Below are 144,179 nucleotides of genomic sequence, written 5' to 3'. Positions count from 1 at the left end.
TCAAATCCTTCGCAATTTAGCATCACAAAGGCCTTAAGATGAGAATCACCAAATATGAAGATGATCCGACGAAAACTGTAGGAGGAGTTAGTTAAAGTATGACGCCTGGAAATGACAAAAACTGCGCCCAAATCACAAAAATAACTCTGAATAGCTGACTTCCTGTTTGATTTACGGCTTCACTCCAAGAGACTTTTTTGTAGGTCTTGTCATGCTACAGAAGGGTACCGAATTTCGTAAATGTACATCAAACACAGTCCGAGGGCTGCTTCGTTGAAAATTTGTAGGTGGGGCTATAGAGCCATTTTCCCACGCCTAATTCCAACGCCTACACCACATGTAAATTTTCATCACTCTGGACATCTGTGCAAAATTTCATGAGTTTTCGAGTATGTTTAGGCCCTCTAAAGTCCCGCTGAAGTCGGAGAAGAAAAAGAAAAAAAATAATAAATATAGCTGCAAGCAGCGATGGCGGGCCCTCGCACGTTTTTTTACCGCTATACGGTGCGTCCGAGAAAACGATGCACGGCGGGCAAGGGCATCAAGTGGGTAAAATATCAGTGGGCTATTTAATGTTGTTTCTGAGCCATTTGGGGACTGTAGGTAAAAGAAACCCCACATTTTAGACAAACAGGGGCACTAGTGAGCCACTTAAGAGACACGCCTATGTCTGACCTTTTTGTCAACACTTAACAGCCGAAAACTCTGATGTGTGTGCCAAATTTAAAGTTCAACTAAGCACGCCAAGAGCCTTAAACATGCCTGAAATTAAAGTAAAGTTTGACGCGTTTCCATGGAAACAGCGTTCGAGATGTCAAAAATTCCTTCGCAATTTATCATCTACAATGTCTCGGCATCATGTTGACCACTTTTGGTGTCAATCGCATGAATCCCATACGAGGAGTATTTAAAGGTTCAAAGCATGTAACTGTCAGCCTTAAATATGTGTCAAAATGAAAGTAAAGTTTGATGCATTGCCATGGGAACAGCGTTCGAGATATCAAAAATTCCTTCGCAATTTATCATCTACAATGTCTCTGCATCATGTTGACCACTTCTCGTGTCAATCGCATGAAAATCCTAGAAGGAGTATTTAAAAGTTAACTGTATGCAACTGAAAGGCTTAAATATGCCTTTAAAATGAAAGTAAAGTTTGACAGGTTGCCATGGGAACAGCGTTTGAGATATCAAAAATCCCTTCGCAATTTATCATCTACAATGTCTCGGCATCACGGTGACCACTTTTGGTGTCAATCATATGAAAATCCTAGAAGGAGTATTTAAAAGAACATTGCATGGAACTTTCAAAAAAATCCAGCTTTGTGACTGACACACTTCCTGGCGCCTGCTGGTGGCGCTATACCCGAGACTTACAATAGGCACATCGATGCGATCGGAATCTTCAGATGAACAAACACCCCGCGTGTCAGTATAATAAGACATTTTTTGCCTTAGATATTAGACACTTCCTGTTTCTCTGATTTCGCCACAACTTTGTCGGCTCGCCATGGCAGAACCGTTAGAGATATCAAAAATCCCTTCGCAATTTAGCAAGTCCAATGTCTCGACATCATGATCACCACGTTTGGTGTCAATCGCATGATTCCTCTAGGAGGAGTATTCAAAAGTTCAACGCATGCATTTTTTAAACGATCCAAAATAGCTGACTTCCTGTTGGGCGGAGCCAAAATGTTAGAGGGCGAAAGTTGTTCGGGTCGATGAGATCTATATGTGTACCAACTCTCGTACATGTGCGTACATGTTTGCACGATCTGTGCATCAATGTTTTTTTTTCATTACAGGGGGCGCTACAGAGCCCCTGTGCCACGCCCGTGTTCCAGCCTTTGTCAGTTCGCAATGACGGACGACTCTAACGTCTGTGCCAAATTTCAAGAGTTTTCGAGTATGTTAAGGCACCCAAAATGCCCAAAAGTGTTAAAAAAAAATAAAAATAATGAAAAATATAGCTGCAAGCAGCGATGGCGGGCCCTCACACGTTTTTTTACCGCTACACGGTGCCTTCGAGAAAACGATGCACGGTGGGCATGTGCATCAAGTGGGTAAATATCAGTGGACTATTTCATGTTGCTACTGATCCATTTAGGTACTGTAGGTAAAAGAAACCCCACATTTTAGACAAACGGGGGCGCTAGTGAGACACTAACTAGACACACCTTTATCTGACCTTTTTGTCAACACTTAACAGCCGACAACTCTGATGTGTGTGCCAAATTTAAATTTAATCTAAGCACGCCAAGAGCCTTAAATATGCCTGAAATAAAAGTAAAGTTTGACGTGTTGCCATGGAAACAGCGTTCGAGATGTCAAAAATCCTTCGCAATTTAGCATCTACAATGTCTCAGCATCATGTTGACCACTTCTGGTGCCAATAACATTATTTACCTAGAAAGAGTATTTAAAAAAACATCGCATGCAACTGTAATGCTTAAATAAGCCTTTAAAATGAAAGTAAAATTTGTCGCGTTGCCATAGGAACAACATTCGAGATATCAAAAATCCCTTCGCAATTTATCATCTACAATGTCTCAGCATCATGTTGACCACTTTTGGTGTCAATCGCATGAATATCCTAGAAGGAGTATTTAAAAGTTCACTGCATGAAACTGTAAGGCTTGAATATGCCTTTAAAATGAAAGTAAAGTTTGACAGGTTGCCATGGGAACAGCGTTCGAGATATCAAAAATCCCTTCGCAATTTATCATCTACTATGCCTCAGCATCATGTTGACCACTTTTGGTGTCAATTGCATGATTTTTCTAGAAGGAGTACTTAAAAGAACCTTGCCTGGAACTGTCAAAAAAATCCAGCTTTGTAAATGACACACTTCCTGCCGCCTGGTGGTGGCGCTATACCCAGGAGTCACAATAGGCGCATCGATGCGATCGGAATCTTCAGACGAACAAACACCCCGTGTGTCATCACAATAAGATATTTTTTGCCATAGATATTAGACACTTCCTGTTTCTCTGATTTCACCATGACTTTGCCGCTTCGCCATGGCAACACCGTTCGAGATATCAAAAATCCCTTCGCAATTTAGCAAGTCCAATGTCTTGACATCATGATCACCACGTTTGGTGTCATTTGCATGAATCCCCTAGGAGGAGTATTCAAAAGTTCACGGCATGCATTTTTTAAACAATCCAAAATGGCGGACTTCCTGTTGGGCGGAGCTAAAATGTTAGAGGGCGAAAGTTGTTCGGGTCGATGAGATCTATATGTGTACCAACTTTCGTAAATGTGCGTACATGTTTGCCTGATCTGCGCACTCCTGTTTGTTTTTGCATTACAGGGGGCGCTACAGAGCCCCCGTGCCACGCCCGTGTTCCAGCCTTTGCCCGTTCGCAATGACGGACGACTCTGACGTCTGTGCCAAATTTCAAGAGTTTTCGAGTATGTTAAGGCACCCAAAATGCCCAAAAGTGTTAAAAAAAATAAAAATAATAATAAAAAAAAAAAAAAAAAAAAAAAAAAAGAATAAATCCGAGCAAAAACAATAGGGCTTCGCACCTTTCGGTGCAGGCCATTCTGGCCTGCTCCTCGGTGCTCGGGCCCTAATAAAAATATAGCTGCAAGCAGCAATGGCGGGCCCTCGCACGTTTTTTTACCGCTACACGGTGCGTTCAAGAAAACGATGCACGGTGGGCAAGGGCATCAAGTGGGTAAAATATCAGTGGGCTATTTAATGTTGTTTCTGAGCCATTTGGGGACTGTAGGTAAAAGAAACCCCACATTTTAGACAAACGGGGCACTAGTGAGCCACTTAAGAGACACGCCTATGTCTGACCTTTTTGTCAACACTTAACAGCCGAAAACTCTGATGTGTGTGCCAAATTTAAAGTTCAACTAAGCATGTCAAGAGCCTTAAACATGCCTGAAATTAAAGTAAAGTTTGACACGTTGCCATGGGAACAGCGTTCGAGATGTCAAAAATTCCTTCGCAATTTATCATCTACAATATCTCGGCATCATGTTGACCACTTCTGGTGTCAATCGCATGATTATTCTAGAAGGAGTATTTAAAGGTTCACAGCATGTAACTGTCAGCCTTAAATATGTGTAAAAATGAAAGTAAAGTTTGATGCATTGCCATGGGAACAGCGTTCGAGATATCAAAAATCCCTTCGCAATTTATCATTTACAATGTCTCGGCATCATGTTGACCACTTCTCGTGTCAATCGCATGAAAATCCTAGAAGGAGTATTTAAAAGTTAACTGTATGCAACTGAAAGGCTTAAATATGCCTTTAAAATGAAAGTAAAGTTTGACGCGTTGCCATGGGAATAGCGTGTGAGATATCAAAAATCCCTTCGCAATTTATCCTCTACAATGTCTCGGCATCATGGTGACCACTTTTGGTGTCAATCGCATGAAAATCCTAGAAGGAGTATTTAAAAGAACATTGCATGGAACTTTCAAAAAAATCCAGCTTTGTGACTGACACACTTCCTGGCGCCTGCTGGTGGCGCTATACCCGGGAGTCACAATAGGCACATCGATGCGATCAGAATCTTCAGACGAACAAACACCCCGCGTGTCATTACAATAAGACATTTTTTGCCTTAGATATTAGACACTTCCTGTTTCTCTGATTTCGCCACAAATTTGTCGCCATGCCATGGCAGAACCGTTCGAGATATCAAAAATCCCTTCGCAATTTAGCAAATCCAATGTCTCGACATCATGATCACCACGTTTGGTGACATTCGCATGAATCCTCTAGGAGGAGTATTTAAAAGTTCACCGCATGCATTTTTTAAACAACCCAAAATAGCCGACTTCCTGTTGGGCGGAGCTTAAATGTTAGAGGGCGAAAGTTGTTCGGGTCGATGAGATCTATAAGCGTACCAATTCTCGTACATGTGCGTAAATTTTTGCCCGATCTGTGCATCAATGTTTTTTGTTGCATTACAGGGGGCGCTACAGAGCCCCCGTGCCACGCCCGTGTTCCAGCCTTTGGTTTTCTGCGATGACGGACGACTCTGACGTCTGTGCCAAATTTCAAGAGTTTTCGAGTATGTTAAGGCACCCAAAGTGCATGCCAAGAGCTTAAATATGCCTGAAAATGAAAGTAAAGTTTGACATGTTGCCATGGGAACAGCGTTCGAGATATCAAAAATCCCTTCGCAATTTATCATCTACAATGTCTCAGCATCATGTTGACCACTTTTGGTGTCAATCGCATGAAAATCCTAGGAGGAGTATTTAAAAGTTCACCACATGCAACTGTCAAAAATCCACCTTTTGTGACTGCCACACTTCCTGGTGCCTGTTGGTGGCGCTATACCCGAGACTCACAATAGGCACATCGATACGATCGGAATCCTTGGCCGAACATACACACTGCGTTTCATCCCTATAAGACATTTTTTGCTTAAGATATTAGACACTTCCTGTTTCTCTGAATTCGCCATAAATTTGTCACCTCGCCATGGCAACACCGTTCGAGATATCAAAAATCCCTTCGCAATTTAGCAAGTCCAATGTCTCAGCATCATGTTCACCACGTTTGGTGTCAATCGTATGAATTCCCTAGGAGAAGTATTTAAAAGTTCATGACTGACACACTTTCTGGCGCCTGGTGGTGGCGCTATACCCGAGACTCACAATAGGCACATCGATGCGATCGGAATCTTCAGACGAACAATCACCCCGCGTGTCATTACAATAAGACATTTTTTGCCCTAGATATTAGACACTTCCTGTTTCTCTGATTTCGCCACAACTTTGTCGCCATGCCATGGCAGAACCGTTCGAGATATCAAAAATCCCTTCGCAATTTAGCAAGTACAATATCTCGACATCATGATCACCACGTTTGGTGTCATTCGCATGAATCCCCTAGGAGGAGTATGTAAAAGTTCACCGCATGCAATTTTTAAACAATCCAAAATAGCAGACTTCCTGTTGGGCGGAGCTAAAATGTTAGAGGGCGAAAGTTGTTCGGGTCGATGAGATCTATAAGCGTACCAATTCTCAAACATGTGCGTACATTTTTGCCCGATCTGTGCATCAATGTTTTTTGTTGCATTACAGGGGGCGCTACAGAGCCCCCGTGCCACGCCCGTGTTCCAGCCTTTGGTTTTCTGCGATGACGGACGACTCTGACGTCTGTGCCAAATTTCAAGAGTTTTCGAGTATGTTAAGGCACCCAAAATGTCCAAAAGTGTTAAAAAAAAAAAAAATAAAAAAAAAAAATAATAATAATAATAAATTCGAGCAAAAACAATAGGGCTTCGCACCTTTCGGTGCAGGCCATTCTGGCCTGCTCCTCGGTGCTCGGGCCCTAATAAAAAAAAAAAAATAAATTTGAGCAAAAACAATAGGGCTTCGCACCTTTCGGTGCAGGCCATTCTGGCCTGCTCCTGGGTGCTCGGGCCCTAATAATAATAACTCCATGAAGAACAATAGGGTCCTCACACCCCGGTGTGCTCGGGCCCTAATAATGGTGACTTAAAATAAAACAAAACATCAACATCTAAACTTATATATAATAGATATATAATATATAATAAATATATAATAAATATAATAAAATAATATAAATATAAAAAATAAATATAATAAAATGCAATGTTTCTCTATCATTTACATAACAATCATATAAGTCAATATAATAAACAGTTGTTGTTTTAAACATTGTGTGAACATTAAAACATGACATTGTCATAACGTTTAAAAATGGTAAAATGTAACATTCCTCTAACGTTGAGACAACACAAAAACGTTCTTAGAACGTCAAGAAAACTGGACACTTTTAACGTTGGCAGAACGTTTTTGGGAACGTAAAGAACTTTCAGGGAACGTTCTTAGAACTTTTTTCTGTTAGCTGGGCGTACACTGCGTATTCACGCTAAGTCAGAAAAGATGTAAAACATTGTGCTCAGTACGGTACCTCAGATTACATCTTACAAGTCCTGACCAAATTATATCTTCAGAGTGCATGGAGACCTTTGGTAGTGATTAGGCTACAGTACAAGAACGGATTTCTTTACTCAAGTCTGTTAAAGTAGCCTAAAGCTTTTACAACAGAGTAATAAAAAGTTGATTGTAAGTTTAATGGTTTACAGTAAGGCAAATATATGTTAAGAGTATGGTAAAGCAAAAAAAAATTATGTATAAAGAATACAATTATTTGTATTTGTAATGAATTTATTAATGCATTAAACATGTTTGGTCTTAGTTTTCGTGTTTTTTTGTTTGTTTGTTTGTTTGTTTTTACACCACCCAGTGACTGGTGCCACCAATTTGAGGCCCAGCACCACCAGCTGTACAACTTGGTGGCGCCCGTGCAACCTCTCTCAAATGTTAGTCTGGAGCTCTGCCTTATGTTATGTTGGGGTTGTTTACGTCCACTATGGGGTGCTGTTGAGTCTTAATTTGGCTACAACTTTCTCTGTGCTTCAGCAAATGGAATGATTTTTGGTGAAAAATCTTATTTTGACACATATTTTGGAAAAATGCTTTGAACATTTTTCAAAATACACTGTGGGCAAATTCACAACCCTTTCGTTATGTTTGTGAAGAAAACATCCAAGAAAACATATTTTCAATATAAAAAGTGATTGTAGACTGGATTTTTTTAAACATTTTATAACAGGCTTGGGCATGTGAAAGATTAGTAACAACATTGGCTTTGATGCATTGCTAGTTTTTTTTTGCAGATTTAAAATTTTTCTCCCTCATTTACTGTTCGTGGCTGTTTTGCCCCATTGACTTATTCTCTATTGGTTTGTGTAGTGCTACACTGTTCTCTGCCTTCCATCTTCATTTTGGAGTAAAACAATTTTTCATCCTGTTTCATAGATCGGATAGATCTGCACTGGGGGCTGAGGTCCAATGTGGTTTTAAAATTTTTTTTTAACAATTAACCCTCAGAAACCGAATCAATCGTCGACAATTGAAAACGGCTCCTCCGATTTATTGTTAAATAATTTAATAACCGTAAAACTTAGCTTCTTACCGTTTTTTTCTGCTAATAGTTGAGGGTTTAGCCATCACGGGGATATATGTGGTGTCTTTCTAGCCTTTACAGAAGGTTTTCTCAGACATCTCAACTTGCAAAAAGTCATTTCAGGGAGGTAAACCGAAGCCCCCTAACCCGCCTACCCACCCTCAAAAAAAAAAAAAAAAAAAAGGAGGACAAGATATAAAAGCATAATATTAATTTCTAGAGGCCTATGCAATTATTGGTAACACTTTACTAGGTCTTATTTGTTAACATTAGTTAATGTATTAACTAACATGAACTAACCATGAGCAGTACATTTGTTACTGTATTTGCTAATCTTTGATAACGTTAGTTAATAAAAATACAGCTGTTCATGGTTTGTTCGTGTTAGTTCACAGTGCATTAACTAATGTTTAACAAGATTTGAATAATGTATTAGTAAATGTTTAAATTAACATTAACGAAGATAAAAAATGCTATATAAATGCAGTTCATTATTATATGTTAACTAATGTAGTAAACTAATGTAAGCTAATAAACCTTATTTTAAAGTGTTACCCAATTATTTGTTAATTATTTTACAATATGTAGATTACTTTTACTATTTATATAAGCTGCTTATAATATTTATATAAACTGTTTTATTTATATTCTATTGCAACTTTAAACAGGTCTAAGGAGTTTGTTGTTGTCATGTAGCCTTGGCAACTAGTAGCCAGCCTGAAAAATATGCACATGATATTAAACTTGTTGAACTCAATGTCAGTTCGGGAGAAGAGATAAAAGCCCGCCCACACTGACAATTGATTGGTTGATTTACCGGAGCAGGCCAATCAGGATGCTCTCTGTCTTACATGCGCTTAATGAGGCACACTAGCACACACACGCAAGGTCTCCCCCTCCCTCTCTGCCGTGCGCGTCTACTCTTTCTTGCTCGCTCTAGATTCCGGGAGATTTTAACTAATTTGCGGGCATGAGGGAGCCGCTATCAAAATGCGGGAGACTCCCGGAACTTCCGGGAGACTTGGGATGTCTGTTTTCTATCCAGCCTGTAACTTGTGCCTCTTTTCGGAGTTGTTCAGCAATGCATCCAAACTCTTACATCCTAGATTTATCCACTTGATGTCCATAATTTATAAATTTTTCTATCGGTTTTGCCGATAGCTTGATGCTACAATGTCCGCTGATGCTTTGTGTTTGTGTGCGTCATCACGCATGTGTGCGTCATTACGCATGAATCAAAGCTCTGATAAAGTGGAGAGAGAAATACTGAGGAAAATTTGGTTTTGTGAAAAAAAAGAGAGAAACACGGAGAAAAATGGAATATCGCAGAAATATGGATGTAAATGCAGCACTGGAATTTTTTGGGTCTTTGGGGGATGAAAGAGATTCGGGAGAAGAGAGTTTTTTGACAGATGATGAACTGAATTACCAGGATGGTCTAGACCCTGCTGAAGAGAAAAGTACCATTTATTTTTTTACTGTAAAAGTATATAAAAATGTAAAAGTAATATGATAAAATAAAAATGTAAGTACCATTTATTTATTTACTGAAAAAGTATATAAAAAAGTAAAAGTAATACAATAAAATAGAAATGTGCATATATGTAAACATTTAAAAATAAGTTTTAGAAATACAAAAGAGAGAAATAATTAGAGATATATTACAAATACAATACAAACAAACTCATTGGTCTGATATGTATGATCTAATACTTTATTTGTTTTACAGTGGTGATAATGAAGAAGACACCATCCCTCCCACCCAAGCAACACAAGAAAGATCATATTCTTCAGATGAGGAGGGCCCTTCCACTTCTTCTGCAGCATCCCAGCAGCTGCTAGGAATTGGTGATGGACAGAGGCAGTCAAGGTCACAAGGGAGAGGGCGATCAAGGTCAAGATCCAGATCTGGCAACTTGAGGGATCAACAGAGACACAGTCCTGAATCCTATAGATCGAGATCACCACAGCCAACAGCTCCAACTCTGTCATGGAACACTGAGAATGAGCCAGACATCTCTCCAGTGCCCAAAAGGTTCGTCCCAGCAAGAATCCCAGGACATCAGCTCAGCCTCACAACCGTGTACACACCACTGGACCTGTTCAAACTTTTCATCAGTGACAATGTAGCGATCACTTTGTGTAAAAACACAAACAAAAATGCTGAAAAAAACATTGCCAGTGGCAAAAAATATTCTTGGAAAAGCTCACTGTTGAAGAATTTTTCAAATATTTAGGACTCACTTTCTTTTTTGCATTGGTGAGACTGACAAATATCCGAGACTACTGGAGAACAAATACAATTTTCAGTCAACAGTTTCCCCACTCAGTGATGGCACGTGACAGGTATCAGGTCATTTCCTGGAACATTCACATGAGTGACCCTGATGAAGATGTCCAAAACGACAGGAAGAAAGGGACACCAGCTTATGACCGGCTATTTCGACTGAAGCCCCTTTTAGATGACATCAGGCATGCATCCAGAGCATTTTACCAGCCCCGGCAGAACCTTTCAGTGGACAAGAGGATGGTGGCAACAAAGGCCCATACTGGCATGACACAATACATGAAGGCGAAGCCAACCAAGTGGGGCTTCAAACTTTTTGTATTGGCAGACAGCAGCAATGGGTACACTTTGGACTTTGCTGTATACACGGGAAAGTCTGTGTTTGCTTCTGGTGTAGGATTGGCATACGACTCGGTTATGTCCCTCATGAACAAAGCACACCTAGGCAGTGGCTACAATGTGTACGTAGACAACTTCTACACAAGTCCAAAGTTATTCAAGGATCTGTACAACATGAACTTTGGAGCATGTGGCACCTACAGGGACAACAGACGAGGATGCCCACGCACGACCACAAATGCCCTAAAAAAAAAGGATCCGAGGGGCACCATCAGGTGGATCCGTGATGGCCCTTTGGTTTTTGTGAAGTGGATGGACACTTGGGAAGTCTCTGTCTGCTCCACAATTCACACAGCATTCTCTGGCAACACGGTTCAGAGAAGGGTAAAAACTCAGGATGGAGGCTGGCACACCAAATCCATTCCATGCCCAACCCCTGTCACTGAATACAACAAGAATATGGGAGGTGTTGATCTTTCTGATCAACTCATCCAATACTACTCAGTTCACCACAAAACAATGAAATGGTACAGGACATTGTTTTTTTCATTTTCTGGACATTGCTGTGACCAACAGTTACTTGCTTCACAAGGATATTTGTGCAGAGAAGCAGCAACAGCCCATGTCCCACAGGGATTTTCTGGAGGAGCTGACAGCCCAGCTCTGTGGTGTTACAGTTGCTTTTCCCCCCACAAAGCAACAAAGTGACCATGTACCTGTGCCAACGTCTCACCAAACTGAAACCAGCAAGAAGGCCTCATATGGTAGAAGACCATGTGTGAACTGCAGGCAGACAAGGCAGGTCCAGCAAGCCACCCCCTGGAAATGCAAAGCATGTGATGTGGTCCTCTGTGTTTTTGCAGACAGGAACTGTTTTGAGGCTTGGCATCAATAAATGTCATGAGGGCAAAAAAAACGCCTGGACTTTTTTTGTAAAAATTTAAATAGTTTTGGATCTGTATATTATATAAAGTTCATTTCTGTGCTCCAGGACTCCAAAGACATGAAATAACTATTTTATAGATGAAATATGGTTAGCTTTTATTCTTTTGTGTGTGATTAAAATCAATATCTGAGTGATTCAATTTTCGGTTTCTTTTCATTTGTCAAAAACGCCTGGACTTTTTTTGTAAAAATGTAAATAGTTTTGGATCTGTACATTATATAAAGTTCTTTTCTGTGCTCCAGGACTCCAAAGACATGAAATAACTATTTAACAGATGAAATATGCTTAGCTTTTATTCTTTTGTGTGTGATTAAAATAAATATCTGAGTGATTCAATTTCCGTTTTTTTTTTCATTTATATTTATGGTACCATAAATTATTTTAATTCATGTGAAATCAATAAAACACACATATTCTGACAGTACAACTTGCCCTGAAAAAAAGATGTTTGTAGATTGTCTGTGCACAACAGGGTTGACGTTTTACAAGCTTTTTAAGAAAATAAAACCAGACGGACAATACAATGTAAAAATGACCTTAGGGCTCTTAGGGTTAAACAATTGCTGCTGTTTATTAATTACATTAACACTAAAGTAACGGCTCAAAAACAAATAGCATGTATTTGTAACTATGTAATTTAGAATGTCCGTGTAGATTTCAAATATCGTTCTTTCAAAGACAGAAAGATGTGCCAATTTGAGATTAATTGGAAACCAAGTCATACAAGGTGAACGTCTAATTGCTGTAGTTTGCAATAAATTACAGTGAGTGCACAGAGTCAATATTCAAAGGGTTAACCCCCTGGGGTCCAAAAACGCGGCGCCGCGTTTTGACGTGTTTTTTCCTTATCATGGCAGAACCAACTTAAAATACTCCATCATTAATAATCATACACTTACGTGTTTGACATCATTTGAAACGGTAAAGGATCTTCTTTAATATGTGTTCATTCACAATAACAACAGATCTTTGTGTTTTTGTCAAATAAAGAAAATAAACAGGGTGTGCATCCAGACATTTCTGTCTCCGCCAGCTGTCTCTCAAAACACGTTAAAAAAATCAATTGAAACTCCGCGAATACTCTTCACACAAACATGATACACATATCCAAAGAAAGCCTGAAATGTCTACTTTTAAACAAGCTAAATATAATCGAAAACAAATAATGCCTGTTTATGTAATCTGCATTGAAGTAAAGAGAGTACCGTTTTTCCTGGCTGACTTCATTATCTTTAATTCGGTCACGCCCACAGGCTGTACACGCTGTGTGCACGAGCTGTTCAAGCTTCAAACCATAATAAACAAAGTTTATCACATTTATACCGCACTAATTAAGTGCACGTGTGTTTTAGTCACTCACCTTAAGCACAAATTCGTTTTAAACTTGACATTAGGAAGTTTTACGTGAACTCTGCCAACACGACTCGCTGTCAGCAGTCTGTCTTCATTCAGAAATAGCTCAAATAACACGACATCAGTGTATTAAACCATTAAGGGACATTATAACAATAATTATAATGATAAATATATTAGTGACCACATCATAATGATAACTTCATGCTAATTCGCTCAACCAGCACGGCATTACCTATTGGATATTTCTTGTAATAAAAACTTTTTTGCAATTGTTTACATGTCACTGAATAGAGCTGTTCTTGTTGCATTTACACAGCAGGAAACCAGCAGATGTCCTCAACTCGCTGCGTTTCGCGTAACTGAACAATGAATGTAGTAGTGTGTAATAATATCTTACCTTTTGGCGTAGTCAGTGTGGTAGAAAAAGCATTAAGTAGTGAATTTCACAGCAACTGCATCAGCACTGGATACCTTAGGTAATTTTGTGTTATAGACCTCAGCAATGAATGAGCTTTACTGCATTTAAGTGCGCGTACACTTCAAGTTAAAATAGATTTGATTGGCTGTCAATGGTTCATTCATCATGTGCCAAAATCGCTATCGTTATAGTTGTTGGGTGAACTCTGCTATTATCTTTAATATAAAACGATTGTTAAAACTATATTTTTATATCGTTTTAATGTGAACGCCCTTTAAAGGCACTGTCATATTTATTTTTTTATCACGGCACCGGATAATGAAATACATCCATAACAACGTGTTTGTCATTTAACGTAAGTAAAACAGTGGACCATGTATGTGAGTTCATCATGTGTGCCCCTGCATTGGGCTATGTGTGAATAATCCGAAAATAAAAACTGCATGTAAACCGGAGTGAAGCGGTTAGCTCCAGTCATGTAAACATCTTACTGCGATTAAGTTCTTACTCGCATTATTGGAAATAATCGCATTATTGGTGTGCATGTAAACGAGCTGACTGACTTAATTATTTTATTTTAGCGACTGACTAACCATATCACAAAATGTATGGGAGAAGAGTGTAAATTAATCGCACACTAGTATTTTTCTATGGAAAGAAATTAGACTCAAAATTATTAACAAATACATGCACAGTTATCTGTGAGCTGGATGAGATGGTTCTCACTGCGGAACACAACATCCAGAGGGCGGGGCCGGATCCAGATCCAACTCCTCCCACTTTATATACTTTGTTCCGCCAAATGAACTAGCATATTTGCGTTGTTGCAGCCCGCAATAAGTTGCAACCTGTGGTCGCCAACGTTTGCTCTTATTAGTTCAAGTGTACGTTTGATTAATAATATAGTCAAGAAAGATTCATAATTTAGAAAGTATCACAGTTAGGTGTAACGGGAAGGACACGTTCCTGACAATGTGAAATCACTGAAGGGATTTATTTGTACATTATCCAACTTAGTACAAAGCTATTCCTATACGAGTAAATATAAAAACAAATGTATTTGATAGCTTTTATTAGCAAATAAAAAAAGTAAACCATCTATGAGGGAAACCTGTTTCCTATTGGCTGTAAGCAAAGACCCGTTAAAACGTCCATAAAAGATAAACATTCAATTTATTAATTTCTAAATAGCATGCATAGCCTATATATTTTAATAATTATGCATATTTATACTGTATTCATTCATAGGTCTTAAACTGCATGTGGTAAGATTACTCGTAGTAGGCTTACCCGAAATGTTTTACTCCAAAACATTATAGCAAAAAAATTACATTTCACCCTAAAGGCACTACTTTTATTGTAGTCATAAGTAAAGTTCGTTTTTGTGTCAAAAGAATAACTTATTACGTTACGAGTTAATGCGGAAATGGTAACGCAGCAACACGTGTATGACGTGTCTTGTGGTAAAACTGTCGTCCAATGGGATCTCTGGATCTGGATCCAGCTCCGCCCCTGGATCAGAATCCAACCCCGCCCCCTGAATGTCGTGTTTTGCAGTGAGGCGCTACTGAACTGGATGCATGTTACAAATGTATTTTACTATCCACGAACAAATGTCTTAAGATTTGAATATGTGAGATTCAGAATTTGAATGAACGTGTATCGATTTGTACAAATGTACAAATACAAATGTTTTATTTTGTATTCAAACATCATAATTTGCGCATGCAAAAGGGGAGATGTGCATTTGTGGATCAGTTACATGCGTGCATTAACCACGTTCTGTTCATTTGTATATTGAGACTTCCATTTCGCCGTTTAAAGCATTTTTTGAGCCAAATACAAACAACTATCTTTGAATGAACTAAACAGATGTCTTTGATTTTGTGTCTGCGAATTTAAATATTTACGTGAATGTGCATCGATTTGTACAAACAGAGACATATTTGTGAATTCAGTTGGCATATTTCGTATCATTATTTCACAATTTGTGCACGCAAAAAAGAGGATGCGCGTTTGTGGATCGGGCGGCGCGCGTGCGTTGGTCCTGTTCTGTTCGTGCGAGTTTTGGGACTTGAGTTGCGTGGTTTGCATTGCTAAGAAAACAGTTACCACTAGGTGGCAGTCTAATGGAGTTTTACACATGGCGGTGAATTATGTTATCTGCGTTTCCCTCTGGTGTTTTTATAGCATTACGTTTATTATCTATATATGAAGAGTTTCATTGCAAAACGAGATAAATACATTTTATTAACATTTTTGTCAAAACATGTTTATTATTATCTTATCATGTTATTATTTTGTTTTCTGGTGCTACTTAGCTGTATTTTTTAAGTTATGAAGGTTTAAGTCAAAACAAACCAACTGCAGTTGCATTGAAATACATTGGAATGCAGAACCAAAAAACACGATTTCTGAACAATTAACAAAACGGTGGTTATCTCGTTTTGCAACGAAACTCTTCATATATTAAATGTTTTAATGGCTTGGCTACTGTAGAGACTACAACCAGTAGAGAGGTTATAAAAAATACCACAATAGAAAACTGGGGAAAGTATGAAATATTTAATAAACTGTATTATAGAATACATTCAATTATTGTTTTTTTTTTGTATAAACTATTCAAATCTTTAGTCTTTATAAATATATAAAATCATACCATTATACAAACGCTACACTAAAGGGAAGGGAACATACTCTGACAAAACACCTGAAATCAGTTGCTTTGCTTAGGCCCTACTCATTAATGCTGGTATCGCCAACGCCAAACAGGAAGGTTCAGTAACATTATTTTTAATTTGATCAGTAATTTGTATTTGAACCAGTAATTTGATCTAAAAACTTAAATAAATTATAATCTGATCTAGGAGTCTAAATTTAATTATGCTCCTAGATCAGATTATACGTTATTTAAGTTTATATGAATAATAGCCTATATTTAAGCACTTATAGAATATTGTATTAACAAAGTACTTGTACACATTTGAAGTGCTGAACTGCTGATCGATTCATAAGTTATGAACGAAAACATGATTTATACACGTACATAATTAGTGTGATCTAAATTGTGAAAAGTCTGTTGCCTGTTGTGGAAAGCGCTCCTCAGGCTTCGTCTTTGGGTCGTCAGAGGGATTACTCGCCCAAATATTAACCTTTCCAAAATTCCCATCGGCCCGTACCTGAGACTGATGGCGCGCGTCACCTGTTCTTCATTTGGTGGACTTTATTTCATTTAGATCTTCATTTAGATCTCACCAAACCTGCTCGGTGCGAAGTCTTGCTTTGCCTTGGTGAACGTTGCTGAGTGTTTCTTTGCCTATCTTTACCTGGATTTATATATCCCGACTGTTTATTGGATTATTGTATGTATAATATAAAAATGTAATGTACTGTTACCCAGATTAGGAAAGGCAGTAATACTTAAGGATCCTGATCTGAGTGACAGTACACACACGGTAACGGTTTTTTAATTAAGCTCCTAAATCAAATTACTGATTAAATTACAAATAATGTTACTGAACTGTAGCGGTGAAGGACTTTCCCTTGCGGTGATTTTGCATGGCACTGTATGCGATTTTACGGCCTTTATTTACTAAAAATATAATTTAAATCCAGATCAACGAGGTGCACTAAGGTAGAAGCATTGTGCTAAACCCTTATGAGAGGAAACATCATCAACACAAGCTACTACAGCTACATTTAAACAAAAATACATAAATAAATTAAAGAACATGGTTTAGGCTTGTTAAGTGCAAATTTTCAGAGCATCGGTAAGTTAAATACAGTCCTTCCTGTTTCCTTATGGCTCATCTATTCTTGTTTTTTAATAATTGGTTTCTCATTTGTTTTTTACCATTGTCTCTTGGGTTTGGGGGTTAGAGTAAGTTTTTGTAAAATAAAATGATATCCAAACCCAAATTCTAACCCAGTGCACGAGCTTAAAGGAATAGTTTACCCAAAAATGAAAATTCTGTCATAATTTAATAACATAACACAACGTATAGATTTCTTTGTTCTGATGAACGCAAAGTAATATTTTTATAAATGTTTGTAACCAAACCGTTTGTGAACCCTATTTATCCATATAATCATTACCACCATAATCATTCAAATGAGAAATGCATGCTTCAATACCATTTATTGAATATGCAGCCCTAGTAGTAGTACCAGTATATTAATTTTTTACTTTCACTTTAAGAAACAAAACCATTTATGGTTTTACTGAGTTGCAGAAAGGTAAAAAAAGTAAAAGTACAGGCATTAACAGTTAATAATGCAGGGTCACCTAATGGGTGATAAGCAATTTTAGAACAAATTTACTTTTGTTTCAAAAACAATTTACTGCATAAAGGTACTTTAAAGCAGCACTAAATATAGTACAGTTATATTATTTCACTTTAACAACATTACTTGAAGAAACAAAACTGACATTGAGTTGCAGAAAAGAAAAAAAAACAGGCATTGACAATTTAGAAAAGCTGTTACCTAATTGGTGATAAACAATTTTGGAACTAATTGCTAAATATAAAAACTTTGCCTAAACGGAATTCCTCATGGCATCCAGGACCGGGGAGGGACCCGCAACCTCTGTGACAGCAAAATGCCTTCGCCTTGGCATTTGGGGCACTGTACTGAATTGACCATCCACTGATCAACACACACCTTACATCCCACAATGCTCCTGCAGCAAGAGGTGAAAACAGGGGTTTCCATAATACCTGTAAGAAAGTAAAATATACAGTAAAATACACAATAGGCATAAAAACAACCACAATTGAACCAGTTTTTCAGCCAAGTACAAAACCGTATAGCTACTTTAGAAAACGTTAAGGTTACTCATGTAACCCCGGTTCCCTGAAATAACGGGAATGAGCATTGCGTCAGTTAGCTGATGCTATGGGGGAAACTCCTGTTTACTCCGCGATTGAAGCCTATTGGAAAACGTCTGTAAAAAATACAGACCAATGACGTTTGAGCCCTCGCGCGGGATGGACACGTCTTTATATAAGCGCGGGATCAAGCATAAAGAGCTCATTATTATTCGACTGAAGCACGGCCAACTACGCAATGCTCGTTCCCGTCATTTCAGGGAACCAGGGTTACGTGAGTAACCTGAGCGTTCCCTTTCAATACGGTTCACTTCCCATTGCGTCAGTTAGCTATGGGGGAACGTAATCCCATCCCGCCGTGCATACACAACGTACTGAAGTGCCTTACCGGAGAGACACTGCGTGTGGCCCTATATCCAGCATATTCACAGCTTTAAAGCAAAGTGTAAGCACCATATAAAATGTTAACGCGCATACGGTGGGGTTTTAAACGCACCGGGAGCACATAACATAGCACAAGACAGCGAGATCACAGAGCGCGCCGCGGGTATGTGAGATTAAGTAAATTCAGAGGCACGAAACATGGATAGGACAACCGATGCATATGAGAGCGGTCCCGGAGTGGGAGGTGCCAGACCGGTGACGCGCTCGGAGGAAATTCATAGCAGAGAGGCTCACTCGAGCGCATGGGCTCAAACGTCATTGGTCTGTATTTTTTACAGACGTTTTCCAATAGGCTTCAATCGCAGAGTAAACAGGAGTTTTCCCCCATAGTGTCAGCTAACTGACGCAATGCGAAGTGAACTGTATTGAAAGGGAACATCTAATTACTAATCAGCCATTACAGTTTGTCATCTGCTCGATCTTGTAATTGCAAGTTCTCTCCATAAGTTTCCCCTTACCTGAAATTTATAGTGATTCATATTACAGAAAATACATGTTATATAGAACTTATTCCCACACTCAAAGACCAGATTAAATACACACACAGCATAGTAATTACCATATTATTCAGTCTATAAGCCACGTTTTTTTTCATATCTTGGCTGGTGCTGCGTCTTATAGTCAGGTGCGCCTTGTAATTCAGTATGAATTAAAGGCTCTCTAAGCGAATCAGTGTGTTGATTTTTGAAATGTGTTTTCAAACAAACTGAGCGTAGTTAACTCCTCCCCCTCCCTTCTGTGCTTTCATGAACGCGCCCAAACTCAACCCCCAAATCCTTCTTGGCGTTTATTGGCTGGAACATTTTGTTTTGTTTTGTGGTGCAGGTTTGGCCACTGTGCTTATATTGAAGTTTGTAGAGCCGGGACTGTCTACAGAGATCGCGTTTTTTACAGCTTGATCAGCGGACATGCAGCAAGCAGATAGTGAGGAGATGTTTGCTGTATGTAAGAAAAAATGTTTTATGGTCTAAAACGCGTGAATTCGCTTAGAGAGTCTTTAATTTTGATATTTATGAGGCAAGAGACATCATTACGGACTACAGTCGTGAGAGTCCGCCATATGCTGCTTCTGTATTTATGTAATTCAATGGATTCTGTAATGTGGAATGACGATTATGCAAACTTCACACAGTTGGCTTGTTCAGTTAATTTAGACTATTCAACCTTCCAGGTAAGTTCTGTATGCTATGGTTTATCGTTTAAATAACTGATAATATTACTTTTAACGTACAGACATCTATTCAGCCTGCTATTCCGTCTGTATTGTTTAGTTCAATAACTTGCCGTTCCAGATTAAATGTCGGTTCTTCAACTTGGATTTTGTAAAATAATCTTCTATATAAACTAGGGCTGTCAAAATTAAGGCGTTAATAACGTGTTAATGCAAATTCATTTTAACGGCACTAATTTTATTAACGCATGATTAACGCAACACATAGTTTCTGTTTGACCCACAGCTGGAAGAATTGAGGCGCAGCAAGTGACCAGCGCTGTCTAGATGAGTCAGAGGTTTTCATAAAAATACATATAAGAACATTAAGCTCTCCTCTAGCGAATCCAATGCTGTAAATGGTCATTAAATATCACGTTTCCTGAGAGGTGTACCGTCCCAAATCCATAATCTAAAGCAAAGATGCGTCATTCACTTTTTGGTTTAGTTTTTTAAAGCATTCAAAAATGATAGAAAATAGACTGCAAGACTTGCTTGATTTTAACATAATTATTAAGAGAGATAAAGTTCGGGACCTGTTGATTTTAAAAGAGTTATTAAGAGTGACAAGACTCAAAAGCGATGTCTGACGCAGACGCGACCCCGATATATATAGACATCTAACACAAAATTACAGTTTTAAAAATATCTGTTTTGACAAGAATTCACGCAGGTATGACCTATAATCTTTTATATCTGAAGTAAATGTTTGGTTAACTGTTGAGTAAAAGTATCTGTTGTGTATCATTATATTAAACCCTTGCATTAGCCTACATCTTAAAGTGGTCTGTCTCAATGTCAAAAACAAACAATAAAAGAAAAACATATTTAACATGTATTGACATTGTTTTTGCTCTGCGTAAACAGGTGTAGTTCTGTTATGCTTTGTCAGATTCCAACAATTGTTTTGAAGTTTTGTAATAGAGAATGTAATGACTTATTTTTAAAATTTTCTCATCCCAACTCAATTTGCCAGCACAGGTCACAAATGATCATGGTTGATGGTTCTGTTGAAAATGTAAAAAGGCTGTTGTAGACATACATTTGCATATAGCATATATATTGACCAAATTCATGCCGATTAGAGCATTAAAACCTGAAAAGTGTTACATTTAGGTAAATTTAGAACAGATAAAAATGTGTGATTAATTTGCAATAAATCTCGAGTTAACTCATGAAATCATGCGATTAATCTAGATTAAATTTTTTAATCTATTGACAGCCCTAATATAAATGTGACACACAGCCCACTGTGATCTATGATATTTCGTCTTGACCCATTTTTGAATGATGCGGCTTATACTCCAGTGCGGCTTATAGTCCGGAAAGTACGGTAGCTGTATCACTAAACCACATGTTTGGAAGTTGTTTGTGGCAGATTCAGATCAAATTGTAGAAGTATTCAAATGCAGGATGTAAAGAATATCCTGATAACAAGCACATTAAAGGCAGGGTAGGCAGAAACTTTCCAAATTTGTTTAAACTATCGTTATATACTAATACAGAAGTAAAATGTAAGTTCTCTGAAAAAAAAATCTGTTTAAAACAGCCGTGAGAGGTCTACAGACACTAGTGATCCACCGATATATCTGCCGGCCAATACATCGGGCCGCTTTTAGCAGGTTTTAGGTGTATCGGCCGATTTCACGGCTTGAGTTCACCGATAGTTTTTCCCCAGCATTAATTACAGACAGGCGTCCACAGGCAGCTTTGTGTTGCTTTAGATGCTGCCTGCAGCCCGTGCGTTGCCCCTCTCCCCATTAGCAGAGCGGAGTGCTGCAAGCCTGCTCTGGTAAGTTGCAAACTTCAAAGCATTTTTTAACTGTTTGACTGAAGTATTGCCAAATACTTTGAAAGTGTAAACACGTTGCTCTATGTGCGCGTGCAACCATAGCTAAGAAAGTTTGGTGGTCCAAATGGAAAACGCAAATGCCTATAAAACTGCTTGAGATTGTATTTAGGGAGCTTCAAATAGCTTTTAGGCTAACAGTATGCATACGGCAGCAGTAACGAACACTGGTCATAGGATTAAATAATGCTGATGTTGTTCCGTGATTCTGTGGTATTTGTAAGAGTCCACAGCGACCACCAGTCTGACGTTTGGACGCAGGACATGTGATCAACCAAACAGCTGATCATAGCTGGACAGGGTGGGTTTTTAATTCTCATCTCCATAAATATACGTAGTAGTAAAAGGCTAAAAATCAATATCCATTGCTGATAGTTTCTCCTCATTGTGGAGAGCGCAGTTCATGTTTGCATACGTTCATGGATGTTAACGCGGAATTTCCGTCAGTGAAAAAAATTAAGAAATTCGACGCTAAGCACTTAGTTCCGAGCAGTTTCCACATGACTTTTATGTGACTAGAGAACTGTTATTTTGTAAGTTTTGTCAACATTTTCATTCACTGGGAGCGCAAAGATACATGCACTCTCTCATCCATGTCTCTCTCACTGCACCTCTCACATGCACGCGCTCTACTATCTGACCGAAGTCCGAACACAAATCCTCATGTATTTGTTCAGTTTTATGCGTTTCAAGCGAGCTGAGGCAAACTAACTATCCCTCGCAATTATTATATGGCCCAGGGTGTGTGAGGTACAGAAGTGGGGAAATGCGCATGTTATTCAGAATTCTTTTTAAGTTGTTTTTTGGTCAGTATTGCTGTTTACATTTTCCTTGTCTTCTTATGAAAGACATTTGCTCTACAATAGATTAAGTTAAGTGCACTAAAACTTAGACCTAAGCATTAAATAGGTTGTAAATAATTGGTTACTTTCAAGGAAAAAGTACAGTGTTCCCCTTGTTATGCTGCTTGGTTGCTGCTGCTGTGTGCAATAGTGTAATATTTTTTTTATGCTTAGTATTTTCAGCAGCACTGAATTTTCTTGTTCTACCTCACCTGTTTTTACGATTTGTTAAATATAGTTCAATAAATGTTCCTTTTTTAAATTAAGAGTTGGAACATTTGGTTTTATCATCGTGTCATTTTTATTATGTAAACTGAATGAGCAAAAGCAGTATCCGCTCCAAATATCGGCTAAAGAAAACGGCAGCCTGTATCGTTCATCGGCTAAGGCTGATGGAAAAATCAGTATCGGTACACAAAAATCCATATCGGTCGATCCCTAACAGACACTCGATTTTTCAGAGTACTTATATTTTACTAATGTATTGGTATATATAGACAGTTTAAACAAATTTGGAAAAAAAAGTTTAGAAAATTCCTGCCTACCCTGACTTTAATGCCAAAATGGGACAGGTGTGTATTAAAAGATCCACAGTACCAGGCAAAGTTCACACTTGGGGTGAGGAGCCATTTAAAGCCTTTACATACCTGCACAAATAACACATGTAAATGTGTCCTTCACTGCAGTTATGAGTGTGGCTCTTCATGCTGCTTCAGAGGTACTGGATACAAGATCCTGAATATGACCGGACACCGCTTCAAGTCCATGAGAGGCCTCCAATACCTCCTCAATTTTATTCTTTAGATCTTGTAACTCTGCAGACTCAGGATCTCTACGGCTAATAAAAGGGGTTTAAAAAGAAAGGCTTTGAGTAAAATAACTATATCAATAACTATAAACACAGATGTATGAAGAATGGACCCATGGAATGGTGTTAAAAACATGTTTATCTATTCCAGACAAAACAAATAATATTGTTACTGCATACCATACATTTTAAATAATTTAAAGTTAGAAAATTATGTTTTTTACGCAAACCCCGCAAATCATAGCTACTGGGTTCAGTTTTGTGCTTCATACAGACCAGTGAATTCGTCACTTGAACATGCGATGAACATATGGTCATATGCTGGAATAGAAAAGAGCTCCTTCCAAACTTCTGTTATAAATGTAGATGCACAGAATTCTTTAGAATTTGATTATATGCTGTAGGATTAAGTTTTGTGCTTGCATAAATGACTAGTGTCAAACCTGCTCATTAGAAGGGGATCACTCCCCTGGGGGGGGGACAGTATTTCATGCATTCTGACTTAAGTTTAAGAGTTGGCTTTCTCATGCTAAACATAGGCCAAGTGTCCACAAAGCAGTTGTACGTGTTACAGAGTATTTCTGTGTATAAAGTGTTGCATGACTCGTGACTCTTGGGCGTAGTCATAGCTGTAACAAAGCCTGGTCTGTGAAACCATGCCCCAATGTCTTAACTTGAATGCTACAATTTGATGGATGCGAGTAACGTTACACAACATTGTCAGTACCACATCCTAGCCTTCCTCTGCTGCCACTGGATGAATGCAGCCCTTTCCACCGCATGGAACTTCCTTGAGTTCTGTCTCCAAAAAAATAAACCTATATTGACAATAGTAATGAATGTCTATGGCAGCACACTTTTAAAAGAAAATAAGATACCAAAGCCATATTTACCACTTGTGCCTTCCGATTCCAAGACGTCATTTCCTTGGGCATCAGTTATCACGTAGGATTCACCAGTATCAACTGCTGTTTTAACTTTATCCAGTATGGTGGGGACGTTTGCCTCGGATTCGGTGAAACGAACCACCACCACTTGGCTGGATATTGTTCTGCCTTCTTTTATTTCCGCGAGGTTTATGGATCTAAAAAGGAAACACACTACTTCTGAATATGTAAATGTGAAACATTAACCTTCAATACAGAACAATTAACAGTAGCGTAACATCCAGGGTTTCCACACCTTAGTTAACTTCAAATTCAAGGACCTTTCGAGGACTTTCCAGGTCCAATACCCTCAAAATCAAGGACTAAATGTGGGGACACATTTCAAGTGAGACCTTTTAAGATAATTGTAACAGTTCCCTTTCGAGGGAACTCATGCTGCATCACAGCTGTGACACTTTGGGGACGCCTCCAGGGGTAAGTGCGTCTGAATGTGTATATCAAATTCAACCAATGGTGAGGCTTAACGACAAAGACAGGGTGACGCGGGAGTCAGGAAGTATATCGCTATCTGAAATATTGCCAAAGACAGCGTTACAGAGATGCAGGAAGTATGGCAAGAGAGACGCAGCGTCTCGTTCCCTTCTCAGGGAACAACAGTTACATACGTAGCCCAGGACGTTTTCATGTGTCAAACACAACTATGCAAAAAAACATTTTGGTATAAATCAACATTCGCATACAGAAGATATAAGCATTTAAAGTGAACAGTTTAGCACGCGTGCTTAAAAAGTCTAGAATGTTTATGATATTATCCTACACTACACAGGGAATAATATGGATTTTTTATTAGAAAACTTCTTGCATAAAATAGATTCAAGCACTTTCAATGACCTGCATCTATGTATATTTTCAAAAACTTCCCAGGGCCTTGAATTTTTCCTCCAGATCTACAAACTTTCAAGGATTTCAAGGACCCATGGGAACCCTTAACATCTTAACAGTAATAACATTATAAATCTGACAAGTGTTGTTGATTGACACACTGACATCTAGTGGATTTTTGTCATAATATAGCTCAACTAAATAGCAGAGATGGCTCAATCAGCTTGAGTAAAGTTAGGTACTCCTCTTAATAAAATATAGGGACTCAAAATCTGCTCAAGCATTGGGTCGAGCAGGCAGTTACATAAACTTAACTAGATGATAACAGCATGTTGATGTGAGGTGTGTATGATTTCTTTAGCTTAATTTATTAAGTGTTAAAACTTGATTAGCACTCAGTTTTATTATAGTAGTTAAGTATAAAATGTGCTGACTGCCTGGTTGGATTTTGTTAGCCTGTCGTTTTGCAAAGACGATTGGCAGTTTTAATAGTTTTGCCCTCTCTCCCTCCAACTGTACTTAAATGTACAATCAATTCATTTCACTTGAAAAAATTTTCTTATTTAAAATCTTCCGAATGTTATAGCCTACAGTCATTCTATCCATGCAGCAACTGATGGAAAAGGTTTTTTTTTTGGTGCTGTTGTATACTTATTGCAAAAATGCCAAATATACATTTTTGAATTATTCTTGAGTCTTGTCCTGCCTCTACATAACCCTTAAAATATCTGACTGTAATTTAGTTACTGCATATGCAGATTCCATCTTTATTGTAGCTAATTAGTTAAACTTTCGAAGGTTAATCAGTTTACTATGAAGGTGAAGTTCCTTAAAGGTTTTAATTTCTTGAATTATACAGTTGCACTGATATAAATTTTTATTTATATTTTGTGCAAATTCATGTTTAAATTTAAAATTGTGACTCAAAGCACACTTGGCAATTAACCACTGATGCATTTTAAATAAATAAAAAATAAATTTATAAAAGACATACTAGTGAGATTAATATCTTGATACAATGTAGTACAATGTCTGTACAAACTAAACCACAAGGGTCTAAAAATGCGGAACTGAAACTGCAGCATAAATGTGTGCAGGAATATACTATTGAAAGCATATGTATTATAAAGGCTAGATGTCTCGCCCGTGCTGCTGGCCAATTTAGTAGAACGTCCGCATTTGGCGGCCATCTTGCCACATGGCGCTCGCTCAATCGTAGCATTGTGTTTAATGGAGCATTTACTTTTAAATAACCATAACTTGCTCAATTTTCTATCGATTGTCAAACGGTTTGGTTTGTTATAAACGTCGGAGATGTACGTATTACACTGCATACTTAATGAATAATTTTCATGAATCATGTTAAAGCATCCAGAATTATAGCCACGTTAATAACGTTTGTAAGAAACCAAACCATTTGAAAATCTGTAAAATTTGATCAAGTTATGGTCATTTAAAAGTACCTGCACCATTAAACACAATGCTACGAGTGAGCGAGCCGTCTGAGGTAAGATGGACGCCAGGCGATGTCGTTGATCCGCCGTAAGACATTTAGCCTTTATACATATCTATGATTGAAAGCAGCAGCTTGCACAGTTAACCCTAACAGGGCCCTTGTACATCAGACCTCATTTTTTGTATATTAAAGTATGCTTATGTGAATTTTTTTCGTTGAATAAAAGCTGGACATAGCACAGAAGTATATATTAAAGGAAAGGACAGTTAAAAATATTATCGCAAAGGAAACGGCTAACGTTAAATTTACCTTTTATAAGATCTTGGGGTAGTCGCTCTCGGTGACGGATTAAAATTAAAGACCTGTGGTGATCTGGACGGCTGCATGAAAGAAAAGCTTTGTTGAGGTGTAGCTGGGGATGTAAGAGCAGGCCACATAATGTCGCCTCCGTGCACCTCATAATGGCCCCTGTCATTCAGATCCACGCTGCAAAAATCGCCATTATCCATCGGAAATACAGCTACGTTTGTCGAGTCTGTTAAGTAAAGATTGGCCATGTCCACCTACAACGTTAAATAAATATGGTAATATGACATATACACAAACGCCCCACTAACATTTTAAAGATGCAAATACTTAAGGTATAACACATATTTACTTTTCTTGAACGTGGCATTTTTATAGCCTAGTACAGTGGTCACCAACCCTGCTCCTGGAGATGTTAACTTCCCTGCAGAGTTCACATAACCATAATCAAACACACTTGCTTATCACGGCTAATTAACCCAAAATAATTAAAAGCAGGTGTGCTGAGTTGGATCTAAAGAGTAGGCAGGCGGGTAGATCTCGAGGAAGAGGGTTAACCGGGGAGGTAGCCTGCTTGGGCTTAACCTAGCTTCTTCTTCTCGACGTTACATTAGTAATATGCTCGCTCATAATGTCGCGTCATAGCCGCAGCAAATTTGACTGCTTATGCTATTGTGTATTATGTTATGCTATCTGTCGTTTTTCTGTGCTTTTACTGCTTCTATTAATGTAAAGCTGCTTTGAAACAATTGAGTATTGTGAAAAGTGCTATATAAATAAAATTGAATTGAATTGAATTAATGTTGGTGACCTGGCCTAGGGAATCATTAACAAAATCTCATTAACTAATTACACACACCTGGAAAATCCGAGCGATTTTCTCGGCCCGCATGTCCTCCAGTCTCAGGCCTAGTCCACACGGACACGGGTATTTTTATAACCGTGAGTTTTTTCACGCGGTTCAGCCGTTCGTCCACACGAAACTGCAGTATCAGGGCACTGAAACCGAGCATATTTGAAAACCCCGGCCAGGGTGAGCTTTTTAAGAAACCCCGGTTACAGTGGTATCGTGTAGAGAGTAAAACCGGGGGTTTTGCCTTGCGACGTCAGAGTGTGCGCTGTGTTATCCACTGTGTTTGACGTCAAGATTGTGACCCGCTGACTGCTTTGTTGATGATTATGTGCAATGGCGGACGTATCTTGCTAATAATAACTGTGCTAACAGGGCTTCTAACATGTACAGTGGGGCAAAAAAGTATTTAGTCAACCACCAATTGTGCAAGTTCTCCCACTTAAAAAGATGAGAGGGGCCTGTAATTTTCATCATAGGTACACTTCAACTATGAGAGACAAAATGAGGAAAAAAATCCAGAAAATCACATTGTCTGATTTTTTAAGAATTTATTTGCAATTTATGGTGGAAAATAAGTATTTGGTCAATAACAAAAAAGCAAGATTTCTTTCTCTCACAGACCTGTAACTTCTTCTTTAAGAGGATCCTCTGTCCTCCATTTGTTACCTGTATTAATGGCACCTGTTTGAACTTGTTAGCAGTATAAAAGACACCTGTCCACAACCTAAAACAGTCTGAATGCAAACTCAACTATGGCCAAGACCAAAGAGCTGTCAAAGTACACCAGAAACAAAATTGTAGACCTGCACCAGGCTGGGAAGACTGAATCTGCAATAGGTAAGCAGCTTGGTGTGAAGAAATCAACTGTGAGAGCAATTATTAGAAAATGTAAGACATACAAGAACACTGATAATGTCCCTCGATCTGGGGCTCCACACAAGATCTCATCCCGTAGGGTAAAAATTATCACCAGAATGGTGAGCAAAAATCCCAGAACCACATGAGGGGGCCTAGTGAATGACCTGCAGAGAGCTGGGACCAAAGTAACAAAGGCTACCATCAGTAACACACTATGCAGCCAGGGACTCAATTCCTGCAGTGCCAGATGTGTCCACCTGCTTAAGCCACTACATGTCCGGACCCGTCTGAAGTTTGCTAGAGAGCATTTGGATGATCCGGAAGAAGAGTGGGAGAATGTCATATGGTCAGATGAAACCAAAACATAGCTTTTTGGTAGAAACTCAACTTCTTGTGTTTGGAGGAGAAAGATGCTCAGTTGCATCCAAAGAACACCATACCTACTGTGAAGCATGGGGGTGGAAACATCATGCTTTGGGGCTGTTTTTCTGCAAAGGGACCAGGACGACTGATCCGAGTTAAGGAAATAATGAATGGGGCCATGTATCGTGAGATTTTGACTCAAAACCTCCTTTCGTCAGCAAGGGCATTGAAGATGAAACGTGGCTGGGTCTTTCAGTATGGCAGTGATCCCAAACATACCGCCCGGGCAAAGGAGTGGTTTCGTAAGAATAATTTCAAGGTCCTGGGGCCTCATTTATCAAACGTGCGTACGCACAGAAGTGTGCGTAAAGTGTGCGTAGGAACAGTTTTACGCACAGTGTGGAATTTATCAAATTGCACTTATACGTAGAAATGTGTGTAAATATACGCACACCTCTGAGTATGCGTACGCGGAGCATCTAGTGGTAGAATAGCGATACTACATATAGGACCCTGTTCCAGTGAGTAAAGAAGTGTCTATTTTTTATCCACAAGCAGGTGTTAAAAATGATTAATGTCAGTATGGTAACAGCAAATAATTATAATGATTTATTTGTGATATGTATCTGTAACTGTGAAAGCTCTACATGTGATTTGTATAAATGAAGTCTCCGACAAATGCTTGACACACTTGCGTTATTGGAAGACTTGGCAAATAATCCATTCCACCGGTAGCGCGTTTTCAAAGATCGCGCCAATGATGCTGGTTATATATGCTGCTGTCCAAGGTGGAAAGTTGTCTGTCCTCCTCCAGTTGCACTCGTTTCACGTTGGTGTGCTGTGACGCGTTTTTTTTTTTTTTTTTGCTGATAATTTAATGTCAAACCACTTTTTTTATTTTTGGAAGTGTTCTCTCCTCATATTCAACGGAATTAAACTCACTGGTAACAGATTTGTTTTCTTTTGTTAGTCATTCCTCCCACACTAAGTAAACCAAACAGGATGTGTTATTAGGATGTAACCTCATCCAGCAGTAATTTCTGTGTCTGTAAAATTCCTCTTTTACGCTCTCTTTGTCATTATTGCGATGAGGGAAAAAGCACAACCACGTGACATATAACGGGAGGTGTTGTCACCATATATGGTTCATTGGAGGCGTTTCGGAATGCAAATAACTATGAACGTGCACGAGCACGGTGCTTAAGAACAAGTGGGATTTATCATAAAGGATTACTTACTGATGTGCGTACGAACCACGTGCGCACGTTTGATAAATCCCGATTTTTTTGTACTTAGGCACATTCTAAATTTCATTCGTAAGTACAAATATAGAACATTTTCTACGCAATGTTGATAAATGAGGCCCCTGGAGTGGCCTAGCCAGTCTCCAGATCTCAACCCCATAGAAAATCTTTGGAGGGAGTTGAAAATCTGAGTTGCCCAGCGACAGCCCTAAAACATAACTGCTCTAGAGGAGATCTGCATGGAGGAATGGGCCAAACTACCAGCAACAGTGTGTAAAAACCTTGTGGAGACTTACAGAAAACGTTTGATCTCTGTCATTGCCAACAAAGGGTATATAACAAAGTATTGACATAAACTTTTGTTATTGACCAAATACTTATTTTTCACCATAATCTACAAACAAATTCTTAAAAAATCAGACAATGTGATTTTCTGGATTTTTTTTCTCATTTTGTCTCTCATAGTTGACGTGTACCTTTGACAAAAATTACAGGCCTCTCTCATCTTTTTAAGTGTGAGAACTTGAACAATTGGTAGCTGACTAAATACTTTTTTGCCCCACTGTATACAGATAGATGCTCAGTTATCTCACTATATTGTGGAACACGATTTGGGTTATATCCCCGCCTGCTGGTGTGGCATGCTCTTGACAGCGCTTGATAACGTGCTTTTGCCTTATCGTGTGGATGAATATTTAATTTAAATCGAGCACGTGTGGACGGGATTTTTTTTTTTAGGGAAAACTCCGGTTATAAATATACCCATGTCCGTGTGGACTTGGCCTCAATGACACGCGTTTGTTTCCTTTAATTAGAAGGTAAGTCATCTTTTTAGTTGAGGTTTCAATGCAATAAATTTGGCGTTGTGTATACTTCTTCTAATATCAGTTCCCGTTTGTGTTTTAAAATGGCGATTGTATGGCACATGGCGGACAGATGGATATGACGTATACTTCCGATTCGAGGGTTCGTAAACCAATTATTCTTCTGAACCGGTTCTTTTAATTGAAATGACTGGTCTGTACAACAACTTGAACTCGATTGTTTAAAACCGTCCAAAAGACCACTATGGTCCTAATAAGGTTTCCAGACAGTGCACAACAGTCACTCAGGGGTAAAATTTGTTGTTTGTTTACTGGAATTCTTCTTAACAGCTCAGTTACTTTAATTAAAAGTAGTAAACTGAACCGAAACCCGAACTGTTAATACTGCGCATGTGTATTCCGTCCAATAAGGCAACGCAAAGTTTTTATTTTAGTTATTTCTTGCGATAATCATTCACATACACGTTGCGCTAAAACATCTTCCAGAAACCGAATTTTATGAAATATTAATATAAATATTATAAAAATTTTGACTAATCTACATTGAGGCCATGTGTATGAAGTGCTATATTTAGATACTTCACATTATGTATGTTGTCATACAGAATACCTATTTCTTTTTAAAAAGTTATTTATAACCAGTGTTGGGTATAGTTACTTTGGAAAGTAGTTAATTAGGTTACAACGTTACTATCAATTAAAAGTAATCAGTTAAGTTACAGCGTTATCTATTCATTAAAGTAACACGTTAGAGTACTCATGCGTTACCAAAAATTAAAAGCCGTTTGCAGCGCCTCACACATGCTGCAGCTTAATTCCATGCTGCAGCTTAAAAATTCAGCTTAAAAATTAACTTTCTTAATCATTATCTGATTTTAATCATTTAAAAATCATTTTAAATGTAATTTTATTATCTATAATATGGTTATGTTTATATATGAATTTTCTAGTATTTATTTTTAGTCACATAGCCACAAATACAAAAAGACGGAGATGCGCACCTCAATCAGCTATTACATAACAGAGCGAGGCCAGAGATGAATGTGCTCATAAACGGAGTAATATGGAATAAATTGTGCATCTTTAAATAGCTGTAAGAATATTTCCTTTAAATATAATTTTGTCATATAAAGTTTTGAGAGATAATAATGTTTTATTGCTTATTTATTTTAACGTGTTTGGCCCGTTACCTCAGAGTTTATTTTAGTAATAGGCTATTGCTTTTTTCCCCGCTAATAATAATACAATTTACATGCCAATCCTGCTTCCTTGTCTTTTTATTAATTTCATTATGCTGTAATGTTAATTTATATGTGGATATTTATTGGCATATGAGACGTTCATTGCCGTTATATAATCTCGTCTAATATTCAAATCATATCCGGAATAATGTGTGCATCTTTGAATAACTGTAAGACTACAGTTCATTTGAAAATAATTTTTGTCAAAGTTTTGAGAAATAATAATGTTGTGAGTATATTTATATATTCAAGTTGAATACTCTCGTCTATTAATATGGAAATCTAATATTAATCTAATAGTAGGAAATATAAAATGTGATACTGCAAAGTTACCCTTCTAAATTTTATTTATGATATATAGCCATATGGAGATAAACCTTTGAAAATGTGCTGATTATCCATTCAAGTACTGACCACCAGGCTAGAGATTTTAAACATTAATCCACACTTTCTATCAAATAGTCTCCGCTTGATGGATCAATTATCCGACCGCATATATGCTGCTACTGCAATAAACAGGCATTCAGCGACGCGGCTTTTCACATCAAAGGCCGACAGGCTATGCAATTTGGAGAGGGGCCGTTCAATAATCCCCCTATGTTTTTTAAAAAATCCTAACATGGTTGGACCTGCCGAACAGGTTGAGCACTTTTATATAGCGTAGGCCTACTGTGTTGAGCTAAGAGGCTGCACAGTTTGACCAAGGGAAGCGGCCGCACATCAGGCCGCCAGACGGGGTTATATAACTTGCCAACCCATTATCGCAATGTATAAGCGGTTTGAGAATCACGCAGTACTCTTTAATAAACTGGTACTCCCTGTCAGTAATGCACCTGATGCCCAGCTGGGTGCATAAGTTGTGCAGGTCAGTGATGGGGATGTCCATGACCCTGCACAAAGCCTCATAAAAAGAATTCCATCTGGTCGTCGTGGGAACCGTGAGTTAACTCAAACGCTGTTGCTTTGGAGCTGGTGCACCACCGTCGTCCTCCTCAGCAGCAGCAGCAGCAGCAGCAGGCTTTGGTACCAGAGTGCTAGATTGGTGTTTGGATGCGAGATGTTTTTTTAAATTTGAGGTAGAATTTTTGGCGGTCGACAGAAGCTTTTCATCAACGCAGAGTGTGCATTTTACCGTTATGTTCTTTTCCTTTTCGTTGACAAATTGAAAATAATGTGCATACTTCCATATTGCAAACGCTGTCCTCTCTGCCATTTTGCCGGGAGTTCAAAAAAAAAAAAAAACACACACACGCGCACAGACGTATCACAGCCTGATCACAGCGCTTCGGCTCCGCTGATACATCCGTAGGTGGCACGTTAGACCTAGACCTACTACTGTCGGACAAAAAGCAGGCTGCAGTCGGGATTTTCCTTTCTTTAAAATAACGTATTACTTTTAAAAAAAAAATAACGAAGTTACTGATTACTTAACGCACAAAACTAACGCGTTAAGTTACACATTTCACGAAAAAGGTAATTAGAGTACTCTAACGCGTTACTTTATAACGCGTTACCCACAACACTGTTTATAACTGTCTCACAAAAATGAGTGTATCCCATGTTTAAGGCGTTTCACATTTAACGTCACGACTCACCTAATTAATATTTATCAGTGAAAGTCATCATCAGATTTGGCGGTTGTAGTTTTTCAAGCATGGAGTCCAAACTGCATCCTTATGTGGATATAATAAGAAATATGATAAATTACGGACACACTGATAAGCAGGTGTCAGACTTTTTAAGATTTGAATGTGGCATTGTAAGTGGTGCATCACAAGCGAACCTACGCCGGTTTTGTCTCGAACAAGGGATAAAAAGGGTGCGTGTAGACAATTCTCTAAAAAGGGTGCGTGTAGACAATTCTCAACTAGAGGTAGACGTTGCAAAGGCAGTTGTCGAGGTAAGCAACATAAAACAAAATGGTGAGGAAAAACTACACTGAGCAGACATACTGTATTAAATGTGTAACGTTACTATAATGCAGTGCTTCTCAAATAGTGGGGCGGGACCCCTAGGGGGGGCTTGAAGCGACACCAGGGGGGGCGCGCGAGCCCCCGGGGCAAATACTTTTTCAGGAAGTGATTTTTTTACACAGTCACTTAATGACAGTATAACCAAATCAAGCTGATAAGCAGCTTGTGTTTTATAATATTATTTATTGATTGTATTTAATTTAATTTAATTTTTCAGTATCAAATGGTCAAAAATATTATACTTTATATAAGGATTGATTTTTTTTATTTCAGGCAAATTGATGCATTTTAAGTCTTTTCTGTTACAGACTAAAAAACGATGTTAATAAAGTTATTTTTTGTTGTAAGTTGATTGATTATTTCTTTTTTTGTTTTCTTTTTGTGTTTTCTCAATGTTAATAAGGATACAATGTTTTGCAGATGTGTAATTTTATAGACAAATTACACTATTTACATTCGCGGCGGAGAGTTGGGGGGCGCAAAATGTTTACTTCTTCTTAGGGGGGGTGTGACAGAAAATAATTGAGAAGCACTGCTATAATGTATACAATGTTAACTACAGATCGGCAACCAACCTTCCTTCACATAGCTGTGATCCATGATCGCCATTTTCCTTAGCCTTATTTAGGAAACCAAAACATTTGTACCAAAACAAGTATTTTTTTTCAGAGGTCTTTGTAATATTTGCTCATTCAGTCCATGAGAACATTGACAACGATGTTCCCAGAAGCAATGAGGTGCTGAGTTGCAAATTAATGTGAGAATAAAGCTAAAGTAATTTTTGGTGTGATATTGTTGTCCACATAAACTCACCCTACAATGTAAAGAACATTCTGTAAAAATATAATCTTGATACAGTATCAGTCATATTGACGGAGTAAGAGCATGTTAAAGATTGTATTCAAGTGAAATTAAACTTTCAGTTTTTGTTGAAATTAAACTTTAAAGGATGTTATCTCAAACTTTGATTTTGAGACTTCAACCTGGTTTTTACAGACAGGGTCACATATAAAAATCTGTGAAATCATGTCTTATTATATTATTATATTATATCCAGTGGTAGCAAATCATGCTTATCTGTTTCTAAATTAAAAGCATCACAACCAACTCTGAAGGATACATGTGAACTCCTTGCCTGAAAAATATGGTTTATGTCTATATATACTAAGCGTTTTTACAAAAGTTCTACCAAAGAATTCTTTTAATCATGCATGCATGAGTTAATTTTACTAACAACAAAATAATTTTTTGTTAGCAAGATAAGTTTGTGAACTACAAGTGGTTATTTTTTTACTTAGACTGGACCAACATATGGAAGAAAAATGATGACTGGATACCTGGCCTCAAAAGGTGTAAAAGCTTCAGAACGCAGAGTGGGACAATTGCTTCGAAGAATTAATCGACCCTATCATATAGCTCGATATAATGTAGGTATTATGTTATGCTGATGGATATTATGGTTTTATTCTGGCCAGAGATTTGTATTTTCTGCTAGTTCAGTAGGTTTATGCATGCTCAATGCCAGTAGAAGATGAGTAGAAAAAGAAAGCCTGTAAAATGTTATTTTGGTGTTGCACAAAGTTTCTAGTTTAGGGAACGGGTAACATTGTTATAGCTGACTTAGATTTTTTCTCTTTTCTTAATTTCAAATGGATGTCGGGTCACATGGGTCACAAAATACACATAGATTAAAACGAGAAGATGGTTATGTTTGGTGTGACCCATGTAGCAGCTGTAGATGGATCTCAAGTAAAATGGTTGGACACTTCACTATGCCTGTTAAGAACAACTTGATCATATATCAGGAAGTTTACAGGTAACACATTTTCTGTCTCTCTTTTTGGGTTTTTGTGGAAGTCTGATATGCTACCATACATTTGTCATACCTGGAGTGAAGCCCTTCTTAACTATGCATAGAGTATTAGATAAAGTGGAAATTCTAGGAAATTCCTGACAGGTCTTCTGAAGCAGTTTTGAGCTAAACTCTGCAGGACATTGGCCCTCCAGGACCAAGTTTCTTTATCCCTGGTGTAAATGGAGATCACTGTGTACCATTGGTTACTATTTCAGCCAACCTATGTAAATGTATGCTTTTGTTTTCTTGCAGAAGTGCTGTGCTAGAATATGGCATGTGGGACCAGGTCAGGGTGGATCATGGGAGGGAGTTTTTCTTGACACTTTTCATGCAGGAAAAACTGGCAGACCACCGGTACAACACAGAAAGGCTTCCATATCGGCAAACACCTTCAACTAAAGTTAGTATGTTCATATACACATTTTATGTTGAACACATTATGTTAGTATGTTTACATGTATAAAGATGGTCACTTCAGGACTGTACGGTTAACACTCAAATGATGGCAGTCGCATTTAAATGATAATGTTCACAACAGCGTAAAAAAATCTTTCAGCAAAAAATACAAACAAAATCTAAAACATTCTGTAAGAGCGTACGCGAGGAGGAATGGAGTATGGGGTCTCACACGTTTTTGAACTTTATCCCCTACAGCAGTGGTTCTCAGCATATTTCTGAAGGCCCGCTTTTCTGCACATTTTGTGTGTCTCCCTTATTTAAGATACCTGATTCAAATTAGCTCAGGGTAATTACATCAGTTTATAAACGGTTAGTTCCAATCCTTGATTCTGATTGGTCAATAGGTGTGCTTTATTCACGATAAAACACGGCTATGACCGCTCCACCCAATGGTTCTGTTTATCACTGCTTATCCCAATTAGTACTAAAATGCCTAGGGCTGTAAAGTGTAGAGTTGCATTTGTAGCCTACTATGTCTTCACCTGTCGTCACGTTCTGTAAAGGCTGAAAGGAATGAGGCTCACTCAGTGGTAAGTCGCGCAATACAGTACGTCCTTTTAGTATGTTTTGTGCCATGTTGTCTGGAGGTCGCATATGCAGAATGCATTCATCATAAAGCTTGGTTTATTTTCAGTTGAGTAAGCATTGTAGGTTTAAGCACATTACAACAATTTACAACTAAGTGTAATATAGTAAACTATAATTGTTAATATTCTGAAATAAGACTATGACGGAAACAACCTATACATGTAATGTTTTAAATTTTATATTTATTTATTGGGTTCTTTTTGTTTGATTCAATTTAAATTAAAATAAGAATTCAAAAAACGATTAATCATACATTCAGAAGAAGGAAAACGTATTTGGTGCCATTTATGTAAAAGGGAAATTGCATCTGACTACAGAAACCACAATTAAAGGTTTTTAAGGTATTAATTTTCACACATCACACACTGCCTTCTATTCCACAAAATTCAGAAGCCAATAATTAAATGAACTTAATATTTTTTTTAGAGAAACTGTATTTTTTTAGCGCTAAACATTAATTTATTCTCTTACTGTAAGGTTCATAATGACCAATGGTTGTGCTCAATATGCAAGGTATGCATAGAACATTTGCTGGTAAAGTAACATTTTTGTTACACAGAAAGCCATAATAAAACATTAACATAAATAATAAAACAAACAAATTATAATAATATAAAGTGTATTGCGTAGTGGAATGAGTAATTCAATATGGAAAAGAATATTCCACGATGCACAAATTAAACATTTCAATAGTTATTGAACAATATTATTATTATGTGCACATCCGGTGAAGATCATTATTCAATTCAGTTTATTTGCCAGACTCATGTCCAAAAACCATGCAAGACAGGACAGATAAAAACGGACAAAACATACAAACAGTTAAAAAGAGTAAATACAAAAATTAAAATACATACAGACATTTCAACCAATGCATTCTCAGTCTGGATGTGTACCTGGAGCAACTCATTAAAGGTAGGGTAACAGATTTGATCCTGAAACATTTTTTGTTATGCTGGTTAAAAGTCTCCTTACATCCTGATAGCAATCACTGTGTTAAGTTGTTTAAATGTATTTGTAGAAATCTGTGAAAGGCGTAGGACCAAAAAATTTTCAACAAATCATAGATTTAGTTTCCATTTTTGTCCCTCATACGTAAGCGTAATTTGAATGCAAACCGCGCAGCGAGTCCACGCAGACACCATACGTCATCGGCGTACGTCATCGCTCACCTCCTGCCTGTAAACAGTGAGAACAGCAAACTTTTCTGCTAAATTGACAACCTACACAGGAGGCACAAAACTAAGCATCTTTTATAACAACAACAGCAAAAACTGCCTGGATCAGCAAGAGCAAAAACCGAAATTAACATCGGTAACTTTAGTGCTTTACCACGAGATGAAACAGCTGCAGGAGGCAAAGGGTCTGAAAGGGTCGTTGCACTGTTTATTTTGGTAAGGTAGGTATGCGATATGTTTGTATTGAGATGGATTCAGATATTCCACTTTGATGAAACATTGTGTTGCTCATGAAATTTGTGTTCGTTTACGGATTAGCGTAACGATATAGTTACTACGTCTACACAACCGAACGTGTGCTTAAACTAATTCTGATGTAAACCAGTTGTTTGGTTATTTTGGAAGTGTTATTCGACTTTGTACTGCAAAGTTGTCTCACTGCTGAATGAGAGTGAGACATGAGATGTGACCGTCTGATCTGTGCGTGTTCATGTGTTTTGAAAGAGGCGTGACTTTGGATGGCGATTTGACTTGAGGGTGGGATCAGGATTTCATTGCTAGGCAGCTACCGTTAGCATTTTTCAAAATGTGTTACCCTACCTTTAAGGGATTTGAGAGTGCCACCATGATACTGTTGGTAGACTCATCCAGACGTTGCATAAACTTAAACATCATCTTAAAAGTGCTTTTAATGTAATCACTACTACAGATACAAACATCTGACTAGCACTCCCTCCTCTGGGAAACTTGAGTAAAATTCTCATTGCATCATTGTAGGCAACTTGTACCTTATGCATGCTGGATTTTTTATAAGAAGTCCACAGATGGGCATTATAGAGTGATGTACAGTAAGCTTTGAACAGAGCCACTTTTACTTGAGCTTAAACATTTCATTAGGCTAAACATTTGAAAAACAAACATCTAAATTACCAGTCATTCTATAGGTGACATTTCAGCACTTCAGAACATCACAAACACACGTGACTGAATAAAGTCGCTCGGTGATAGGTGATAAGAAAAGAACTAAGGGGAATCCCCTGGTCAAATGAGCTTTAGCGCACAAAAACATAGTGGAAATTTAGGCCAATTTGTACACATAAACCAAAAAACGAAAAATCAATTTTCGGTAAAAAACGGAAAAACGAACAAAGGCGCCGATTTCTCATTTCTGCTTAGTTCATTTGAAGTTGAAAAACAAACTATCAAAAGGTACACGGACCTTTCTCGTGTGCCACCGGCCCCACCATTGTCTGCCATGTGACCACACAAGCAGAGTAAAACTTCATGTTATTCTCCGATGTGCGCAGAGGCAAATCTGAAAATGATTACTGCGTGACACTGATTGGTTGAATTGATCATATTTAGGGACGTTTTAATAGCATCAGAGCTCCATTGGTTAGATAGCGAGGGCGCCCTTTCTCGGCGCCCGACATAAAACTACACATTTATGATGATATAGGCGGCACACGATAAAGCTGGCAGACAAAAAGACCCCCACCCCACATCTGTACAGAAGAAAGTTGTGTTTTTGTCAAACTTAAAACTTTTTTTTACTTGGTAGGAGGGGCAGCGCCCAAGCGCCCGTAGACCAGCACTTCATGCAGCAACAACAGTTAATCCACACCAGACAGAGTAAATGTCATCACTAGAAGTCGCAGCTACTGCACATTATCTTAAAACAGCAGCAGTTTTTTTTTCAAAATAAAGGTTGCTTTAAACAGCTTGTTTAAATTATCTAAAATTGTTATGGATAACTTATAAATAGAACAATCTCTATATCAAAAGTGTCTAAAGGTGGCAGATCCTTTTCCTACTTAGCCCCTAAGCTATGGAATGATTTACCAACCGACGTCCAAAAATCAGAGACAGTAGATAACTTTAAATCTAGACTTAAAACTTTTCTCTTTAACAAGGCTTTCAAATAGTTGTTTTAACAATGGTACTTATCTCCTAATAGCTAGCTTGTACAACCTTATAAATAAATAAATTAATGAATAAATTAAAACCTTTTTTTCGTCAACACTCCAAAGCATGGTAAATCTCATTAATACTCTTTAGTAATATGCTGAAACTTTGAATTGGTTTTTGATTGAGTCTTAACTGCCAAATATGGCCGGCTTGCAATTTTGACCTTTTCCATGACCTTAAAATAGTATGTCATACAGAACCGTTTGCCACTGTACGTTAGTATTAACGACGGCAGTGGGGCCTCTGGCCTTAGTCAAACGAGTTCTGTTTCCGTTTCTAAAATCATCAACTATATGTAATACACTTAACCAGCAATATTTAGCCTGTCCGGAACCGAGCTGACTAAAACCACATTACTGTGTGACACTTGTTTTCTATGTGAACGGCCCCTACGCTAATAAGATTTTGTTTCTCTCTCCCTGTCTCGTCCTTGATCCCGAGGACGAGACAAACAGATCCAGTTCCGGTACATGTGAAAGTCGGCACACAACTGATCTACTAGCTGTTCTTCAACGTGATGTCCAGCTGATGCCTGACCAAAGACCACCGGCAGAACCCGCTTAATCTCCGCTTAATCTCCTTCCGTTTCAATGTGTGTGTATATATATATATATATATATATATATATATATATATATATATATATATATATATATATATATATATATATATATATATATATATAACTCCCAAGGGTTTTTTCCCCCATGACTTTTTTTACTTCCCCGGCTAAAATTCCGGGTTTTTTTTCTCCTAGGGGGTTTTTCAACCCGGGGAGGCAGCCTTTTTGGGCTTAAATTCTATATGTTACATTAGTAATACGTTTGCTTATAATGTTGATTTATAGCCGTAGCAAATTTAACTGCTTGTGCTATCGTTTATTATGTTGTGCTATCTGTTGATTTTCTGTGCTCTTCACTGCATCTATTATGTAAAGCTGCTTTGATACAATTACCAAATTGTGAAAAGCGCTATATAAATAAAATTGAATTGAAAAAAATTGAATTGAATTGAATTGAATAAAATTAGTTTTGGGAGAGGGCTGAAAATTTGTAGTTGTAATAAAGTAATAAGTAAACAAAATAACAAATTGACAGACTTTACAGCTTATAAAAATTTTTATAAAATCTAAATTTAGTAATTTGACTATTAATTAATTAACTAAGTGTGTGTTGAAATAGTACATTCACGATACATAAAAAACATTTCAGTATTAAAAGCCTAGATACTTACATTCAATAGTCTATGGCATTGTACTCCTGTACAAATCTATTCTTAAGATTAAAATACGCTTCTCCCATTGCCTTACTTTATTAGGGAAAATTTCTGAGCTTAACTTTTCATTACACCACTTAAAATCAGTTAACATAGGCTACCATTCATTCAAAAATAAAAACAATTATTAAAACATTATAACTAAACAATTATATGCATATCAATTGTTAAATTATTTTTATTAAAACATACAGTAAACTGTGAAAACAAATGTGTGGAAAATATGCCATTTTCAGCCAATATCGGAACAAATCCGCATATCTACAGCGGAATCTGGCAACTTTTGCTGGGCCAGGGCTGGTTTAATTCTGGTTAGCCCCAGCCAGACACAGCAGAGTGCGCCGACACTCGGACGAATCTGGCCCGAGTCACTGGCTACTTGGGTTGTTAACATGTTTTACACATACCTCCAACAACTTTAAAGCTTTAAAATGCATCACACTGTGTAGTATGTAAGCTTATAATGTTTGTGCATGTTTATAATGTACAATTGACTGTGCTGTGTATATATCTTGTGCCGGTTTGAATAATAAATATACAAAGATCAAGATTAAAAAATATACTCATAAGGCACTTCTTCATTTCAGTTTGTAAATTATAATAATACCCCTGGCTCATTGTCATTTGATTTGTGTTGTTAATATGAACATCTGATGGGAGATGCCCTCTTCTTTACTTTCAATTATTATTAATCCCTGAACGCATTAATATATGCACTTTATTAATACAAGTTATTAATAAATTAATTTATTGCATTTAATTTAATCAACTAGCAGAATCACAGTGCCAAAAACACTTCACCCATACATTTTATGCATAAATATGCACCATGTACTGCCATCGAGTTTAATATCTCTAATTATACAATAATGGATGAATCTACATTAAGAAAACAAAATTTACCATTAAAAGGCTGTTTGTGATTTGTTATGTGTTGCTAACGTTATCCTAAGCCTGCCCTAGTTTTTTTCCTAATTTAATGAGAAATAGTCCACTACAAATGCATGAAAAAAGTAATTTGATTGACGTGTATTATACAATCTTATTTTTTAAACGGCTTAAGTCTTAAAAAAGTGTTTAAGTTCATCACATTCTGAATGTTCTGCTGCAGCTCTATGGAGCTGACAATAACTTTCGGAAACTCTTGAGAGGCTCCATGATTCGCCATTGCTATTAAAACAGTGAATGGAGTTGACTCAACTCTCTTTCTAAAGTGTTCGAGGTATTTGCAGCTCTGCTTTAAACAGTGTTCATGGCCATAGTAACTTACACTAAAAGGCTAAACTGCTCCGGGTCAGGTTATAAACTAGACCAGAATTTACACAGGGATGATCGACCAGTGAAAAATCTAAAGAAAACCATTGCATATCTGGTAAGGATGAAGATCTGGTTACAGATTCCTCAAAATAAAATAAAAATACATGATGCTGTGCCAGTACAGCATCATGGGGGTACCTTTCTGAATATAGAAAATCCCCTCCCAAAATCATTTACAACATTTCCTTAAATATCCAGAGAACAAAGCATTTAGGATATAGTGTGCTTGATTGGTTCTTGTGAATTCAGGGGTGAGTGAAGTTGCTTCAAATGTGTTTGATTAGTGTTGGAGCTAAACTCTGCAGAGACACCAGCCCTCCAGGACCAGGATTGGTGACCACTGATTTAGGGTTTAGGCATGGGCGACATGGGCAACTGCATAGGGCAGGATTTAGTGTGGGGCGGCACGTGCAACCACGACAAAAAAAACGGAATCACCATCGGGTTTTTACCACAACATGTTAATCGTTTCATGTCACCATGCGCTCAGTAAATCTACCAATGGGCTATACGCAGCCCTGCGTAAGGTCGAACACAGAGTCAACCACAAGAAGGTGCGGGGACATTAATTGGATATTGCACAGAGAGAGAGAGAGAGAGAGAGAGGGAGAGAGAGAGAGAGAGAGAGAGAGAGAGAGACGTGACTTGAACAACTCTTTATTCACAAAAGATTATAAAATTCCTTTTTTTTCCTTACCAAACATTTTTGGCCTTATTTATTACATATAACATATATACATTAACCTCAACGTACAAAACTAAACTAAATCAGAAACAAACCAAAACAAACCTACAAACAAACAGAAAAAAATTATAATTACAAATTTAAAAACAAAAGTTCCTCTTGATCAACCACACAAAACACTTCTGCCTGTCCCCAAAACTCATTAAAAGCAGCCACATTTTTTGTTAATTTAAAAAAAGTTAATTCTGCTTTTATCCTGGCAGATACAAAAGCCTTTAAAATAAGTTCAGATTCAAATGTCCCGCTGACTTTCCGCTTTTTTTCCTTGTAATCCATATTACCAGCTTTGCTTCACCAATTAAAAAATTGATTAAATAAATTCTTTTTTTTATCTGTTGCAACATATTTTGGGCCAAATATAAATATCTTTTCATCCATATCTTCACCAAGTGCTCTACGCCAACTCTTTAAAATCAGAAATAATCCATTTAGCCTAGAACAATCTAAAAATAGATGCTTCAAAGTTTCTTCATAACCACAAAATATACATTCCCTCCCCACAGTGGGGTCAACACGTGTCAAATATCTATTTGTTGCAATTGCCAAATGCACAATCCTCCACTGAAAATCTGCTGTGCGTTTTTCTATAGGTAATTTATATAGAGACCTCCAACCACTTTGATTCCTTACATCTCTTCAGCTCAGATTGATGAGAGACTTTGACACATGATAAATACAAAGCTTTCTTTGAAACATCTTCAAACGAGTTCAATTCAGGTATACAAAAAACAAGAAGTGATTCTTTCTCTGGCTGTTCATCTATTATCATTGAAATCTGAAGTGTTGGAAAATGTTCTCTTATTTCATCCCCTTGTTCACTACAACAATTCTCTTGTATATTTTGTCTGTAGATAGAAGGAAGAGCTAAAAGGATTCCTTGACTACTTTATCCATAAATCTCAGACTTGATACCCGTCAAATTACACTTGGGGACTTTTCCACTCATTTCCATTCTTTAAATCAGACAAACATGTGCATTTTGCTCCAACCATTAATGTCTGCAAATAACACAGTCTCACACCCATGGCGTCAATATTTGACGACACTTGACCATGCGTCAATATGTTGATGCGGAGGGTATACCTTTCGCGTCATTTTTTGACGAACTGGGGACTTCAATACTATTAGGTACGCGAAATTAAACAGTTGTCACCTGGCATTGGGGTTAGGGTTAGGTTTGGGTAGGGATGTCATTATGTAAATCTAACCCTAAACCGACGCGAAAATGGTAGAAAATGGTAAGAAAATAGGAAAGAGAATGCAACGGACTTAATAGTATTGAAATATTGACGCCATGGGGTGAGACTGGGTTGCTGCAAACTCCTCATTTTCAACACATTTGCCTGTATTAAGGGATTGTTAAAAAGCGGTTCATTTTGTATCCAACCTTCAAGGTTTGGATCTCTCCTTACTTGAAAGACAGAATTCCACACTTTCAGGAGTGATTTGTAAAACAGAGAAAAATCCTTCCATTCCACATCTTTCAAACTAATTAAAAATAAATTAAAATCATATTTAAAACAATTCATACTACGTAGTAATGAACAAGCTGTATCAGCCCAGCAGATATTTTCAGAATATAGCAACTTCTGTGCAGTCTGCAGCCTGAAGGCCTTAATTCTGCTTTTTATATCTATTAGGCCTTGTCCACCTTCACTGACCGGTAAATACAAAATAGCAGATTTTACCCAGTGCTGACCGGACCAAAAGAAATCATTAATTTTCTTTTGTAATGACTGAACTACCTCATCAGGGGGGTTCAACACAATTAATTTGTGCCAAAGTGCTGAAGCAGCCAAGTTATTCGTTACTAAGACTCCCTCTAAAAGATAACTGAGGCAGGATCCATGTCCACCGTGACAAACGGTCACACATCTTGTCATACACTCCTTCCCAATTTTTCTGAATGTAATTATCAGTTCCTAAATAAATACCCAATATTTTCAAGCCTTCTTGACCCCATTTCACACCTCCTGGTAAAACTGGTGGTCCTTCTTCAGACCAATTTCCCAAAATAAAACCTTCACTTTTTTCCCAGTTTACCTTTGCTAAGGAGGCGCTTTCATACTTCTTTAAAACTTCGTCTAAAACCATCACATCTCTTTTGCTTTTAATAAGCACAGTAACGTCGTCAGCATAGGCAGAAAACTTACGTTTAAATTGTTGTTCTTCAATTCGCAGTCCATCTTAATTTCTCCCCAGTTGACGAAGCAGCTAGGGGTTCGATGGCTAAGCAATATAACATCCCTGACAAGGGGCAACCTTGTCGAATGCCTCTACGACGTACTGCCACTGGTTGACTTAGCCCTTCTCCAACCTTCAACATTATAGAAACATCAAAATATAACAGTTTAATCCATGAAATAAAAGAATCACCAAACCCAAAAGCTTTAAGGGATTTAAACAAATAAAAGTGACTGACTCGATCAAATGCCTTTTCCTGATTGATTACAAGTATTCCAATATTGTCATCATCCCTTTTTACCATATGAATGATGTCACGAACAAGAAAGATGTTATCCATTATGGTTCGGTTAGGAATACAATAAGATCGATATTCATTTACTATGTATTCTAAGTACAATTTCAATCTATTTGAAAGACATTTTGCTCAAATTTTGTAGTCGGTACACAAAATTGCGACCGGTCTCCAGTTCTTTAAAAGACCAAGTTCACCTATTTTTGGTAACAATGACAAAACAGCTCTTTTACAGCTTGTTGGTAAATCTTTTTTCATATAAGATGATTTAAAAACATCAAACAAATCCTCTTTTAATAAGGGCCAAAACTGTTTATAAAATTCGTCTGGAAGTCCATCAATTCCCGGTGCACGTCCACTAGTTAGCTGATTTATATGGAATTATATTTGTGTCAAATTAAATGAACGCAACTTTTGCAAAAACAAACAAAAATATACATTGATAAAAGAAAAAAAACACTCTGAAAATAAAAACAATCAACTAACTAGCAAAGAAATAAACATCATCTTTAAAGCAACACTAAAGAACTCTGTCTCTTTGCTCCCCCTACAGGTTAGAAGCGTAATTGTCCATTACACACTGTCATAAAAACTGCAGCATAGCTGGCTCTGATTGGATTGTAGGTCTGCCGTAAAGCAAGTTTTTGTAGTTTTCACTCGAACTACAGGACCACTACCCGACGGTTGGAAACTTCTTTAGTGCGGTTTTGGCCGATAGAGGGCTGCAAAGCAAATGTGAAAGTGCCGTTTACCCTGTTTCGAGTGGATGAACCACTGAAACTTTTTTGGAAACGTTATTTTAAGGTAAAAAAAACTCTTTGGTGTTGCTTTAAATATACTGCATTCTTTGTTTATGGTTTTCTAAGTTTCACTTTCACTAAACATAGTTTTGAATGTGCTGCAAGTGTTTTCGTTTTCGCTTTCCAAGTTTTAGTTTGCGCTTCGCAAATTTAAGTTCTCCATTTTGACACAAACCTCTCGTGAGGGGCGGGCTTAACAGCAGTTCGCTCTTATTGGCTTGTGAGATTTTGATTGACAGCTCATTGAACCGGAACCCCGGAACAGAAGGCGGCGGCAGCGCACCAACAAGCTGGATGCCAACCGCTGTTAAAAATAACAAGAAGAAGAAGACGATCGGACGCTGTTTTTCAACGGAGCTGCAAGTAGTCTAAACAGACTGTAATAAGAATATATTAAAGAACATTATGAATAAAACACAGATATTTTACACATCAGCAGAAGAATAACAATAGTTCAAGATGAGTAATCGGTAGGCTCACGGTCCGGAGCAATAACACCATCCTTCTCGCAGCCTGAGGTAAGTTTGTAATAACTATCAAAATAAATAGAATAACCCCACTACTAAGTTTTATTAATGTGAAGACTGCAACAGTTGTGTTAAACTGTATATGAATGGTATTGCGTTTCTCAAAGCAGAGCAAAGATCGTTACGTAACAGACTATTTGTTCCATAGTTTACTTTGGCACATATGTTAGGCTTACAATGGATATGTGAAACGCAAAGATAATGATATTTCTTTAAATGTGGTTAGGAAAACAATTCTATCTTTATTATTGTCCATACAAAAACAAATGTAAGATTTTAGCCTAATTCCACTTTTCATTTTATCAGGAGCAAAGAGTGTCATTTCTTCAGGTAGGCACTGAACCAGTTCATGTTGTTCTCTGTATATAAAATACCACTTTAAAGGGGCTTTGGTATATTTTGTAGGTGTTTTTAGTTGATGTTTTTATAACATTTGAAATGTAACAAGTTCAGCATAGAATTCATGTTAGCTATTCCTACAAGAACAAGTGTGAGAACATATTTTGCAGCGTATGTTAAGTTTAAATTAATTTTAATTCAAATCAATTAATGTTTAATGCACGTTAACAAAAGCACCGTGCTACATAAGGATAAAATGAAGCCTTGAAAGTGGTAGTCATGTTTGCTGTTACTGGTGGGACAGAAAGCTCTCTTTGAAAAGATAACATTTTAAAGATCTTTACTTGTGTTCAGAAGATGAACAAAAGTCTTAAGGGTTTGGAATGACTTGATGGTGAGTAAATGACGACAGAATTGTCTTATTTAGGTGCATATCTGCACCACATCTGGTGGTATTTAGCCTACCTGCCCTTAATGTTGAAATGCCACTAATTTGGTTTCCATAATACTTCACATAATGATTTACTATGGACAAACATTTTTTTAATAAGCTACGATTTGAACATACTTCTCTCTTTTTTTTAGAAATGAGCCTCTATGGTGTGATGTTTGGTCAGCCATCTCTTGTACTATGAAGAACTGCAATGGAAGAAGAGACAGTGCTTGATTCGGCAGGTGATCTGCACCTATTTTGTAAGACCAGATTTAATTTTAGAATATTTATCAAGAATAAATGTTTTATTTTTCATCTTTTATTTTTATTCATAATTCTAGCTGGGTAGGTGGCATGACATTAAACTATTAATAAACAACAAAAACACTGTAATAATACATTCTTCCCCCGACACTTTTTTTGCAAAGTCATTACTCATTATCATAGTAAGTAGTGTGCTGTCCCCTTCCCCTTAAAGCAAATGTGGTCTCAAGACTCATCCAATGCCATGTGTAAATAGGGCCTATGTTACATGAGATTGGAATGACATAAAGTAAATATCAGGATTTTATTCTTGACATTCATGTACTTGCATATAGTTACTTTGGCATTATGTAATTATGTGTCCTTAGAAATGTATCAAACTAAATTTGGTTCGCATTATAACATATTGTTTCTTTTTGAGATGGTGGAGCAACTTTTTCAAGAGGAAATTGTTGACATTGTCACAGAGGATGATGGTGATGATGGAATTTTCATTTTTGGGTGAACTATCCCTTTAAGACTCTGTAAACCATTCAGATGCATGTAAAGTCATTAACAACTGTTAAACAGCATCTATAAATGATAAAAAAAGACATTACTATTGGGAGAAACATTTTGTCTAGACATTTGAGTTTATTTCAACCGACACCTGTAAAAGTAAGCATCATGTTGCACTGCTGTTTCCATTCTTTCTTTAAATTCATTTGCTTGGCCTTTAGTGCATGCATGTGTGATCAAACTCAGTTATTTTGAAGGCGTTTTTCTCTGACAGAAGCAGGTGCCTGTCAACCACTGCATGGAACCGAAAGTGCTGCCTCGTCCAGAGTTTCCCCGTCTAGAGCAGTAAAATAAACAATAAGCATTTAATGACATCACTACATATAGCACAATAATCATTCAACACAAATACTTTAAAATGTATAACTTGTTTTTAACTAATTGTTGCTTTAGAAAACCGCAAGTTTACAAGGTTAACATTAGAACCCTGAAATTTTGAAGCTGGCCACCCTGTGCAAGGCTAACAGCAAAAACCTCGCCAGCACATGAATAAAACTTGCAGTGGGATTATTTTATTTATTTTGATAGTTATATTACAAACTTGCCTCAGGCTGCCTCGATTGTCCGGCCGAGGAGGATGGTGTTGATGCTCCGTGAGCCTCCCGATTACTCATCTTGAACTATTGTTATTCTTCTGCTGATGTGTAAAATATCCGTGTTTTATCATTAATGTTCTTTAATATACTCTTATTACCGTTTGTTTAGACTACTTGCAGCTCCGCTCGTCTTCTTCTTATTATTTTTAACACCAGTTGGCATCCAGCTTATTGGTGCACTACCGCCACCTTCTGTTCCGGGGTTCCGGTTCAATGAGCTGTCAATCAAAATCTCACAAGCCAATAAGAGCGAACCGCTGTTAAGCCCGCCCCTCACGAGAGGATTGTGTCAATATGGAGAACGTAAATTTGCGAAGCGCAAACCCTAACTTGGAAAGCGAAAACGAAAACACTTGCAGCACATTCAAAACTATGTTTAGTGAAACTTAGAAAACCATAAACAAAGAATGCAGTATATTTAAAGATGATGTTAATTTCTTTGCTAGTTAGTTGATTGTTTTTATTTTCAGAGTGTGTTTTTATTTTCAGAGTGTTTTTTTCTTTTATCAATGTATATTTTTGTTTGTTTTTGCAAAAGTTGCGTTCATTTAATTTGACACAAATATAATTCCATAATTTAGAGCCTCGGTTACTTCATCAATGTCTATTTCAACCTCCAATTGGTTCCTCTGTGTGTCAATCAGATTTGGTAAATCTTTAAAAAGGTCCTCCATACAGTCAATGTCACATGGACCATCCAAAAAAAGTTTTGTATAAAAATCAATGGCCATTGTTCTCATTTCTTTGGGATTAGTTGTTACAGTCCCATCTGGTTTCTTTAGATGTAACATAGACTTCCGTGCTCCTTCTTGTTTCTCAAAACTTAAAAAGAAAGAACTTGGTGCATCCATCTCACTTAGAGAAAGGAAACGGGATCTTATTAAAGCTCCCTTAGCTCGTTCATGGAAAAGTGAAGCTTTCTTTTTTCATTCAGTCTTTCAGTTGATTCTGGTTAAATAAACTTCTTTCAATTGTTTTAATTTCATTTTCCAGGTCCATAACAGTTTTTTAAAGAACATAATTTGCATTAACTGTATAATTTTGACAAAAATTCCTGATGTGTGCTTTTCCTACATCCCACCAATGTACAACATCATCAAAATCATTATTTTGCTCTCCCCATTTAGCCCAAAATAAATGAATTTTTTAACAAAAAAGCCATCTTGGAACAATTTTACATTAAAATACCAATAATAACTATGACCTCTTATTTTTTGTAAATTTAAAACAATCATACATAAATGATGATCTAAAAAAACCACTGGGGTAAATATAGGCCTTAAAAATTCTATTGCACCAATCTTTACTAATATAAAAACGATCTAACCTGGCAAAGCTGATATGGTCACTTGAAAACTTAGACCAAGTATATTGCCTTTCCACTGGGTGTTGTAATCTCCAAACATCAAACAAATCAAAATGACTTATTATGTTGTTCAAACATGTGGCAGAAAGAGGACATGGTTCTTCTCCATTTCGGTCTTGTTCAACTCACCTTCAATGTCGCTATTTAGTATACAGGGTGGCACATTAGAAATCATGACTCTAACAGACTGCGACACAAGCGGTGAGACTAAGGTAAATCTGCTAGCTGCTGACCTAAGATCAGCTTAGGAAATGTCTATGGATAATTTCAATTTAACTATGTATTTAAGGGCTTGAAATTGAAGGACTAGTTTTATTAATGCAAGTTGAACACCTTTTATTTATTTGTTTGTTTAAATATTAGAGGAAGAGGATTGTTTGTGAAATTTTTACAATATAAAGGTTCTCTGTATTTTGACTGCAACTTTCAAGCATTTTGATTCCTTCACTTCATTAGAATCATGAGAATCCCCTTTTTGTAAAACAACATTATTTTGTAGGGCCTTGCACACCTGTATTAATACTAGTGTATAATTTTCTTTATAAAACGGTTAGTTCCAATCCTTGATTCTGATTGGTCAATAGGTGTGCTTTATTCGCAATAAAACACTGCTATGACCGCTTCACCCAACGGTTCTATTTAATATCACTGCGCCCTTAGCAACACCCTTAGCAACACATAAACATATAATGAGTCAAAGTCTGAGAACAGTTTGTTGTTTTTATTTGAACTTTCATGTTGTTTTTCGCAGTCAGGGACTATTTTTTCTAGCGGAAGGAATGCTTTTATTAATTTAACTTCATGAAAGTTGCACTAATATTTTTTTTACTTTAATATTGTGGTGTAACCGTTTTATAAAAGCAATAAGGTACTCGAGGCAAGTGCTGTATCGTGAATAAGTAACGGCTAAAGGGGTTGCAGGCACTCCGCTTCGCGTCGTGCCTAACAACACCCTTCAGCCGTTACTTATTCACGATACAGCACAGCCTCTCGTACCTTATTGCTTACATAAAATATTCACTCATCATGACAGTAAAATAGGACATACTAAGTCAATCTACTGCAGAATTTCTCTTTCAGTCAGTAGTAAATGTGTCCAGTCATGCATAAAAAAAAGAAAACAAATAATGTTCAAAATAATTTTGCATTATTTAAAATAAATAAATAAATAAAAATAAATGCATACCTTGATATACATTTTTGGTCATACCTCCCAGCACACTGTGTTGTGATATGCTGTGTTGGATTTTGTCTATTCCTGTCTACATTTACATGCAAGCCCTTGGAAAATGTTATCATCATTTTATTATAAGTGTAGTAAACATGCGTGTTGTGAATTATCATTGATTATCTATTTGTTCATGCTGAAAGTCTGACTGCATTGGTTAACCCTGGCTTCATTATACAGGCCTCAGGTAAAGCATGTGTTCAAAAAACACACTGTCTGCATCTAGACCTGTAAGCTAGATTAGATTTGGTTTTGGAAATTTCCACATCAGCTTTACCTCCTCTCACATCATGTTTCTTATGTTTGTGTAAATCATTCAAACAATGTAAATGTATGTCTACATTTCTTCTGGCAAATATTTCAGGATTAATTTAATTCTACAACCTTTATGACCTCTAGTTTAAAAAGTAAACCACTGACGTATTTTGCAGACAAATTAAACATGTTGAGGTTTCTCACAGTATGTGCTTGTCAATTCAAATATTTTGGTTGGTGAAATGGGGGCAACATAATTTAGGCATGATGTTAAAAAGTACATTAATGTTTCCACTTTATTTTGTATGGTGTGGACATAATCTGTCTTCTGTTTGCATGTATGTCAATATCTCACTGTCACTGCAATGTTATGGTTTGGATGCTTGTGACTAATTTTATGAATCGCAATTGCCCGGTTCACGTTGCAGTTTGAGTACAACAACAAATATACAAAAGCGAAACATGCATAAGATATAAGAAAATTATGTAAGCCTCGTACTGTAGACAAAGAAATAGGAAGCCTCTGGATGGCGCGTGTGCTTCAAGATGATCAAAACAACTACTTTATATAACACTTCACAAGTCCTTCAGTGATGTTCATTTAATTCAAGCGATTTAGCAAAGTGTCTGTTAAAAACACAGAAGACGCGCTCGACCTGTCACTAAATATTAAACGAGAAAAACTCATGAAACCATACGCAGCTTTATATAGTGGTTGATGTTGGTCTTGGATTTTATGTAAAGATGCCAAAATAACCTTTTCGTTCACGCGTGTTTTAATTTCAATATACAGCTCTGGACCTCTGCTCTGTGTCTAAATTTTTATTATCGCGCCAATGTGTTTAAATACTCCAGTTTTATAGTAAATGTTAGAGGAGAAAACACACGCCAGCGGCTCGTGAAGGAGCGCAGACACCGAGCTGTCCAGGTTGAGTCTATATGGTTCTCATGTGCTGAGTAAAAGCGCGGCGCGCCCTGAACTGAAACACTGAATTCGTGTTTACTGTGTGGTAATACATTCGCATTAAGAAATGGCAGAAACCGCTCCAGCTGCTGCCGCCGCCCCGGCCAAAGCACCCAAGAAGAAATCCGCCGCTAAAGCCAAGAAAACGGGTCCAAGTGTGGGTGACCTCATCGTCAAAGCTGTCTCGGCTTCCAAGGAGAGAAGCGGCGTCTCTCTCGCCGCCCTGAAGAAAGCGCTCGCCGCCGGTGGTTACGACGTGGAGAAGAAAAACGCCCGCGTCAAGATTGCCATCAAGAATCTGGTGACTAAAGGCACTCTGGTCCAGACCAAAGGCACCGGCGCTTCCGGGTCTTTTAAACTCAACAAAAAGCAGACAGAGACCAAGGCAAAACCAGCAAAGAAAGCCGCTCCTAAAGCAAAGAAGCCCGCAGCCAAGAAACCCGCCGCCGCCAAGAAGCCCAAGACTGCAGCGACAAAGAAGACCGCCGCTAAGAAATCACCCAAGAAAGCAGCGAAGAAACCAGCCGCCACCGCCGCTAAAAAGGCAACAAAGAGCCCCAAGAAAGCAAAGAAGCCAGCGGCTCCTAAGAAAGCAGCGAAGAGCCCCAAAAAAGCAAAGGTTGCTAAACCCAAGACGACAAAGCCCAAAGCAGCTAAGCCTAAAAAGGCAGCACCTAAAAAGAAATAAATCAACTCATTTTTTTTTCTTTAGACTCAAAGGCTCTTTTAAGAGCCACCCACTAATTCATGAAAGAGCAGTGTTTCAATATAATCTGTAACTAATCATGATTGCATTTTATATTTGACCGCAACGTTGTTAACTTTTTTCAATATAAAGTAAAATATGTCGGTAGACTACATTGATGTTATTTGCTTGTTGGGCAGTACAGACAGCAGTTTTAAATAAATCGCTATAAGGGTCTGAGGTCGTTAAATTTGCAACACTTTTTGACCTAAGAGATCTAATTCAAGTTGTGTGTATCTTATTCAATATGACAATTTTCCTATTTAACATTACTTCATCTTCATGTAATCTTCTTAAAATGTGTCCCCATGTGTACTGAAAATAATACTTTAATGCTGCCCATTACGTAAATTAATCTTTAATATAAAACCTATTTAACAAAATAAAACAAGAAGGGGTGGGCGTTGACATTTGGAGGGAAGTTCAGTGATTGGTTTAAACTTTCTTCAGACTCTAACCAATCGGCGAGTGCCAAGCATGCCTAAATACTGAGAACAGCAACACCTTGCTATTACACTTGCTGTAAATATCTTCGAGGAAACAACGACTCTCTAAATCGAAAATGAGCGGCAGAGGCAAAACCGGTGGTAAAACCAGAGCGAAGGCTAAGACTCGTTCATCCAGAGCCGGGCTTCAGTTTCCCGTCGGTCGTGTTCACAGACTTCTTCGCAAGGGTAACTATGCAGAGCGCGTTGGTGCTGGAGCTCCAGTTTATCTTGCCGCTGTGCTCGAGTATCTTACTGCTGAGATTCTAGAGTTGGCCGGAAACGCCGCTCGTGACAACAAGAAGACTCGCATCATTCCCCGCCATTTACAGCTGGCAGTGCGTAACGACGAGGAGTTGAACAAACTCTTGGGTCGCGTGACCATCGCTCAGGGCGGTGTGTTGCCCAACATCCAGGCTGTGTTGCTGCCAAAGAAGACCGAGAAGCCCGCTAAAGCAAAGTAAACTATCCAATTCTCCAAAACTAAACCAAAGGCTCTTTTAAGAGCCACCCACTTGACTTACAAAGAAGTGAATTTTCGTTTTGATTTTTGGTACGTTATGACTTTAGCCAATAGCCAATATAAATCCAAAGCAAAAAAGTTTGAGGCTTGTTTCTTTTCCATTATTGATTTCACATTAAATGTTGCTGCTTGTCATTATATTAAATGACAAGCAGCAACCGTGTTTGAACGTTCTTTAAATATAACTAATTATATGTAAGAACTTCTAGCTTTGTTTTATTTTTCCAACAATGTAGCCAGTGGTGGCACACAACAATTGTGTAGTGGCGCCTGGCTCTTATTTTTTGTCCTCATTTGATAAAAACAGCCCTGTTTAAGCCACGTTAAACGGTGACTAATGTCTCATGAGTGGCGCTTAAATGCGAAATAAGATGAATATTTACGTGCGCTCCGCCACGGGTCACCGACTATTTCAATATTTTCCACAAAACCATATTCTTACTGGGTGTTTTTAGGGAATTTTTGATTTTTTTTAAGTGGGTATATGCCGTATACAGTCTCCGTATATCCTGCACTACAAAAGTGCACATAACATACAAATGTTTAACGTATACTTACTATTTTATTCAATGGCCTACTGTTGACTGGTCTGGGTGCTGTCATACTGGTGGTGTCTTTTTTTACTGTCTAATGCATATTTATTTAACTTGTTGTTTCCTTTAATCTCTACAGAACAGTAATGTATTTGTTTAATGTTTGGATATTTTAATGCATATTTTTGACACATGAAAAAAGGGCTTTAGAGCGCTCCTTTGATTTGAAGTTAAACAAGACAAAGGATTTCGAGCGGGAAACACAAACCGCCGCTCGTTTGAAAACAAGAAACGCGCACAGCCATTGGCTAGCTTTCTACTTTGACGTCACGCATTAGCCAACCATATGCCAGTACACTGTCGCCACCCTCTGAGCTCATGAGCGACTTGTCTTTAAAAACGACCTGTGGAAAACATTTGAGTATTTCGCTTCGCAGAGAAGAACGTTTTGACTGCAGTTATGGCAAGAACAAAGCAGACCGCTCGTAAATCCACCGGAGGCAAAGCGCCCAGGAAGCAGCTCGCTACTAAAGCTGCCCGTAAGAGCGCCCCAGCCACTGGCGGTGTGAAGAAGCCTCATCGTTACAGGCCCGGTACCGTAGCGCTGAGAGAAATCCGCCGCTATCAGAAATCCACTGAGTTGTTGATCCGTAAGCTGCCTTTCCAGCGTCTAGTGAGAGAAATCGCCCAAGATTTCAAGACTGATCTGCGCTTCCAGAGCTCCGCCGTCATGGCCCTGCAGGAGTCCAGTGAAGCTTATTTGGTCGGCCTGTTTGAGGACACCAACCTGTGTGCCATCCACGCCAAGAGGGTCACCATTATGCCTAAAGACATCCAACTGGCTCGCCGCATTCGGGGAGAGCGTGCTTAAACTCAGTGCTTTACCATAAACCCTAAAGGCTCTTTTAAGAGCCACCACAATTCCACTGAATGAGAAATTTCCGATTTTTATTTAATCACATACATTTTAATGTGTATATGCAATTATGTTATTTATTAGATCTATGATTTCTTATGATTAACTTTTAAAGTAACGTGGGGTGGTCAACAGTTTTAAATAATATTTTTTTTTATTCGTGAATGTGGCAATGGGTTTCTTTTTCAACAAGGGAATGCAAGTTAGTTTGAACGTCATGATCATTATGACAGAAGCACAGCAGACCATTTTAAACTAAGCACTTGAAAAAAATGACTGTAACCCCATAAATGTCTATTTAATGTTGCATGAGCAAAATGACAGAACATGTGTTTAATAACAAATAAGCACCATGCTTATTAAAAGTATGCACCCCACTAATTTAATTAAAAAATCAATCAACAAGCACAGCTGTATGTCATCTTTATCCTTTTCTAAAATAAACAATATTAAAGTTGTTTAAAAGATGTCTGTTTAGATTAAAATTCAGTTGTAAAAAATGTAGGTAGTTCTGGACTTTTACTGTGATACGTCACAAGGCACCGCCTTCATTTATGTGTTTCCACTAGGTCCTGTAGGCAGCTGTAAAGTCATGTCTCGCTGCCACACTATACTCACTCTGTTTTAAACACTAAAATCATGTCAGGAAGAGGAAAAGGCGGTAAAGGACTCGGCAAAGGAGGCGCGAAGCGTCATCGCAAGGTTTTGCGTGATAACATCCAGGGAATCACCAAACCCGCCATCCGTCGTCTCGCTCGTCGTGGTGGTGTCAAGCGTATCTCCGGTCTGATCTATGAGGAGACCCGCGGTGTGCTGAAGGTGTTTTTGGAGAACGTTATTCGTGACGCCGTCACCTACACTGAACACGCCAAGAGAAAGACCGTCACCGCCATGGATGTCGTCTATGCTCTGAAGCGACAGGGTCGCACTCTGTATGGTTTCGGAGGTTAAGCTTCAGTTTTTCGCAAATCAAACGGCTCTTTTAAGAGCCACCCACATTTTCACATTAAGAGACGAAATCTATGCAATTGTATTGTGTAAATGTTTTTTTTAATGTATCGTACAAGTCCATAACATGATAGATCAACAAGATACACATTATACGATTCGTTTTTTTCCAGAAAAAAAAAACATGAAAGCACTGCACCATAATCGTAAGTTCCAAGTATATTAAAATGGTTGTGTTTGTGTACTAGCCAAATAGAAAGTTTTTTTTTCGCTTACTTGAGGTGCAACAAACGCCATCTTTTTACCGACTGATCTCAAAAGATGTGAGATCTTGATCGTGTTCGTTTAATGAACGATTTTTTTTTTTACAAATAAAGTACAGAAGGCTGCTGCTTTTATTTAAATAAAAACGATTAAATTTCACAGAAATTTTATTTTAAAAAGAGCGGGAAAGTAAAACCACACTACAATACACAAGTGTATAAATTTCAAACATTATGCTATGGGTAGGGCTACCGTTTTAGCCACTTTGATTGGCTGTCTTACGTGTTTACTACTCCAATGAAATCCATTCATGGTGTTTGTCCAATCAGCACCGTTTGCCTGTTGCCCTTAGCAAATTAGCATAGACAGAGAATAAATACTTCTTCACCAGAGCAGCTCTATACTCACTTTGTCGTTCTGTCTTGTGTGATCATGCCTGAGCCAGCGAAGTCTGCACCCAAGAAGGGGTCCAAGAAGGCCGTTACTAAAACCGCAGGAAAGGGCGGTAAGAAGCGCAGGAGGTCCAGGAAGGAGAGTTATGCTATCTACGTCTACAAGGTCCTAAAGCAGGTTCATCCTGACACCGGGATTTCCTCTAAGGCCATGGGCATCATGAACTCTTTCGTCAATGATATTTTCGAGCGTATCGCCGGTGAGTCCTCTCGTCTCGCTCACTACAACAAGCGCTCCACCATCACATCGAGAGAGATCCAGACCGCCGTGCGTCTGCTGCTGCCCGGTGAACTCGCCAAACACGCCGTGTCTGAGGGAACAAAGGCCGTCACCAAGTACACCAGCTCCAAATAAAATTTCCAGCTTTTCAACACCCAAAGGCTCTTTTAAGAGCCATCCGCTTTATCAACGAGAGAGCATCCAGTTTTGTTTTAAGAATTAGGTGTTATTGCTTTTGTTCAAATTTTCAACATTAACCCTGTAAGACCCAAATATAGAAAAAAACTTTTTTATATTGTTACGTTTTTTTTACCTTTTACATGTTGTTGTGAGAGTCCTCTAATGCAAACATCAATTGGTTTTACATTTTTGACGTTTTGGTAAGTTTTTATGGAATTGTTGTTATATTACAAGATTAGGCTGATAGGGTAGCAAAATTGCTGTGATTTCACTCACTGTCTGAACAAATGTTAATAACATAAGAGTTAATTAGCAGGGTGTACTGCTCATGTAGCTCCAAAGCAGTAGCCTATATATCAATATACATAATCACACAATACATAATAAACAGACAAAACTATGTTTTTATGAAAAATCTTTTTATTATAAAAATATGCTCATATTGTATTTACAAAACCAGATAAACTGAAAGAAAACCAACCCATTCAAGAACACAGACCTTGCCCCATGACAGATATTACTGTCTGAAAAAGGATTTTATCAGTCTCAATACTGATATTTCTGTTATTGGCATTCATATACCACTGGAGTACCTCAGAAGGTTTGTGTCAAGGCATGATCACGGCTCTGATGAGTACAGTTTCCAAAAGAGGAGTTTTCACAAGCAACAAAATGGAATTACTATCATTGAACATGTCTGAAAACACAGCTAAACACACTGAATGATGTTTTATTAACAAGGTTCGGGAGGAGCATGTTCAGATAATTAAACACAGGTGAAAGCATTCTCAGATAATCAACACAGGTGGAAGCACTCAGCAATCAACCTAAGAGGGTACAAATAGACTCAGCAGTCTTACCTCATTATGTTGTCAGTTCGCAGCATCCCCCCACCACCCCTTCTCCACACATTTTAGTCCTAAAACACACTTACATGGGGGGGAGTACTCTGGGTTCGGGCCGAACTCCGAGCTCGGAGCCCTCCCTCCGGACAGCACGCCAAATACGCATTAAACTTTACCCTCCAAATTATATGTAAGTGTGAACTCGTGAAATACCAGTTCCCTGTCGAGAACGTTCTCTCGACATTGCGTCAGTTAGCTGACGCTATGGGATTGATCCTTCAATCACGATTACCCTGAAGCCTTATTGCACAACGCCAGTGCAGTTGAAACTCGCGCTGGCCAATGACGCTCAAGACGGCAAAGGAGGCGTGGCCTTCTTACTATAATAGCAGCCGTCTTGAGCGAATATCTTCAGTATTTTCTCCTTCACGAGCAAGTTTTACCCTGCAACGAAGATATCTGTTGAGTACGCGGATAAGACGGACGTCCCTCTTAGCGATCCAGATGTCGCGAATGTGCTCTCGGTGCGGAGGTCCTATCGACCCGCCCGATTCGCACAAAGTGTGTATTGTATGTCTGGGGCTTCTCCACGCAGAGACGGCGGTGGGTGGGTCTGAGTGCCCTCAGTGTGATGAGCTTCCAATGAGGGTGCTCAGGACTCGGCTCAACATCGCTCTCGAAAGCTCCTCGCTGCAGCCTCCCACTGCTGCCAAGGTGCCGCTGGTGGGGGCTCAGCCACCGACGGAGACCGAGCGCGTGCCGGAGCGCCGCGCTTCCCCTCCCCGTCGCTCTCCGGTTCAGTTCGTCGCCGAGAGCCTGCGTCCTGAACCCGGAGCTGCCGAGTCTGTCTCCTTTGGGGTCCCCGCAGAGGAGGATGAGATGTCGCTGACGGCGTCTGACGGAGATTGGGACCAATCTCCGCCTGCCGCGTCGGAGGCTGACGCCCACCCCCCATCCTTTCACGAAGAGCTGGTGCGCATTCTCTCTAAGGCCGTGCAGGATCTAGAGATCGAGTGGAGTTCCCCACAAGAACCCCAAAGGAGCAAACTCGATTCTTGGTACTTTGACTCGGGCCGCCGCGCCGCCGCTCCGAGGAAAAGTGCTCCTTTCCTCCCAGACCTGCACGATGAGGTCACCAAAGCGTGGGCGACCCCCCAGGGTGTCCGCGCTCGCGCCGGCGGGTCTGAGCTATTTTCTAAAGTAGACGGGGCGGAAGCCCGTGGATACCTGCACATCCCCCCCGTCGAGGAAGCCGTGGCGGCCCATCTCTGCCCGTCGTCCTCCTCCTTGGGTGGTGAGGCTTCACTACCCTCTAAGGCATGCCGCACGACGGCGCACCTGGCTGATAAAGCCTACGCCGCGTCAGGAGAGGCTCTGTCTTCGCTGCACACCATGGCAGTCCTCCAGATTTTCCAGGCGAGGGCTCTAAAGGCGCTGGACGAGGGCAGCACGGACCTGAATACCTTCAGGGATCTGAGGGCGGCAACGGATTTCGCGCTGAAAGCCACCAAAAAGTCGGCGCAAGCCATCGGACGCAGCATGGGCTTCATGGTGGTGATGCAGCGCCAGCTGTGGTTAAATCTCACGGATCTCAAGGAAGCCGACAGGAAGACGCTGCTTAACGCTCCCGTTTCCCCATCTGGCTTGTTCGGTGACGCCGTGGGCACCATCACGGAGCGATTCTCGGAGGCGGTGAAGAGCTCTAACGCCATGAGTCACTTTCTTCCTCGCCGCCCTATGTCTCATGCGCCGGCGGGACCGCCGCCGCCGAGATACCGCTCCGAGTCTGCCCCACGCCGGCCAGCAGCGCAACCCCCCGCGGCAACGCCCCCGACGATGAGACCTGAACCGGTGGTGCGTCACAAGAGCCCCTGGCACGAATCCACCAGGAAGCGTCGCAAGAAACCGGGTCCAGGGGGACCGCAGTCCGGGGCAAAGCTGCGTTCCTGACGTGAGTGGTGTGAGAGAGAGAACGCCGAGCGGCGAGCCCGCCGCCAAGAGAACAAAAGTCTCGTCGAGCGTCCCCCTGGCTGTTGCGGGCGACGCAGAGACTGCTTCTTTAAATGTTTTTGTGTTAAATGCAATAAAAAATGTTACTTTTTCACAAAAAGAGCGTTTTCCTCCTCATCTGGTTTCGGTTTCGGGTCGCTCGCCCCAGGGCAGCTCCCACCCTCATATAAACACGCACAGCGCACCCTCCCCGCTTTCGAACCCCCGCGACGCGCGGGTCGCAGAGAAAGCGGGGACGGGAAGGGTTAATGCATGGTCTCAACGAGCCGCACAAAAGCCCGTTGTCTATCGCGGTGTCAGCCGCCCCCCGGCCGTCCTCTCTTGTGCCCGTAACACAAACGTTGCACAGAGCGGAGAGGTCTCCATTAGTCCCGCTGGGTCCCTCGCCCCCGAGCAGCGATCCGACGAGCAACGCGCAGCCCCAGAGAACCGAGCTACTCGTCACGCACGAGACGCTCGGCGGCACCGAGCGGTCCGATCATTCTGTCATTCAACCGCTATCACTGCACTTAGATGCATGGCGTGCCATTCCCAACATATCTGAACATTATGCTGAACATTATTCAGAAAGGATACTCTCTACAGTTTCGACGCAGACCTCCCCATTTCAACGGCGTGATAGCGTCAACGGTCCGGGCTCAAGACGAGTCGATATTGTATCAGGAAAACTGCAATCTCCTCGCCAAACGAGCAATAGAGTCAGTTCCGATGCAAGAGAGAGAGAGCGGTTTTTACAGCCGGTACTTTGTCGTCCCGAAAAAAGACGGCGGTCTCAGACCGATCGTGGATTTGAGACTAATCAACAAAGCATTACACATTCAGATCGCCCCGCACCACAGGCGCTTTCTGAGATTTGCATTCAAGGATGCTGCATACCAGTTCACGGTCCTCCCGTTCGGTCTAGCGCTCGCCCCGCGCACATTCACGAAATGTATAGACACGGCGCTGTCCCCGCTGAGAGCGAGCGGCATTCGCATCCTGAATTATCTGGACGATTGTCTGATCTTAGCACAATCAAGAGAGGTGCTCATCATCCACAGAGACTCAGTACATTCGCATTTAGACAGCCTCGGTCTACGTGTGAATTTGCAGAAGAGCGCTCTATCTCCAACGCAGGAGATCGCGTTTCTAGGCGTACGTCTCGACTCGGTCTCAATGAAGGCTTTATTATCAGAGGAGCGCAAACGAGATCTGACGACTGCTCTGAATGTATTCAGCCACGGATGCACTGTGTCACTGAAACGATTTCAGAGACTTTTAGGCTTGATGGCGGCAGCCTCCCCGGTTTGCCCACTCGGTCTGCTGTATGTGTGCCCGTTACAGCTATGGTTACGATCCAGAGTGCCCAACAGGGCGTGGATATCGGGACGAGCGAGCATTACAGTTACGAACGGATGTATGCGAGCGCTGAGACCCTGGTTAGATCCCAACCTGTTCAGCGGGGGTGCTCCACTCGGGCTGGTTACGAGACGGAAAGTAGTCACGACGGACGCGTCGTTAACGGGCTGGGGAGCCCTGTGCGATGGCATCCCGGCTTCGGGCTCCTGGTCGGAGACGGAGCGGTTATGGCATATAAACCGTCTAGAGCTCAAAGCCGTCCTTTTAGCACTGCAGAGCTTTGCGACGCTGATCGGGGGCCATCACGTTCTCGTCCGGACGGACAACACTACGGTGGTTTCATACATAAATCGCCAGGGAGGAGTGCGCTCCAGGCCGCTGTTCAGACAGGCAGAAACGATACTGTTGTGGGCGGATCGTCATCTCCTTTCAATAAAAGCGACGCATGTACCGGGCAGCATGAACTGCGGAGCGGATATGCTGTCGAGGAACGGCATTCCCCAAGGGGAATGGAGATTGAACCCCCTATCTATCGAGCTGATCTGGAGTCAGTTCGGGAAAGCAGAAGTGGATCTGTTTGCGTCCGAGGAAAACACACACTGCCCGCTGTTCTTCTCGTTGACGAGTTCTCCTCTGGGCGGAGAAGCGCTGTCGTTGCCGTGGCCGAGAGCCAGCAAATATGCGTTTCCCCCCATAAAACTGCTGCCGTCAGTTTTACACAAGATCAGGGAGGAAAGAGCATCAGTGACACTAATCGCCCCGTACTGGCCGAACCAGCCGTGGTTTCCCGACCTGTTGGAACTGTCAACGGCTCCCCCGTGGCCGATCCCGTTGAGACGAGACCTGCTCTCTCAGGCGAACGGATCAATCTGGCACCCCAGCCCCGAGAAGTGGAAACTTCACGCGTGGAAGGTGTGTGGGAACCGCTAACAGACGCGGCGCTGCCGCAGAGTGTGCTCGATACGCTGATGCAATCGCGTGCCCCCGCTACAAGACGGTTATATGCCCTTAAGTGGTCGGTATTCACGGCGTGGTGTAAAGAAAAAGAGTTTGACCCGGTGAACTGCTCCGTGTCAGCTATTCTATCCTTTTTACAGCACAGAATGGATACGGGAAGCATGCCCTCCACCCTTAAAGTATATGTTGCTGCCATCGCAGCTTTTCATGCTGAGATTGGGGGGCGCTCGGTGGGCAAACACGAGCTCATAGCGAAGTTTTTACAGGGTGCACGGCGCCTCAGACCTTCTCGCCCACCCACCGTACCGTCTTGGGACCTGGCCTTGGTCCTGAAAGCACTAACTCTTCCTCCGTTTGAGCCTATTCTAACGGTAGGTTTGAAGGAGCTCTCTCTAAAAACTGTGCTTCTGCTGGCTTTGGCTTCAGCTAAGCGCATAGGAGATCTGCATGCACTCTCTGTGAACGCTGAATGCTTACAATTTGGACCAGGGAACTGTAATGTCACGTTAAAACCCAAAGCGGGTTATGTGCCTAAATCGCTATCCACGCCATTTAGAGCGCAGGTTATTTCTATCCCCGCCTTCTCCTCGGATGACGCGGCGACTACTAACGCGATCGTACAGAGTGAGCTTTGCCCGGTAAGAGCGCTAAAAGCTTATATTGATCGCTCGGCGCCGTTCCGGACAGCGGAACAGCTGTTTGTTTGTTTTGGAGGCAGCGCCAAAGGACGCCCAGTTTCCAAGCAAAGACTGTCGCACTGGGTGGTTGATGCTATTTCACTGGCATACTCTAGCCAAGGAGTGCGTTGCCCTTTGGATATTAAAGCCCATTCTACGAGGGCTATTGCATCGTCATGGGCTTGGTATAAAGGCGCATCTATTCAGGATTTATGCTTGGCAGCTGGCTGGTCGTCTCAGAACACATTTGCTAGGTTTTACAATCTGGATGTCTCCTCATTGGCTTCCCGAGTGCTCTCGGTAAACACGCCCTCTACCTCCAGTGTCTGACATACCTGATGGTTTCTATCAGGTCGTGTGTGAGGGGCGGCGCTACGCCGACGCCGACTTGAGAATACCTTAGCGCCGGACGCTGCTCGCCCGCTGAGTATTCGATTTATTTACTACGAGAATTCCACCATGTATTGGTTTTTGTGGATTATCACTTGCATTTCCGACGCCGGGAATCACCCGCTCCCTGGATGCTGAGTCATATGAATACTGCATGTGGATTATATTTTACAACTTCAACGCCGGATCTCGTCCGCCCGTTGGGCAAGTCAACATATGGCTGCAAGAGTGCTGTGTTCACTGCCGCCAGTCCAATGATCTAAACTCTTCTACAACTTGTGCGCCGGACGCCGTCCGCTCGCTAGGTATGTTGTTTAATTCTTTAGCGTTTACTTCTTACCCGCTTAATGTGGTGTTACGCTAGCACGCTACTGGCTCTGTTATGGTTTTTGGCTGGTGCTTAGTACGATATGCCGCTATCGGCTGGTCATTTGAGATTGTTGCATGCTGTTTGCTTCGTTATGCTTGGCCTATCTTGCCGTATGCACGGCGCGGTTCTATACAATCTCCCATAGCGTCAGCTAACTGACGCAATGTCGAGAGAACGTTCTCGACAGGGAACGTCTCGGTTACTATCGTAACCTCGGTTCCCTGAGAGAACGTGAACGAGACATTGCGTTAGCTGCCGTGCTCACGGCTTCGTAGGCTGTACGCTCGTTCAGTCGTTTTTACTGAAGATATTCGCTCAAGACGGCTGCTATTATAGTAAGAAGGCCACGCCTCCTTTGCCGTCTTGAGCGTCATTGGCCAGCGCGAGTTTCAACTGCACTGGCGTTGTGCAATAAGGCTTCAGGGTAATCGTGATTGAAGGATCAATCCCATAGCGTCAGCTAACTGACGCAATGTCTCGTTCACGTTCTCTCAGGGAACCGAGGTTACGATAGTAACCGAGACGTTTTGTTGCCATCATGTCAACATATCATATGGGCAGACATAAAGTTTTTAATTTCTCTTTTATAGTTAAGAGGCATCACCACATTCCTCCTCATCAGTTATTTCAGAGTTCCATCTCAAAGTCACTTTTTCAAATTTGTATGATATAAATGACTTCATATGCATTGTAGATAAGACAGTCCTGGCTAGTAGCATTCTGAAATAAAAAACACACTGATTATTTCCATGCTTATTAATCTTGATGCAAATCAATTCCAATCACACTTATACATTTCAAAGGATTCAACCATTCCACAGAATTCACACAATACTATCTGGCAAGCTTGTTGTTGTTGTATTTATAATGCTAATATCACTATACCCCTCACCCCACATTCCAGAACATTATCACCTGGCCCGTATGCAGCAAATAGATATTTGAACAAACAAAGCCCAGACAAGAAAACGGGACCAGCAAATAATATTTTATAAACAATAAGATACAGATGGTTTCAGATATTGCGACATAAATACTTTTAAATTCTCAAATAAATAATTTATTTCCTATAAACTTATTTAATACTCTTAAAACTTTGATTAAAACCTTAAAATAGACATTTAACATCAATATTATATTTTGTTGCCAAAAAAAATGATTAAAATATAAAAATATTTTAGGCATTTTACTTATGTGATTGTTGATTTATTTAGTCCAGTAAAAAAGGTTATGTTCTTCAAGGCAGGTTTTGTAAGTTCACGGCCAGGAAAACAAACCTATTTACAAAGTCTACCATTCAAAATCATTGCAAGGTTAAACATTAGGACTTTTTAGTTGTGTATATGTGGATTTAAAGAGAAAAAAAACCATGTACAGGTATACTTTATTAGTTTTAAAACTGATGTTGTAATATTACAACCGAGGGTTTTACAGGGTTACAGTTTTTTTCCAATTGCTAACACACAATTTTGCAAACTAGTCTGGTTTTATCAAAAAACTTCACACAGTTTACAAAACCACACACCCAAACAGCAAAATACCACATATATCCTGCAAAATGAAGCACTCAAACCGAAACTACATATAACATTATCAAAATCAAACTTTGACACAAATTGGAACACACTTCATTCATATTACCAACTACACACAGTTGGGCATAATGAAAAGTGCACTTTTCTTTAGTTTGCTTTGCCATAATACTAAAATATGTATTAGATTGTTCATATGCACAAAAATATTTGAAGATACACACACATGCTGTTGATTTTTTTTATTTTTCACCAAACAAGTCATAACGCCTCGTCCACATCACAGGCAATATATTCCCTTGCCAGACATTGAGGGAAGAAGCACCTTGAGCGCCTTATCCATCCCTAAATTGCACCAACATCAATCTCATCACATGTCTCTTCCATAGTCTGCAAAAGAGGCATGCACACAAAGGGCTGCTGGTCATATACCTTTCATATAACTCTTCTATGGGGTTCAAAAATGGCAAGTATGGTGGGAGGTATTGCACGATAAATGTTTGGTAGTCAGCAAACCAGTTTTGGACTGGGGCTGCACGATGAAAGCTCACGTTGTGCCATACTACAACATACCGGTTTCTTTGGTCTACATCATTCATACACTCTGATGGTATGAGAATGTTGTGGAGTCTTTCTAGAAATGGCAGAATATGGGCTGTGTTGTATGGTCCAATGTTGGCATGATGGTGGAGGACACCATCCATATTAGAGATGGCAGCACACATTGTGATGTTCCCACCACGTTAGCCAGGAACATCTATAATGGCTCTGTGGCCAATGACGTACCTGTGGTCTTTTCTAGTGCTTACATCCTGATTGAAGTGTTAACAATTAACCATTCAGGTGTTTGGGCAGGTGGCACATATATTGGCCATTTAGCTCGTGTAGTGTCATTTTGAATGGTGGTGTTTTGAAAAGGCAAACATGTGACTTTATGTCAGATTGTTGTGTCTTGTGCAGAGAACCGTGTTCAGTGCATTTAAAAAGTGCCATTGTGAATTGCAAAATGTGTGTAAAGCAGGAAATGTGTTTAGGCTTTTGGAGACTTGAGAAGAGGTGTTGCTCTCTGTGTGTCAGTTTAAATAGTTGTGCTGTTCATGTCATTTTAGTGTGTTAGCAATTGGAAAAAAACTGTAAGTAAAGCAACAAGTGTTTGCACATGTGAGGTGTTAGTGTGTGGCATTTTGATTGTTTGTGTTTATAAAAGGAAATCAAGAAACTTCCTGTCAGATTTCAGTGTGTAGCTTAGAAAATTGTGTGTTGTGTTTTGCAAAAAGTGTTTAATGAAATTTAAAACTGAGTAAAAGGCCAAAAATTAATGTATGGTTTTCAAGATTTAGTGTGTGTATCTGGTGTTTGAGTGTGAGGTTTTAGAAATTGTGTGACAAGTAATAATTTTGTGTGTAAGCAGCTGAAATAAAACTGTAAATGATGTTACATTTACAAAAGTTTTGGATTGCCTAGTAGTCACAGATCTATAGAAGTGTTGATTATAAATAATAAAATAGTAATTAATTAACCAGTCCACATGATTTTTTCCTTTAACACGAACTTATAAGGAAGTGTAAAGTTAAAAGTAATAAGGTAACGTTAAATAAATGTATTTGTTAGTATGTATTACACATTTGACGTGATACATGGCTTAATATCTTACATTCTTGTACAAAATATCTAAGGCAAAATGACAGCCAAGATACATTAAATATGTCATAGCAAAATAACTGCATGTGATTGTCTTTCTGTTAGAACTGCGAATATTGTTCTGTTTAATCTTAACACTGTTACTGGACATGTTTAAAAATAGTGATCGGGATCAATCGCAATACTGACAGGTGTAAGAATTACAGACTGCCTTTGAAACAGATTCCACTACAACTTAGGTGTTAAAAAGCTCATCCCCCTAAAAGGTTTGATTACTTTAGAGGTAATCTCAGTCCAAGCAATACACTGATCATATAACCTAGAGGTATATTATCTTAATTATAGTATTAGAGCAAAAATTAGACTTCGAGAACCAAAATGTCAAATGGGAGGGGGGGTCAATGCTAATTAAAGACATACGCACAACCGGCGCAACGTCATAGAATGTCTCTGAACAGGTTCACGCCCACTTTTGGGGGAAATCGCACTAGACGTTCCATTGGCTTCCATTCAAAACAGCGGAACAAAGCAACCTTCGTACACAGCCGGGAGGCGTAAATAACTTATGAAATCACTCAGATTAAACATGTTGAGTAATTATCTGTCCACCCTGCCGGCCATAGAGCGCGAAAGATAAATTAACATATTTAATTTGGTCAATATAAAAACATGTCTCTTTCATTCTCCCAGCATCAAATTTGTGTAACAACGCTCCCTATTGGCCAGACGTGTCTTACCCGGACATTACTCGTACTTCATCGAGTCAACAGGGAAGCAAGTGAATGATTTTACTTCGTATTTGAAAGTTACTTCGTATTTATTTATTATGTCTTTATATTTAGAGTAATGAGTCCACTTTTCTGTCCAGCCATACAACTAACTGGCTTAGCGATATTTCCAGCAATCACTGGATGGCGTTGTTACACAAAATTTGAAGCTGTGAGAATGAAAGGGACATGTTTTTATATTGACCAAATTAAATGTGTTAATGTACCTTTCGCGCTCTATGGCAGGCACGATGGACAGATAAATACTCAACATGTTTAATCTGAGTGATTTCATAAGTTATTTACGCCTGCTGGCTGTGTAAAAACGTTGCTTTGTTCCGCTATCCTGAATGGAAGCCAATGGAAGCGCTGCTTTTTTATCCCCCGAAAAGGGGCGGTGACGAAATTTACAGTCAAGTTCCCGGATGTGCCGGTAGTCCGTATCTATTCACACATCATCCAATCACTTGGGTGAGCACTGTAGCCTAATCAGATCAATTCGACCATTTGATTAAGTACTCCTTTGGTGACTGTAAGGAACTGAGCCATTTACATCAGTATTCATATGTTATAGGGTTACAGCATTAGCATTTGGAAATGAGTCATTTACATTGGTATTCTCGGTTTACATCTTAAAGGGTACAGCATTAGCATTAGGGGTGGGAAAACAGATTTTAAACTGTATAAAGTGTTAAAGGTCCCTTCCTGTGTTTTTGAAGCTTTGATTGTATTTACAGTGCGCAATATGTGTTCATGTTTCATGTGTAAAAAAACGCAGTATTTTTCGCACAATTTACTTATCTGTATAGCGGATTTCACTGTCCTAAAAACGGGATGATGTCTTCCTTTTTTTATGAAGTCCCTCCATCAGAAATACGTATCGAGTTTTGATTGTGTAGCTGGTTTAGTGTGTTGTGATTCGATAGCAGCTTAGCTTGTTGTTAGCATAACTGGCGTATTCCTGTGGGCGGAGTTTAGTCAAAAAACTGTTTTACTGACATGATTAAAGCAGGAAGTAAAGGGCTGTAGTCCAAACCGGTCATTCACTGTAGGCTTTGAAAGGTGAATTTTGTCAAAGAAAATATATCGCCTGGCAGTGAACTTTGAGCTTTATCATTTTACAGGTATTATTTATGCTATTATAGCAACATTACACACTAACTAGGGTTTAAAAAATGGGATCAGAAAGAACGTGACCTTTAGACTGACTTTGTTCAGGGTTCACTCCAACACAGATGAACCCTGAGTGCTTGGTGTAATTTGCTACTGCTTCAACTACTTCTTGATTGAGCTCTTCAATGTCCTCCTCATTTTTTTCTTATCAGGCCGTGGATAATCCATATGTGCGCTTATTACAATAAATACGGTAAAATGTCACTGAAAGAGTGTTCGTCAAACCCATGCTAATGTACGACCCACAGCAACCAGAAAAATGAAAAATACAAAAAAGAAACTAGCCTGGTTTTCTTTTGTTTAAATTTAAATTTCTCAAATTACAATTTAGTAAAAGTAAATATAAGAAAAGGAGACAAAATTACAATAATCCAATGACAAGGTTATCGAGAAAAAAACCCATTTAGATTCATTTTTTTCTTTTGCATTTACATTGTATGTATTAAATTGAATTGTGAAGCGTTACACGGACCCTCTTCACTTATATCTTGAAAGCTTATTATCTGCCATTTACAGCATTAAACACAAATTACGTTTGTTATTTTTTATGGTCATGACTACTTCAATAATCTCAAAATTAGATTATGCGACTTTACCAGGGGCATCACTAGGCCCTTTTTAAAACTAGCCCCCCTACAAAAATTTTTTGATTCATTAATTTGTGATCGCTTCAGTCCCCTATAAAAAACATTCTTAAGAAAAGGCGGAATGCTGCATCAAGTTTCGGCTCTCCTGATCTGAGTCAGCATGGATTTAGCGCGTTTTTCAATCCGCAGAGCGAACATCAGTAGTACAAGGTGTGTGCTGGGCGGATTGGCCATTATGGCCTGGCGGCTGTTCTGACCCGCCGTGCAGTCAGCTCAGGTTGACATTTGAAATAATATGACATGAATGACGGACCTCTTAAAATCACGGTGTGAAAATGCCACCACATGACCTAACGGCGGCAACCCACTGTCTTTTTGGCTTTATCTAACAAATATGCAGCGCAAAGGAGAAGCAGAGAGAAACAGACGCAGCGAGATGCTGCAAAATCACAGATATTTGCCAAAAAGGGAGCAGGTCAGTCAAGTTACCATTAAAAGCACAGATCTATATATTGCTGATTAACTTTACATGTTTTAAAGTCAGGTGCTGGCGTGATGCATTGCTTTATGTACAGTTGTTGCTCTGAATGCATCAGAATGCATGAATGCATGATTGTGAAGTTTATCATTTTATAAAACTTGTTTTTTTGTGGAAAAACTGGATCAAAAGTGCAAATCAAGCCATTTCACTTTATATTTGCAGTTCTTTAAAATAACTTTTTTTATCTAATAATATACGTAAAGTATAAATTATTAAATATGTTTGTCTCATTTAAAATATTAATATTTCAACATTTGAAATCCTTCCTTTTAAAAAGTGTATGCCACCTGTGTATTTGTCAGTGGTATGGTAGTATACATTGTGTATTCCTAGTAAGTTTTTGAGGGTTCACCTACTACAGTAATAGGCTGTTTCCCAAACAGGGCTTAAGTCTAGTTCAAGACTAAAATGCCTGTTTGAGTTTTAGTTCTTAACTAAAAGTAGCTTGCACTAACATCTTAAAATACATCAGTCACATTGTTTTGTCTTAAGATGCACAACTGTAATATTTTGTAAGGTTTGCTTGTAAAAACTACATAAGCATCCTAATATAACTAAGGCCTAGTCCTGGATTAATCTAAACCCTGTCCTGAAAACCACATCATACTGCATCTTGACAACTTAGTATTAAGGTAGATCACTTTTTGGTCAGTCCCCTTTTCTATATTTTAGATCTGTATAAATTTGTTCCCAGATTAACACAGTGGCTATTTCAACTAATAATATTAACCTATAAGATAAAATGACTATAAAACAGTAAAAAACAGTAAAATGATGTGTTTGTACTGGAAACGTGTGTCGTGTATTTGCAAGTCTTCATTGTAAAAAAATCTCCATTACCAACTGAAAATGTTCTAGTCCCATATTTGAAACACAGGGAATACAAGTGGATTGCAATAAGGTTAGTACACAACCCTAATAGTCAAATAATATTTTTTAATCATACCCTTACTGGGGGCTGAGCCCCCCTAAAATGAAAATCCTAGAATCGCCCCTGGACTTTACATATTTGCTTGTGAGCAATTCCATCATTATGGCAATATTATGAAGCTGCAGACTCGGAGCCTGCAGCTACAGACCCCCGCCCAGAGACACGCATTCTCAGACCCCTCGACAGCATGACAAGAAACGTGAGTATCGTCAATTTTATTAAGTGAATCATACTCATTCGAATTGTTTTTTAATCAAACTACTTTAGCCCATCGATACAGTAGTACATTTAATATTTGTAAAGATAAATTGTAACCAAATTTGTGCACATAATAAGCAGATAAGCTACTTTTTTCCCCGAAAATATTTATAGCTAAATAATATAGCTAGCTAACGTTAGCTTTTAACCTTGGACTTTTTGTATACATTAAGGGGCGGTTTCCCGGACAGGGATTAGACTAGTTTTAGACTAGTTTAGATATAAGAGCTGCCCAAACTGAAAACAACTTGCACTAACATGTCTTAAAATACATCAGTGGCCATTGCTTGGCCTCAAAAGGTACACAAGTAGCCTAATGTTTTTAATAAGGCATGTTTGAACAAACTAGTTATATTTTCTAATTAAACTAAGGCCTACCCTGCTGAAAAAAACAGCATACCAGCAAGACCAGCATATGTTGTGTTTGGTGCTGCTATGCTGGTGACTACCAGCTAAACCAGCATAGACCAGCATAATTCCCATGCTGGTCCATGCTGGTTTGATGCTGTTTTTTCAGCAGGGTAGTGACTAGTAGTCCTGTCTTAAACTAATCTCTGTTCGGGAAACCACCCCAAAGTGTGTTAATATCAAAGAATGTCATCATTATTTAATCAGATTTACAGTTTGACCTTTTTTTTAATTACCGGACCTTTTCTCCTAAAACTATAAATGTATTTAATTAATGCAGGAGTAATTATTTTACTTTATATAATTTATGTAGACTACTTAAATGAGTTCTTAAAAAGTAAGTATTAAAATGAATCAATATCAATTTAACTGTGATATAAATTTGTTGCCAGCTATTTACAACTCATACAATTGACTAATGATGAAATTTACTATGCCTACACTATTTATTAACCAGCCTATGGTATTAACATGTCAGCTAGAATGTGTCATTTGGCCTTTTGTTTGGGTTCCTTGTATGGACTCTGTGGGGTGGTCTTAAAATTTGAATTTGAGTTTGACTCTCTCTCTTTTTTAAAGGTGGATATAACAATTCAAACTGGGAATTCACTTCCAGAAATTCCAAAATGTCACAAATGCTGCAGTGATTTTCACTACCATCAAATTGGTTCCCCATAAAGCCATGTGTGCCGGTCTACATGGACAGTGAGCAGCAGTGTGCTATTCTTTTTCAATACTTCAATGCTCTGATTTATAAATCTAAAACTTTAAGAATGAAGTGGAGTTTATTTGTAGTTTTCTTTTTCCTGAAGTAGGCCCAAACATGTTTGTCAATTGGATTGTTTCTATTAGTGTCATATATGCAATGTTTTTATATTAATTTATGTATTAATTTATATGGACAGCCTATGTGAAATGCAGGCATTATCCTGGCAGGAAGCTATGAGGAGGTGTTCCGTTCCTCCGTGGCCCTTTTTGATATGCTTGTAATTTGCATTTGCAAAAAAATGGTATTTGTTATTAACACGATCTTCCAAACAGCAGGTGGAGCAGTCTCGAAAAACAAGGGGTCTGAGAATGCGGGTCTCTGGGCAGGGGTCTGTAGCTGCAGGCTCCGAGTCTTATGGATTCATTTTCCGTCAAAAATTAAAACTTGATTTCTCTGAGAATGTATATATTACAAATATATTGTAGCATCGGTTAATATTTTTATAAACTGCCGATGATAGTCCAGACATCAGAAAATTATACAACAGTTCTATCTGGTTCACAAGCTTAAAAAATTTGAACAAAAGCAAAATAACTTGCTTTATTTCTTTAAACAAAACTGGATGCTCTCTAGCTGATAAAGTGGGTGGCTCTTAAAAGAGCCTTTGGGGTGTTGAAAGATTCAACCGATTTATTTGGAGCTGGTGTACTTGGTGACGGCCTTTGTCCCCTCAGACACGGCGTGTTTGGCGAGTTCACCGGGCAGCAGCAGACGCACGGCGGTCTGGATCTCTCTCGATGTGATGGTGGAGCGCTTGTTGTAGTGAGCGAGACGAGAGGACTCACCGGCGATACGCTCGAAAATATCATTGACGAAAGAGTTCATGATGCCCATGGCCTTAGAGGAAATCCCGGTGTCGGGATGAACCTGCTTCAGGACCTTGTAGACGTAGATAGCATAGCTCTCCTTCCTGGACCTCTTGCGCTTCTTACCGCCCTTTCCTGCGGTTTTAGTAACGGCCTTCTTGGACCCCTTCTTCGGTGCGGACTTCGCTGGTTCAGGCATGATTACTCAAGACGGAACGACAAAGTGTGTGAAGAGCTGCCTTGGTGAAGAAGTATTTATTCTCTGTCTATGCTAATTTTCTAAGGGCAACAGGCAAACGGTGCTGATTGGGTGTCTTCATTCTAATAGATTTCATTGGTGTGGATAAGACGTAAGAAAGCCAATCAACGGCGTTTAAACGGTAGCCCCACCCATAGCATCATGTGTGAAATTAATACACCCACAGGCATTCTGTTGTTGTATTTTCCCGCTCGTTAAAAAAAAAAACAATTTGCTTTAGATATCAATGTTTCTTTGGAAATTGGTTGCGCGGTATTTTTAGCTTTTTAAATACACGAAGACATTCTTCTGTCATTAGTTTTGCACGAAAGCGTTTATTAAACGATTAAAAGCATGATCTATTTCAACGCCGAAATGCAGTACGTATTAAAATTACAAAGAGCACAGCTTTTGTAACAATATCGATGATTTATAAAGGCTTGTTTAGTGAACCATTGTTATCCGGATAGAAACTTTTAGGGAGTAAATAAGCAAAAAAATATAGAAATACTAGTATACACACGACATATTTAAGACATGCGTGTGAGGATGACATTTTAGCCTTAGGAAATCTACCGTTAATAATAGCATAAGCACGGCGCAAAGGGAAGGCTACAACAACATAGCTGTATATTAAGACCTCAAAGTTAAGAAACGTTTTTGTTTTTAAAAAAAAATCTTACAAGACTCTTACCGTTTAAGTAAAAACCTAAACAAAAAAAACTTCATAGATTTCGTCTCTTAATGTGAATATATGGGTGGCTCTTAAAAGAGCCGTTTGGGTTTATGTAGGACTTTAATCGTTTAACCTCCGAAACCGTACAGAGTACGACCCTGTCGCTTCAGAGCATAGACCACATCCATGGCGGTGACGGTCTTTCTCTTGGCGTGCTCAGTGTAGGTGACAGCGTCACGAATAACGTTCTCCAAAAACACCTTCAACACACCGCGAGTCTCCTCATAGATCAGACCGGAGATACGCTTGACTCCACCACGACGAGCGAGACGACGGATGGCGGGTTTGGTGATTCCCTGGATGTTATCACGCAAAACCTTGCGATGACGCTTAGCGCCTCCTTTACCGAGTCCTTTACCGCCTTTGCCTCTTCCTGACATGATTTCAATCTGATAAACAGCAAGAGAAACAATGCGGTGAAACAGGACTTTACAGTTACCTACAGGACCTAGTGGAAACATACAAGAAATGAAGGCGGAGCCTGTGACGTGTCACAGTTAGAAGTCACGAGCGCCCTCCGTTCTATTATTGGAGCGGGATTTGAGCTATTATCGATCTGTTCACATATTCATCTTTTTAAAAACGTTAATATTATTTAAGAAAACTACACAAAGTACAAACAGCTGTATCTGACAGTAAAATGTGTGATTAACACAGTGAAATGAAAGTGGCGCATTCTTTCAATAAACGGCGATTTAAAGGCGGTGTTATTCCTGTAAAGAAATGTTCCTTGTAGAATTAGATGAGCACTTATAGAGACAGAGCGTCGTTATGCAAATTTGAAAACCACGCCCACCGGGGGGGAAATCAATCCAACCGTCTCCATTGACTTTGTATTGCGAGAAGCCGCCTCCTTGTCATTTCTGGCTTATAACAAAAAACTGAATAATGCCTAAAAGCTGCTGTGTGACAGTGTGTGCAGCTGGCAAGCCAAGGAACCCAGAAGTGGGTTTTTGTGGGCTGTCGAGCCGTGGAGCCCAGCCTTTGGGGAGAGTGGAGTGGATCGCCGACTGCGTTTCCCCCTAGTGGACGCAGTTCTACTAGTGGAAGTGCTGTGGGGGGTTGCCTGTGTCCATTTTTGTGTCTTTAAGCGCTCGTTTTTTGGGGTCGACAGCTTATAAAAACTTATTTACAGATTAAACTTAAAAACAGAATAATACCTAAAAGCTGCTGTGTGACAAGGTGTACATCTAACACGCCAAAAAAATAAATAAATGATTTTTTGTAAGCTGTCGACTTCAAAAAACGAGCGTTTAGACACAGAAATGGAAACAGGCAACTTTTCATAGTACTCCTATTAGTAAAACTGCGTCCAATAGGGGGAAACGTAATCGGCGATCCACTTTATTCTCCTTAAAGACTGGGTTTTACGGCTCGACAGCTTATAAAAACTTATTTCTGTGTTCTTTGGCTTGTTAGCTGTACATATTGTCCCAAAGCAGCTTTTAGGCATTATTCAGTTTTTTGTTATAAGCCAGAAATGACAAGGAGGCGGCCTTTTGCAATACAAAGTCAATGGAGACTGTTGGATTGATTTCCCCCCCGGTGGGCGTGGTTTTCAGGTTGTGACGCGCTGCGCTCTGTCTCTATAGGGGCGGTTTCACGGACAGGGATTAGACTAACATTAGTCCTAGACGGAAATAAATTTAAGAGCCGTCCAAACTGAAAACAACTTGCACTGACATATCTTAAAATACATCAGCTCTTTGTTTTGCCTCAAAATGTAAACACGTAGTATTTTTAGTAAAGCATGATTGTTAAAACTAGTTATATTTCCTAACTAAACTAAGGTCTTTTCCTGGTTTAAGCTAATCCATGTCCGGGAAACCACCCCATAAGCTACAGTATTTTAAACAATGAACCCGTAAACAGCTAATTTAAATTAGTGACCAGTTTAAAATGTATTTTGTCTGAGCTTTAAATGAGATGTTCAGCCATTCCAAGCCCGTCATTAAAAGACAACTTGTAATTGTTCATCTTTTCACTACGCGTTATGTTAGGTAAATGTATTAAGGAGTTGAATAAACCCTCACAATAAACAATTTTTTTCTGCGTTTATATAAACAATATGGGAAAATCTCTCGTTCAGTGTAATTGTGGTGGCTCTTAAAAGAGCCTTTGGGTTTGATGGTGAAGTACTGAGTTTTAGGCGCGTTCTCCCCGAATACGGCGAGCCAGCTGGATGTCTTTGGGCATGATTGTGACCCTCTTGGCGTGGATTGCGCACAGGTTGGTGTCCTCAAACAGGCCAACCAGATAAGCTTCGCTGGACTCCTGCAGGGCCATGACGGCGGAGCTCTGGAAGCGCAGATCAGTCTTGAAGTCCTGGGCGATCTCTCTCACTAGACGCTGAAATGGCAGCTTGCGGATCAGCAGCTCGGTCGACTTCTGGTAACGGCGGATTTCTCTCAGCGCTACGGTACCGGGCCTGTAACGATGAGGTTTCTTCACACCGCCGGTGGCTGGGGCGCTTTTACGGGCTGCTTTAGTAGCGAGCTGCTTCCTGGGCGCTTTGCCTCCGGTGGATTTACGAGCGGTCTGCTTTGTTCTTGCCATGACTGAAGTCAAATCTCTTCTCTGCGAAGCGAAATACACAACTATTTTCTGCAGACTGTTTTTAAAGACAAGTCGGTCATGAGCTCAGAGGGTGGCGACAGTGTACTGACATATAATTGGCTAATGCGTGACGTCAAAGTAGAAAGTTAGCCAATGACTGTGCGCGTTTCTTGTTTTCAAACGAGCAGCGGTTTGTTTCCCCCACTCGACATTCTTTGTCTTGTTTAAATGCATTAACCTGTTAGCTAGCACTTATATTTTTGAGCATTTTCTGAAAAACGACAACTCCAAACTAAAACATCTGCAGCTCTTAAACCCTATGGTCTATATTCATAATTCTGGTCTTGTTTGAAACTAGACACTTGACATATTGTTGCCTAATAGTCATAACAACTCAGAGTAGTAAAGAAACAGAGTAAAACAAGGTAAAATATACATTAAATTACTTCCGTTTTTCTTTAAATAACATTCACTTAGCAAAAAAGGTATGAAATGGTCATGTGAGACACCTGGGGACACCATATAGGTGAACTGAATGTCTGACCATGCTGTGATTCAAATTTGAGAATGATACTCCAAAAAATGTTGTTTCTGTGAGCTTTTATTTCAAAAAAGTCCAGGCGTCCTTTCAGAAAAAGTGCACTTGGAAACTCCAAATATACACATGATAACAATATGACATGATTATAAAAAGAAAATGAGTCAGGACTACATATTACATTATGTATATCAATTAAGAACTTCTCTGCCCACCAAAGCACATAGAAAAAACTATTTCAGAAAAAAACATTTGCACATTATAACAAAATACTTGCTATTTTGAATGTGGTCGCTCATGAATGCACTCCAGATTCCAGTCCTCCTGTGTCAGCTGAAGTCCTGTTTTACATCACATCACACACAAAGCAAGAGAGGATTTTAGTTTGAGTCAAAAGTTAGAGACATACAACTATTTGTATGAGAAACTATGATGTAATATACATGAACATAATACATATACACAAACACACACACATTACATGAATATATTTATTTATAATTACAAATGTCTTATGTTTGCCAAATAACCTATATTTCTCAGCTGGTAATACTCATATTTTCCACCACATATCTTATTTTCTAGTTTTTAGTTTGTATATTCTGTGCATTTGATTCATATAGCTATAAATATGATGCATTTATATAACATGTCATACAAAAACGAAACCATGTAAAACTCGTATATTAGTCATCTCCAGTGTTACTTTATAATCAAAACAGCTAACATGAAACAAGAAATGTAACGTAAAATAAATAATCAACAAAATAATCCACTTACTTTATCCAAGCGAGCGCAGCTGAGCTCATAATCCGGTCCATCTCTCCTCGACGACGCGCTTTGTTTATATCCAGTCTTGCATTGTTGATTGTTGTGGTTTTCCTTTTCCTCAAATAAAACAATCTTCAGTCTTAGGTTCTGATTTCAAGAGATAGACTTTTATTTTCCGGACAAAATAAGAAGCCGAGCCTGCCTGATGAATCTCCCCAGAACCCGAGTGAAGTTCTGGGGACATTCTCCAAATCAGTCTGAAGCTCTCAGCCAGGCTTGGTAAATATATATGGTCTTTGTCCCTCCCCTCCATATGCTTTAACAATATGTTTCTGTTCAGGCTTGTAACTTGAAGAATCACATGACAGTCCCCAGACCAGACCAGTGTCTCCTTTCCTTGACCTATTTGACCCTTGGCTATTTGCTAATACTAAAATCCTTTGTGCCCTGAAACATGAAGACACACAGCTGGGTTCCAATAGCAATCCCATGGCAAACAAACTCCTGATCCACACAACATAACACATGACCTGCATAACTTCATAGTAAACAAATTACGTGTGATTATAATGGTAAACTCATATTCATCATATTAATGTAGATTGGGATTAAAATAAAACTTCTTCATGATCCGCGATCATGCTCTTTATCAACTTCTCCAAAACACTTTCAACACAAAAAAGTCATCTGCAGTCCACGATCCACAATGGAGATGTTATATCTAACATTTGAAGAGGTTTCTCAGCGGCTCCGGAGTGCCTAGCCGGCTGCTATGCTACCCAAACAAACAAACGCGCACGGAGGGGGCGTGGGCATTTCTCTCCATGCGCTTCTGTAGATTTACGCAGAAGTACACTTTAGTGACGTAAGTTGAATCCTTGTAATCGTTTCATGATTGGTTACTTCCTCTGTCAATCAAAGCTTTGCTCACTATGCATTGGCTGGCTTTGTTTTGGTGTAATCCAGTCAAAAGCCTATGGTAAGCTGAAGGACATCTATCTAGGCAAATCATTGCTCGCATAAGATTTTGAGTTGTCAAACCTTTTCTGATTGGACAAAACAGAAAAATAGGGCGGGATATTTATCTGAACAGTCTAACGAAGCAGGAAGAGATGGATTTTCACTGATAAAAATCGATATTTGATAGGAAATAAACATGATCGATCATACTTATCGGACGCGCGGATGTAAACAAAGTAGGATATTGCTGGATTTCTCACTATTTTTCATTGTTTTGGATTAAAACGTGGGATGCTTTTTGAAGAGTGGACCCTTACCCTGAGATGTACGTTAAAGTTTTTGGGAATTGTCAGAAATTATCAGAACCATATGGCAAGCCATGTGAGTACCCACAAAATTTTTTATATGCATTCCGTCTGCATTTCATTTAATCTTTTCCACACCAGTGTATTGATTGCAAAAATAAGCTCAGAACATGAATTTGGAGTGTTTAAACTTTCAAATAATGCAAAGTTTATGATTGTTGATTGAATATTTGATGTTAAACAAAGTACAAAAACACGTAAAAACGCCCCCTAGGGCCCGCCGCCGGGCCGGTGCGTGTTAAGAAGTTTTTAAACCAGCGCTCCAAGCTGTATTTTCATGTGTCAGAAATATGCATTTAATGGCCAAACATTAAATAAATACCTTACTGTTCTGCAGAGATTAAAGTAAACAACAAGTTAAATAAAAATGCATTTTGATAGTTATAATATAGGCATACAACTTGCATATAATTTGTATGTTATGTGCACTAGTGGACATAGTTGTTCAACTATCATGTCTGGATGAATCAGGAATAGTTCTCAATTTATTTTGTAATTGTCTCTATATTTTGTGGCCAGCATGATTGATAAATTTGCACATCTTTTAATATTACTTTCATAATGATTCTTACTTTGGGAAGTCAAATGACAGTTGTTCAAATACTACCCATACTACTGGCCCATTTTGGAGTGAACTAAGGAGGCAAGACTATTCTAACATGTCTCCATTTATAACACAGGCATACATCACAGCCTTTGCTGGGCCGTAGGGATGCTCCGATGAGGATTTTTGCAGCTGATACTGAGAACCAATTTGTAGTCTTTATCATCGGACAATACCAATGACCGATACTGAATATTCAAGGTGATATGCAAGCTCTTTGATGACTGTAACTGTTAACATTTTCTCTAGATAAAGACATACCACAGTAATATCATACCTTTGTCATATTGCTTGCAGTAAATAAGGTATATTATTGTTTTATCAGAGAATCAAATAAATAAGCACAACAAATTTTCCCTCTACAAAAAGCAGTTTAACATGTCTTTACAGAGACTTATGTCTGTTAAAAGTAATGAAAATGAAACACTTCACAGTCTTTACTGTATGAAATACACACAGGGATTAGATTAGTCCTAGATTAAAATAAATGTAAGAGCTGTCCAAACTGAAAACAACGTGCACTGACATATTTTAAAATACATCAGTGCCCTTTGTTTTGGCTCAAAATGCACGCCAGTGGTGTTTTTAGTAAGGCATGTTTGTTAAAACTAGTTATTTTTCCTAATTAAACTAAGCCCTAGTCCTGGTTTAAGATAATCCCTGTCCAGGAAAACACCCCATTAAGTATAAGTCACTTCCGTGTTGGCTTCACAATAGAAATGGAATGGTTGCTTGTTTCCAGGACCATGACACCACTACTTCTTACATAAAATTAGCTCTACATAGTGAAAAGTGTATTGTCATTCCGAAAAATTAAATTTAAGTGAAATCAATGACTGAAATTAAACATTAATCCTAAAAAGTTAGATTTTTGCCTTGGATTTAAGGGTAAATTATTGGTTTAAATTGTAATACACCATTTAAAAAAAAACAATTCACTCTTTTATAGATCAAGTGGGTGGCTCTTAAAAGAGCCTTTTGTTTAGTTTTGGAGAACTGGATAGTTTACTTTGCTTTAGCGGGCTTCTCTGTCTTCTTTGGCAGCAACACAGCCTGAATGTTGGGCAACACACCGCCCTGAGCGATGGTCACGCGGCCCAAGAGTTTGTTCAACTCCTCGTCGTTACGGACTGCCAGCTGTAAATGGCGGGGAATGATGCGAGTCTTCTTGTTGTCACGAGCGGCGTTTCCGGCCAACTCCAGGATCTCAGCAGTAAGATACTCGAGCACAGCGGCGAGATAAACCGGAGCTCCAGCACCGACGCGCTCTCCGTAATTACCCTTACGAAGAAGTCTGTGAACACGGCCGACGGGAAACTGAAGTCCGGCTCTGGATGAGCGAGTCTTAGCCTTCGCTCTGGTTTTACCACCGGTTTTGCCTCTGCCGCTCATTTTCGGTTGAAAATTTCGTTGCTTTCTAAGATAAAGATACAAATAATGCGAGTCAGTGCGTTGATGTTTCAGTTTTTAGTCATGCTTGGCACTCGCCGATTGGTTAGAGTCTGTAGAAAGTTTAAACCAATCACCGAACTTTCCTCCAAAAGACAACGCCCACCCATTTCTTCTGCTCGGTCTTGTTTTACTGACGCTGTTTGTATTACAGATATATTGATATATGACAAATAAACGACAAAATCTTAAAGCTCATGTCACAGATTCATAGCCCTACAGAAGCAGATCAGATGCAGATGTTACTGGGAGAAGACAAACACCCATCAGCTGTTACTTCAAATGTTTATATTTGAATATTATATTATATTTATATTATGTTTATGTTTATCAATTTTATTATGTAAATAATATATTATATTTAGTACTTTATACATCACCCAACACCTTATTTTACTTACACTATGTTTGTCATTGTGTTATTTTGTTGTTTTATGTACAAACAATTGTGCCAATAAAGTACCATTAAATTAATTAAAATATATTTGGCATACGCTTTTTGTCAGTGCATTAGAAAGTATATTTGATTAATATTTATATGAGAATTTACAGAATCAGAAAAGGTCACAAAATACTGGTGTAATAAGATAAATATAGTACACTTTTTGTACTATTGTCATTCTTAATTCTGTTGCGTTCGAAACCGCATACTGTACAGTAGGTACTGAATTATGGAGGACCAGAAGAGTCATGCAAAATGTAATAAAGAACTTCAAGTAAGGAATAATTGACGACGGGCCATTGAATTATAAGAAAATAATGCACACCAAGGTGGTAATGCGGCACGACGCGAAGCGGAGTGCCGTTACACCGCAGGTGTGCATTATTTTCAAATAATTCAAAGGACCGGAGTCAATTATTCCGCTTATACCACGGTTACCACAAACATTGCTCTGGTGTCTATTTTTAAGACATTTGAAAAGATAGGTGTGCGGTTTACAGAAAAATAATCAACACCCATAGAACATTTCTCAGCCAATCAGAATGCAGCATTCAACAGACCCGTGGTATAATATTTAATAACTACCTGGACAATAAAAATAACAATTAATAGATTTGTTTAAAAATTAATTAATTAATCTATAAATAAATAGACAAAGTTACAAAAAAAATCATTATGTAACATTTTATTAGGCAAGAAAAAGTGAGATTATAAAAATGACATAGATATGAAATATTAATCCATTAATAAATAGTTCAAATTAATATAACAATTTACAAAAACAACATAAAACACTCAATAAGTTCATCATTTTAAATTGCATTTACAAATTCTTAATTAAATAATGGAATTTCAAAATGTATTTCAAAAAGCGATTTAAAAAGAGAAATAAATAACTCGATTTATAAATTGAACTACAAATACAGGTTTAAATTGGGGCATTTCCGTTTAACATTTTTGTTTTCATTTTCCCAAAGGTTTTACTTATTCTTTTCGCTACTCGATTTGCTTTTTGTTTTAGCCTCTCTATTTAGCTTTTCTGTGACTCTTTGGGTCCTATGGAGGACAAATGGTGACGGTTTAAAATGAAATAAGAAATCAATTAATCAATTTAATAATTCAAACATAAAAATGGAAATAAATCAAACACTGTTGAATTGAAAAAGTAATAGACATATTTAAAAATGTTTTTTAAATTCATGCTTTAAAATGAAGTTAAATATCTGAATAAAACTGTGAATTTGAAAACCATTTTATAAATTGAAATATAAATAGACAATTTTAAAACTCTTTATTTAATTCATGATTTAAAACGTAAAAAAATAAAATAATAAAATAGAACATTAATATATAATTTAAATGGTCATTTTAAATTGCATTTTTAAAAAGCATTTGCCAATTGCTTTTATCTCTTTATTTGCCGAATGCTTTTCATTTTCGCTTTGCCAAATGCTTTTCTCTGGCCAACTGTCAATAAGGTAAGAAAATGCCATTGGACAGTACACACGTGTGGCCATATGGGGGCAACCAATCAGCTTTCGCCTCTATTTGAATAGCCAAACCTCACTCGTTGATGTAACACGCACGGTCATTGGACAGTGAGAGATTCATCGTATCTCGCTTTAATTAGCTTTTTGGCGTCGTTTTAATATCTTGCACGTGAGAGGAATTTATAGTGTGCTTAAAATATTTTACCATGGCTGACATTGCTAATATTTTAAGACAACTTGCCAGTGAAGTTGACCGTGGTTCTCACTCCAGTGTCCCAGATCGAACAGTAACTCCGTCTGGAACAACACAAGGACATAACGCCGTGGACGGTAAGAATTTTTTTTCCCATTAATGTTGTTTGCCTGTATGCGTTATGTTCACGCTTGACATATGCCAATATCATGATAAATAACGAGGTATTTTGTCGCGTCGCACCACTCGGGTATGGTGTAATTTATATAATATATAGTTTTAGTCAGACATCCCTCACGTTCGTCTCTCTCACACACACACGCATGCACAGGCGCGTACAAAACAAATGTTTTCAACAAAGCTACTTTGCCACCTTTTTATTTTTGCGCTTTTTTTAATGCCGGTTTCATCGCACGTGTGGAAGTGGCGCGTGTTTTTTTTGGCGGTCATGTAAAGAGCACGCGCAAATAATGCTGTGTTCCTCCTACGGTACATTGGAACGCTAAGGGGTACACAGCAAAAATTGGAGAGTTAAAATTTCGGTGTTAAACATTTCTGAGTTGATTTCAACACCCAAAGAGTAATTTTAACACATTCAGAGTAAAATAGTGTTTGGTGTTGGAGTTATTTCACAGAGTTGATCATCAGTGTTAAAAAAACTCCAAAGAGACGTAATTAGACTCCACCCACGCATTTCCGATCGTCCCTGGTGAAATAGATGAAGACGCCGCCATTATCCTCGTGTGGCTTTGAAAGGTGAGTTAACTTAAATCATACTTTTACATTTATTATTGGTGCTCATTCAGTAGCAGAATGTACAATATAATGTGCTGTGGAGCACTGCGCAAAAACATATATTAAAATGTGGAAATGAACGCAAACACACAGCCTAAGGCCGTTTCACACAGTACGCGGCAAAACCGCCGCGCGGCTTCAGCTTTTCTCTTGTATTAGAAGCGTTTTTTGCAGTATTTAGTGCAAATGTGTGTATCTTCAACGGCGCCATGAAGTGCCGTGTCCTTAAAAGTAATAGGATTTTGGGTGCAGGAGCAAGGCGTGTGGACCAACTCCGCTTCACTTCTGTAACCGCCCCCGTTTTGCCGCTTTCCGCATGTCTTATATTGAAAAAGAACTAAACACTTGCGGTTGCCGCGTACCGCGTGAAACAGCCTTCAGTTACGTTACATTAACGTACATCGTGGTGGCAACAGTTTACTACGCTCGTGCGTTTCGATTTAACTAAAACAAGGAATCACATTATTACAGCGTGGCCTCAAATTAATTAAAATGATTTACAGAATTTATTAAAACGGTATATACGGTATACATCGCGTCGCTTTAAAACATATATATAACGTTATATACGGTGCAGTCTACGGTCACGTTTGCAACGTGATCTTCCACATCTGTAAATTGTGATATTACAACGTGCATCCATCCATACAGCTGTTTTTTTACAACGATTTACAATGCCAAATGCTTTTGCATGTTCCAGGTAAAATGTTGGTCCAGATCAAGTACAAGCAACAGCAGAAGTATGTGAAGCTGGATTCCATTGAAGGGAGATTTGACTATGCAATTTCATGCTAAAGGTTGGTTTTTTACTCATTTAAAATAATTAAGAATTTGATTAATATCTGATAAATTCAGTGTATTGTGTTATTGCCTCATTTCTGTATTTGCCTTTATCATATAATGCTCTGTAGAAGGGGATACATTGGGGGGGGAAGAAAAATAATTAATATTTACATTTTGCTTGCATCCTAAAGATATATGAATTCAAATCAGTCATTTGTTGTGAAGCAAGGAAGGGTGTCAACCTAAAAAAAAAAATCTTTTTTTCAGTCATTGAGGGATTTTACTTGCCACCTGATGCAAAAGTTAGATACAAGGATGCAACAGGGACTGAAGTTGATGCAGAAATATTCAGCGATCTCATTGGACAAGGCAATGTGGTGCTGACTGTTTTCTCAAATGATGGTGAGCTTTATTGAATGTTTAAGAAGTCGTGTTATCAATCAACTTAGGATAAATATGATAAATTGTCTAGTTCTGATTCTTGTGCTGGGCATCACAATATTTGTAATATTTTAATACTTTAATTCTTTAGAATTTTCAGAATCTTTGTCTTGCATTTCTGAGTCGTCTGACATTATAATCTGTTCTAGTGCATCTTCTGTATTCTTAGATGAGGTCCCTAACAAGCGACAAAGAAAAGAGGACACACCTGCACTGTCTGCAAAACAGGTTAGAGCAAAGCATTTTATGTGAGTTTATGTGAGTACTGTTCCCCCAGAAATGAAAATGATCCAAAATATAGCTTTTTTGTAATTAGTGAATCACCATGGTCATTTTTTATTTTAGTTCATTATTATATATTTTTTTATGTTTAGTTGGTCGAGGATGTTCTAAAGTTGAAGTCTGGTGGTGAAGCAGTATTACAGGAGTATCAAGAAACGGAAACCCTTACAGGTGCCGCAAGACGACAAATGATCAACATACTGGTGGCTCACATGATTGATACACATGGGTATTTTTATTTTTTTAATTTTTTTTAAACAAATAACTGCATGACCATTGTATTAATTAAGACCAATTTTATATCTTCCCTTAGGCAACTCCCTACCAAAGCTATCAGAGAACAGTACGCTCTTGGCATAGTGATGCTGTTCCCTTCCCTCAGAGATCCATATTCCAAGAAAGGCTTGTAAGTCATTGTCTGCATGACCCTTTCACGTTATAATTGCAATGTTATGATATCTGTGACATAGAACATTTGATTCTTTTAAGGAACACTTTTTTGATGCTGCAAGCAACACAGGATACATGAAAACAGTCCACAGGAAGATTAGACGAGGATCTTTGCCACTAGACAACCTTCATGATGCTTCTCCAGGAGGCCCAAAATGCCAAATGGCTACTAATTGTGAAGGGCATCTTGATGGGGATGCTTGCAAAGAGGCAATTTCTTTGCTCAGCCATATCACAGAGAAGTCCCTAATATTCCAAAAGATGAGAGAGACATTTCAGTATCGCCAAAAGCTTGTTAAAGATTCAGGCTTTAGTGTTGATATCCTCTCCACCTTCTCAAGATTCCTAGATACAAAGGGCCTGGTAAGTTTGGAATAACATGTTTTCAAAAGCACGCAATTTAAGAATATTGTTTATAGTTTAATATCATCTTAAAGGTGGATCAAGACTTCACTCTCCTGTTTGACACCGAGACATCCTCCAGGCTACTTCAGAAGTGGGACACGTTCTTCAGGCCAACTGTCATTAAAGAAGCCAAGCAACTTACTTCAACAGCAGACCTGAGTCAGTTGTTGCTCTCAGCAGAATGTCCTAACAGTAGTGACCTTCATGAAACAAGTAAGTTGTATTTGATATGCTTGTTTTTACACATCTGCTATATTTGCAGTTACAGTTGAAATGTATTTTGTTTTGATGACAAAAATATTAAAATTATCAAACTTAGAACCTATGAGATTGGATGTTTCCGGATTAATAACAAATAAATAACTTGTACTACATAAAACCTTTAAAAAGACTACATTAACCAGGTGAATGTTTAAAATGCCGTCTATTCTTAAAGGGATAGTTCGCCCAAAAATGAAAATTCTGTAATTATTTACTCGCCTCCATGTTGCTACAAACCTGTATACATTTCTTTGTTCTGATGAACACAGAGGAAGATATTTTGAGAAATGTTTGTAACTAAACCGTTCGTAGACCCCATTCACTTCCATAGTAGGAAAAAATAATACTATAGTTATAAGTTATTTGGCTCCACGAACGGTTTGGTTACAAACATTTCTCAAAATATCTTCCTTTGTGTTCATCAGAACAACAAACGGTGCTATATAGCACCAAAAGTGGTTCTTTGCTCGTAATCATAGAAGAACCGTTTTTAGTGCCATATAGCACCGGTAAAGCACCAGTGAAGCACCTGTGTAGAACCAAATAGTGCTATGTAGAACCATATGTGGTGCTATATGGCCCCTATTTGGTTCTACACAGGTGCTTCACCGGTGCTATATGGCACTAAAAAGGGTTCTTCTATGGTTACGAGCAAAGAACCACTTTTGGTGCTATATAGCACTGTTTGTTTTTAGAGTGTATACAGGATTGTAACAACATGAGAGTGAGTAAATGATGACAGAATTTTCATTTTTGGGTGAACTATCCTTCAAACTTAAGGATAGTATTTCATTTGAAGTTTTAGATTAATTAATTTATTAATGTGTTTTTGTGTGTGTGTGTGTGTGTGTGTGTGTGTGTGTGTGTGTGTGTGTGTGTGTGTGTGTGTGTGTGTGTGTGTGTGTGTGTGAATTTTGTGTCTAGTCTACGATCAGGAAATGGCATCCCTTCTTCTACTGATACATCTCCTTCCACCATCACCAGGAGGACTGAAGTTGTTTGAACAGTCACTTTTATATTGTTGTTTTCTATGACTGGACATTATGTTTGTGTCTAATATTCAATGTTCCTTTCCACTTTAGTCGTGCTGCAGTTTGGAGGAGCACCTCAACAACAACCAGCGTCAGCATCCATACCTCCTTGCTGTTGGACGCCAGAAAAGCAAGATTGAGTGCTTCTACATCGTCTTGGATAAGCATCTCATCCCATGCCAGGCAAACCGCTCCCTTGGAGCTTTTGATGAACTTTTCAAGGCACATTTTGTGTTCAATTTGTGCTATGATAGTGCACTTATGAACTTTTACACATTCCTGCAGACAACAGTGTATAACATTGATATAGGTAAAATGAAGGAGTCTCCCAGAGATTTGAGAGCCAGACTGCTTAACCAGACAGTAACCTTAACTTAAAGTCATGCAGTATGATGTTGACATAATGCTGATCTGTTTTATTTGTCAAAAAGAGCACCCAGACAGTCAACGGTTGATTTCACATTTGAGAGGTGAACATAGTTATTATCCTGGATATAAGTTCAAATTAATTTGTTCTCAGCAAGGTTGTAGGCATCAGTTCCAAACATATGCAGGTTTTCGTAAGCACCTCAATAGTGTTCATAGCAGTGTTTAGCTGATTGCTCCAACTTCAACTGTTGGATGTTCCGCAAATGAGCCAGTTGCAAGCTCAGCTTATGCTTTGGAGGACGTTTTGAATCCCCAGCATCTATCTCCTTGTTCCAGTGCTTTATCTGATAACAATGATTCAGGGCTTACTAAGAATTCAGCTAAAGGATTGTGTGAATCCATTGTGGCCAAAATACAAGCAAGTGGGATTCCAAACAGTTTGGTGTCCTCAATTGTGGGAGATTTAGAGGAACTAACAGATGAGCTTAACTCGCAGGCAAAGCATAACATACTTTCTGCTTTGCCTACAAATGACCCCTACAAAACTGTAATAAAGGAATCTTTTGAAAAATTTGAAAACCCATTCACAAATCTGAATACAGAATGGAAACAGAATAAATACTTTAAAGAAAAGTGGGGAGTTGTAGAGCCCGTTGAGATAACACTAGGTGTGCGGTATGACAACAAATTGAATAAGAAATCTGGTACTTATGACCAAGTACCAGTGAAGGATACTTTTATATATGTGCCAATTTTAGAAACATTGAAATTCATGTGTAGAAATCCAGACATTTGTGATCTCCTAAGGAAAGATTGTAGATCAGAGCCTGACACTTTTACAGATTTTAGCGATGGAAGTTATTTTAAATCCCACCCTTTGTTTACAACAAAAAGACATGCATTACAAATTCAAATATACTATGATGATTTTGAAACAGCTAACCCCCTTGGCTCCAAACGTACTATCCACAAAATTGGCTGCCTTTATTTTATTGTAAGAATCTTTCCCCCAAAATTTAACTCTGTTCTGATGAACATTCATTTGTTAGCACTTTTTCACACACAAGAGGTAAGCAAGTACGGTTTTGATGTTATACTGGAACCGTTGATAAATGATATAAAGATACTTGAAAGCCAAGGATTAAGTCTTCCATTCTCAGATGAGCAGATATACGGCACCATCGCACAAATCACTGGTGATAATCTACACTGTAAAAAAAAAATCCGTAAAAAAACGGTAAAATTCCGGCAGCTAGGGTGCCGGAAAAATACCGTAAAATAACGGGCACAATAAATTACAGACATTTTCCTTAATACAAAAATACAGTATTTTTCTGTAATTTTACATTACAATGTAAAAGGAAAATCCGTAAAAAAACGGTAAAATTCCGGCAGCTGGGGTGCCGGAAAAATACCGTAAAATAACGGGCACAAGCAATTACAGAAATTTTCCGTAATACAAAATACAGTTTTTTTTCTGTAATTTTACATTAATTTTCTGTATTTTGAATGTTTTGTGTTCAACACGTTCAATAATGAACTTTACTTGAATATTGTGTAAGTTAAGTAAAAACCCTTAAAAGTGTAAACACTGCTGTAATTTGAATAAATCAGCCATAAATGCAAAATGTATTTCAAAAATTTATTAATCATCTGCACAAATATACCAATAACATTTGTTCAAAAATGCAACAATATACGGGTATAAAGAATGTAGGCAATAGCAACAGTTTGTTCATTACTGTAAATCAATATAACATTCATTACAACTGCAACAATATTACAAATATATATTACAATATATAACAAATAATTGTTCATAACTGTAGTGGTATTAAATTTAAAGAAAAGTCTAAAAGTTAAAATTCAGTTACATATAAAACTACAATAATATAGCATTTTGGTAAACAAGTAATTATTAAATTTTCCTTTTAAAACTGAACAGTGAATAGAATTCATCATGACAACAGATGACACATGAAATAATAATTGAATAGAAATCTGACACATGAAATAATAATTGGATAGAAATCTGACACGTTTACTCCATCCATTTAAAGTCTGCAATTTTGGTAATAAGTGAAAGAACATTTAAAACTACAACAATATAGCATTTTGGTAAACAAGTAATTATTAAATTTTCCTTTTAAAACTGAACAGTGAATAGAATTCATCATGACAACAGATGGCACATGAAATAATAATTGAATAGAAATCTGACACATGAAATAATAATTGGATAGAAATCTGACACGTTTACTCCATCCATTCAAAGTCTGATATTTTGGTAATAAGTGAAAGAACCTTTGGACTCACTGACGGTTGCTTTTTTGATGAGGTCTTTTCCACTTTTGATCCCTTATCGGGGTTCATCTTAAAAATGCATCTGTTGAATGGAAATAATTTTTAGAAATAATTGTTAGTGATAAAACATGGACTGTAACATATGCTTTAAATATAAAAAAATAAAGCAGAATAATAAGAATTTGCACATGACATGCTTGTAGTGGACTATTGCAACATAGAGATGTTTGTGAGAGGAGGATGTGTTTGAAACGGTATGAGAAAATAGTTATAGTGTACGAATGTTATATGTGTTTGTGTGTGTGTATATATGAAGCTGAGTGAGTGAGTGTAATTGAGAATGAGGATGTGTGTGTGTGTGTGTGTGTGTGTGTGTGTGTGTGTGTGTGTGTGTGTGTGTGTGTGTGTGTGTGTGTGTGTGTGTGTGTGTTAGAGTGAAGATGTGTGCGTGTGTGAAAGTGTGTATATGAGAGTGAAGATGTGTCCGTGTGAAAGTGTGTATATGAGAGTGAAGATGTGTGCATGTGAAAGTGAAGATGTGTGCATGTGAAAGTGAAGATGTGTGCATGTGAAAGTGAAGATGTGTGCATGTGAAAGTGAAGATGTGTGCATGTGAAAGTGAAGATGTGTGCGTGTGTGTAAGTGTGTATATGAGAGTGAAGATGTGTATATGAGAGTGAAGATGTGTGCATGTGAAAGTGAAGATGTGTGCGTGTGTGAAAGTGTGTACATGAGAGTGAAGATGTGTGCATGTGAACGTGAAGATGTGTGTGTGCGTGTGTGAAAGTGTGTATATGAGAGTGAAGATGTGTGCATGTGAACGTGAAGATGTGTGCGTGTGTGAAAGTGTGTACATGAGAGTGAAGATGTGTATATGAGAGTGAAGATGTGTGCGTGTGTGAAAGTGTGTATATGAGAGTGAAGATGTGTGCATGTGAAAGTGAAGATGTGTGCGTGTGTGAAAGTGTGTACATGAGAGTGAAGATGTGTGCATGTGAAAGTGAAGATGTGTGCATGTGAAAGTGAAGATGTGTGCATGTGAAAGTGAAGATGTGTGCATGTGAAAGTGAAGATGTGTGCGTGTGTGAAAGTGTGTATATGAGAGTGAAGATGTGTGCATGTGAAAGTGAAGATGTGTGCATGTGAAAGTGAAGATGTGTGCATGTGAAAGTGAAGATGTGTGCATGTGAAAGTGAAGATGTGTGCGTGTGTGAAAGTGTGTATCTGAGAGTGAAGATGTGTATATGAGAGTGAAGATGTGTGCATGTGAAAGTGAAGATGTGTGCGTGTGTGAAAGTGTGTATATGAGAGTGAAGATGTGTGCATGTGAACGTGAAGATGTGTGTGTGCGTGTGTGAAAGTGTGTATATGAGAGTGAAGATGTGTGCATGTGAACGTGAAGATGTGTGCGTGTGTGAAAGTGTGTACATGAGAGTGAAGATGTGTATATGAGAGTGAAGATGTGTGCGTGTGTGAAAGTGTGTATATGAGAGTGAAGATGTGTGCATGTGAAAGTGAAGATGTGTGCGTGTGTGAAAGTGTGTACATGAGAGTGAAGATGTGTGCATGTGAAAGTGAAGATGTGTGCGTGTGTGAAAGTGTGTATATGAGAGTGAAGATGTGTATATGAGAGTGAAGATGTGTGCGTGTGTGAAAGTGTGTATATGAGAGTGAAGATGTGTGCATGTGAACGTGAAGATGTGTGCGTGTGTGAAAGTGTGTACATGAGAGTGAAGATGTGTGCATGTGAACGTGAAGATGTGTGTGTGCGTGTGTGAAAGTGTGTATATGAGAGTGAAGATGTGTGCATGTGAACGTGAAGATGTGTGCGTGTGTGAAAGTGTGTACATGAGAGTGAAGATGTGTATATGAGAGTGAAGATGTGTGCGTGTGTGAAAGTGTGTATATGAGAGTGAAGATGTGTGCGTGTGTGAAAGTGTGTACATGAGAGTGAAGATGTGTGCATGTGAAAGTGAAGATGTGTGCATGTGAAAGTGAAGATGTGTGCATGTGAAAGTGAAGATGTGTGCATGTGAAAGTGAAGATGTGTGCATGTGAAAGTGAAGATGTGTGCATGTGAAAGTGAAGATGTGTGCGTGTGTGAAAGTGTGTATATGAGAGTGAAGATGTGTGCATGTGAAAGTGAAGATGTGTGCATGTGAAAGTGAAGATGTGTGCATGTGAAAGTGAAGATGTGTGCATGTGAAAGTGAAGATGTGTGCGTGTGTGTAAGTGTGTATATGAGAGTGAAGATGTGTATATGAGAGTGAAGATGTGTGCATGTGAAAGTGAAGATGTGTGCGTGTGTGAAAGTGTGTACATGAGAGTGAAGATGTGTGCATGTGAACGTGAAGATGTGTGTGTGCGTGTGTGAAAGTGTGTATATGAGAGTGAAGATGTGTGCATGTGAACGTGAAGATGTGTGCGTGTGTGAAAGTGTGTACATGAGAGTGAAGATGTGTATATGAGAGTGAAGATGTGTGCGTGTGTGAAAGTGTGTATATGAGAGTGAAGATGTGTGCATGTGAAAGTGAAGATGTGTGCGTGTGTGAAAGTGTGTACATGAGAGTGAAGATGTGTGCATGTGAAAGTGAAGATGTGTGCGTGTGTGAAAGTGTGTATATGAGAGTGAAGATGTGTATATGAGAGTGAAGATGTGTGCGTGTGTGAAAGTGTGTATATGAGAGTGAAGATGTGTGCATGTGAACGTGAAGATGTGTGCGTGTGTGAAAGTGTGTACATGAGAGTGAAGATGTGTGCATGTGAACGTGAAGATGTGTGTGTGCGTGTGTGAAAGTGTGTATATGAGAGTGAAGATGTGTGCATGTGAACGTGAAGATGTGTGCGTGTGTGAAAGTGTGTACATGAGAGTGAAGATGTGTATATGAGAGTGAAGATGTGTGCGTGTGTGAAAGTGTGTATATGAGAGTGAAGATGTGTCCGTGTGAAAGTGTGTACATGAGAGTGAAGATGTGTGCATGTGAAAGAGAAGATGTGTGCGTGTGTGAAAGTGTGTATATGAGAGTGAAGATGTGTATATGAGAGTGAAGATGTGTGCGTGTGTGAAAGTGTGTATATGAGAGTGAAGATGTGTGCATGTGAACGTGAAGATGTGTGCGTGTGTGAAAGTGTGTATATGAGAGTGAAGATGTGTGCATGTGAAAGTGAATATGTGTGCGTGTGTGAAAGTGTGTATATGAGAGTGAAGATGTGTATATGAGAGTGAAGATGTGTGCGTGTGTGAAAGTGTGTACATGAGAGTGAAGATGTGTGCATGTGAAAGTGAAGATGTGTGCGTGTGTGAAAGTGTGTATATGAGAGTGAAGATGTGTATATGAGAGTGAAGATGTGTGCGTGTGTGAAAGTGTGTATATGAGAGTGAAGATGTGTGCATGTGAACGTGAAGATGTGTGCGTGTGTGAAAGTGTGTATATGAGAGTGAAGATGTGTGCATGTGAAAGTGAAGATGTGTGCGTGTGTGACAGTGTGTACATGAGAGTGAAGATGTGTGCATGTGAAAGTGAATATGTGTGCGTGTGTGAAAGTGTGTATATGAGAGTGAAGATGTGTATATGAGAGTGAAGATGTGTGCGTGTGTGAAAGTGTGTATATGAGAGTGAAGATGTGTGCATGTGAAAGTGAAGATGTGTGCGTGTGTGAAAGTGTGTATATGAGAGTGAAGATGTGTCCGTGTGAAAGTGAAGATGTGTGCGTGTGTGAAAGTGTGTATATGAGAGTGAAGATGTGTATATGAGAGTGAAGATGTGTGCGTGTGTGAAAGTGTGTATATGAGAGTGAAGATGTGTGCATGTGAACGTGAAGATGTGTGCGTGTGTGAAAGTGTGTACATGAGAGTGAAGATGTGTGCATGTGAACGTGAAGATGTGTGTGTGCGTGTGTGAAAGTGTGTATATGAGAGTGAAGATGTGTGCATGTGAACGTGAAGATGTGTGCGTGTGTGAAAGTGTGTACATGAGAGTGAAGATGTGTATATGAGAGTGAAGATGTGTGCGTGTGTGAAAGTGTGTATATGAGAGTGAAGATGTGTGCGTGTGTGAAAGTGTGTACATGAGAGTGAAGATGTGTGCATGTGAAAGTGAAGATGTGTGCGTGTGTGAAAGTGTGTATATGAGAGTGAAGATGTGTATATGAGAGTGAAGATGTGTGCGTGTGTGAAAGTGTGTATATGAGAGTGAAGATGTGTGCATGTGAACGTGAAGATGTGTGCGTGTGTGAAAGTGTGTATATGAGAGTGAAGATGTGTGCATGTGAAAGTGAAGATGTGTGCGTGTGTGACAGTGTGTACATGAGAGTGAAGATGTGTGCATGTGAAAGTGAATATGTGTGCGTGTGTGAAAGTGTGTATATGAGAGTGAAGATGTGTATATGAGAGTGAAGATGTGTGCGTGTGTGAAAGTGTGTACATGAGAGTGAAGATGTGTGCATGTGAAAGTGAAGATGTGTGCGTGTGTGAAAGTGTGTATATGAGAGTGAAGATGTGTATATGAGAGTGAAGATGTGTGCGTGTGTGAAAGTGTGTATATGAGAGTGAAGATGTGTGCATGTGAACGTGAAGATGTGTGCGTGTGTGAAAGTGTGTATATGAGAGTGAAGATGTGTGCATGTGAAAGTGAAGATGTGTGCGTGTGTGACAGTGTGTACATGAGAGTGAAGATGTGTGCATGTGAAAGTGAATATGTGTGCGTGTGTGAAAGTGTGTATATGAGAGTGAAGATGTGTATATGAGAGTGAAGATGTGTGCGTGTGTGAAAGTGTGTATATGAGAGTGAAGATGTGTGCATGTGAACGTGAAGATGTGTATATGAGAGTGAAGATGTGTGCGTGTGTGAAAGTGTGTATATGAGAGTGAAGATGTGTGCATGTGAAAGTGAATATGTGTGCGTGTGTGAAAGTGTGTATATGAGAGTGAAGATGTGTATATGAGAGTGAAGATGTGTGCGTGTGTGAAAGTGTGTATATGAGAGTGAAGATGTGTGCATGTGAACGTGAAGATGTGTGCGTGTGTGAAAGTGTGTACATGAGAGTGAAGATGTGTGCATGTGAACGTGAAGATGTGTGTGTGCGTGTGTGAAAGTGTGTATATGAGAGTGAAGATGTGTGCATGTGAACGTGAAGATGTGTGCGTGTGTGAAAGTGTGTACATGAGAGTGAAGATGTGTATATGAGAGTGAAGATGTGTGCGTGTGTGAAAGTGTGTATATGAGAGTGAAGATGTGTGCATGTGAACGTGAAGATGTGTGCGTGTGTGAAAGTGTGTATATGAGAGTGAAGATGTGTGCATGTGAAAGTGAAGATGTGTGCGTGTGTGACAGTGTGTACATGAGAGTGAAGATGTGTGCATGTGAAAGTGAATATGTGTGCGTGTGTGAAAGTGTGTATATGAGAGTGAAGATGTGTATATGAGAGTGAAGATGTGTGCGTGTGTGAAAGTGTGTACATGAGAGTGAAGATGTGTGCATGTGAAAGTGAAGATGTGTGCGTGTGTGAAAGTGTGTATATGAGAGTGAAGATGTGTATATGAGAGTGAAGATGTGTGCGTGTGTGAAAGTGTGTATATGAGAGTGAAGATGTGTGCATGTGAACGTGAAGATGTGTGCGTGTGTGAAAGTGTGTATATGAGAGTGAAGATGTGTGCATGTGAAAGTGAAGATGTGTGCGTGTGTGACAGTGTGTACATGAGAGTGAAGATGTGTGCATGTGAAAGTGAATATGTGTGCGTGTGTGAAAGTGTGTATATGAGAGTGAAGATGTGTATATGAGAGTGAAGATGTGTGCGTGTGTGAAAGTGTGTACATGAGAGTGAAGATGTGTGCATGTGAAAGTGAAGATGTGTGCGTGTGTGAAAGTGTGTATATGAGAGTGAAGATGTGTATATGAGAGTGAAGATGTGTGCATGTGTGAAAGTGTGTACATGAGAGTGAAGATGTGTGCATGTGAAAGTGAAGATGTGTGCGTGTGTGAAAGTGTGTATATGAGAGTGAAGATGTGTATATGAGAGTGAAGATGTGTCTGTGTGAAAGTGTGTATATGAGAGTGAAGATGTGTGCGTGTGAAGGTATGTATATGAGAGTGAAGATGAGTGCGTGTGAATGTATGTATATGAGAGTGAAGATGTGTGCGTGTGAAAGTGTGTACATGAGAGTGAAGATGTGTATATGAGAGTGAAGGTGTGTGTGTGTGTGTGTGTGTGTGTGTGTGTGTGTAAATGAGAGTGAAGATATGGTATGTGAGGATATGTATGTGAGAGTAAGGAAGTGTGTGAGAGACTGTATGTGAGAATGCATGAAATTGAGTGTATGTGAGAGTGAGAATGTGTGTATAAGGGTAAGTGTATGATTCTGTGTGCTGTTTTTACCTTTGCATGAACTCTAGTGTTGCTCCTTGATCTCCTGGGTATGAAATGTTCAGGCAGTAGTAAGATGCAAACATCAACTTCAGAGCATCGCTGAAGATGGTGATGCGGCTGTTAACTATGATTTGATCGACAGAAAACATAAAGTTCTCTGCGGTCAAAGGGGAAGTTCCTGTTGTAATGCATAAGAAAAAAAGGAATCAGTAACCCTGACAAACTTAAATACCTGCACATATGAAGTAGTTGTACTTTAAACATTTTCAAACATACCACACACAATTATGCAGGGTGTACTTGGGAGTTTGGCACAGTCCACTTCAGAGGACAAGGTTGTCTGATCCACTTTATGGAACATCTGGTCCTCCCTCTCGCTGAAGTACTTGAGAACTAGCAGAATAAACCCTGCAGTGCTGACATCATCCACATTCTTGCTTGATTTGTCAATTTCCCTAAAGATGTCCTGCATCTTCGCTGTCTTGTCAGTGCATTTGAAGTATGACACAACCCTAGCACACTTATTTGTGATAGCTTTGTCCTCAATGTCTATTCCAGTTAACTCTTTAAAGTGAGCCATCATGCCAGCTGTTTCAAATAAATATGGCCACTCCTGCGTCAAATCAAGAGTGTCAACACCATTAATGATGTCTTGTCTTTGGGTGAAGAAGGTGGCCCTCATCATATTCACAATGGTTTTGGTGTCATGGCACCTTTCTTTATTCATTTTCTTCATTTCCTCTTGGACACATTTCTGGGTGTCAGGTGTTTCATTAGCTGGTAGATGCGCCGGTTGCCAGTTTTTACACCCATAGCTGTTTAGTCTCTTCTTTCTGCACAAAGTGTCTTCTACGCTGCCAGTTGCTTGTCTCTTTAAAGAAAGTGGTGTGTTTCCTCTCCTCACATTATCCACTCTGTTAATCAGCTGTTTGGTGACTGAATCATACCCACTCCCTACAACTTCACCTTCAATGACATCTTTAAACGCCCCAGGATATGCATTGGCCATCTTCCGTGCAATCTCAGTGATGTGCTTCTTCCCAGGCGTTGGACATATTGCTAATATTTCACTTACTATCAGTCTTATAATTTCAAGTCTCTCACTTTTTCTTGGCCGCTTCCCTGTTTCCAGTTTTCTGATGATCTCAGATGGGATCTTCTTCCAAGGAACTTGAAAATTATAATGCCAACTGTTGTCAGGGGGTTGAGGTGTGGCACCCACATTTGATGTTGATACCAAATTTGAAGTTGCTGAGCTGGAGGTATCTAAAGAGTGTACAAAAGTACACAAAGAACATGGGCTGTTATGAAATTATGCAACAATTTTTCCACACACTTTAAAATTTGGGGTGTTGCTTAAAGTTTTAATCCATACATACAATACACTAGAAGCCACAGCTGGAAGAGTCTCACATATTTAAATATTGATACTAAATACTAAATATGATATAGTATGGTCTACTGGTAAATTATGACTTGTCAAACAGTGTATGAACATTAATTTAGGTTGGGTATATCATTGAAAAACACACAACAAAGGAAATTTAGGTGTGATGGATAAAATGTTTTCCCTACAATTCTTCATGTAATTTTTTTATAATAAATACATTTTGAAAAAAAAATTCACACTTTCCTGAAATACTAGAACTAGATATAAAATAGAGCTAACATTCTTTTAAAGGCATTTAGTGCACCATGTACGTACCAGAAAAGGAGATTTCAGCAGAGCTTTCGCAGGCATTATTGGAAGACAGCTGGCTGCTTGAACAGCTTTCAGACACATTACTTTGACCTTAATAAAAAACATAATATTAGACTTATGGCTTATTTAGTAATAGAGTAAATCAAATTCAGTACAATGACCTTAGTTTACAGCACTTTCAATGCCCAGAAAGGCAGTACAGACATAATTAATGTAATCTATGACTTTAGTTTATTGTTTAAACAACAGGAACCTCGGGATTACATTAACGACTTTACTACCTTTTTAGAACTTTAAGTGTTAGTTGCATGTACTGTCAATGAAGGGACAGAAAGACCACAGACTTCTTTAACAATATCTACATTTAAGTTCTGAATTAAAGTATTAAGAGTTGAAATTAAATGAAACAAGAGTGAGTAATTAATGAAAGATTGTAAAATGAAAGTTCCTCCAAAAATGAAAATTATGTTATCATTTACTCACCCTGAAGTTGTTTCACACCTGTATAAATGTAGATATTTGGAAAAATGTTTGTAACCAAACAACCTTTGGCTTGAATTGTATTTTTCTCCATTAGATTTTTTTTCACATATCTTCCTTTTTGTTCAGCAGAACAACTATATTTATACAGGTTTGGAATAACTTGGAGGTCAGTAAATGATGACAATTTTCACTTTAGGGTAAACTATATCTTAAATTTTTGAAGTGAACAAACTGAAAACTATCTTACATACAACCTCAAACACATACTTGGTGATTTGAAGCATGACAGGAGTTTCCTTGCTTCTACTGGCTTCAGTATATGAAGAAGGTCACTCTCCTGGATATAGGTCATGTCCTCACAGTTCTGGACTCCTAATTCCTCCAGTGCCTCCAGCAAAGGCTCAAGTTGGCTCATTTTTGGAAGAGCTGATTTAATTAAAGAGGCAAGAGCACTACCTCCATCCATGACACTAAAAAGAGACAAGACAAACACACCAAAGGTTTCTCAGATCACTGTTCTTAACTCAAATAATGCATAACTCAAATAATATGCAAGTAGAAAAAGCTGCTCGACTCTTAACATATAGTCACCTACAGCAGCTAAGGATAAAATATCCTAAACAATTCAGTTTATTGTTTCCAGTCAACACTTGGGGACTCTTATTACCATTGCTGATATGAAGGTGTGCTTAGGCTTCACTTTTGGTATTTGGCTGTGATTAAGTCAAAATGTTAAAACATTGTATGGACTTAAGCATATTGAATATAGAAGTATTGATAAAAAAGTACTATTTCTCTGGATGAACTCTAACCGAGTTGCCCTGTCCTGTTCCAGGAAATTTGCCTAGCTGCAGGTTCAGCTCCAACCTAAACACTGAAGCAGTTAATCAAGGTTCATTATAAACTCTCTTGTTGTTCCAAACCTATAAGACGTTAATCTTCTGAACACAAATGAAGACCTTCTTGATGAAATCTGCAAGCATGGAGGGTGTGGACAGTCAAAGCAACTAGAACTTTGAAGGTCCATAAAGACATCAATTAAATATCGAGCAGACTCCAGTAGTTTAACCTCGAATTTTATAAAACAACAAAAAGTACTTTAGTTTTCACTGGCTTTTCTTCCTAAATTTAGTTAAAACACTCTATTCTCCTAGATTACTTTATTGATGTGTTTCTGGACCTCGAAAGTCCATGACCAGAAACAACTCATGGTTAGATCTGAACACTGCAGATAGGCAGATATCCATGGAACAGGACTGGACACCCTTAGCGTATTCACCTTACATTCTTTATCATTATCTTTACTCTATGTCAATAATGCTATGTTTCAGTGAAATGACTTTTGTCCCAAAAAGCTTATATACAGGCAATGGATAATAATCCAGTTTAAGCTCTGGTTTCCAATACTGCATGCTCTGCCTTGCCTCTTTCACTTCATACAGTCCAAACTCCGGCAAGTAGAACACATCATGAGGAGTAACAATAAAGTGCACATCATTTTCTTCCTTTACCAGCATGAGCTCAATTTGACTGAATTCAATTGCCTCACCTTGGCTTAGACACAGAAAAAAACCCTTTTTATACAGAGTCCCTTTCCATTTTAACTCTGTAGATGCCACAATATTGTGTTCATTGTCCAAAGTTGTTCCTACTGCAGCACGCACTGCATTACTATACAGTTCTGCATGGAAAGGAGTGGAGTTTTTGACCTCCAATAAGGGTGCAAAAAAGGACCCTGAATGAAGGTATGCTTGTAAAAGCTGGTGGTTCCTGGCAAGTGTCTGACATACATTTTTGAAATTTTGGGTTCTTCGTGCACATCTTTTAAAGTATGAGTGTTTGCTTTCAAAGCGCATTGTCCACAACCGTATTAGTGGGCCAAATTTCAGGATCAATGCAGGGTAGTGAGTGAGGAAATGATGCTTTGGTTTCAGTTTGTGTGCAGGAAACATTTCTTTCCTTGCCTCTAGATAGTCATAGATCTTAACATTAAGCAAAGCAATCTGAGGTTCTGATATTGTGGGGGCACAAATCAACTCCACTACCTCTTTAAGTTGGACAACAAGTTGCCAACCTGGATCCTCTGTATTTGCGATCTTTCTGTTGCCTGGCCACCTAATTTTACACCCTTTTCAGAAACATCAGAGGGTGTAGAATTACGGTCAGATCCTTGGTATGTAAACTGCCTGATCCTACGATTAAGTTCTGAATATGTGAACAATTTCTTCACCTTGACAAAGTACTTGATGTAAATGGCAAGGTCGGATGCCACTACACCCTCAAACAAATCATGGCCAATACAGGGTGGCAGACCTGGCTGGCAAACATGGAAAAAAGCCAGAGAATTAAAGACAGAGTTAAACTTCAAACCTCTGACTTCATGTGCATCATCATTCTGCAGCTCTGCAACAGTGTCAATGTAATCTTGAACTCTGCGGATGGGAGCATGGTGCTCCAAATTGTCTAGGTCACTTCTTGTCACATAACAGTATCTGCAGAAATACTGAGATGTACTAAAATTTTCTGTGAAACCACCAATATTATGAGAACCCAAATTATCACCTGTGATGCAAAAGACTGTTGCCTTCACATTATTTCCATGTATGTTCAATCCATTTGTTTCCAGTTCCCTAAGATCAGATATCAGTGGAGAAAACACTTTGTCATGGCCCAATTTTTTAAAATCTGCTTCTCGACACAAAAGCAAAAGCTGCATGTTGTCAATGTTGGATCGATGAAAATGATCAAAGTTTGCTAAAGTAAAGTACACCCCAAGCATCTTGTGTTTTTTTTTGCAGATCCAAGGGGATTAACCAGCTCGAATGCATCCTGATAAAGGATCACTTTTAAAGTGATGCCTGGCTCAGAAAACAATAGATTGGATTTGAACACTGATCCCTCACACATGTCACTTAAAATAAGAGGTGTACTCTCATTCCTAGATGTACAACATTCTTTCCACACAGCAGGATCTTTAAGTAGAGCTGTTAATGTGTCTTTTATGGGAATATACTGGGCATGGCGCTCTTTTCTGTTGTCATCCGTTCCCAAAAAAATGCATTTTGGATGCACATAGGGAAAATTTTCCTCAAAATACTGTTTTCTCTTGTACTCTGTGGAAATAGCAGAGCTGCATGACCCATGAATATCCATGTCATCTAGAGTTTTCAAAACATTTTCAATTTCGGTCTCAGAGAGTTTAGTTTTTGCTTGAAGAGATGATTTGAGTTGATTCTTTGTGAACTGCTGGCACAATCCACTGAGTTTATTGATCTCTTCTACGATTAACTGTACTGTGGAGGAAGGGATCAGGTGCTTTGCTTGCAACTTCATGTAAAACATGGACAGATTTCTCATGTATAAACTTTGCATTTGTGCAGGATCTAGTATATCCTCTTCAGGTCCATCATCATCTGCCACATCATCTGAGTGGCTTTCAGCAACAGAAAACTGAGACCCACTAGGAAATGAGGGAAGACAGTATGCACCAGAGACATGCAAAGCTGTTGAGTATTTGTGCTTTCTAGATAGGTGGGACGTGAAAGACGATTTCACTGAAAATGAGCTTTTACAGTTTTTAAAGGGACAATGCACCTCCTCTTTTTTCGATATATGAAATTTCAGGTGACCTAAAAGATCTGAAAGGTCAATCAACTGTTCCTGACAGTTAGTAACTTGACATGAAAAGGGTCCCTGCAGAGACTCGCAGTGCGACACAGAAGATAACTGGCGATGATGACGGTAAACATGACTTTTAAATGCATTGTAATTTCTTACACGTAACTTGCAACCTGCTATGCAACATGCAAACAGGTGATGCGCCTCATTTCTGTGTAGCCCTTGATGTTCTACGTAACCTTTTAGAGTTTTCACAGAAACACCACAACTACTGCAAGTATAATCTGTGAACATCTTTACACTGTGCAACTCTCACCCTTTCAATCTGACCTTGATTTTAGCTGCTCCTAGCACGTACCTGTAGGAAGAAAAAAACATGTAAATATGTAAGACATCTTAGGAAATCTACAAAAATACAAAAAATATATTGAGAAATATACAGTAGTATATATATATATATATATATATATATATATATATAGTACTGATCCCTATCTGTGAACCCCTATCAGTGAGTTTAATTTAGAAGAGGGATTAAAACTGCCATAAAACCTAAATTGTGGTTTTTCCCTAATTGCAGAAAATACTTGGAACGTGCCTATGGTACACGGATAGAAGAACAGCACATGCCAACCAAATCCTATGCAGACACTCAGGCCTGGCTGTACATAATATATTTTAGTGTCAATATATCTTAACGTAAAACTTTCATTATACAGACGTAATAGTGCTTAAACTGGGAAAAGTACCGACGACAAAAATGATAACGTTCAAACTGGCTCTCGAAGGGTTTAGACTGGTCCTAATTAATCTGTTTCTTAACTCAGAACTTTTCCCACTTCGCCTGGGAAAACATTATTTTTGAGTTTTTAGACGACGCAAACGATGATTTATATAAAATCTTACTAAAAATATGGCACCATGCGTTGAAGTTTGATTGATATAACGTTAGGTGACAATATTCACTATTCCAATTTCCAGAATCAATAACTACAACCAATTTTTTCAACCATGGACAAAATAACGTACATTTATAAATGTCTAACGTTACTGTTTGCCAACCATACTGAACTATGCGTCGACGTCTGTTTGGGATTTTCCTCAGGGACAACAACGCAGTTAACGTTGACTAGCTTGGTAACAAAACTTAAAAACTTAAAAATGTATACACATTTTTACATTTACTAAGGTTAAGGCTCGGATAAAATCTTACAAAAATAACAAAACCAACGTTACACTTTAACTTACCGTCGAATGAAACCTCAAACGATTAAGATTTTAAATTAACGTTAATAACGTTACATTTACTGGTCAGCGCCCAAGTTTAAAACACACACTGGTTTAACGATGTATAAACGTAAAGATTGCAAGTGCTAAATCTTAAATAGAAGTAGTATATAGTAATGACCAAATTAGATGTACTTTTACCTGTTTATTTTCTCCTCACGTCCAGGATTGAAGGGAGATCTGAAGGTTGTTGGGCGATTCATGCGCGCGCGCAGCTGCTTCACTGTGTGCTTAGAGAACGTAAAGTATCCTTGCGCCTGGGCGGGACTTCGTTCAGTTTGAACATTTAAAATCTTCATATTTTTCATTAAAATATAATCGTGTTATTATATAATTTTATCAAATGATACTAAGGGAATAAATGCGTAACAAAAAACTAAACGGAGCAGAACTACTTGATAAGCGGAAGGAGATGTGGTCAATAGCATAAGTAATGGAAAATGATTCTGCTCAAATTGATTCTTTCGGATAGGACGTTTCAACGAACCGGTTCAAAAACTAATTCACCACTGATTCACCGGTTCTTTTATGCAAACACGCGAGGACATACATATGCAAAAATTTATTTTATTAATAACATAAAAATAAACGTATCTTAAAGGGTAACTAAACCCTAAACCAACTTTTTTTTAGTTAATGATCTGTAAGAATGATTTATTAGTGCTGTTCATTGATTTTAGTAAGTTTTTTGACATTTGGGTATAAAGTGTTTCAATACTACGGTGTAAACACGTCTGAGTGCTGCCCTCTTCAGGTTGAACGGTGGCTACTGCAGTTAAACATTCCTATTGGATGTTGGGTCCAAAAAATAACTCGGTACGTAAGCAGATTCAAGCCCTTGCTACGATTTCACCACACACTAGTTCGTCCCCTCTGTCTGCCCACTTTTCTTGCATTTTTCAAATATTGCCAGTGGGTGGAGTCAGGCTCTGACCAGGGGTTTAGTTACGTTTTAATCAACATATCAATTTCATAAACCAAAAACAATTAAGCTGACATTAATTCACCTTGGTTCAAAAGTTAATGAAGCTCTGTTTAGAATAAGCACAGACCTCCCATAGGCTACATTGAAAATGCTGATCTGTCTGTTTATGATTTCATTAAGAAAAAAAATTATTACAGTTAATAAATTATGAATCCTCAACATTCTATGTCGATTGTAATGTTATAATGTATATAAATAATTTTTAATGAAAAAATGTTCAAAAATAATAATAATAATAATAATCATCTAGGGACTGCAGATGAAAATTAGCCTGTATGGCTAAATCTGGCACATTTACATTATGGACTTTGTCCTTTTGTTGATTAATGTGCGTTGTCCCTTTTAAATAAATAAATCAAATCAAATCAATAATAATAATAATAATGGGGGTGTTATGCACTTGACGTGTTTTTCATGTGATTTTACATTGGATATGTACATTTGCAGTCTATTTCTGTAGTTTTACCATTTTTGACTGTATTAAAAAAAACGTGGAAAATCTGTAAAATAAAACGGCAGAATTTCGTAAAATGACTTTTTTTTACAGTTGTATACACATTGACGTGTTTTTCCATGTGATTTAACAGTAGATATGTAAATTTGCAGTATATTTCTTTAGTTTTACCGTTTTTATCTGTATTCCAAAAAACGTGGAAAATCTGTAAAATAAAACGGTAAAATTTACGTAAAATTACAGTTTTTTTTTACAGTGTAGGGATGCATTCAATTCTTGGTTTTAATGAGTCATTTAGTAGCCATCATTTCTGTCGCCTTTGTTTAATTGAAAAGAATGATTCTCAAACAGTATACAGTGAGGATGATGCTAAGGTGGTTCTTCGTGGAGAAGAAATATTTGAAATACATTGCAAGTCTCTCAAGGAAAACCCACAATTGAGATCACTATATGGTTTGAAAAGAAATTCCACAATTAATACACTTAAGTACTTTCATGCAGTGCCGGGCAGTAGCTTCACTACAAGTAGCGAAGCTAGTAGTTTAACTACATTTTTCAGTAGCTTGGCGGTAGCTTAGCTGCTTTTTAAATCAAATAGCTTTTCAGTCGCTAAGCTCTTTTTTCGACCAAGTAGTGCGCTAGCTTCCACACAAGCTACAATTTTCCAAACATTTTTGAAGTCGTCCTGAACTTGAGAATAAGCGCGTCATTTGAATCGACACAGGATGTCGTTTGTTCCGTATTTTCGAGTTGTGCAGCATTCATTCACACAAAACTCGCATTCTGTGAAGACTCGTGCTCTACCTCTGATTGGGTTATGTCATCAAGCCAAGCTAATATAAAAACATGTAATAAATATTACAATTGAAATTATTAATAGAATGTGCTTTGGCGGGCACCTCACAGACTCTGTGCAGGCTACCTGCTGCCTGCGGGCCCACGTTGTGTTAAGATATGTCAGGGCCAGGTGTTTTTAAATAAAGGCAGCTCAAACATGCAATTTATTCTGGGAGTAGGATAAGTCCAGCAAACAGCCCCAAAATGTGAAGTACCTAGGTCTACATTATGCTTGTATTGCCTATAATTACCAAAATGATAAATTGAAACTGAATAAATAATTACATAATAAAAACTGGTTAAAAATAAATAAGTAGCTTGGATGTAGCAAGCTACTACTGATGTAGCTTAGCTTGCTACATTTCCCAGGGGGGTAGCTTCAGTGTAGTGAAGCTTCATTTAATGTGAAGTAACTGGTAGCTTAGCTCACTACATTTTCCAAGTAGCTTGCCCAGCACTGCTTTCATGTTAGCAATAACTACTCATTTGATATAATGCATGACCTTCTTGAGGGTGTGGCTCAATATGAAATTAAATTGCTTTTTGGACATCTCACACAAAACTTTATATCTGAAGATGATTTACTTTCAAGGATTTATTCTTTTGATTATGGATTTTTAGAAAGAAAAAAACATCCCACAAAGGTTATTTTGGATAGTGCTGGAAATGGAATTGGTTTAAATTCCATTCAGACATTATGTCTTGTGAAAAATCTACCACTTTTGTTAGGAGACATTGTTCCTCCAGGACACAAACACTGGAGTTTGTTGCTAATGTTACTTCAAATAATGAACATTGTGTTTTCACCTTGTCTCACTTCAGGTTTGACCGTGTATTTGAAGCACTTGATTGCTGACCATCACAAACTATTCAAGTACTTGTATCCACATAAAAAATTGATTCCTAAACATCATTTCATGATCCATTACCCTTCTTCTATAAGGAAAATTGGCCCCTTATTATATATGTGGTCAATGAGGTTCAAAGCCAAACATAAGATGTTTCAAAGATTTTTTTTTTAAATTTCAAAAACATAACAAAATCATTAGCTAAAAAGCATCAGATGGCCATTGCGTACCATTGGGAAACCTTCACCCTGAAACATAATGAGTTTGGGCCAATTAAATCATTTTCCATAGGGAATGAAGTCGGCAATCAAATGCTTGAAATGTTCATATCAAAAGATGTTTTCTCAACCAGTTGGGTTAAGGTTGATGGTGTAGAATACAGAGCTGGACTTGTGGTGTGCAGTGCAATAGAAAGTGAAATGCCAGTCTTCTGTCAAATAAGTGATGTACTTTTGGTTGAAAATGACATTTATCTGTTGGTAAACAAACTATTCACTGAGAATTTTTATGAACATCTTCATGCATTCAGAGTACTACGAAGTGACGAATGGTGTATTATGAAATTGTCAGAGATTAAATTTTATAAACCATTTGATATTCAAAGTTCTTACAGTGTTGCGGATGAAAGTTTGTATATCATACCTTCTTTTGTAATGTTTTAAAAACTTCAAAATGCACTACACAGTGAGAATTTCAAATAAACAAGTTAATGGCAAATATTTTTTGTGCTGTTGTTTATTTAACATTATTTTGTAGATCTTTTGAGGCTGTACAGATTTAAACTAATTCTAACCACCTTAAACATGCAACTCTGAAGATTCTGAAGTTTCTGTATCCCTTTACACTCTAAAAAATATTTAACCCAGGGCTGGGTAACTATAGGACAGAACACACTTCTGGGTTAAAATGACCCAAAAAATGGGTTGTTTTGACCCAACTGCTGGGTTGTTGATAATTAACCATGTTGAAACAACCCAATAGTTGGGTTAAAACAACCCATTATTTGGGTCATTTTGACCCAGGGGTGTGTTCTGTCCTATAGTTACCCAACCCTGGGTTAAAAACAACCCCGTATTTTTTAGTGTGTAGTGTTATTTTAACACATTCTTGGAGTCAAATTAAGAACTCTGGAATGGTGTTAAATATTTAACTATTTTGAGTGTTATTTTAACACATTTTTGGAGTCAAATTAGGATCTCTGGAATAGTGTTAAATATTTAACTATTTTGAAAGTGTTATTTTAACTCCGGAGAGTGTGGAGCTATATAAACTCTGAAAAAGTGTTGAAATCAACTCTGTGGGAGTTAATTTAACACTGGACTTTTTGCTGTGTAGTAGATGCACTTTAAACAAACCCTTTTTATTAAGGCAATAACCCCTAAGACGCAGTGGGCCACTGGTCACGTTGTTAATTACTTTTATAAAACGGATATTCCATATGTGTAGCTAGGTTAAAGTAAATAAACTCTCATTTAGGTTATGTAATGCGGTCAGCCTTTACAAATCGGGATATTTTATTGTGGCTTAGAACTCAACTCAACCAATCAGAATCAAAATGCCATTGTTATGGGCGAAGTTTACACTAACATTGTTTTCAAATTTACAGTTGAAGTTAATAGACTTTTCACAAACTATGCAGCAGAAGCCAGCAGGAGATCTTCAAGTCATCGTAGTCGTTCTGCAAGACCTCGCAGTAGCTTCACGAGAGTGTTCTGCTGCTTAAGTAGCATGACACAATATGTAACACCAACAAAGTTTGAAAAGGAGGAACTGGACGCTGCAGGACTTGGAGAGAAAAAAGTCACATTTTTCGGTGGGTATGGTTGTTTATAAACAAATGTAATAAATTATGTAAAATGTTTAGGAATTGGTCAAATGCCAATTTTCTTCATTTTTGCTTGCCTTTTTACTTTTGGGTCTTTTTACAGGTGACGAAAATGATGCTGAAGATTTTAGAAACTACATACTAACTACATATCCAAAACTTGGTGACTGTGGGGGATTTGAGATTTTAAAACCATCAGGCATGACCCGATCTAGGAAGCTGATGGTTTTGCCTTGCCCAAGCACAGGATACACAATTAAGACTCTAAAAGAAAATACAGGACATGCTGTCATCTACATACGCCCCATGCAAAAAGACATAGATCTGTCCAGTTCTGTAAGATTTATTGATTTATTTTATACAGAAATTACTTACCGTAATTCCTCAAAGACCGGGCCTTTATTTACAGAAAAACGCATTTATGCGATCGCATGATTTAAAGCATTATCAGCCAAAGTCCGCATATTTATGTGGGGGGTGCATTTTTTCAAATACACTGCACTTTCACAGCATAAATTGCAGATTTCCATGTGCAAAATATGGGGCAGTTTTTCCCATACATTTATTTACTTGTGGCACACCCCCACAGAAACAACACTGGCTGCCACTAATAGATTTTTCATGATTCCCATTTACATTTATATTTTACTGTTAAAAACTGCTTAAATAATTGTTGCAAGCGCTCAGCGCGCCTCCCCTTTTCTCTCTCATGTTGAGTGTTGCGCTCTCCTCTCTCTACATAAGTGAGAAGGGGGCGGTGTTTTCAATGTCCGTCCTTATTGCGTAAACGTCAACACCCACACAGCAGGAGACTCCTATGCGTATCCGCGTTCAAGTCCCCAAACCCGCGTGACTGTCACATTCGTTTTGGAGCCGCACAGAAGATCAGCTCCGCCTCTGGCCGCACCGTAAATTCTACTGTCAAACAGCGGATCCTGAACGGACCCATGTCGGATCCTCGGACGCGCCTTTACTAAACGGTTAAACGATGCACACCTGTCAATCAAGACTTTCTTTGCTGGGACACGGTTCAGCTGAACCCTCTTTTGAGTATTGATTTATTGATATAATTGTGGCAGTAAACATTGTTTTTTAATCATCCTGTATACTAATGATTGGAATGACGTTGATATTAGGAAAACTTTAGCATGTTCACTCGTGGATAATGGTTAAGCCCTAGCTGTGCATTATTAAGTTTACATGTTGGCAATTTTGGTGTAGTGTATCTGCCATCTTCTTTATAATGAAAATTCATCTTTGGCAATTTAATCATTGTTTGACTCGGTTCAGACTGCAAGATGCCATGTGACCTAATCAGTGACTATATGAATGCAGGTGTCAGTCAGAGCGACTGTGTGGTTGGTATCTTCTCATCTGTTATTTTGAGCGTCTGTTAACAGGGTGATTTAACCAGAGGTGTGTAACGAATTTCATTTACAGTTTTGGGTAACTAGTACTTTTAAAGTGATTTTTAAGGATACATTTCTAGTGAAAAAACTGTACTTTCACTGCATTACTACGATAAGCATACTTGACTTTGCATGCTATACCATAAACATTTGTCTGTTTGATTACAGGTGCTGTGTTCAACCTGGCAACAGATCGCGAAACGAGGAGACGTGTAATTGGAGAAATGATTAAATAATAAAAACATTTTTGTTGAACAACTTGTCTTTCTCCAGATATTCATTGTCAGATGTTTTAGCTGTGCATAGTGCAGCATTTCATTGAAGTTGTAGCCTAATAGATCAAGTATTTTATGTTTGCATTGACCTGGACTATAAATCACTAAATTAGATTTTAACCACAAAAAGAATATTTTTAACAAAAAAATAATACACTATAACTGAAGGAAAATTAAAACATCCCCACATCCGCATATCCTTGCAATATGAATATTAACCTTGCTTTGAATAATCATGATTTTATTATTGCATTATTAATGATTGCATTGCCTTTAATCATAAAGATTTTAAGAATAGCTTTGAGTATTAACCTTTAGAATATAGTATTAAAGTTAGAATAGTCTAGCAGGTTTATAGATAAGATTCCATTGCATTTGACTCTAAAAGGTTGGAGGCTTGCAGTTGTGTGTGGTATGTATGTATGTGTGTTTTCTAACTTTTACTTCGCAGAGATACCTGGGGAAACGAGAAACAGGATGTCAAGGCGACAGGGTGAAATAACGGTCATAGATGTTTATAGCATGGTGAACTTTTAAGATAGAAGTAAAACTTTCCATTGAATGAGCCCCCACCCAACGGCACACATATATATTTTTGGGGTCAGAGGGAAAGGCAGATCAGATCAACCACTCCTCGGGGGACCTGTTTCTGCATTGGTGTTGTGTAAGGGACAGTTTTGACCCAGAGCTCTGTAATACTTCATTTGAGATACTTATTAAAAATAATTTGATTTGAGTTACGTGTCTGATCTCCTCATTCAAAAGAACATGCCGGACTAGAAATAAAAGTCCAACATAACCTATAACTGTCCATAAATGTTAATGGCAATTTTATATTTTCATTGAGTAGTAATTACTTTTGTACAGTAAATTGATATCTTTTAGTGAAACTTTTTAGGCCTATTTACAATATTGTTAGGTTTAAAATATAAGGCAATGCAGATTTAAGGTTCTATATTGCTGCAGTAGCCAGGCCTAGTGATAGTTTTGGTTTTATCCTTTAGTTTAGTTCATCCTATTTTATCCTACAGCAAGAACAGAAGGGATTTTGAATTTAAAAGTCAGTAGCTCCGGGATGGAGCTTTTTATTTAAGTGGACAGGGAAGGCGGCGGCTGAATCTTTTTCCTCCAGAGTCGGAAGGGTACTGTGGCAGTACCATCCGATCCGCAATTGGAGCGGGGAAGACCATGATTTATATTGTCCCTTTACAGGATGAATTTTATTTATCCCCCCTTCCTACTGATGCCCAGGAATTTTCTTTAATGCCAAAAGCTGAATGCCAAAAATGCTGTAAAACAATGCCATTGCAGATTCTTGCTCTGCATGTCAAGGAATGTGATGCTTTGGAATGTGAAACACTTTTAGACTCTGAACCAAAGGTAATTAATTAATTGGTAACCTCTGAGTAACTTATGAAGACTGCATCTGGAATTTTTTGTTTAAATGGAAATGTTTTTGTCTAATAGCAGGAATCCAATTCACCACCAGCGTTTAAAGAAAAGGTAATTTACTTATTGTATGGGATGACCATGTTCTGACTGCTTTTATTTTGCTTTTTACATAATTTATGTTTAGTCGACAGATCCACAGTGTCCTGTTTGCTTGAAAACATTTCCTATAATGGAATTGGAGGTCCATGCAAGTTACTGTGGTGACTTGGATAGGTAATGTAATACACACACAGCAGTGTAAAAAAAAACACATGTAATTTTGTATTGCATGATGTAGATTTTGACAGTTCTAGTAATATCATGAGTCAGAACACTGGATTTCAAAAGTATGTTTATATGGCAAATGAGACTTTAGCTATGTATTAAAGTGCCCATATTATGCCTGCTTTTCCACAAGTTAAATAGGTGTATGAGTTCCATAAAGCATGTTTTAAAAGTTGTTTGCTCGAAATAGCTTGTAGGAAAAGATTGTTACCCATCTCTAGTAGCCTCTGTTTCAGTGCATTTCAGATTGTGTCATTTTGAGCTAGTCATTACATATTTATGAGCTGCTGCTCCTTTGATCACGCCCCACTACTAACGTCATGTGCCCGTGCGCGTGTTCAGTGGTATTGTGAGCAGTACAGACCATACTGTGTTATTATTTTTATATATTATTATTATTAACGGTTTATGTTGCCAACAGACAAATCAAGCAGAAAAGTATCACTAATAAGTACACTACAGGAGAAGAAACTCATCATGACACACAAAGATTCCAGAGTAGATTGTGATGTAGCAGTCTCGACAATAAACTCATTTTCCCTGGACAATACTAACATATTCCCGTTATAAAACATTTTCAAACGCATTATTTTCGCAAATGACAGAAATTTAGACCCGGCAGGGGATGTATACTGCTTGTGGGCTGCGTGCTAATTGCTAGAAGCTAGCGGGAGGTCCGGACTGTAAAGTTATAAGAGACTCGGGGGTACGTTGGCCTCGTCAGAAAAGCCGGATCGGTAAGGCCCGGTCTCGGTTAGTTTGGCAAAACACTTTTAGTTTGGCAAAGCATTATTACTTAGTTCATGTAGAATTGTAAAATAAAGCCGTTAAATATTTTTTTTAACTTTCGAAACCACATTGCAAACTATCTAGCCTGCAAAAAATATATCCTACTATATACAAACAATAACACATATATATATAAGGTATAATTTACGGCAATGTATGATCTCTGTTTTGAGATACAGATCCTCTAGCATCATAAATGTAGTAATTTGTGACAGAAGATGAACACATGCAAAATATAACGTGACTTCTTACCTTTTGTGTTGATATAGCGATTGCGAATTGAATCCAGTCTGTTTCAGATGTGTGAATAATCCATGAAAGTCCAATAAAATACATTCAATGACCATTTTTGTCCACAAATGCGTATAATCCATGAAAGCTACATAGTCTGTTGTTTACATCAGATTTCGCATGAACGTCTTTATCGCCTACAATCTGAGGACAATTTTGCGTCGTAACACAGATCACATTTTAGGTTTAAATAAACACGTGTTTAAACTTTGGTTTTAAAAGTAGGCGGGAGAATAATCCATAATATCCAAATAGCGCTGTTATTTCCGTGAGCCATGATAACAGCATAAAGGAGTGACTGCTCTCTCTGTGCTCTCTCTAGCTCCTGGTGGGTGGAGACCTGCGAGTGGGGTGGTGGGCGGGAAAATTCAAACGTAATGTGACGAAACGGCTAGTTACGTCACAACGGAACTGAGTTTGAACTCGCGCAATCTGACTCATGGCAGAGGACATTCAGAAACCCGTATCTCACTCAAAACAGCATGGATGGATTTTTTTCCAAGTTTGTATGTGTGTGGAAGCATTAGAGAAACAAAATAACACCCCAAAACCCAGAAAAAGTGAGTTTTTCATAATATGGGCACTTTAAAGCATTGAATGAAATGTTTTTACTTCACATAAACAGTATTATTTTTTACAAGTACATTTTCTTTCTAGTCCAGTGTACCATGAATCAAGAAGCCCAGATACAGTGGATACACAAAATAAAGAGATGTCATGGTACATAAACACACAAAATGTCTCAACCATTCCATTATTTAAAATCCGATCTTAACCCTTTAAATATTAAAACAATTTACAGTGAGGAGGATGTCCTACAATGGCTAGCATCTCAAGTTGACACTTCAAAGGAATTCTGCATTTGTGTGTCCAAACTTAATTTTGTGGAATGAAGTCTGTCGCATTGGAAGCGACAAAAGTTAAGCACCCCAGTCAACACTTTAAAGATTACTTTCCTTGGAGAGGCTGGAGTAGACACTGGGGCTTTGAGAAAAGAATTTCTGACAGGTCAGGGTTTTTATTTGTACTTCTTTTTTGTAAATACTTTGGATTTCGTACTTTGGATTTCTTGTTATTTCATTTGTTCTTGTTACATGTTGTTTCTTCTTTTTCCCTCGTTAATAGAATTGATTGGTGGCATAGAGACCAGGCTCTTTGAAGGGGAGAACGGCAAAGGCAAAGTGCCAAAAAACTCCGTGAATGATGTTGACAATGACCTGTTTCGGTAAGTGTTTTTCATCCTAGGAACTGGTCACCTAAGAATAAAAGTTGTCAGATGTTCACACTAGGGCTGCACAATATATTGCATGTGATTTTCATTGCCATCAAATGCTATGTGTAGTAAATGCCACTCCATTTAAAAGCAGGCAATGGCGATTTAATACTAATCAAGGAAATTATTGTGTGAAATGCGCATGACAGTCACATGTGATTTATTGTGCAGCCCTAGTTCACGCTCATGTCAAACCAAGTGGCTAGTTCACCCCCCAAAAAAATTCTGCAATCATTTACTCACCCTTAAGTTGTTACAAACATTAATTAATTAATTTTTTCTGTTGGACACAGAAGATGTCATTTTACAAAGAATGTTTGTAACCAAGCAGTTTTCTGCCCCATTGACTTTGGAAGTGAAAGGTGCCCGGAAACTGCTTTTTTACGGTTACAAACATTCCTTAAAGTATCCTCTTCTGTGTTCAGCAGAACCAATAAATTAAAGTTATTTTTGGGTGATCTTGCGCATTTAAAGGTAGGGTAACACATTTTGAAAAATGCTAACGGTAGCCGCCTAGCAATGAAATCCAGATCCCACCCTCAAGTCAAACCGCCATCCAAAGTCACGCCTCTTCCAAAACACATGAACACGCACAGATCAGACGGTCACATCTCATGTCTCATTCAGCAGTGAGACAACTTTGCAGTACAAAGACGAATAACACTGCCAAAATAACCAAACAACTGGTTTACATCAGAATTAGTTTAAGCACACGTTCGGTTGTGTAGACGTAGTTACTATATCGTTACGCTAATCCGTAAACGAACTCAAATTTCATAAGCAACACAATGTTTCATCAAAGTAGAATATCTGAATCCATCTCAATACAAACATATCGCGTACCTACCTTACCAAAATAAACTGTGCAACGACTCTTTCAGACCCTTTGCGTCCTGCAGCTGTTTGCATCTCGTGGTAAAGCAGTAAAGTTACCAATATTCATTTGGGGTTTTGCTCTTGCTGATCCAGGCAGTTTTTGCTGTTGTTGTTATAAAAGATGCCTTTAGTTTTGTGCCTCCTGTGTAGGTTGTCAATTTAGCAGAAAAGTTTGCTGTTCTCACTGTTTACAGGCAGGAGGTGAGCGCACGTGAACGCGCCGATGACGTATGGTGTCTGCGTGGACTCGCTGCGTGGTGGGCATTCAAATTATGCTTACGTATGAGGGACAAAAATGGAAACGTCCGTTCGGACCGAAATCTATGATTTGTTGAACATTTTTTGGTCCTACGCCTTTCACAGATGACATAAATTTCTACAAATACATTTAAACAACTTAACACAGTGATTGCTATGAGGATGTAAGAAGACTTTTAACCAGCATAACAAAAAATGTTTCAGGATCAAATCTGTTACCCTACCTTTAAGTGAGCCTTCTTTGTGGAAAGAAATTCATTTTGTTTCAGGGTGAACTAAGTAAAATTCAAATCACACTAACTGGTAAAATTGTATACTGCATTTCCTTTTCATTGTCATTTCAGAGTTGCTGGTGAGGTTTTTGCTGTAAGCCTTGCACAGGGTGACCCAGCTCCAAGATTTCTACAGGGCTGGTGTTATGAGTTTCTGTTGAGTGGAACCCTTCGAAGTGTTACCAAGGATAATATTGATGATGCCGGGTTTTCACCACTTAAAATGGTATCCTAAAACAAATAGCCTAAGTGTCTTTCTGTTGCCATGTAATTTTTTTTTTTCACCTTTTTTAGATTGAGGAGACTTCAGAGTTGTCATCTTACAGTGAACAGATTGTCAACTGTGGCTACACAGGGCCTAAACGAGGACAACAAGAAGAATATAATAAGGTTTTACTCTATGCATTAGTTTTACATGTATCTTTCATAGAAAATACATTTGATTAGACATTAACATTGACTGACATTTGTTAATTTTACTTCTGTAAAGAGCAATTGTGATGCATGCAGCTTCGCGAAGGGTTACAACTTTACAATTTGATAGACATCATGCAGAAAAACAGAGAAGTGTGTCGCAGCCTCTTTGTTGTGGAAGGTGGTGATGATAAGGTGATTTCAAAAACCTAATATTTCTATTTGCATTGCTGTTGTGAAATATGTTGCAGCACAAAAGAACTTCTATTTTGTCTTTCTATACTGCTTAAAAACATACTGTTTAAACAATGTTTGCCATTTTCTGTTTTCCTGGCATGTTCTTCAGGTGGACTCCCAATACATTGTGTCACATCTTGCCCCAAACATGAGTGAGAGTGGATCTCTAAAACATGCCAAAGAGGTGAAAATCCTGAATCACTTCCAGGATTTTTTAATGGGGCTTGAAGGTAAGTTTATTTTCACTTCAGATGTCAATGAATGCAAAAGTTTCCACAGACATTGTTTACAAAATATGTCTGAATTGATTGATTACTAAGGGTGAACTCAATCAGAACAGAGAACGCACGCGTGCACAGCAGATTATCATATTAAGATGATTTTCGAAGGATCATGTGACTGACGGAGTAATGATGCTGAAAATTCAGCTTCAATATCACAGGAATAATTTACAGTTTGAAATAGAAATGTGCAACAATATCATTGTTACTCTACATTTAAATAAATGCACCCTTAAGTGAGTATAAGTGACTTTACATAAACACAAATATTTTCAATTATTGACATGTACAAGAAATTAGGAGAGGAAAAGATACAGCTTTATTAAAACCATATGTTCTAATGTTAACCTTTTCTGTAAACTTGCAGTTTTCTAAAGTAGCAACATTTTTAAAGACTTGGTCATAAAAGCTTATTGTGCTGTATGTAGTTATGTCATTAAATGTCTTAAATGCATATCATAAATTTTGCTGCACTAGATGGCGATACTCAGGATACTGAAGTGGCACTTTCTGTCCCAGGGGTGATGCAGTGGCTGACAGGCCAAGCCAACCCGTTCTCATCAATATGCGTATAAATAACACAACTTTACACTTTCAAATTGCGTGTAATGTATACGCCAAATCCCATTTTTGCGTGCATATGATACGCCAATCCTTTCCATTCACTTTGATGGAGCACAAATGCGTCTAAATACCACGCATCATCTTTAACGAAATTGACGTCACCAGCAGAGCTCAGTTCACCTAATAGATGAGTTCACCTGATGCGCTTCCATCTTTAAACAGGTGGGTAACAATAATGCTATTTTTATTACTAGATCACTGTGTTAACGTAAGCTTTTTATTTATTTAATTGCTTCTGCATCACGTTAATGTTGTCGTTTTTTATAAACGACAGCGTATGCTTTTAAATGAGTTGTTACTGGAACAGTGGGTTGCTCGATTAGCACAGCTGGTAGCTAATGCTGTATATAAACCTCTTGCAATTGGTAAAAATAATAAAACAAAACACCCTGTATATAAACCTCTTTCAATTGGTAAAAAATAATAAAACAAAACAGCCTTTAATCATACTGTGAATTGGGTCTTTAGATTTTAGACATGGCTGTTGACAGCACCGACTGATATAGTTTTTTAGCTATCGTTTTTCAGTAAAGTGGTTTGACCCCCAAGGGTTTATAATTTTCCGTCTTATCACGGCAGGTGGACTCCTAACCTAACCCAGATTAATTAAAAAAAATTGTGCACGACAGTGTGTTTTACTAAAATAAATCGCGCCTGCAGAAAAAACTAATGTTATATGCAATTTACCGGCCGCTGTGGTGTCCCTGTAATCGGTGTATCGATGGGTGCTGACACCAGATCGGTAGTTGGGATCATACGTCCAACTACATTCACTATATAAGCCGATCTGAGATCTGTTAACACTCTGGGGTCGACTGCGGCACGTGCACCACAAACTCTTCATTTTTCAATCACTCCCCAAAGAGACTTAGATAACTCTGCTGATTTTGGACATACAGATATTATTTATACATCATTTAAAACGTTATAGGGTCTAGTTTTTTTTCTGTCCACTCCCAATAAAAACAGAATGTTGTGCTTTTCGCAAAACTAAGAAAATAAACATGATGCGCGTTTTTTTCTCTCTCCCTCAGTGAAGTCATTTCAGAAACGCGTCAGAAAATTAACTTTAACTTCACGAATACATGTTATAGAAATAAAAGATAAATGTCTACATAATGCTTGGAATGTCAGCTTTTAAATGATGTAAGTGACATCGAAAACAGATATTGTCATTTGGTGTAAACTGTATGAGAAGTAGGAGAGGGGCCGTCTCTCTAATGTTACCTGATTGTCTGTAATGAGAAGAGATCGCCACACCCCCGCGCCATTGAACTGAATGAGCAGAGACATCCATATACATAACTCGTGCCTCCTGCAGTCAATGGATATACCTGATTGTCTGTAATGAGAAGAGATCGCCACACCCCCGCGCCATTGAACTGAATGAGCAGAGACATCCATATGCATAACTCGTGCCTCCTGCAGTCAATGGATATGCAACCCACAACCCAGTCTCTCCATTCCTTGTTGTTTCATCCAATTGCACCAAAACATGACATCTAAATCCTTATTTACTCGCGTATGTGTGTCAATATCTCCAGACGCGAGTGTTTCTTTGTTCTTCCGTCAAACAGTTCACGCGAGGGGAAACGCACATACACAAACACACGAGTCAGGAAACTCGACACGCATTTTGGTATTCTTACAAAATACGCGATTGCAAACAGTACAATCCTTATTTAGTTGCGCCTAAGCGTATATCTCCGCACAGCACGTTTATTAAACACAGGATCACTCGCATGTGCAGACATACTGCTTTCATGATCAACATGTGAGGTAATGGCGGTGGCTGTAAACAAAAATGTATACGTTTATCACGCTTGTCCCTTGTTGTGTTTCTACTATAATGATTACAAAAACACAAATAAGAGTCCAAACAACGATAGGCAAAAGTAAACCTCTCGCTGGCCAACCAAACACAAACCCTGTGTTCACTTTATGATGGCCAAACAGTACCTTTACCATGATTAGGCTACTATGGTTTTTAAAAGGTAACTTATACTTGTGAAATTAATATAATATCAATATATATATATATATATATATATATATATATATATATATATATATATATATATATATATATATATATATATATATATTTATATTTATATTTATATATATATATATGAAGAGTTTGGTTCCAAAACGCGATAAACGCCATTTTTGAAAAAAATGAGTTACTGCCAAAATCAGTATTATATCAGGTCAGTAGTTAAAAGTAAATTCTTAATTTTACGCAAAATCCAATACCCGCCGTGACATTCTGTCATCTTTTCTCCCTTTTTTCCCAAAATGCGACAAACGCCACTCCTCCTTTTTTACAGAACGCTATAAATCCATTTCTGATATTACAGCCCACCAGTCACGCAATGTAAACAAACAATGGCGGCGCGCTGAGTACACAGAGCCCTAGTTATCCTCATCTACTTTGTACTTCGTGATCAACAAACAAAACAAAATTATACTTTAATTGAATTGCTAAACCTGTGATGGTTTTCTGTGACGGGAAAGAAACGTAAGCCATCAACATCTAATAATTTCCGCGAGAGGCACTCGGTTGCTTGTTCTCCCGACAGCATCAAGCCTATCATGCTAAAACATTGACCCCAAAGGATCTTATGAAAACTTTACATTATTTTACTCAAAGTCAACGAAAATCAAGCGGGACCAAAACATTTTACAGCTGATCGCTGTGAAAATGTAAAGAGACGAGTATAACCGCAGCAATGTGTTCTTAATATCACAAAGTGTTTTGGTTAATGCCATTAATGTTTATTTTTTAATCATTGTATACCACTAGTCAACTAAATAAATATAAATTGGTAAAGATGAATGCACATTTATACATTGATTTAATAGATTTATAGCATTTTGAAATAAAAAACTGTCATGGATTTATTGCATTTTGTGGAAAAAATAATTCGTTTTTATAATAAATCTTTGAAAATCAAGTTATGGATTTGAATTTTTTATGTTTTTATAACCTAAAGATGCTATGTGAAGTTTGTAACAGAAAAGAGTGGTTTTCATCTTGTCACTTTCTTGGTATAGAAAACACATTTTTACCGAAATTTGTCAAAATGGATTTATTGCGTTTTGGAACCAAACTCTTCATATATATATATATATATATATATATATATATATATATATATATATATATATATATATATATATATATATAGTGTGTGTGTGTGTGTGTGTGTGTGTGTGTGTGTGTGTGTCCTGTTGAACATCCCCACAAGGCTCATTATGTGGCTCATAATTCAACTCTTTTGCCTCTCAGTTGTCAATCACTGATTATTCAGGAGCTTTCCCGCCTCCACGCATACAGCCTTTCCCAAGCAAAAGTGTCTTAGAAATTTTAAATCAATATCTTGCTTTATGTGAATGAGTAGGCCGAATGATTTTCACATCATTTTGAAAAAAAAACTCTAGACTACTAGATCCTGTTTTGGAAAGTCTTGGGAAAACATGTTTAGAATTAATTTTGTGGACTTATATCAGTGACTTAAAAATTTTGCTTTTTCAGAAACCACGCATAAACATTTTTCTCTCAAAAATACAAACATGTACATACATGTTGATTATATGATATTGTAGCCCAGTTTGTGATGAACACAGTGTTATGAGACTTTTGCCATTAATATGTTTTAAGCAACTGAAAAAAGCATTTGGAACTCACTGCAGAGCAAGCTCCGCCTCGCTAGACATCTTCGACATGCAGTTCATTACAAAGGTATGTGTGTGAATTATTGTACATTTTCTTATACAGTTCAGTTATTTTGTGTGTTTATAAGTTATAAACCCTTTTGTTTATCACATCTTTTGATCATTTCCCCCTAAAATTTAAAGTAAAAACATAGAATTGCAGTTGACATTTCCTTGGCTTGTGAGACATTTTGGATGTCTGAAACCCAATGCACACAAGGATACTTCATGTTTTAAACTGGCAACCATTTCATTGCTAATAACATAGTTATTTTGTGTATTTGGTATAATACAATGTGTTTGTGTGGTTTATGGTTAAAAACACAACAAAATGACTGTACATTTTTATAGCTTGTGTCTTCCTCAAAACCTCATTGTTCTGAAAAGAACTGTGTCCTCCGATTGGCCAGCCTAAAATCCGCGTGTTTGTTTTAGTCCAAGAAAAGAGATTTATGTTGGAAAGTTAACTTGCGTCATAGTATACATAATGAACCATTTTTAAAGCATGCGATAAACAGATGGGTTTATAAATTTCGTTTAATTAAATCAGCACATGTAATTTGTTAATTGTTCATGTAATTTGTTGATTCCATAACTTTGGAATTATGAGTTGTTTTCTAATGAACATTAATTTTATTCTTGTATATTTCTTTTTTCCGCATTCCTCTTTTATCATATCGTACAAGACCATAGAGCAAACTCCTTGTCTATTAACGAATTTGTTAAATGTCATTTAGTTCTGATTGTTGTTAAATTTATAAATAAGTAAAACTGTAAAACTTGAGATGCTCTTTGTTGACCAAGAGGTGTGAAGGTTTAGTCATATTTTGTCATATTTCAGTCAGTTTCAGTAGAAACACCTATTTTGACTGATCAACTAAAACTGTTTGGATGGAACAAAACCTTCACCGTCAACAGGATCATAGTCATACCTAATCCTATTAATGGTTGGCATCTGTTAAAAAATCTAAGACAGATCATCTTTTTGCTCTTGAGCATAGCACTTCACCCCAAAATTTCTACAGGTGCACTGCACTGTGTAAAACATTGCAAGCGAGACATTTGATCAAAGTTATTCTTTCTACATTTCAGATTTTGTGATCATAAAGTGCAGTCTAGACTGCAGACCGGCTGCACATTTTCACTGCTGCTACTGCAGATCGACAATTGTTAGAAGGGATGCTCTTCTTAAACATTTATGTCTCGAGCACACATGTGATCGGCGCCTATGTCTTACTGTACTGTACTGTACTGTACTGCAGCATCTTTGTTTGAAGGATAAATAAATTAAAGACCGACCTACAGTAAATAGCATTACTGTTTTAGCAGCACGTGACTAATTACATTACATAACTATATAAATGTCTTATCTTTTTTGCACAAAGGACCCTGCTATCACCCTTTCTTTGCCTTGCATCATGGAGGTCGCCCCGTTTGTGCCAGATACCGTAGAGGTTGCCCCAATGAGAATCTGTGAGTGTAGGCCTACAGTAATTGTATATGTATTGTTTATGCATTTTACCTTTCCTGTTTTATAAGTGTTTAAGCAGCATGTGACTTATTACATTACATTACTATATAAATGTCTTATCTTTTTACACAAAGGAGTCTGCTGTCACCCAATCTTTGCCTGCCATGACTGGGATCACCCCGTCTGGGCCAGACACAGTAGAGGATGCCCCAATGAGAATCTGTGTATGTACAGTAATTGTATATGTATTGTTTTTGCATTTTACCTTTCCTGTTTTATAAGTGTTTAAGCAGCATGTGACTTATTACATTACTATATAAATGTCTTATCTTTTTACACAAAGGACTCTGCTGTCACCCAATCTTTGCCTGCCATGACTGGGATCACCCCGTCTGGGCCAGACACCGTAGAGGATGCCCCAATGAGAATCTGTGTATGTACAGTAATTGTATATGTATTGTTTTTGCATTTTACCTTTCCTGTTTCATAAGTGTTTAAGCAGCATGTGACTTATTACATTACATTACTATATAAATTTCTTATCTTTTTACACAAAGGACTCTGCTATAATGAAACAGATTCTGCTTGCCTGTGACTGGGTAGAGGAGAACCGCACCCATTTTGCTGGCAAAGTTCAGCTACCACCAGTCACCAAAATGAGTGCGGATGATGCTTTGTTGGCCATAACGATGAGAGACCTATTTGTGGACACAATTTTTTACGAAGGTGACATGGACGCAGATCAAATCCGGGCTCCTTTCCTTTTTACATTTGAGCGAATGGAGGACATGCATTTTTTCTTAGAAGAGGTTTATGACAAAAGAAATATTCGCGTGTCTTGCATGCACATCCCTCACTTTTAAAGTTTTGTGACCGTATGTTTTGTTAAAGGAAAACATCACCATTTTTCTGTGTATGTTCCTGTCTTTTTTCAATGCGTGCACTTACACAAGTAAGTATGGTGGCACAAAATAAACCGTGACGATTTTTTAAGTGGATAAAACAGAGAACTATATTGTATGGCGGAAGAGCACTTAGTTTGCAGCACTTCCACCTCTGGTGCAGTAACATGCTCTTCCGCCATACAATATAGTTCTACCAGAAAGACTCGAAGATAGGTTAAGACTTAATATATGAGTTTATTTAACAGTAGTTAGCAACCAAGGTTAGAATGTAACACAGTATAGTTCTTTGGCGTAGGCCCCAACCATAGTTCAAATCCGGGGATCACGAATTCTTGCGGTTCCTGTCTGAAGATGAAGACAGGCCAGAATCTAATCCCCCTTGAGTATGGACGGAACCGACCTGGTGATGGTGGTAGGGAGGGTGGGTTTGTAAATGCTGGCATCAGTATCTGCAAACGCAAAGACAGGTGAGTACGAGGCTTATATACTCTCAGTATCAGTAGTGATTGATTGCGCCTTGTGAAGTGAATGACGTAACATTCGAGTTTCCTGGTAGAACTTGCGCAACGCTACGCTAAAGCTATCATTTCTACCAGAAAGACTCGAAGATAGGTTAAGACTTAATATATGAGTTTATTTAACAGTAGTTAGCAACCAAGGTTAGAATGTAACACAGTATAGTTCTTTGGCGTAGGCCCCGACCATAGTTCAAATCCGAGGATCACGGATTCTTGCGGTTCCTGTCTGAAGATGAAGACAGGCCAGAATCTAATCCCCAAAAAGTGATCGCAATGATCGGTACCCACCAGTGTTTCTTTGAGGTTCCTGAAACAGATAAGAGAAATTGTTATCTACTGACATTGAAGGATGCCATAAGAGGCCATGGGATTGCCGCTTAGGCCATAGAAGGCAGCGATATGCCCCAGAGAGATAGGCAAGAGAGATAGACCGTAGAAGGCAACGATATGCCTAGTGGGAAAAGCCACATAGGCTTTAGAAGGCAACGATATGCCAGACAGAGATAGGCTGCACAGGCCACAGAAGGCAACGATATGCCTAGTGGGAAAAGGCCGCGTAGGCCTTTGGAAGGCAACGATATGCCAGAGAAATAGGCCGCGTAGGCCATAGCAGGCAGCGATATGCCAGATAGAGATAGGCCGCGTAGGCAACAATATGCCTAGTAGAAAAATGCCGCGTAGGCTTTTGAAGGCAACGATATGCCAGACAGAGATTGGCCGCGTAGGCCATAGAAAGCAACGATATGCCTAATGAGAAAAGGCCGCGTAGACCTTTGAAAGGCAACGATATGCCAGAGTAAGAAATGATATAAATGGCAAAGGCCATGATTTAGCAAGGTTAAATACACCACCATCACCAGTAATTTGCTTAAACATACCTTGATTATTGCTTGCCATTATTGAATTGAATGTCATAGTGTTTTCCTGCATACGGTGAAAATAGGAGCGCGGCTCCTGATGAAGAGAGACAATTGATGTATACATGCTTTTATATTGTCATTATAAAAGTAGGGAGAAGATTAGATGGTTACAAACAAATCTGACTGATGCTAAAGATTGCACGGTGTCTGTCGTGTCTTGGGTTTCCCCAGTCTTGTACTCTTTATTTGAAGTTCTGTAATGTCATCCATGACTGTAGTTCTTGTAGTTATTTGGTCCTTGTTCTAGATTGTTTCCCAGGTGTGTCTTGATATCTTGTTTACCCAACGTGAATATATACAGTCCTTGTGTTTCAGTTGTCCTTTATCGATTATGTTAGCTGTCAATCACTTTTAAGTCCTGTATTCTGGTCTTCATTCTGGTTCTGCTTTGTGCACTTTTGGTTTTAAGAAATAACCCATTGCCTTGTCTTGCTTGCTTCGCCATGATACACAGATGATTATATACAATTCTCCGTTTACGATGTAAATTAAGACCCCCCAAAAACTGAGGCGCGGTACCAGTAGGGTTATGCAGTTGATAGATGGACGTACTCCGAACGAAATAGCCTTCTAGATGAAAGTTTACAGCTTAAATTTTGACTAACCATAATAGCATGATTAAACGTAACAATTTTATGCAAATAGTCTTACATGATATGCACTTAAGAAGTTCTGAATTATTTGTTGAAAGATCCTCCGCCACACTGGCAATCCAGCAACGATCGAAGCCGCACCATACACGACTGCAGACGTGAAACGTGACAACCTGCGTGCACGCGGCAAGTGTGCACGGCCAAATACTAACGAAAGCTAATTTCTTGTACATGTAGCAATTATGCATGTCAAATCCTTGCAGCCGTTTGTAATAAGGGTTCCTGGAAGTCGATAAGGAGGCCTGATGGTAATGCAGGCACTGAAAATAAAGCACTTATAGAACTGCATGTCCGTAGTCTGAGTAAAAACATGTATATAGTTTTAAAATAGCTTGCCTCATGTATGCAGCCGCGCTGTTAAAATGTTTTAAATCCTAGCAGCCGGTGTAATGTGGTTATATGGAAAGTTGATGCATGTTTCGCTATTTACTTGAGGATGCAGAGTAGGTGGATTGTACGCAGTTCCTTGTAAAGTTATCATTTAGAGTCATAACTGCATGATTTTTGGCTTTCCCAGACGAAGATTTCCATCGTGAAACAGTCATCACGATTTCTATGATCGTGGCTCTTCGGTGGTAAAGTGTCGTACGGTGGGAAAAGTTCAAAGATGGACGTTTTCCTGGTCTTGTGTCCAAGATTGTCAGAAAACTATTGTAGGCTGTGTCAGAAATTCAGGATGATCACCGCACAATGCATTTGCTGTTACAATCTTGTCGGAGTGCAAAAATCCTGCGGTGTATTCCAGGCTTTAAACAGAACATAGAATTAAATTAGAAACAAGTTATTTCAGATGCATTCCAATTCTCCAGTCATGTTGGACGTCATTAAAACAGCATGAGACAATTGAAATTAAATAGTTGAAACACATAAGATAATCGAACACCACCATATTCAAACATAACACCACTTGAAGAAATATTTAGACATTATTTCCATTGGGTTCCATGTTAAAACAAGAAGGAAATTATGTTAGTATTCTGGGTTTATAGCTGGTGGCACCACCATTTCGGGCGAAACATTAGTTACCAACGTTCAACAGCACTTTAAATTGGGATTACGTGCTGTGATATAAAAGCTAGCAGTCACATTACATCTTCAAACCAGTGTCCAGACATCCGCCGTAGCCTACCCATGCGCATGCTCTGAGTGCCTGCATCGCAAACAAAGCACAATGCGCTTAAATGGGTCAAACTGATGCAACCTGTCGTGTTCTTAAAGCAGCAAGGCGCGCGTTTTTCAACTGTGAAGTCTACTGCATAACAAACAAACTCAACATGGTGTACAGGCTCACTTTTGTTTAGACATCCGCAGAATGCACACCGATCAAAACAACGGCAAGCCCTCAGGAATAACACAAATGCACGTTTTAATTGTATTAAATACACCACACAACCTCAGCTGCGTCTCCATATTGCCTGTAAAACATAGTCATTGCCATCTTTCGGTTGTAAAAGCATGTACTGTGCACTATTATCAGCCAATCCAGTATAATGAATAAGAGAGCTTACCGTAGGAGAAGATAATCCAGATAAATAGATGGGATGTTCAACGCGACCGAGCTCGAGCTCGTATAAGAAGTTGACTGAGATCTGGAATAAAGTCTCATTTGAAAAGTACAATTAAAAGTTGATGCATTCTCGTACTTTATACATGTGCATAAATAACTGAAGATCTTAAAGCACAAAGCTTTAGATGGAAACATTTATGCTGAACCCCGTGCTCAATAAAATTGACAATATGCATTACTGTTGCCAGACCACACACACACTTACGATTTGCTCAGCAACAAAAATGTGTGCTTAAACTTTACGCTGTATGACCAGGATTTATTCTCCAATGATATATTAATGGTAGGAGTGGGCGATATGACCAAAATCTTCTATCATGATAGGATTAATTTTATATCATGATAACGATATGTATCACGGTAGAGTTTATAATAAAGGTTTAAATCTTTAATACCATAGAAATGGTCATAATTCTCACAAAAAACATATACAAGCATAGAAAGAAGATGAAAACAAACAAAACTCAAGCTCTCTGAAGATAAACAGTAAATGACATAAGAATGATAATGAATGATTATGCATGTATGTATAAGCCTATATATATTTTTATTTAAGCTAGAAAAGTGATTTAATCCGGAGCAGTGAAAGATTTTCTCTCAATGCTGTTTGATTAACACAAGTGACAGACAGGAGCAAAATTATGTAACTTCCCCTTTAAGACCAAAGTCCAGATCCAATACACTGTTACACATGCGCTTTCTCTTTTAGCTGTTTACTTTCTCTTAAGACCTAACTGGTCATGTTTAAGAGGATGCTTGCAAAGATGGGAATTTTGACACATATGTGTATTTAATGCCAATAAAGCGGAAAAATGCTCACGAGCTTAATGAGTCCTCATAGACAGAAACAGCAGCGGTTGCGCGACTTGTCTGCTCCGGACACACAGAAAGAACGCACGCATACAGATCTGTTGTCTGTGTTTCAATGGCTTAAAATAACTTGTTTTAAAACTGCAGTGCTTAAATACGTGTACAAATGTTACGTTTTCGCGACCACGCGCACAGGAGCGCTCGATAGAAACGATAGTCCAAAATCTCTACCGGTTGACAAATGTCTACCGGTTAATTATGTCTACCGGTTTATCGCCCACCCCTAATTAATGGTGTGTCCTACCATAAGATTTAAAGTTCGTAAAATAGCGTATCCCCGTATCCTTAAAGTCTGTAATTAGGGTCAGGTGAGTGAAGATCTAACGTGAATATTTGCATTTGATATGAACAGTTTGCATGAATACTGTAGCATTAAGCAACTTGCATTGTAGTACCGTAGCAGGTATGACGTTGCAAGAACCTGTTACATGAATAAATAGTACCTTATATTATTGATGTTTTAGGGAAACACTGAAAGGGACAGTTCAGATGAAGCTCGTATACTTTGTGCATTCCTTATTCCAATGAAACACGCGAACATTAGACCGCGTCATTTGCCTGTTTGCAGCGTTGCATACACGCCGTATTTAATGTGTGAAATTTTCGCGAGTAATAGTCGTTCATCCAAGTCGATTCCATGTCTTTACTTCACAAAACATTCGCGTACGGTTTAAAACCAGTTATAAGCGGAGCATTTGGTATTGTAGATGAAAGACAAAGATCCTGTGATGAGGTAGATATCAACCTTCAGCATTCTTCCAAAGCCGCCACGGCGACTGCCAGCGTGCAGGACGTGCAGCGCTTCGCCAATCAATGATGATTAGTGACATCTGCTGCGGGCGTTCAGAGTGTGCGACAGTCAATTAATATGGTTACACTTTACAGATCATCCAAATGTTCTTGCACTGTTCATAAAAGAAACGACCTGTGGTATCCTTCCCTGTGTACTGCAGGGTTACACACTTTTAAGGAAGCTTGAAGAATTCCCTCTTAAGTCTTTAACCTTCTGTGAGAGCTCCTCGCGATGGTGCAGGTGAAACGAAACGAGATGATAAAATCCCAGGAAACCAGTTCGAATGCCCGATAAATCACTCAACATTTGAATCGGCGTAATTCGGGTAACTAACGCTTAAATTAGCATTAGCATATTCACTGGACATCGAGCGTGTAAATGCTGGCATCAGTATCTGCAAACGCAAAGACAGGTGAGTACGAGGCTTATATACTCTCAGTATCAGTAGTGATTGATTGCGCCTTGTGAAGTGAATGACGTAACATTCGAGTTTCCTGGTAGAACTTGCGCAACGCTACGCTAAAGCTATCATTTCTCATTTTTTATCCGCTTAAAAAATCACCACGTTTTATTTTGTGCCACCATGCTTGCTGGTTTGACTGCTCATGTAGCAGTCTTTTAGGTGGGGAGAACATGGAAGTGTTTGGTGGCTTCTGGATTCATCCCTGTTTGGATCCTTAGGAATGAATGGTCTAGACTAAATGCTGACACATTCACAACGCACTGTACAAAGATGAAGTGCACGCATTAAAAAAAGACAGGGATGTATTATTTTACTATGTTCTTAACTTAGACGAAATATAAAAAAAATGGTGGTGTTTTCCTTTAAATGTCTTGTTTTTAATAAAGTTGTTCTGTTAAATGTCTCGTTTTTCATAAAGTTTTGTTGGGAGAATGTTGTTTAAAATTTAGTATACTGTTTTAAGTTGTAATTATATCTTGTATCTTATACATTTTGTTAGTTCACTGAATATTGAGACAATCACATATTGAATAGTCAATATAGTCACAATTACACTGTAGAACAGGTGTCACCAACCCTGCTCCTGGAGGGCTACGTCCTGCAGATTTTACCTCCAACCCCAATCAAACACAGCTAAAGCAGCCAATCAAGGTGTTCAGAGTTGCTTGATAATTACAGACAGGTGTGATGGAACTGAAGTCTGCAGGATGGTAGCCCTCCAGGAGCAGGGTTGGTGGCACCTACTGTAGAACATGCATTAGTTTTTTCTTTTTTGAGGTGAATATCCCAAGTGTACATTTTAAAGGAATAGAGGAGATGAGACAAGCGAATAGGTGATCATGTCTTTGAATTTTATTTGTCACACCTGCAAAGGCAACACAGTTCCCAAGTTTAAAACCAAAAAACATACGTTACTACATTAATGAATTATGTCATTCAGATTCACAAATGTCCTACATAGACCTAATATATTTCGGGAAAGAAAGCTGGGGTGCACAGATAATCATGCCGGTTGTTAGGCTTGTTTAACTTGGCGCTGCGAGAATCAACTGGGGTATGACGTCAAAGTACCGCGAGAGCGATTCAAGAAATCATTTGGAAAAGTCTAATTTCGCCTCGCTCTCGCGGTACTCTGATGTGAAGGTTTTGCAGCGCCACATGAAGTCAACCATGTCTGTTACGCTTGACGTCACGCACCTCTTACGGGCCCAACCGCTCTCAGATGCCATAGAGAAATAATAAAAATGCTGCCAATAAAACGCGTGTCATATCATGTCTAAATATCGAAAGCCATTGATCTATAGATCAGTGTCGAAAACCCACAATTCAAGTTTTTTTTAGCTCTATAACTAAATCTGAGATGACCAGACATGGACTCGTGGACATAGATTTTTCACGAATTATTAATAGATATGTATGTCTGTGATTCCGTAAGCCTGGAGACTGCAGTGTACACTGTGTGATTTATATATCTTTTGTTTAAATGTGTGATATTAATAAATAGTGTTCATAAACTGCTATTTAAATAGTAATAATAGTAAGTCAGCTCCTCTCCGCTGGACGTGACGTTCTAGCTCCTCCTCGCTGGACGTGACGTTTCTAGCTCCTCCTCGTTGGACGTGACGTTTCTAGCAGTGTTGGGTGTAACGCGTTACAAAGTAACGAGTTACTGTAATAATATTACTTTTTTCAGTAACTAGTAGTGTAACGCATTACCCGTCTGAAAATGGTAATATTATTACAGTTTTCCCGAGCTAGTTACTTGCGTTACATTCGCCAGTAGCACCTTCATCACACAAAGGCACACAACACAGAGAACAAAAGGGAAGTGGAGAAGGGCGTGAATGGAACAGTGATTGGTCTAAGTTTGGCATGAGGTATCATTTACCATCACCGATTGGTCGACACCCGGCAGCCGGCAGCCGGCAGCAGAGCGGCACACTCAAAGACAGATCGGGAAAATGGAAGCGTCAACAACGGCAAGCTTTTTTTCAGAGGAAGGTTCGCTAGTTTCGACGGGAGGAGATTCAGTCATTATTTTATTATGTTCAACGGAAGGAAAATAACTTGACGGTGAAGTGCACACTCTTTAATGTTTCTCCGAACGCTGTGCCCCACGTCCGGTAGCGGGTAAGGAAACCAGCAGTAATTTTTATGTTATATTAAAATGTGGTGTATTTACGGTGGGTTTTCTCGCCGTGGAGACCTTGATGAATGTGAGGTTATGCCACGGTCTCCCGGCGCTCATTTCATTGTTTGTTTGTATGTAAACAGGGGTTGCGTGCAGGTTGTTTATCCCATCAATTTTGTATATCAATTTTACCGTAATTGACGAAGGCTGTGTCTTTAGCTTGAGTGATTTTAATGATATTTATTAAATTGATTGTGTATTTATTACTTTGCGGTGTTAAATTGATATATTTATATGTTTGGGTGTTGGATGAATTTGCTGTGCATTGCTGTGTATAGTGGGTGGGTAAATAATGTGCACTAACATCATGGTATCCCCCTGCTAAGAATACAGAACTCTTGGAAGTCTTAATCAGGAAATAATTTATTGTGAACCGTCATTATTTTATCAGCTGTCCATTTAAAGGTGTCCATCTAAAAATAATTGCAACCTGTTGTCATCCCTGTATTTTGAATGAGTAAATTGTTATCAAATTTAATCTAATAAAATTGTAACTTTTTATTGATTTGGGAGTTTTGTGTTTGGATGTTTTCTTGGCCGTGGCTTGCCCAAATAAACATTCTTGCCCAGAAAAAAAAAGTAACTAGTAATATAACTAGTAATATAACTAGTTACTTGCTCCAGGGAGTAATAAAGTAAAGTAAGGCATTACTATTTTTGAGAGTAATATGTAATAAGTAATATATTACTTTTTTGAGTAACTAACCCCAACACTGGTTTCTAGCTCCTCCTCTTTGGACGTCCATTTGCTCTGCAGTGAGGAGCCTCTCCAGGCACGTTGGTATAATGCAGGCAGGCAGTACTAGTTGCTTGTAAATGCACGATGCAGTACAGTTGTTTCTAATGTTATCATAGTGAGTGAGTGAGTGAGTGAGTGAATATATATTAGTTAATTAAGCACAATTTATTCTAAAGTCTAAAGAAGATAACCAGTGTTAAGGGATCAAGCCTGACTTTACTCTGCTGTGTTCCCATTTTTTAGTACTTTCAAAATAGTTATTGGTACTGTCACAACAACATCATCTGTCCTTATGAATACATATTTCTATTATATATATATCAAGTTACATCAACAACTAGAAGGTAAGTTATAACATTAGCTAATTGACTGGCTAGCTCGCTCTAACAGTTAGAAAAATGACTAGTTACTGACTTTGACAACAACTTGACAGGCTATTTGAGGGTTTTGACGATGTACAATTAACTGTATGAATAACATTAATGATGTCCAAACCTCACAGTTTCAAACCAAAGATTCATCAGGGAGGGAGCGTCAGGGCTACATGCTACAGATGAGAAAGGGCGAGAACCCTCACGACCCCGGAGTGTGAGTAAAAAATAAGAAGTGTTTATCAGCTCAAAGCCTCAATCAGGTTTATTATTTGTGGTTTTGATATGCCTGTGTTGCAAAATGACGAATAAAGGATCTTAACATACACCAAGCTTTCATGGAAACCACAGAAACTGGTTCTGATGGCTTGTGTTTTTTACTGTATGTTAATTATAAACCGTGAACGGTCAGTTATCATTGGCCAGTTATATTTAAGTACTGATTTTGTACCCTGTACCTATCTTATGCTTTAAACTTTCACTGTTTTTATAACACTCTATATGAAAGCAGGCCCGGATTAAGAATCCGGAGGCCCCTGGGCACAATTTCTTGTAGGCCCCCCACGCACACAATCAAACTATATATATATATATATATATATATATATATATATATATATATATATATATATATATATATATATATATATATATATTATATGGTTCTTTTTGTTAGAAACACCTCTACTTTTACAGGATTTGTTGTGGTTTCCCTTTTCCTCAAATGAAACGATCTTCAGTCTTAGGTTTTGATTTCAAGAGATAGACTTTTATTTTCCGGTCAAATAAAAAGCAGAGCCTGCCCTGATGGATCCCCCCAGAACCAGAGTTCCGGGAGGACTCTCCAAAACCAGTCTGCCCCTCAAAGCCAGGGCCTGGCAAATATACAGGTCCTGGTTCCCTCCCCTTATGGCCAAAACAACACAGGATTTGTAATCTAAAGAACCACATGACATTCCTCAGACCCTTGGCTCCTTCCCACGACCTATTTGACCCTGGGCTATTCCCTTTGTGCCAGACATGAATGCACACATCTTTCTTAAATCCACACAGATGGCTTTTAAAACTCCTAACACATAAGACACCACATACGACACCACACAGATGGATTATAATGGTAAACTCATGATGCACATTTAAAGATTAAAATAAACTACTTCATAATCCCCGCTCTGAGGCTTACCTAGCCTCAGTTTTCCTGTTTATTTATTTTAATCCGGAGTGCTGTTTCATAATTCAGTGTCTCCCTTATTACTATCTTGTGGCTAAAGAAAGCCACTATACATTACCAATTACCCAATTATGCCATAGCACTTCGAACTATGGACATTAAGAACAAACGTCTTTCCATTCTCATTTTGTCTTGAATGTAAAAGTAAAAGAACTTAAAGGCGGAGTCCATGATGTTTGAAAGCCAATGTTGATATTTGAAATCACCTAAACAAACACGCCCCTACCCCAATAGAATATGGACCTTCTGTTGATAGACCCGCCCCACACATACGCAACCCGGCATTTGATTTGATTTGATTGGCTATAAGTGTGTTTTGCTAGTCGGCCCGTCTTCTTTTCCAAAGCGTTTTTCAAACATCGTGGACTCCGCCTTTAAGCCCTAAACAGTTTGTGCGCAATTGGTTCTGCGCTTACAGTTATCATAGCTATGTAGAGTATATGAAAAACATCGTAAATGTAAAGTCAACGTTAATGAATCCAAGTAAAAAATAATAAAAACAAAAGTAAAGTATGCATAATAAACACAAATTAAATGTTATAGATTCAATGTTCAAATTCAAAACGTGTAAATATAACTAATTGATACTGAATTGAAGCATAAAAACTCAAAAATTAAGTATAGTAAACAAGTATAAATGTAAGTTAATTCAAATAAACAAAGTAAAGAGTAATAACCAATAATAAATCTAGGTAAAGATGGCATCAAAAACACAAATAAATGTAGATTAACTCAAATAACATAATAAAATGTGAACCACTAATATACTAAGTAAAGATTGCAACACAAATGAAAGTAAAGTACTCCAAATAAAACAATTAAATGTAAATAACCAATAATAAACTAACTAAAGATTGCATAGTACACGCATAAATGTAATTAATTCAAATAAAACTAGTAAATGGAAATAACCCATAATACAACTAAGTAAAGCGTGCATAATAATTCTTGATCACAATTTAAATTAATTTTTTCCATCCTCATCAGAGGTGCTTGAATTCTCGTTTACTATTTGTAAATTCATTACTGTCTTGTAACGTAAGTCCTGATAACATTCTTGTTGATTTCAAGTAAATTTTTCCATCATCCTGATATTTTAACTTTCATTTGGTTCTCTAACCAGACACCAATGCCTCATTTACCCACTAACCTCTAATTAAAATTGATTCAGTATATGTTATCATGTATTTCTAATCGTTGCATCTAGTGGTTATCCTAAGATAAATTAATGCCTTGTTTGTAAACTTAATCATCAAATTTTTTATTGTAGTATTTTATATAATTTATTTATTCTCTATTTCTATTCTGACAAAACTTTAGTAAATTCCTTATTTAGCTTAATCCCATCCCTTTATCTAATTTGGTACCCATTTGGTTGATCAACAGAATCTACTTATAATTTATGATTAATTGTTGTGTTCATCCTTTTATAAGGATTCTAAATACCCTTCTTTTGTAGTGATTTCTTGTCTCCATCATATTTAAGTACTTTTCCTCTCCCTCCTAATGATAACGAGGTCAAACATTTTCTTTTTCTACAAATCCAAAATAATTCTCCAATCGATATTATTTGATCTTCAAATATCTTCAATGTATAGGTTTCTCTGATTATATTATTCTTCTAATAGCATTTCTTTTCTAACTTTTACACCTCAAGTTATACTTTTTGATGTCTTCAAAGTAGATCTAGAGGTTTTTTAGTTGATTCGTTCAAAATTTCTGTTATACAGCATTTCCTATTTAATTTTCTTAAGTCTATAATTCCATAAGGCTTATATTTTCTTGATTGTAATCTTACTGTACCATTCAGAATTTTTACTGTACCATTCTGAAATATCTATTCTTCCTTTTTTATTTTTATTGTTTTGCTATTTACTACCATTGACACAAATTTCCAAATTGTGGCCTACAAGATGTATTTTTAAACTCAGATTTTTTCAAATGACCTTAAGTATTATCAAGATAAGTTGACCTTAAACTTTTTCTCGTAATCCATAAGAATTCTTGTTGAATTATTACCTTTATCATATTTACTGGTTATTACCTTATTAAAGGCTGGTTTAGTTTAAAGCATAAAAAGCAACTTTGCAAATATATTTCCTTAACTGTAAATATTCCCCATTTTTATCATTGTTATCTTTGAGATGTTTCCCATAAAATGTCCACCTTATGTTGTCACGATCGGTTATAACCGGATTGTGGAAAATAAAAGGAGAACCCAAACGCAAGAGATGTATGAAAATATAACTATGAATTTATTTACAGAACATAAAAGAAACACCCACGATGGGGTAAAACAAGGAATAATAAACAATGTGATGAAACACAGATAACACGGGAATATATGAACAGGTCACAGCAAACATGAACACTGAACAACGACAACGCACGCACACCACAGAGAGAATACAAGGGCAATATAAAGACACCACATCAATGGGGAACAGGTGAACATAATTAATCACTTAAGACACGAGTACATAAGGGAGTAGGGTAAAAGTGACAAGACACTGGGAACACGTGTCACACATACATGATGTGAAAACACACGTGTTCCCACACACACACAATGCTGCCATAATCTTGCCAACAACTGACCTGGACTATAACCAAAGTCAGGCAAGACCATGACAGCCACAAAACACTGGGAACACGTGTTACACAGACATGATGTGAAACACACGTGTTCCCACGTACACACAATGCTGCCGTGGTCTTGCCCTCTAACATAGACCTGAACCTATACTAAGGTCTGGCAAGATCACGACAGCAACAAGACACCGGAAACATGTGGAAGCCACACACACAATGTGATTCCACATGCCCCCACACAGAACATGATACTGCCAAGGTCCTGTCAGATGCACTCAGACCTACATCTAGCACAGATGTCTGACAAGACCGTGACAGTACCCCCCTCTTTAAAGACAGATACAAGACGTCACAAACAAAAACAAACAAAAACATTAAACACGAGGAACGAGAGACTGCACAACAGAAGACAACCACGACAACATTACTACAAACAACAAAGGTAAACAGACATACGTAACAAACGGATTGGGGTGATTTAACAAAAACAATATATGATGAAGGGGTGGAGGGGCAAAAACAGGGGAAACAAAATGTCCATGGGGAACATGAGTTTTAGGGTCCCGCGGCTGAAAAGCCGACCGGTGACGTGTCCCCGGCTGCGCCGGCGGGTGACGTGTCTCCGGCTGCGCCGGCGGGTGACGTGTCTCCGGCTGCGCCGGCGGGTGACGTGTCTCCGGCTGCGCCGGCGGGTGACGTGTCTCCGGCTGCGCCGGCGGGTGACGTGTCTCCGGCTGCGCCGGCGGGTGACGTGTCTCCGGCTGCGCCGGCTGGTGACGTGTCTCCGGCTGGGCCGGCGGATGACGTGTCTCCGGCTGCGCCGGCGGATGACGTGTGTCCGGCTGCGCCGGCGGATGACGTGTCTCCGGCTGCGCCGGCGGATGACGTGTCTCCGGCTGCGCCGGCGGATGACGTGTCTCCGGCTGCGCCGGTGGATGACGTGTCTCCGGCTGCGCCGGCGGATGACGTGTCTCCGGCTGCACCGGCGGATGATGACGGGTCTCTAGCGATGCCGGTGGGTAGCGAGTCTCCAGCTGCGCCGGTTCCGAGACCCTCTTCGTCCTTCTCCTCCTCCCTCTCGACGCAGGGAGAGCAGGCCCGAGACTGGCCCCGGAAATAGACTCCAGCACCGGGGAGACGGGATTCGACCTCCCCATTCGGATGGCCCCGGTCATAATCCCCCTTACGCTGGACTGAGACTGGCGGGATTCAGCCGATCCGGTCGGTCGCCGCCTGGCATTACCTTCGGGCCCGCATACGAGTGGGTCATAGAACTCGTAACCCGACTCGTATGCGGGGCGGGATTTCCTTCCCCGAATCGCCAGGCGGCTGCCAGCAAACATCCCTGCTGGGTTCAGTATGGGTGCGTGCGTTCTGTCACGATCGGTTATAACCGGATTGTGGAAAATAAAAGGAGAACCCAAACGCAAGAGATGTATGAAAATATAACTATGAATTTATTTACAGAACATAAAAGAAACACCCACGATGGGGTAAAACAAGGAATAATAAACAATGTGATGAAACACAGATAACACGGGAGTATATGAACAGGTCACAGCAAACATGAACACTGAACAACGACAACGCACGCACACCACACAGAGAATACAAGGGCAATATAAAGACACCACATCAATGGGGAACAGGTGAACATAATTAATCACTTAAGACACGAGTACATAAGGGAGTAGGGTAAAAGTGACAAGACACTGGGAACACGTGTCACACATACATGATGTGAAAACACACGTGTTCCCACACACACACAATGCTGCCATAATCTTGCCAACAACTGACCTGGACTATAACCAAAGTCAGGCAAGACCATGACAGCCACAAAACACTGGGAACACGTGTTACACAGACGTGATGTGAAACACACGTGTTCCCACGTACACACAATGCTGCCGTGGTCTTGCCCTCTAACATAGACCTGAACCTATACTAAGGTCTGGCAAGATCACGACAGCAACAAGACACCGGAAACATGTGGAAGCCACACACACAATGTGATTCCACATGCCCCCACACAGAACATGATACTGCCACGGTCCTGTCAGATGCACTCAGACCTACATCTAGCACAGATGTCTGACAAGACTAGGGGTGTAACGGTACGCAAAAATCACGGTTCGGTGCGAACCTCGGTTTTGAAGCCACGGTTCGGTTCATTTTCGGTACAGTAAGGGAGAAATGCAAACATTAAACTGCAGGTTGTTTATTACTTTAAACTTTTTTTTACAATTTGTTTACACTTTTTAAAACACTTTATTAAAGTATAACAGATAAAATATATATAAAATGAAAAAATAATAAATAAAATACTACTGCAAAGTTCTTTTTTACATTATTTTATAACAGAAGGTAACTCTTATCTTAACCTTCTCTTAAACTTTTTCTACTAAAACCTTGAACTAACAAATTCAATTCCTGAATACATTTATGAACTATTAGCCTACATTTTTGGCACTAAAAATTTTCTGTTTTGATTTATTTGGATTGTTTAACTCACAGAATTGAATTGGCTATGTACCATCTCTGTATAAAAATAATATTACTGCTCTATGTGTAACTGCATAGCAAGCAACATGATGATATACTTATTATACACTCATTTTGAGATTAGTGAGCTGCATACATAGCCATCTTTGATCTTTTGCACGTTTCTCCTAATCTTTGCTTGTGTCATCAATGTAAGCTGTGACTTTACTTACGAACCCCTCCGCAGCTGAGTAACAGCTGAGTAACCCCGGGTTACAGCTCTTCTCTGTCCCGACCAGCTGATCGCATTGTGACAATGATATGATTGACGTGATATGCAGATGAAAAATCTGATCACGCATTCCTTATTCTCGCTGTCACAGAAAGCGCGTCTCGTGAATGCGTAGCAACGAAAGACGTGCATCCTCTCACGCACTTTTGAAAGAACAAAGCAGCGCGTTGACACGCGTTTAACAAGCGCTTTTAGATACGACACGTAAACGTTTACATCAATAATCAAACGGATATACAACTAAGTAAATAAAAATCTTTCTGCGGGCCGAATTATGTTATATGTTTGACAGAAGACTTGCGCTGAACGCGGAGACTTCCGCCACTTAATATGTTCGTGCGGAAACGCACGTATTATGTTCCGCACAGGCGCACACAAAATGCTTTCGGTGCACGTGCGCACCGCGCCGAAAGCCCTGAACCGAAACGGTCCGGTTCGAATACACGAACCGTTACACCCCTAGACAAGACCGTGACATATGTTCTCTGTTCAATGTCTGTATGTTTTCAGTCTTTCTTTCAGAGTCTGTTCCTTTGAGATTATTGCAGATCTTTCACTGGGCCTCGTTTAAGGCAAAAGTCCATCGCCAGGAAGTTTAATTGACTGTAGCAATGAAAATCTTCTGTAGTAATCGGTTTCGTTCTTTAATTGACTGTAGCAATGCAAATCTTCTGTAGTTATCGGTTTCGTTCTTTAAATGACTGTAGCAATGCCAATCTTCTGTAGTAATCAGTTTCGTTCTTTTCAATTCAATTTCTTTTGACAATTTCTCTTTTTCACTTTTTCCTCTCGGTGCTCAAAACTTTGCTCTCCATCCGTCGGTATACTTGAATTGCTTTAACTTTGATTTGGTTTTGATGTTTCTTCTTTCATATCATTGGCATTCTTTCTCCTTCTCTCCTTCCTACGAGCTCTGCTACATTGGCTGCTCCTCCCACTTGGACATTCTGGGGCTGGTCTCATCCTGTCTTCCCCAGTTAGGCCCCCTGTGGCCGTGTTTAGGCTCCTCCAACCTCTCGAACCTCAGATAAGCTAGATCATCTCGCACAATGAGTCATGTTTCTCATGTCCTCCTCAACTCCTTTCAGCTTTTTCTGTACACAAATAACTCAATACATAGACAATTAGTTTGTTCATATAACACTTAATTCCAGATGTTTTTACAATACGCATAGGTCTATCGGCGAATATTTCATGCAGTGTTAAAGGTGTACGTTTGTTAGTTTACATGCTCATTAATACAAGGTAAAACATCAATTCTGTTACGATTAGTATTTTCACACATTTTGTTAAGTATGGCTTTGATGATTATTCCTTTTCTATACCTTTTTATCTACCATCCTTTGTGATTATAGATGATAGTCAAATTTTTCTTCTCTCTTATCCGTCACATCAATTTTTACCTTCTTATCTCAATTCAAAATCTTTATTCTTCTCATAAATCAAATAATTTATTTTCATTCCACTTATTTGCCCCATGTCCATCTATGATAATAATATTTATGACTGAGATTTCTCACTTCTATACAATCTAAAAAGATCTCCTGACACGCTGAGGCCCTTTTTAGCTTCCACATCTGTTTGCCCATGCTGGCAAAATCAACTGTTCTCCTGTGTCCCTATAACTCAATGACAACCAATCATTTTATCAACTTTTTAGCATTAATCAACCAAATTAACCTTTCCGCATGTTGGAATAGTAGTTCATCCATTCTAAACCTGTATAATATTTTCCCTTATAATTAAATATGTAAATGCAAGTATCTACTTCTTATGCAAATCATAATTCACAGTAAAAATGTTTATCAAATGGAGAAACACTTGTAAGCAAAGTATGTAATTTTTTTGGATCATCAATCTTTTCTTGTCATTAATTGCTCTTAAATCGTGACTAGATACAATTTAGATTTATTTCCTTAAATCGTATGTTTGTTACAATAATTAGTTATTTCTTTTTTCTATTCTCACAGCTTTTTCTTGTTTACCTTTTATAGTATCCTATGGTGTTTTTTCAATTTATTTCTTTTATCTATTTTATTTTTCCTTTCTGCCATAGCTGTTCTATGCCATTTATATTTGCTTTTTAGCCTAGTACCATCATTTTAGTTCTAACTTCCTCTGTAGATACCAAATTTAAAAAATAACCCCAATTTTCATTATGCATTTCTTCCTGTCAGATTAATAGGAGTCTGATTTGATTTCAGGACAGGTAGTCACACCTAACAACATAAGTTCTTGATCAGCCTTTACATTTGTCTAGCTGATTTTCACCTAAAGATTGTATGTGTCCCTACAGTTATAAGGTCCTAGCCAAACATTGAACGGCTGTTTACTCTTTCCCCTTTTTCACTCAAAGGCTCGTATGAAGATGAAAAAGTTCAGTGTCCAGTGAAGTGTTGTCCAGTTTCAGAACATTGTGCAGTGCCCCTTCACTGCTTGAGATCAGTTATAGTCCCATTCATGTAGGATGTGTTCTCAGTCCAGTTTATGAGTTCTCCTGTCTTTGCAACTCCAACACTTTGATGTCACACAGTTTTTGCCATTGTCTTTTCATCGCCAGCTTTTATTCACTTTCTTGAATGTCAAAGGATCAGAATGATCAGCCCACAAGGTTTTAGCTTGACCCATGCAAAATATTGCCTTTTGATTTAAAATAAAATTTATTTTGTGACCACCTTCCATCATCAGATGAAGACTCCTCTTCATTTTGTAATAATTTATCTTTGTATAATTTATCTGTGTCATTCACCTTTTAATAAATTTCCTGTCCTTTTTATTTTCTTCTTTATTTCCACCTTTAATAACTTGGTCTCTTTTTTTTCTAATTTGTTGTTTTTCTTTCAAAGCTTCACTTCTGTCTTCCTGCTAGATTTTGCTTAATCCCACAATTCCCTCGAGCTATGGGAGTTGACCTTCCCCCTCCCTTTCTCTCTCTTTCTCCCTTTGAGCATTTCTTTGTCTGTTAATTATCTCCTCTTATCTTTCATTAGTTTATATTTTTATTTAGTTGTATCTCTCCTCACACAATGCCACATCAAATGTTTCCTCATTTGAACATCCAATTATTCTATTTTCTAATTCTCCACACAACAGTTGTTTAATCCTTATTTTTCCATTAATGTGACCGCCATAATCTTTTCTTTGCAATATAACACACCTTATATTTT

At 38.5% G+C, this 144,179-nt stretch overlaps 11 protein-coding genes, 2 long non-coding RNA genes and 2 pseudogenes across 14 annotated transcripts; 9 read left to right on the top strand and 6 right to left on the bottom strand.

Annotated features, from left to right (window-relative positions):
• Positions 1 to 33,872: 33,872 nt before the first annotated feature.
• Positions 33,873 to 36,539, top strand: LOC129433388 (uncharacterized; annotated as a pseudogene).
• A 16,802-nt stretch (positions 36,540 to 53,341) lies between these two features.
• Positions 53,342 to 54,186, top strand: LOC129433294 (histone H1-like). Its single transcript, XM_055191888.2, has one exon. The coding sequence runs from the start codon at positions 53,453 to 53,455 to the stop codon at positions 54,071 to 54,073; it is 621 nt and encodes a 206-aa protein (XP_055047863.2). The 5' UTR covers positions 53,342 to 53,452; the 3' UTR covers positions 54,074 to 54,186.
• A 363-nt stretch (positions 54,187 to 54,549) lies between these two features.
• LOC129433308 (histone H2A-like) lies at positions 54,550 to 55,127 on the top strand. The gene has a single exon (XM_055191906.2). The coding sequence runs from the start codon at positions 54,693 to 54,695 to the stop codon at positions 55,077 to 55,079; it is 387 nt and encodes a 128-aa protein (XP_055047881.2). The 5' UTR covers positions 54,550 to 54,692; the 3' UTR covers positions 55,080 to 55,127.
• A 611-nt stretch (positions 55,128 to 55,738) lies between these two features.
• LOC129433302 (histone H3) lies at positions 55,739 to 56,589 on the top strand. Its single transcript, XM_055191899.2, has one exon. The coding sequence runs from the start codon at positions 56,132 to 56,134 to the stop codon at positions 56,540 to 56,542; it is 411 nt and encodes a 136-aa protein (XP_055047874.1). The 5' UTR covers positions 55,739 to 56,131; the 3' UTR covers positions 56,543 to 56,589.
• Positions 56,590 to 57,181: 592 nt separating this feature from the next.
• LOC129433349 (histone H4) lies at positions 57,182 to 57,618 on the top strand. The gene has a single exon (XM_055191945.2). The coding sequence runs from the start codon at positions 57,227 to 57,229 to the stop codon at positions 57,536 to 57,538; it is 312 nt and encodes a 103-aa protein (XP_055047920.1). The 5' UTR covers positions 57,182 to 57,226; the 3' UTR covers positions 57,539 to 57,618.
• A 368-nt stretch (positions 57,619 to 57,986) lies between these two features.
• Positions 57,987 to 58,681, top strand: LOC129433336 (histone H2B). The gene has a single exon (XM_055191937.2). The coding sequence runs from the start codon at positions 58,232 to 58,234 to the stop codon at positions 58,604 to 58,606; it is 375 nt and encodes a 124-aa protein (XP_055047912.2). The 5' UTR covers positions 57,987 to 58,231; the 3' UTR covers positions 58,607 to 58,681.
• A 15,670-nt stretch (positions 58,682 to 74,351) lies between these two features.
• Positions 74,352 to 74,967, bottom strand: LOC141364135 (histone H2B). The gene has a single exon (XM_073868231.1). The coding sequence runs from the start codon at positions 74,848 to 74,850 to the stop codon at positions 74,476 to 74,478; it is 375 nt and encodes a 124-aa protein (XP_073724332.1). The 5' UTR covers positions 74,851 to 74,967; the 3' UTR covers positions 74,352 to 74,475.
• A 702-nt stretch (positions 74,968 to 75,669) lies between these two features.
• Positions 75,670 to 76,011, bottom strand: LOC141364134 (histone H4). Its single transcript, XM_073868230.1, has one exon. It carries the CDS (start codon positions 76,003 to 76,005, stop codon positions 75,694 to 75,696), a length of 312 nt encoding a protein of 103 aa, XP_073724331.1. The 5' UTR covers positions 76,006 to 76,011; the 3' UTR covers positions 75,670 to 75,693.
• Positions 76,012 to 77,504: 1,493 nt separating this feature from the next.
• LOC129433306 (histone H3) lies at positions 77,505 to 78,412 on the bottom strand. Its single transcript, XM_055191904.2, has one exon. It carries the CDS (start codon positions 78,179 to 78,181, stop codon positions 77,771 to 77,773), a length of 411 nt encoding a protein of 136 aa, XP_055047879.1. The 5' UTR covers positions 78,182 to 78,412; the 3' UTR covers positions 77,505 to 77,770.
• Positions 78,413 to 78,764: 352 nt separating this feature from the next.
• Positions 78,765 to 79,588, bottom strand: LOC141364244 (uncharacterized). Its single transcript, XR_012369919.1, has 2 exons — positions 79,500 to 79,588; positions 78,765 to 79,060 (listed from the first exon to the last, which is right to left on the bottom strand). It is a non-coding gene; the product is annotated as an uncharacterized lncRNA (long non-coding RNA).
• A 2,789-nt stretch (positions 79,589 to 82,377) lies between these two features.
• On the bottom strand, positions 82,378 to 82,944 carry LOC141364133 (histone H2A-like). Its single transcript, XM_073868229.1, has one exon. It carries the CDS (start codon positions 82,809 to 82,811, stop codon positions 82,425 to 82,427), a length of 387 nt encoding a protein of 128 aa, XP_073724330.1. The 5' UTR covers positions 82,812 to 82,944; the 3' UTR covers positions 82,378 to 82,424.
• A 1,711-nt stretch (positions 82,945 to 84,655) lies between these two features.
• Positions 84,656 to 111,866, top strand: LOC129436070 (uncharacterized). Its single transcript, XR_012369807.1, has 3 exons — positions 84,656 to 85,130; positions 110,302 to 110,508; positions 110,624 to 111,866. It is a non-coding gene; the product is annotated as an uncharacterized lncRNA (long non-coding RNA).
• On the bottom strand, positions 91,932 to 106,343 carry LOC141364243 (uncharacterized). 2 transcript variants are annotated; one of them, XM_073868400.1, is made up of 7 exons: positions 105,713 to 106,342; positions 104,601 to 104,642; positions 100,934 to 101,136; positions 100,187 to 100,273; positions 98,758 to 99,747; positions 98,491 to 98,659; positions 91,932 to 92,196 (listed from the first exon to the last, which is right to left on the bottom strand). In XM_073868400.1, exons 1-7 carry the CDS (start codon positions 105,877 to 105,879, stop codon positions 92,067 to 92,069), a joined length of 1,788 nt encoding a protein of 595 aa, XP_073724501.1. In that variant the 5' UTR covers positions 105,880 to 106,342; the 3' UTR covers positions 91,932 to 92,066. The 2 variants fall into 2 exon arrangements, with proteins under 2 accessions (XP_073724501.1, XP_073724502.1); XM_073868401.1 differs by lacking the exon at positions 104,601 to 104,642 and having other exon boundaries at positions 105,713 to 106,343.
• A 3,859-nt stretch (positions 111,867 to 115,725) lies between the features above and the next one.
• LOC141364132 (G2/M phase-specific E3 ubiquitin-protein ligase-like) lies at positions 115,726 to 119,588 on the top strand (annotated as a pseudogene).
• A 4,864-nt stretch (positions 119,589 to 124,452) lies between these two features.
• On the top strand, positions 124,453 to 125,363 carry LOC141364242 (structural maintenance of chromosomes protein 5-like). The gene is made up of 3 exons (XM_073868398.1): positions 124,453 to 124,647; positions 124,767 to 124,856; positions 124,981 to 125,363. The coding sequence occupies exons 1-3, from the start codon at positions 124,588 to 124,590 to the stop codon at positions 125,284 to 125,286; spliced, it is 456 nt and encodes a 151-aa protein (XP_073724499.1). The 5' UTR covers positions 124,453 to 124,587; the 3' UTR covers positions 125,287 to 125,363.
• Positions 125,364 to 144,179: the final 18,816 nt, after the last annotated feature.

Source organism: Misgurnus anguillicaudatus, chromosome 6, assembly GCF_027580225.2.
Source record: "Misgurnus anguillicaudatus chromosome 6, ASM2758022v2, whole genome shotgun sequence".
Classification (NCBI taxonomy): Eukaryota; Metazoa; Chordata; class Actinopteri; order Cypriniformes; family Cobitidae; genus Misgurnus; species Misgurnus anguillicaudatus.
Note: the sequence above shows the minus strand (reverse complement) of the source record. Positions and strands in the feature narration are given on the sequence as shown.

Bases quoted from the DNA above. Each gene is read 5' to 3' on its own strand.
- LOC129433349 (XM_055191945.2), top strand. From the start codon at position 57,227: ATGTCAGGAAGAGGAAAAGGCGGTAAAGGACTCGGCAAAGGAGGCGCG.
- LOC129433336 (XM_055191937.2), top strand. From the start codon at position 58,232: ATGCCTGAGCCAGCGAAGTCTGCACCCAAGAAGGGGTCCAAGAAGGCC.
- LOC141364243 (XM_073868400.1), bottom strand. From the start codon at position 105,879: ATGAAAAATATGAAGATTTTAAATGTTCAAACTGAACGAAGTCCCGCC. The intron at 104,643-105,712 runs GTAAAAGTACAT...TTCTTCCTACAG, and splicing joins CGTGAGGAGAAAATAAACAG to GTACGTGCTAGGAGCAGCTA. The intron at 101,137-104,600 runs GTGAGAGTTGCA...GTCTCTTTTTAG, and splicing joins ATCAAGGTCAGATTGAAAGG to TGTCATGGATGGAGGTAGTG.
- LOC129433308 (XM_055191906.2), top strand. From the start codon at position 54,693: ATGAGCGGCAGAGGCAAAACCGGTGGTAAAACCAGAGCGAAGGCTAAG.
- LOC129433302 (XM_055191899.2), top strand. From the start codon at position 56,132: ATGGCAAGAACAAAGCAGACCGCTCGTAAATCCACCGGAGGCAAAGCG.
- LOC141364134 (XM_073868230.1), bottom strand. From the start codon at position 76,005: ATGTCAGGAAGAGGCAAAGGCGGTAAAGGACTCGGTAAAGGAGGCGCT.
- LOC129433294 (XM_055191888.2), top strand. From the start codon at position 53,453: ATGGCAGAAACCGCTCCAGCTGCTGCCGCCGCCCCGGCCAAAGCACCC.
- LOC141364242 (XM_073868398.1), top strand. From the start codon at position 124,588: ATGACTGGGATCACCCCGTCTGGGCCAGACACAGTAGAGGATGCCCCA. The intron at 124,648-124,766 runs GTATGTACAGTA...TTTTACACAAAG, and splicing joins ATGCCCCAATGAGAATCTGT to GACTCTGCTGTCACCCAATC. The intron at 124,857-124,980 runs GTATGTACAGTA...TTTTACACAAAG, and splicing joins ATGCCCCAATGAGAATCTGT to GACTCTGCTATAATGAAACA.
- LOC141364135 (XM_073868231.1), bottom strand. From the start codon at position 74,850: ATGCCTGAACCAGCGAAGTCCGCACCGAAGAAGGGGTCCAAGAAGGCC.
- LOC141364133 (XM_073868229.1), bottom strand. From the start codon at position 82,811: ATGAGCGGCAGAGGCAAAACCGGTGGTAAAACCAGAGCGAAGGCTAAG.
- LOC129433306 (XM_055191904.2), bottom strand. From the start codon at position 78,181: ATGGCAAGAACAAAGCAGACCGCTCGTAAATCCACCGGAGGCAAAGCG.